Here is a 144,179-nt window from a genome sequence, read left to right as displayed (position 1 = left end):
TCTCCTGGGGAAGTTGTCCCTGGATCCCGGGAACCTGGCAGTGGCGGGCTGCACAGGCTCCCCAGAAGGGGGTGTGGATAGTGACCTGTTCTGCCACACAGGCTTCTTGGTGGCAGCAGCAGCAGCCTTAGCATCTCAGGCCCGTCTCTGGGGTCCGCGCTTTTAGCCGTGGCTCGCGCCCGTCTCTGGAGCTCCTTTAAGCAGCGCTCTTAATCCCCTCTCCTCGCGCACCAGGAAACAAAGAGGGAAGAAAAACTTTCTTGCCTCTTTGGCAGCTCCAGACTTTTTCCCGGACTCCCTTGCGGCTGGCCGTGGCGCACTAACCCCCTGCAGGCTGTGTTCACGCCGCCAACCCCAGTCCTCTCCCTGCGCTCCGACCGAAACCCAAGCCTCAGCTCCCAACCCCACCCGCCCCAGCGGGTGAGCAGACAAGCCTCTCGGGCTGGTGAGTACTGATCGGCACCGATCCTCTGTGCGGGAATCTCCCCACTTTGCCCTCCGCACCCCTGCTGCTGTTCTATCCTCCGCGGCTCCGAAGCTTCTCCCTCTGCCACCCGCAGTCTCCGCCCGCGAAGGGGCTTCCTAGTGTGTGGAAACTTTTCCTCCTTCACAGCTCCCTCCCACTGGTGCAGGTCCCGTCCCTATTCTTTTGTCTCTGTTTATTCTTTTTTCTTTTGCCCTACCCAGGTACATGGGGAGTTTCTTGCCTTTTGGGAGGTCTGAGGTCTTCTGCCAGCGTTCAGTAGGTGTTCTGTAGGAGTTGTTCCACGTGTAGATGTATTTCTGGTGTATCTGTGGGGAGGAAGGTGATCTCCGCATCTTACTCTTCCACCATCGTCCCGATTCCCCTCACTAATTTCTGTACTAAATATTCTGTCATGTATTTCTGTTTTCAGCCTATAGATCTCTTGTGGATAGAATGTTCTGATAGTTTATTACTTTCTATAAGGAACAGTATTTCCATATAATGGCTGTAAATTTGCTTCATCAAGTGTCAATGGAGTTACTCTGTTTTTTAACACATGATGATTTGTTGCACAATTTTGTTCACATGAGCCAAACTGTAATTTCCTCAGCTGAGTCCAGACACAAGAAAAACAGTCTATCTTCAGTGAAAGAAGATCAGAAAATCTCAACCCACCAGTCCAAAATTGTAGCATAAATCAGTCACCCACCTCCAGCCATGTTGGAAACAGAGCCTGAGAGAAATTAGCTCTTATTCTATCCATGGGTGAAGATCCAATATGCACCACTACACATACAGAAAATCCAGTCACGGAAACCAAGGTGAACACTGATACAAAAATGGAGTTCTGGCAAAAAGGAAAATGAAACTTCCCTATGGAAAAGCCTCCACTACTAAAAACATATGCAAGCCCCCACACACACACAAAACCACATATATACATACATAGAAGATAACTTCCTTTAAAGAAAAACTCGTAGAAATGATAAAACACAGAAGATATTCATGTAACTATAAAATTCATGTACCAAAAAGTACATGAGAGACTTCACGTTCTTGATAGGAAGGAGTAGATTGTGGAAGAGCAATTCTTCCTCCAAAAACAACTAGAAAAAATTGCATACAATACGAAAAAATATCTATTTGAAGGCTCAGAGAGCTGCAAGGCAATTAGGACTGAAGAAGCCAAGAAAGGTTAAGCCAAGTAAAGCCATTTTTATCTTCAAAGCATTTGCAAATTCTTGGCGTCGTGTAAAAATCTGGGAAGAGGACTACAAACGTGGAGCTCCTGACAAAGTTAGAAAGATTAGAACTTGGGCCGCCTCCTAAGGCAGCTAAGTGCTCAGGTTCATAAAGAGAAAAGAAATGGAGAGAAGTGTGACACGTCGTGGTATTCCACCCAAGGCTTGTGTTAGATGCATACTCTGAATGGAGCAAAAATCTAAGAGGTTAAACAAAAAGATGCTGAAAGGAAGGAAGAATTTTGAACAGTCTCAAGTGCCAAGGAGGCAAAAATAGGAATTCAAGACCAGAAAGTATAAGCCTCTAGTAAATATTTCAGCTGGGACTTCAAAATGGCTACATGCCAGGGACAGGGATAAACCAAATATCATACGATATCAGTTATATGTGGAATCTAAAAAAATGATACAAATGAACTTATTTCCAAAACAGAAATAGACTCACAGACATAGAGAACAGACTATGGTTACCAAAGGGGAAAGTGGGGAGAGGGATAAATTAGGAGCTTGAGACTAACAGATACACACTACTATATATAAAATAAACAACAAGGTCCTACCTTATAGCACAGGTAACCATAGTGGAAAAGAATATTTTTTATATATATATATATATATATATATATATATATATATATATATATATGAACTGAATCACTTTGCTGTACATCAGAAACTAACTCAACATTGCAAACCAGCTGTACTTAAATTTTTTAAAAAAGACATGGATGAAAGAAACTGAAGACAACACAGATGGAAAGATACACTGTGTTCTTGGACTGGAAAAATTAATGTTAAAATGACCATACTGCCCAAGACAATCTACAGATTCAGTGCAATCCTTATCAAAATACTAATGACATTTTTCACAGAACTAGAACCAAAAAATTTTAAATTTGTATGGAAACACAAAAAAACCCAAATAGCAAAAACAATCTTGAGAAAGAACAACAGAGCTGGAGGAATAACACTCTCTGACTTCAGACTATAATACAAAGCTACAGTAATCAAAACAGTATGATACTGGCACAAAAACAGACACATAAATCAATGTAACAGGATGGAGAGCCCAGAAATATACCTACACATTTATGGCCAATTAACCTACAACAAAAGAGATGAGAATATATAATGGAGAAAAGACAGTCTCTTCAATAATTGGTGCTGGGAAAACTGGACAGCTACATGTAAAAGAATGAACATGGAATATTTTCTCAGACCATATACAAAAATAAACTCAAAATGGATTAAAGAACCTAATGTAAGACTGGAAACCATAAAACACCTAGAGGAAAACATAGGCAGAAAAAGTTAACATAAATCTAGCAAGTTTTTTTTTTTGATCTGTCTCCTAAGGCAAAGGAAACAAAAGCAAAAATAAGCAAATGAGACCTAATTAAACTTAAAAGCTTTTGCACAGCAAAGGAAACCACTGACAGTACAAAAAGACAACCTACTGAATGGAAGAACATATTTGCAAATGATGTGACTGATAAGGTGCTATATCCAAATCTATAAACAGCTCGTACAACTCAATATCCAAAAAAAAAAAAAAAACCTGACTAAAAAATGGGCAGAAGACCTGCACAGACTTTTTTCCAAAGAGGAAATGCAGATGGCCAGCAGGGACATGAAAAGATGCTCAACATTGCTAATCATCAGGGAACTGCAAATCAAGTCCACAGTGAGATATCATCTCACACCTGTCAGAATAACTATCAATAAAAAGACCACAAATAGGGGCTTCCCTGGTGGCGCAGTGGTTGAGAGTCCGCCTGCCGATGCGGGGGACGCGGGTTCGTGCCCCAGTCCGGGAGGATCCCACATGCCGCGGAGCAGCTGGGCCCGTGAGCCATGGCCGCTGAGCCTGCGCGTCTGGAGCCTGTGCTCCGCAATGGGAGAGACCGCAGTAGTGAGAAGCCCGCGTACCGCAAAAAAAAAAAAAAAAAAAAAAAAAAGACCACAAATAACAAATATTGGTGAGGATGTGGCAAAAAGGAATCCTCATACACTGTTGGTGGAAACTGGTGCAGCCACTGTGGGAAATAATATGGAAGTTCCTCAAAAAACTAAAAATAGAACTACCATGTGATCCAGCAATTCCACTCCTGGGTATATATCTGAAGAAAATGAAAACACTAATTTGAAAAGATACATGCACCTCAATGTTCCTAGCATCATTATTTACAATTGCCAAGATATGGAAGCAACCTAAGTGTCCATCAACAGATGAAAGGATAAAGATGATGTGGTATATATATACTATGTAATACTACTCAGCCACAAAAAAAGAGCAAAATTTTGCCATTTGCAGCAACATAGATGGACCAAAGGGTATTAGGCTTAGTGAAATAAGTCAAAGAAAGACAAATACTGTATGATATCACTTATATGTGGAATCTAAAAAATGAAACAAGCAAATGAATATACAGAAGAGAAGCAGACTCACAGATATAGAGAACAAGCTAGTGGTTACCAGTAAGGAGAGTGATGGGGCAGGGGCACGAAAGGAGTAGGTGATAAAGAGGTACAAAATACTATGTATAAAATACATAAGCTATAAGGATATATTGTACAGCACAGGAAATATAGCCATATTTTATAATAATTGGAATAGAGTATAATCTATAAAAGTACTGGAGCACTATATACTTTAAACTAATATAATATTATAAATCAACTATATTTCAATTTATAAAAAGAGAGAAAAGAGAGCAGTGCATTCAGGGAGGTATTGGAAGGGCAGGAATAGAAACACAGATGTAGAGAACAGACTTGTGGACACAGAGGGGGAAAGGGAGGGTGGGATGAATTGAGAGAGTAACATTGACATATATACACTACCATGTGTAAAATAGATAGCTAGTGGGAAGCTGCTGTATAGCGCAGGGAGATCAGCTCAGTGCTTTGTGATGACCTAGAGGGGTGGGATGGGGAGGGAGGGAGGGAGGCTTATGCGGGAGAGGATATAGGTATATATATAGCTGATTCACTTTGTTTTACAGCAGAAACTAACACAACAATGTAAAGCAATTATAACCCAATAAAGATATTAAAATAAATAAATAAAAATTAAAAAGAGAGAGAGAAAGGTGAAGTGGAGGTGAACCGAAGCAACCCAGCTGACAGGCAGCACCAAGGCTCCCAGTGTTATGAGTGAAGCCACCTTGGACATTAGAGCCTTCCCAGCCCCGGTCGAGCACAGCTGCATGAGTGAGCTCAGCCAGCAGTGTGCAGAGCAGAGATAAGCTGTCTCTGCTGAGTCCTGCCAGGATTTCTTGACCCACAGAATTTTACACAATAAATGGTGTTGTTTTAAGGCACTAGGTTTTGGGGCAGCTTGTGATGCAGCCATCTAATAAGCCATCTCTTTCTCCTACCTCCTCATCTCTATTACTCAACTGCATTCCAGATCTCATCTGTCTGGGTGTTTTTAGGAAGCCAGGAAACGATGCCCAGGTAGAAAATCCTCCCTGGAGCCAAAATGGGCCAGCAGGCTTGCTTCCTGCCCACATTTCCCAAGCCAGTCTTGTCCCATTTCCACTTTGCTTTGCCTCAGATAAACTTTTAGGAACTTTCCCCATTTCTGATTTATTCTGCAACACCTCTGTCCCATAATAGCAAGGCCACTACCATATTCAGCTTGGATCTTCCCTCAGAGACCCTAAAATCACAATTTGCATATGGTTATTTTTGAGCATGAGAAGTATCTGGAAATGTGCATATGTATATCTGTATGCACTTACTTATTTTTATTTGTATGCCCTAGGTCTCAACCAAGTCAAAATTACATTTAATTCTATATATATTTGAATAATACAACCTAGATGTCTACCTCTTTATATGTCTCCCAGTGCCAACTAATAATGTACCAATTTCTGACAAAAAGCCCCTTTTAATTCTCTATAAAAGATTCTTTAACCCAATTTGATTTATTCAGTAGTCACAATATGAATATGAATTGACCTGGAGAGATTATTCAGTGTTTTTAAGAGATCTAAACTGTTTCCAATAGCAACCAGAGAATCAGCTTGACATTTCAGACTATGAAAACCTTAGAGTTCATCCATATGATGAGCCCAGCAGAGAACTGGGTGGTTTATGCATTTTAATCATCGATAATTTGGGTGGTTGCTGATGAGAAGACTTTAATGTGAGGAACTTGGAGAGTGTCTCACGGAGAGTTGCCAAGGTAATTAAAACAGCCTTGTAAATCAGTTTTAAGAATATGCCAGGCTGCCCATGTGACCACCAGCCTGTCTGACCCTCCCCTCCCCTCCCCTGGCCACCCCCATCTATTCGTCAGACGTTCTCAGCCTTAATTGAAATTGACAACACAGTGATGACCAAAATGTGCCATGGTTTATACAGCACATACTACTTCATAATCTCATAGGGAATGTGATACGAAATGATGAGATAGGTTGTTTACACCCTGCCGACTTTCTGAAAGTGTGTTACATAGCCTACATTAAAAAAATGCAATGAGAATTAACACAAGGTAATAGCCAGGCTTGGGCATTTTTAAATGTATATAGGAGAAGGTAAAGAAGTAGAAATTAAATCCCCAAAAATGCTAAATGAAGAAACCTAGGATATGTGGATATAAATGTAGCCTTGACAATATAGCATAGAAGAGAGATGGTGGGAGGGGATGGAGAAAGCACACTCAGAGTGGGATGAAGGAGTTGGAGGAAGAGATAGTGGAAGCAGAGTGCTGACATATACTGGGTTCCAGTCTCCATATAGTGAGCTGCTCTAGAGCTTTCACGTGTCTCATGTAATCTTCATGGGATTTGATGAGAACATTGAGACTCAGAGCTGGAGTCTCACCCAAAGTCTCACAACCAGAAAATGATGGAATATTATGCCTAACTAACCTAAAGCTGTATGACTCCAAAGCCAATTCTCCTTCTGCCCCCAAATTCTCAGTCAACAAGGAATTTATTTAAGGGCACTAAACAATAGAATAAATAGTCTTATGCAAAGCAGTTAATTCATGCATGCAAGGGTGGGTCTATTTTCAGAAGTCAAGTATGTTGTAGTGGTGAGGCATTTGTACACAGTGGTTAAGGGCACAAGATCCAGAATAGGCAAAAAAAAATTTTTTTGAATCTTAGTTGCATCACTTCCTAGCTGTGTGATCTTTGGCAATTTACTACACCTCTTGGACCTTCACTTTCCCCATCAGAAAAGTGAGAACAGTTATGCTTAGTTGATTGGATGTTGAAAGGATGACACAACACAATACAGAATGCTTAATAAAGAGCTCTGAACACAGAACTTAATACATGTAAACTATAATAATCTATTTTATTCTCATTCCTATATAGATGATTATTAAAATGATTTTTAATAATTTTAATGATTTTTTCTTTTGTTAAAGCAGCTTTATTGAGGGGTAATTTACATACCACAAAATTCCCTCATTTTATACCTACAACTCAATACTTTTTATTAAATTACAGAATTATACAGCCATCACCACAGTCTAATATGAAACATTTCCACCATTCCAAAAAGAAATCTCATGCCATTTTTGTTCATCTCCATTCCCACCACCAACCCCAGGGAACCACAAATCTTTTTCTCCCTACCCTTATTCTAGCTTGGAACAAAGGTCAACACTATTGGGCTTACCTGGTGGTGCAGTGGTTGAGAGTCTGCCTGCTGATGAGGGGACACAGGTTCATGCCCCAGTCCGGGAAGATCCCACATGCCACGGAGCGGCTGGGCCCGTGAACCATGGCCACTGAGCCTGTGCGTCCGGAGCCTGTGCTCCACAACGGGAGAGGCCACAGCAGTGAGAGGCCCACGTACTGCAAAAAAAAAAAAAAAAAAAAAAGGTCAACACTATTAAGAAAAATATTAATTAAATATTAATATTTTAAAATACAAGACTTAAAAAAATTTACAAAGAAAATCAGTTATATATTACTCTAAATGATCACTCAAAGTAGAAGGTGTAATATTGATGTTAAACCAAACCGACAATAGTGATTAAACCTTGCCAACGAAAGCTCATTATTCAGACAACATTTAGTAATAGGTCATAATGCAAATTCTCCTTTGAAAAAGATAAATATATATGTATACATGTGTTATTCTTCTAAATTTGTGTAACTCTTTATATTTTATAAGTAAAAAATGTTTTTGTTTAAAAAAAAGAAAATCAGTTATAAAACACAATTGTCAAATCATTTTAATAATATGATATGGTGAAATATGTGCTTTATTACTAATGAATTAAATAACAAGATCTAGTGTTGGCTCCAATAACAACTATAATTTTAGAGTAATGATGAGTATTAGTGATAATTTGAGTATCTGCAACAAGTATGATATGAAAGAAAGATGATTTCTTTTTTTTTACTAGTCTAAATGGAATAGTTTTTATTGAGTGAAAAATTCTTTAAATTCTATGATGCTTTACAATTTTCAGAAGTTTCACACACATAATTTAGTATAATCCCATAATAACCCTTTTTATTTCCACTACCCTTATCTTGCCCCTTCCCTCCTCCTTCTCCCCACTGATAGCCACTAGTTCATTCTCTATAAGATGGCCATGATTTTACTGAAGTATTTACAGGTAAAATAACATACTCTCTGGTATTTGCTTCAAAATACTTTAGCTTAAAAAGGGGACTGGAGAGAGTGGTGGGCTGGGATGGCCCCGCCGGGGCGAGTGCAGTGCTCTGGTACGAGATGTTCAAAGAACACTGTAGGAAGAACACACTCCACGAAAGATACCCTCCTCTACACAGCACTCTATATATGCTGATGAGGAAGAATTCTCCAAACACTGCGGATCATCTATCCCCTCAACTCCTCAAGGAAAAGAAGCACAAAGAAGTTTGGACACTTCTGAAATTGAAGCAAGTGAAAACGAGTCTGTAAAAATTAGTGCAAAAAAGCCAGGAAGAAAACTCAAGTCCATTAGTGATGAATCTGAAAGCACTGAAGAAAGTGATATAAGAAGAAAAGTTAAACCAGCAGACAACATAATACACGAAAACATGAAGCTGTTTCAGCTACGGCATCTTCAGAACTTTCAGAGAAACCAGCTGAATCAGTCACGCCTAAAAAGATAGGACCCCTTAGTGCTGAGCTCTCTGTTGAAAAAGAGACCCTGGCAACAGAAAGTCAACTGAAAACTCAGAAAAAGATGTTTTGTGGCAAAAGGAAGAAACCAAGAAGTGAAGTCACAGATTTGGATACTTCCGACTGTGTACCTATTTGGTGTTTAAAAGAAAACCAGTGACATCATGGAGTTAGATGTTGTTTTGTCTGCATTTGAGAGCATCCCCTTAGAGTATAAACAAAAAATAGACTCAGAATTTGTAAGGAAGCCATCAACAAATTTCATTCTAATTTGAAAGAAGAACTCATCGAACTGCTTAAAGAAATCCAGATGTTGAAAACTCTGAAAAGGAAGAACGCTAACATGATCTCAGATATCGAAAAGAAAAGGCAACTTTTGTTTTGTCTTTTTGTGTTTGTTTTTTTCTAATTTCTAACTTGCCTTTTATTTTTCTTTCTTTCTTTCTATTTGGCTGCATTGGGTCTTCGTTGCTATGCACAGGCTTCAGTAGTTGTGGCTCGTGGGCTCTAGAGCGCAGGCTCAGTAGTTGTGGTGCACAGGCTTAGTTGCTCTACAGCATGTGGGATCTTCCCAGACCAGGGCTCGAACCCATGTCACCTACACTGGCAGGCAGATTCTTAACCACTGCACCACCAGGGAAGCCTGGGAACCCATTTTTAAAAGGTAGAATTTAAGACATCCAGTTCCCTTTAGCATTCTCTCACAAGCATGAGTAGTGATACGACCAACATTTCTAGGATCTATGTAATGAGCTGCAGCCAATAGAATAGTCTCGTTTCTGTTTCATCCAAATTCTGCAGTTTACTCAGTTATTGCCTGTGGCTCCTTGCATAAATAGATCTGGGGATATTTGTCTCCAGTTAAATTATTTTATGAAACTTGAAATTACCTTCAGTATTAGTGTTATCTTTCTTTGAGAAATCAACTGCCAAATAACAAAGAAAATTTTAGCTAAACCTCATCTTACTTACAGATTTCAGCCAGAAAAGGGTTTTCCACATTTAGTACCAACCCTACCCACCTGTTCTCTATCCCTTTTGTAGATAGAACCCATAAAAGGTAAAATCCAAGTACTCTATGAAGAAATAATGTATTCTAAAGAGAAATAGACTCACAGACATAGAAAACAAACTTATGGTTACCAAAGGGGAAAAGGGTAGGGAGAGGGATAAATTAATAGGAGTTTGGGATTAACAGATACAAACTACTATATGAAAAATAGATAAATAACAAGAACTTACTTAAAGCACAGGGAACTATATTCTATATCTTGTAATAACCTATAATGGAAAAGAGTCTGAAATTTATATATATATGTATAACTGAATCATTTTGCTGTATACTTGAAACTACTACTACTTAAATAATGAAATTTTCCATGAAAATTCTACATACATAAATTCTTTGGTCCTTCCCTTTTTTTCCCTCACAGATATAGCGGAAGCCCAGAGATGTTTAGATCTTTTCCCTTCGTCTGCGGTTACCTTCATGGTTGCTTGTGAAAGCTTTCCAAAACCCACTTTGGCCTCTGAGCAGCACTCCAGCAACTGCACGTTAACCTGAGTAACTAGAGACTACAGCTAACAGACCTCACACCTGTGTTTTCCCCACTGCCATCCTTTCACACCCACACCTTGTTACTAAAGCAATTTAAAGAACTGTATTCTGAAAAGAAAATTTTTTACATGTTATTTTTCCTTTCTAGATGTCTCACTTCAATTAGATAGGACATTGTTCTCCCCTTACCAGGCTGATTAACCCCTGGTGCTGCCCCATCTGTGTGCTCCATTTTTCCATTTATCAGGCTTTGGTTGCACTTATCCACTGACCTGTCTATTGCTCCTTCTAGACAAAGAGTTTCTTCAAGGCAAGGGTCATCTCTCACATGCTTCTAAATCACTAAGCATCTGACACAATGCCTGGTGCACAGGAAATATTCAAAAATTGGTGATGAACACATGGCCCATACTACATTCTGTCCAGTGGGTAAAACCACGTCTGACACCTAAGTATTTCCACGTCAGCTTTGCTATTCTTAACTTCAATAACTGCTATGTGCCTAAATATGGATATAAAGTACATATTTATATTGCTCAGTTGGCCCTTTCCATCTGTCTTCTGTTCTAGGAAATTTCCTTTATTTCTCTGAGTATATCCTTCATTCCAAGAGACTACCTTTTCTCCTAAAACTCCCATTAATTGAATGTTACACCTTCTAAATCTGTCCTCTCTCTTTCTTTCTCTCTTTCTCTCTCTCTCTCCTGACATCATATTCATACTTTCCATTTTTTATCTCTTTGTGCTGTTTTCTAAGAGAGTTTCTTCAGCTTGGGTTCTCAGTGGTATCCACTGGTTCATCTATTAAATTTTTTCCGATACTATATTTCTAACTTACATGCAGTGAAATGTGCAGATTTTAAGTATAGAGTTTGATGAATTTTAACAAATGTATATATCCACCTTTATATCCAGGAACTCAATTTATTACCCACAGATCCATGCTGAAAGAATGATGAGAAAACAAACTTCAGAAAAAAGAAAATAAATCTCAGAGGAATAGATAAATGCATGAACTATTAGAAAAATTTATTCTTAAGTCTAAATAATTGTTTGTTAAAATATTCAAAATAATCTGAAACTAGAATTCCAGTTGAAATCAAGATGGGAGATGGAGAGGGACTTCCCTGGTGGTCCAGTGGTTAAGACTCCACGCTTCCACTGCAGGGGGCATGGGTTCAATCCCTGGTTGGAGAAATAAGATCCCACATTTCATGGGGCATGACCAAAATAAAATGTGCAAATAAAAATGTGTTTAAAAAAAAGATGGGGGGCTTCCCTGGTGGCACAGTGGTTGAGAGTCTGCCTGCCGATGCAGGGGACATGGGTTCATGCCCCAGTCCGGGAGGATTCCACATGCCACGGAGAGGCTGGGCCCGTGAGCCATGGCCGCTGAGCCTGCGTGTCCGGAGCCTGTGCTCCACAACGGGAGAGGCCACAACAGTGAGAGGCCGCGTACTGGAAAAAAGAAAAAAAAAAAAAGATGGGAGGTGGAGAAAGGAGAGGAAGCAGAAGACATAAAAGCATGCTACATTTTTTGTATTGTTTAATGGAAGGCTGCAGAGATACTACTTAACTGCAGACATTAGAACAATGCATTTAATATGGAGACACAAAAGACCCCAAATAGCCAAAGCAGTCTTGAGGGAAAAAAACGGAGCTGGAGGAATCAGACTCACTGCCTTCAGACTATACTACAAAGCTACAGTAATCAAGACAATATGGTACTGGCACAAAAACGGAAATATAGATCAAGGGAACAGGATAGAAATCCCAGAGATAAACCCACACACCTATGGTCAACTAATCTATGACAAAGGAGGCAAGGATATACAATGGAGAAAAGACAGTCTCTTCAATAAGTGGTGCTCGGAAAACTGGACAGCTACATGTAAAAGAATGAAATTAGAACACTCCCTAACACCATATACAAAAATAAACTCAAAATGGATTAGAGACCTAAACTTAAGACTGGACACTATAAAACTGTTAGAGGAAAACATAGGAAGAACACTCTTTGTCATAAATCACAGCAAGATCTTTTTTGATCCACCTCCTAGAGTAATGGAAATAAAACTAAAAATGAACAAATGGGACCTACTGAAACTTAAAAGCTTTTGCAAAGCAAAAGAAACTACAAGCAAGGTGAAAAAACATCCCTCAGAATGGGAGAAAATATTTGCAAATGAATCAACAGACAAAGGAGTAATCTGCAAAATGTATAAACAGCTCATACAGCTCAATATTAGAAAAACAAAAAACCCAATCAAAAAAATGGGCAGAAGACCTAAATAGATATTTCTCCAAAGAAGACATACAGATGGCCAAGAAGCACATGAAAAGCTGCTCAACATCACTACTTATTAGAGAAATGCAAATCAAAACTACAATGAGGTATTACCTCACACCAGTTAGAATGGGCATCATCAGAAAATCTACAAACAAATGCTGGAGAGGATGTGGAGGAAAGGGAACCCTGTTACACTATTGGTGGGAATGTAAATTGATACAGCCACTATGGAGAACAGTATGGACATTCCTTAAAAAACTAAAAATAGAATTACCATATGACCCAGCAATCCCACTACTGAGCATATACCCAGAGAAAACCATAATTGAAAAAGACACATGCACCCCAATGTTCATTGCAGCACTATTTACAATAGCCAGGTCATGGAAGCAACCTAAATGCCCATCAACAGACAAATGGATAAAGAAGATGTGATACATATATACAATGGAATATTACTCAGCCATAAAAAGGAATGAAATTGGGTCATTTGTAGAGACGTGGATGAGTCTAGAGACTGTCATACAGAGTGAAGTAAGTCAGAAAGAGAAAAACAAATATCGTGTATTAACACATATATGTGGAACCTAGAAAAATGGTACAGATAAACCGGTTTGCAGGGCAGAAATTGAGACACGGACGTAGAGAACAAGTGTATGGACACCAAGGGGGTAAAGTGGTGGTGGGGGGTGGTGTGATGAATTGGGAGATTGGGATTCACATGTATACACTAATATGTATAAAATGGATAAGTAATAAGAACCTGCTGTGTAAAAAAATAAAATAAAATTCAAAAAAAAGAACAATACATTTAAGTGTGCATGTTAAAATCTAAAAGTAATCATAGTAGAGTAATGAAAAAGTGGACACCACATCAGAGCAGTTTGGTAAGGCCATTGTGAGAAGGTACTCCTTGAGCTAAGACCCAAAGGGTGAGAAGGGTCCTGTGATGCAAAGAGCTAGGGAAAGCATATTTTAGGCAGAGGAGATAGCATGTGCAAATGTCTGGAGGCAGCAAAAGGATTGGTGTGTTTGAGAACCAGAGAGGAGCCCAGTATAGCTGGAGCGCCAAACAAGAGTGAGAAAGAAGCACTTAGATCTGAAAGGTAAGAAAGAGTCAGACCATGCGAGGCCTTTACACAATGTTAAAGGGTTTGGATTTTATTCTAATTTTTGAGGGGTGACCCTGAAGTGAGTTTTGTTTGTTTGTTTGTTTTATTGACATATAGTTGATTCACAATATTATATACATTTCAGGTGTACAACATAGTGATTCACAATTTTTAAAGGTTATAGTCCATTTAAAGTTATTGTAAAATATTGGCTGTATTCCCTGTGTTGTACAATATATCCTTGTAACTTATTTACTTTATACATGGTATTGTGTACCTGTTAATTCCCTCCCCTTATCTTGTCCCCTCCCTCTTCCCTCTCCCCACTGGTAACCACTAGTTTGTTCTCTATATCTGTGAGTCTGTTTCTTTCTTGCTGTATTCACTAGTTTGTTTCATTTTTTTTAGATTCCACATATAAGTGATATCATAGAGTATTTGTCTTTCTCTTGCATTTTTCTGATGATTAGCATCTTTTCACATGCCTGTTAGCCATCTGCATGTCTTCTTTGGAAAAATGTCTATTCAATTCTTCTGCCCATTTTTTAATTGGGTTGTTTGTTTTTTTGATATCGAGTTATGTGAGCTGTTTATAGATTTTGGATATTAGCCCCTTATCAGTCATATCATTTGCAAATATTTTCTCCCATTCAGTAGGTTGTCTTTTCATATTGTTGATGTTTTCCTTTGCTGTGAAAAAGCTTTTAAGTTTAATTAGGTCCCATTTGTTTATTCTTGTTTTTGTTTCTTTTGCCTTTGAAAACAAAAAAATATTGCTACAGTATATGTCAAAGAGTGTTCTCCTTTGTTTCTTCTAGAAGTTGTATGGTTTCAGGTCTTACATTTAGGTCTTTAATCCATTTTGAGTTTATTTTTGTTTATACTATTAGAGAATGTTCTAAATTCATTCTTTTACATGTAGCTGTCCAGTTTTCCCAGCACCATTTGTTGAGGAGACTGTCTTTTCTCCATTGTACATTCTTGCCTCCTTTGTCATAGATTAATTGACCATAAGTGAATGTGTTATAAAATCATTATGGAGAACAAGTTTCAAAGAAAGAAAAGTGGAATCCAAGAGGCTAAGTCAGAGGTGATGGAGATTGGATTGGGAAATGGCAATGGAGATAGAAATGAATGGATCGGGGGAAAATTTTAGAGGGAACACTGACAGCCCCTGGTGGTGATGGGCTGGACGTGAGGGTGAGGGAAAGGAGAAAGTTAAAGATGATTCCCAGGCTTCTGGGTTTTACAATCAGGTGAATTGTTTTTATAGTTGGGTAAATGGTTTCTATAATTGAGTGAGTGGATTTTATAATTGTGTGGCCCTTACTGAATTGGGAAAGTAATTTGTCTGAGAAGAGAACAAGGAGTGAAGACCACAGGCCTCCTTTACATGCATCCAGATGCCCTTTTAGATGCCCACGTGCAGGTGTCTGTCCACAAACCTGGGGTTCTTTTTTTTTTTATTGAAGTATAGTTGATTTACGATGTTATGTTAGTTTCAGGTGTACAGCAAAGTGATTCAGTTATATATATGTATATATATATTTTTTATATATAAATATATATACATATATATTCGTTTTCAGATTCTTTTCCATTATAGTTTTTTATAAGATATTGAATATAGTTCCCTGTGTTATACAGTTGGACCTGTTGTTTATCTATTTCATACATATTAGTGTGTATCTGCTAATCCCAAACTCCTCCTTTATCCCTCCCCTACCCACATTCCCCTTTGGTAACCATAAGTTTGTTTTCTGTGTCTGTGAGTTTATTTCTGTTTTGTAAATAAGTTCATTTCTATCATTTTTTAGCTTCGACGTATAAGCAATTCCCATGTGTTCCTCTACCAACATGGAAACATCAACTTTTATTTCCCTGAATACCAAACTACATTCTTATGAGCTCTGAACACACAGAGTACAAGATACTCTGTTCATTTGGTAGAAATGGCATTCCTCCCTCAAAAGGCACTAATATCTTTACCGGGGGTTGATGCACAAACTTGAATAGAAAAAATGATTTCCACAACATCCACCTGAAGTTTAGCACTTCCTTCAATTCTGAATATAGGCAAAAAACTGCAGTATTATTTGCTATACCTGTGACTGTGTTACAAATACAATTACAAATATTTTCCTATCACGTCAGAGGTGTTCCAAGTATCTCAAAATGTTATTTATGCTCATCATTACTTTGAAATATGCCAGTTATTTGACCTGACACTAGATCTTTTTATTTAATGTGCTATTAAATAATATGATATTTAATATCACAATATTTTAAAGATTTGATAATTTTTTTCAGTATAATTGGTTTTCTTTGTAATCCCATGCATTTTATTTTATGCATTTAAAAAACATTATTCTGAGAAGAAACCCACAAGGTTCATCAGACTCTAAAGTTTGTCAAGTGCTTAAAACATGCCCAGTTCCTATTAGCACTACGTAAGTTTTAATTAAACAAATAAATTTCATGGGTTACTGGTGGGAGGGGGTTACAGAGTCATGGACTGGGAAGGCTAGGAATGGAGAAAAGCAAGTGAAAAAGGAAACAGGAAAAATATAATTTCACTAAATAAAATCCCAATATGTGTGATATGATCCCACTAATGCCTGTTTATATAATTTTATGCTTATTTATAAAGCAAAATTGTAAAACAATGAGCAAATTTTAAATCTCATAAGTGTTGGAAGTCATTTTCCTAACACTGTCTTCAGAGTTCAAAGATAAAATAATAAAAAGCCAGAGTTAAGGCATCTGCAGAAAGACCAAACATAGCAAATTCATCCACTGAGACTATACACCCTGCCTTTCTCTGATTGTAGAACCAGTCCCAAGTTACTGAATTTCAGGAAATTTTCATTAAAAAGTAAGACAGGTGAGAATTTAAAGAAAACATTATCATCTGTTCTGTGAAAATCTCTTTCAAAACACTTACGGTTTCTTGGCAGTTCACTTGAGAACAACAACAAAAAAGAGGCAAATAATGTGTTGTAAGATATATTATGAGAAAGCCAGGCCACACCTTCAGAGTCCACCAGGGTCCTTCCCCAGGATCCCCATCACCCGCAGACCTCCTGGCATGGGTGACGCTCTCTGATCTCGCCATGTCTGAGGACTATTCCCTTTCAGTCGGTTAAGTCCAAAGTGAGCCTCAGTCTTTCCGGGTTATCCTTCTTGCAAAGAGGAGAGTCATAGGTTACCAGGGGTCCCCAACCCCTGGGATCTAATACCTGATGATCTGAGGTGGAGCTGATGTAATAATAATAGAAATAAAGTGCACAATAAATGTAATGCGCTTGAATCACCCCAAAACCATCCCCAACCCACAGTCCTTGGAAAAATTGTCTTCCACGAAAACGGTCCCTGGTGCCAAAAAGGTTGGGGACTGCTGGAGCATTATACTGTAGGCACCATCCACTAAGCTTCCATCTACCCTCAATCCATTTTTCTTACTGAAGCCAAAATCATTGTTTTTAAACACAAATGTGATTCTCTCAAACTCTCCCTCCAAAAACCTTTTAGTCTCCCCCATTTCTCTTTGGATCTGGACAAAACTCCTTCATGTGGCTCCAACGCCCTGTGCGGTCTCACCTGAGCCCACCTCTCCAGCCTGACTCACCACCATGTTCCCTGCATCCGTGCTCTGCACACTCGACCCTCCTGTCCCCTGACCTCCCTGAGCCTCCCTCTCCTTGGGGCCCTTTGCATGTGCTCATGCCTGTGACTGGAATGTCCTCCCACCTCCTCACCAAGGTAGAGCCTGTGAATCTTTGAGACCCAACCTCCGTCCCAGTTTCTTCATACTTTAGCCTCTCTGAGATTAGAGTGTGTCCTACAAGTAAGTGGAGTCTTGTGAGTACTGTTGGCCCGGATGCAAGTCAATTCTTCCAACAGTTTGCCTCTGCCAGTCATCTCAGGGAATTACCAGTCTGAAGTCACTTTAAATTCTCTCCTTGAGTTTTGGGACACATTGATGTGAATTCAGATGGAGAACACTTAAGCACTGACTTGACGTTGAAATTCTCAGGAGAGTTTTCTTTTCCTCCATCAGCTCAGTGCCGACATTGAGACAAGTAAATTTCCTTGCTGTCCCTTTCCGTGAGATCATTTATTTCTCACTTGCCCTTTTATTGCGGGGGGCATCCCAGCTTCATGTGGAGGTTCCCTTTTAGGAATTCCATTGTGGATGAGTTTTTTCTCAGTGGTACATAGAATAACCATGCATCATATAAAAACTGCCTCTTAAGTTTTGATGAAATACAGAGGTTCAAATTCCCCAGTTAGAGGCTTTCCTGGTATTCTGTATGGCTCCAGTCTTCCCACCCGTCACAGCGTAACTTCAGCTTTGTTTCTATGTGTGGTTAAATCTACCTCCCTTTCTAAACTATAAGCTCTATGAGGACTGAGACATGAGACTATATTTTTTTCATCATGGCAATTCTAGAGTCTTCTAAATATTTTTCCAGCTCATACACCCTTTGAGCTACTTCATGCAGTTCTGGGAACAGAACTGTGGCAGATTCAAAGCCCAAACTGGGACCATGATTTCCATGTTCTTGGTACATGGAGGCTTTCTACTTTCTGCAGATTAGAACCTCCCAAAGTTTCCCAGCTTGGCTAGAACTTACTGTTCACTCCTCAAACCCGAATCCCCTGAAAGCTAAGTTCTCTCCTTCGTCAGTTAACACAGCTTTATGCATTCTTCCAAAAAGGAAAAAATGAGCCCAGTTCTCCCTCCTTGCTTCCCCATTCCATTATAAAACTAATCATATTCAGATAATTGCACCAGCTCCTCCTTCAGACATCATATAATAAGGTAATGCTTATGGGTATAAAAATCATTTAATACATTAATGCATTTTTTCAAGTTTAACATTATTTACTAAAATCTTTATTACCCAAAGCATGGAGTGAAAAGGAAGGATGGAGTCAGTTAATACTAATAAGGATTTATTTACTAGTTTTTCCTGTTAGGAAGTAAAGATGACTACCATTTCCTTTCAAATAAAGAAAAGCGAATGGGTTTCCTAGGACAGAGTTGATGATCCAGGAATCATCTTGCATAATAATAATAGTTATTGGGCTTCCCTGGTGGCGCAGTGGTTGAGAGTCTGCCTGCCGATGCAGGGGTCACGGGTTCATGCCCCGGTCCAGGAAGATCCCACATACCGCAGAGCGGCTAGGCCCGTGAGCCATGGCCACTGAGCCTGAGCGTCCGGAGCCTGTGCTCCACAACGGGAGAGGCCACAACAGTGAGAGGCCCGCGTACCACAAAAAATAATAATAATAATAATAGTTATGTGCTTGGGGCTTACCACAAACGGTAGATCTACTATTGTGTCTTTTAACAAATGGGGAACTCATAGCTAGGAATGGTTAATACTTGCCCACAAGGTCATAAATCTACAAAGTGATAGACATAAGATTTGAACTCTGGTAGTCAAATGCCTCTTAGTGAAGGAATGAATTTCAAAGCAGAAAATGATGGCTGGTTTCTCATTGCAATGAAAACGTATTCCCTTTAAACCTTAAAATAACTTGTCTGTTCATAAATGTAGGTAATTGTGATACACTTTGGGAGGATGTGGCCTTAAAACACAGCTTCTACCTCCATATATATGCTGGAAAATTTAGTTTTAAGTATTGATTAGTCAGAAGCCATTTCCTTCACAGTCAAGACCATTTTAAACCTTCTTTTTTTTTTTTTTTTTTTTTGCGGTACGTGGGCCTCTCACTGTCGTGGCCTCTCCCGTTGCGGAGCACAGGCTCCGGACGCGCAGGCCCAGCGGCCATGGCCCACAGGCCCAGCCGCTCCACGGCATGTGGGATCTTCCCGGACCGGGGCACGAACCCGTGTCCCCTGCAACGGCAGGCAGACTCTCAACCACTGAGCCACCAGGGAAGCCCTAAATCTTCTGAAAGAAATAAACATTGAATTCTAAAGTCCCTTATTTACATAGTGATTATGCATATTTACTTGCCATTTATGACTTTTTTTTTTTTGGCCAGTATATAGTAGACATTTATTAAATGCTGCATTGATTGGATGAATGGATGAATGGATGGATGGATAGATGGATGGATGGATGGATGGATAGATGGATGGATGGATGGATGGATGGATAGATGATGGATGGATGAATGGGTAGATGGATGCATTGATGGATGGATGGATATCTGGATGAATAGATGGATGGATAGATGACGAATGGATATATGGGTGGATGGATATCATGGACTCTGTCTTGGGCACCTGGGTAAGATCTACTCTGACTGGGTGTTTTGATCCTTGGCTCTTTCAGTTCTCTTTTGGTGCCTAATAAGCTGCTCCAAAACTTGGTTAAAAAATTAACAATTTATTATTTCTCATGATTCTGTGCGTTAACTAAGCTCAGCTGGGTGGTTTTTCTGCTCCACGTGTTGTTGGCTGGATCACTCATGTGGCTGCATTCAGCTAGGAGCTGGGCTGGGCTGCCTTGGTGTTCCTCCCCGTGGTTTATCTCTCAGTGATGTATCTCATCCTCTAGGCATTCTCCAAATGGCCTTGCATGTGCAGCAGAATATCCTGGACATCCATTCAGCATGGCAGCTGGGTTCTACGAGAGAGAATTCCAAGAGGACCAGCCCCCAAATGCAAACACTTACCAATAGTCATATGGTCACACCCAGACTCACTTTGGGAGGGGTCACAGAGAACATGAATCCAGGAGCTGTGATTCATTTAAGCCACTGTGTAAGAGTCTACCTCATTGGCTAACTTGCTGCCCCTTCCTATCTCTTTGGATATGAACTGGTCTAGAAAAGTGGAGTTGTAATAGTCAGAATGCTTTTAGTTAAATGTAATGAAACTCAAACAAAGTAAAGCAAAAACAAAATAAATTGGCTCATGTAACTGTAATCAAGCATAGCTGGAACTAGGTGCTCAAATATTGTATTCAGGACTCTCTCTCCCTCTAACTCTTGGCTCTACTTCATTCCATGTTAGCTTTATTTCCTAAAAGCCAGTTACCATATAATGAAAAAATCTCCAATGATCCGTATTTAATTTGTCTTCATACCTTACAACCTCAGAAGGTGAGAGATCTCTTATGACTTTAATTTCCCAAAAGAGACTATTTGCCCAGAGTCCCCAGACAGGGAGGAGAGTTCTTGCCACATCAGTGGGTCTGTGGAAAGGATCCCTTTAGTCCCCTTTTCACTAAAAGAACAGCTGTTCAAGTCGTTAATGCTGCATAACAAATTACTAAATTTTAAGTGACTTAAAATAACATAAATGATCATTTTCTTATCTCATGTGGGTGAGAAATTTGACACCGGCTCTGTGGGCAGTTCTGGCTCAATATCTCTGAGGCATTTGCAGTGCTAGGTGACTGGAGCTGGAAGTGGGGTGGGGAGGTGGGGTGGAGGCCAGCAGGAGCAGATGGGCGCTGGCCAGGCATCGCTCTAAGAGTAGTTCCAGGGCTTCTCCAAGTGGTCTCTCCACATGCGATAATTTGGGCTTCTTCATGGCACGGTGGCCTCGGGGCAGTTGGACAGCTTCCATGGCAGCACAGGCCCCCAGCAAGAGTGTTCCAACCAGCAACTGGAAGATGCACCACCTTTTCTGACCGAGACCGGGAAATCATGGAACATCACTTCCACTGACCAATTCTATTGGTTAAAAGTGAGACATAAGAGATTCAAGGGAAGGGGAATTAGATTCCACCTTTAATGAAGGAGGGGCAAATTTCTACAAAACCATGTGGACTGAGAAATATTCTTATGACCATCTCTGGAGAATGCAGTCTGCCACAGCAGCCCTTACAGAGCCCTGGCTGGGTGTAAAGAGCTTCAGTTCTGACGTGTATACCACACAGGCCTAGGTTATCAGGATATCATGCTGCAAACATGTTTCTCTAACTTCAAATTACCTTTGCTTTAAATGAAGTGCCCACAGATTTCCATCTCTTTTTTTAAAGGTATGATTTAGTTCTGCTGTTGTTCTTGTATTTTACCCATCAGGTCCATGTGTTAGTAATGGGAGGAAAACAGTGTTACTGCAGTCCCCATGCCCAAAACTAGATTTCAGCTCTGTTCCTAATCTCTGAAACTTCAGTCTCATTCAGCAAAAATCTCCACCAAATTTAAATCAGGTTATTCTTTATTTTTTAACTTGAGAGAATAAAGCATATGAAACTCTTGGCTTTTCTTTTTCGTTCTCTTGTCAAAAGTGAATCCAGATATAAGGAGTAGACGAGTTTTGAGCAAAATAGAGTCACGCAAAAAATACGAGAAAGTCTTGAAAGCAAGCAGAGAGAAAAGACATATGGCCTACAAATAAACAATAATTAGTCAGAAAGCAGTTATTTCTAAAATGACAATGTAAACTAAAATACAGTGAATATTGCCAACATGCTGAGTGACAGTAATTATCAACTTGTCAGGCAAACTTCCACATCCAACTAAAACGTGATTGAAAATAAAAATGCGATTGAGGGTGTGACCAAGATGGCAGAGTAGGAAGACCCTGAACTCACCTCCTCTGCAGGCACACCGAAATTACAACTTACAGAGCAACTATCTATGAGAACAACCAGAAAAGATTTTCCAAAACTGAAGATATAAAGAAGGAACCACAATGAGATGGGTAGTGGCGGCAGAGACACAGTTTAGTCAGGACCCACACCCCTGAGTGGGTGACCCCAAAACAGGAGAAATATCACAATTGCAGACGTTCTCCCCAAGAAGTGAGCAGCCCCAGCCTCATACTGGGCTCCCTGGCCAGGGGTCCTGCACCAGGAAGACAAACCGCCAAAACGTCTGGCTTTGAAAACTAGTAGCACTTATGTTTGGGTGCCAGAGTACTATAAGATGCACATGCAAAACCTCACATGGGGGCTTCCCTGGTGGCGCAGTGGTTGGGAGTCCGCCTGCCGATGCAGGGGACACGGGTTCGTGCCCCGGTCTGGGAAGATCCCACATGCCGCGGAGCGGCTGGGCCCGTGAGCCGTAGCCGCTGAGCCTGCGCGTCCGGAGCCTGTGCTCCGCAACGGGAGAGGCCACAACAGTGAGAGGCCCGCGTACCGCAAAAAAAAAAAAAAACAAAAACAAAAACCTCACATGTTCTGAGTCCCAATGCAGAGGCAGTAATTGGAAAGAAGCCTGGGTCAGACCCACTTGCTGACCTTGGAGATCCTGCCAGAGGGGCAGGAGGCAACTGGGACTGCCCCTGGGGATGAAGACACTGGTGGCAGCCATGTCGGGGAGTTCACTCTACTGCAATGATGCCAGCACGGGCGCATGCCATTTTGGAATCTACCATCTAGCCTATTAGCGCCAGAGGCATACTCGCCCACCAGCAAACCAGCACTAGCCTCGCACCGCTCTGGGGCATGCAGGCAGCCTCATAGCAACATGGCCCCACCCGCCAGCAGGCCCTCAGTGGATGGCAGGAGGTTGGAGCCTGGATTTTCATCGTTGGAGTGGGTGGTTATAGATAAGCAAGGAACGAGGTCTAGAATGAGCCATGCGGTAATGGAGTCGGAGACATCCACGTGCCACAGTGTTCATTGCAGCTCTATTTACAACAGCCAGGACATGAAAGCAACCTAAGTGTCCATCAACAGATGAATGGATAAAGAAGATGTGGCACGTATATACAATGGAATATTACTCAGCCATAAAAAGAAACGAAATTGAGTTATTTGTAGTGAGGTGGATGGACCTAGAGACTGTCATACAGAGTGAAGTAAGCCAGAAAGAGAAAAACAAATACCGTATGCTGACACATATATATGGAATCTAAAAAAAATTAAAAATGGTCATGAAGAATCTAGGGGCAAGATGGGAATAAAGACACAGACCTACTAGAGAATGGACTTGAGGATACGGGGAGGGGGAAGGGTAAGCTGGGACAAAGTGAGAGAGTGGCATGGACATATATACACTACCAAATGTAAAATAGATACCTAGTGGGAAGCAGCTGCATAGCACAGGGAGATCAGCTCGGTGCTTTGTGACTACGTAGAGAGGTCGGATAGGGAGGGTGGGAGGGAGGGAGATGCAAGAGGGAGGAGATATGGAGACATATGTATACGTGTAGCTGATTCACTTTGTTATACAGCAGAAATTAACACACCATTGTAAAGCAATTATACTCCAATAAAGATGTTAAAAAAAAATGGAGTCAGAGACATCAATATAAACTCTTGTTTAGCTTAATGTAGATACAAATATTTATACATAGAAATATTTGCAGATATGTGTATATACATGGATTAATATTCACACATATATTTGCTTGCTCTATCAGCCAAGAGGGCACAGAAGCAAAGATACCCCTGTAGCAACTAACACACTTAGTGCCCAGAACTTGGTTTCCCGTAGCATTCTCTACTAAAAGGCCTGGTTAGGGCTCCTTAGAGAAATGGCTAATTCTATGACTGGGGCAGAAAATATACAAGATGAGCCTGGAGCATCTTATAGTGCCAGAAAATTCAAAAGTGCTAAAAACAAACAAACAAAAAACCACACTGGAATGTTTTGAGCAACAAAATTAAATAGCATGGGGTTATAACCCAAAGTATAGAATACATATCTATGATATAAATAAATGATGAAATAGACTATAAATGGGGGGTGATAGACAAATCTCCCATGCAGAAGAATCGCAAATAATTTATGTAGACACTCCACTCTCAGAGAGGTAGAACGTAACCTCCCACTTAAGTGTGGGCTGCACATGGTGACTGCCTGCCATAGAAAACAGTATGGAAAAGGGGAAAAAAGAGTAACTTGACAGTAGAGAAACTTGAAAACACTACCTTAGCCAAGTGATCAAGGCCAACATCAACAGTGATAAATAATGTTGAGGGTATGTTCCTTAGATGTGATGTGATGAGGATAACCCTTTACCTCTGTGGTCTTCCCCCCAGAACACATAACTGCAGTCTAACCATGAGGGAAAAAAATCAGACAATTCTCAATTGAGGGATATTCTACAAAATACCTGACTAGCACTACTCAAAACTGTCCAGGTCATCAGAAACAAGTAATGTCTGAGAAACCATTATCATAGCCAAGAGGAGCCTAAGGAGACATGACAACTAAGTGGAATGTGGTGTCCTGGGTGGGATCCTGGGGCAGAAAAAGGACATGAGGTAAAAACAAAGAGATCTGAATAAAGTGTGGATTTTAGTTAATGACACTGTATCAGTATTGGTTCATTCATTGTAATGGACCTTAATTAATTATTAAGAAGTTAATAATAAGGGAATCAGTGCGGGGAACTATCTTCACAATTTTTCTGTAAACCTAATACTGTTCTAAAATTAAAATTTTATTTTTAAAAATAAAGTGAATGCTACCCAAAGAGAAGGAATGCATGCACGCCTGAGCAGAGAGCAGGTGTGTAAATAGTAAAAGAGCTATACCAACAGGGAGGGTGAATGGTGGACAGCTAGTACACATAAAGCAAAGGCACAGAATTGCCAGAAAGCTTAACGCTTTGTCACTCCAAGTGTGACCTCTAACCAACAACACTTTATCACGTGGAAACATTAGAAATGCAGAGTCTCAGGCCCTACCCCAACTTACTGAATAAGAATTTGCATTTTAACAGGCTCTATAGGTGATTTATATGCACTTTAAAATTTAAAAGGCACCAGCTTAATGACTATCAAATACAGATTGTCTGTTCATCCTCTGTCCTCCCCAAACCCCACCTCTCCCCAGCAAAATTCTTTCACCTATAAAGCTCAATAATTCGGTTTTTCTTTTTATCTTTTAAAATTTGTTATACGATTTTTAAAGGTTACTTCTCATTTACAGTTAGTACAAATATTGGCTATTTCCCCCGTGTTGTACAATACATCCTTGAGCTTATCTTACACCCAACAGTTTGTACCCCAATTTTCAACCCCGATATTGCCCCTCCCCCTCCCCTCTCCCCATCGATAACCACTGGTTTGGTCTCTATCTGTGAGTCTGCTTCTTTTTTGTTATATTCACTAGTTTGTTGTCTTTTCTAGATTCCACATATAAGTGACCTCGTACAGTTCAATAATTCAGTTTTTCTGATAGACATCCTTTACTACAAAAGTCGATGAACTTACCAAGGATTCTAATTGTGAAAATATTTCTAACAGAACAAATTACAGGCTGGATCTTTGGACAAAGACAACACTTTTAGTCTTAATTTAAATTCTGTAGTAGTTAACTCTCCTCAAACAACTTAGAGAGTTGGTATGGGGAGTTCTTTTGTTAAAAGATAATTGTTTATTGATTGGTTTGAAGTATTGATATATGTAAGCTTACTCCAGGAGAGCAAGAAAAAGGCTTTCCCTCTGCCCAGATGAAGGTGTATTCACCTCTATCTACAGAGTGGAAAATCAGCCAAAGTACTTACAGGTGGAATAAGGACTGTACGCTCCAGATTACTCTCAGGAAACATTTCTGAGTCTAAATGTACTTTTTAATTATCTCTTCCAATAGCACCATGCTAATTGGCTAATTTGGAAATGATATGAGATCCCGTGTGCTTTAAAGAAAATCTGTTTGTTTATATATTTATTTGCACCTGAGACTGTCTTATTTCTGGCAGGACAAATGTTATTAAAACAGAATCACCTGCTTATTTTAACCAGATTTTTTTTTAACGAACATACATGAATTGGATTATCCCTAGGGTTTCAGGAGGAAGTATTGGCATTTTGAGTCATGGGAAATTGCCACTTAGCCAGGAAATAAATGAGCTTTAAAAAGATCCCATTATTTTTTACAAGGTTATTATTGTAAATGTTTCATAATAGAAGAAATGCCCTTCAAGTTTACCCTCATTGTTGGTTTATGATTGGGGTGTTAACCTCTAAGGAGTCCAGCTCTTCACATCAAGCCACAGTGAGTTTTCATAAGTGGTTATTACAGAAAATAAAATTACCCTTTATTGGTCCCCATAATATTTCCAACAAGTTCCTCCATTTGTTAGCTATTTTGTGAGGAAGATTTATTGAGTTTATTTGTCTGGGCTAGGAAACAGTGGCTTTTTAAAGTTTTTATGAGTTGAACATATTTTACTATTAACAAGACCATCCTGAACTCTGTAGAAACATGATTTAGGTGAAAACATGGTGATATATTTGGGTATTTATTTATATTTCACATGAATATTTCACAATGCTGTACCTGTTTCACTAAGAGATGGAACTTCATGATCCAAACAGACTTTCCCTCTAGCTTACTATTGAAAATGTTCCTTTCCAGTCTAACTACTGCCACTAAATAATGAAAGAAGAAACTGCTAGGATCACCCTGGATTTCAGAAAGTGCAGTGGTAAACAGTCTCTTCCCTCCAGCTTGATATTCTCCTTTTTTTCTGAAAGTATTATTGAACGAGCTGCTGCTCTTCTGCACTGTGGGCTGAACCTCATCGCGAAGTTTAGAAATGTTAGGGTGCCCCCTACCGTTGCAAATGGGGAAGCACGGTTCTTCGCTGTTGCATTCGGGGAACAGGATTCTTCCAAAAGGAGTACTTAACCAAAGTTCACATAAGCGATGGTTAGTCACATGGAAGGCAGGTAAAGAGGGAGGAAGGGAAATGGGAGGGAAGGAAGGGAGGGAGAGAGAAATAATAACTCTACCTAAGGATAAATTTAAAATTTTGGAGCAGAGCTGCTTTAATGTTCAGCCTGGTCTAGAGATCCATCCATGAAGAGGGCAGGGGATTTGAATATTACACCACCAAAAATATATGTGTATGTGCACTTTTCTGAAATGATAGTGTGTAGCTTTCATCATATTTCAAAGGGATATGTAACCAGGGTCACTCTCTCTCTGCCACCTTCCCTGTCACCCTTTTTGGTAACGTCAACATCCCTGTAGGTGGTCTCCTACTTAACACCAGACTTCCCATTGTTTGAACTCCTCTCCTTCAGTGATCTTGTTTTCCAACCGATTTCAGTCACTCATGCCCATTGTCGCACCCCAAACATTGTTACCAACAACCCTACCATCTCCAGGATCTCACGTGCAAGCGTTCCACTCTCTGATCACCGTCTCCTATTTTTCTAGCTTCTTTTTTGTGATACTTCTCCACAATTCTTGACCCACTGGAATGGCCCAATCCATTGACCCTGCCATTTTTCACTACCATTTCACTTCTGAACTTCCTCTTTACCCATCTTAGTTTCCGTGGTAATCACTAGAATCATTTCCTAGCAGGCACTCAGCTCCTATATCCCCCACCACCACCATCTTATTCACCAGGAGAAATTCCTACCCTCGCTAAATCCAGAGCTCCACTTACTCCATGTCTGAAGTTCAGTGGTTGCATATGAAGAAAGGTATTAAGGAATCAGTGGAAGAATAACTGAGGCAGAAGAATGGAAAAGTGACCTGTAAGACAGAATGATGGAATTCATGGCTGTGGAACAGAATAAAGAAAAAAGAATGAAAAGAAATGAAGACAGCCTAAGAGACCTCTGGGACAACATTAAATGCAGCAACATTTTCATTATAGGGGTCCCAGAAGGACAAGAGAGAGAGAAAGGACCAGAGAAAATATTTGAAGAGATTATAGTCATAAACTTCCCTAACATGGGAAACGAAATAGCCACCCAAGTCCAGGAAGTGCAGAGAGTCCTATACAGGATAAACCCAAGGAGAAACACGGCAAGACACATAGTAATCAAACTGGCAAAAATTAAAGACAAAGAAAAATTATTGAAAGCAGCAAGGGAAAAATGACAAATAACATACAAGGGAACTCCCATAAGGTTAACAGCTGATTTCTCAGCAGAAACTCTACAAACCAGAAGGGAGTGGCGTGATATACTTAAAGTGGTGAAAAGGAAGAACCTACAACTGAGATTACTCTACCCGGCAAGGATCTCATTCAGACTCAATAGAGAAATCAAAAGCTTTACAGACAAGCAAAAGCTAAGAGAATTCAGCACCACCAAACCAGCTCTACAACAAATGCTAAAGGAACTTCTCTAAGTGGGAAACACAAGAGAAGAAAAGGACCTACAAAAAAAACCCCAAAACAATTAAGAAAATGGTCATAGGAACATACATATCGATAATTACCTTCAACATGAATGCATTAAATGCTCCAACCAAAAGACACGGGCTTGCTGAATGGATACAAAAACAAGACCCATATGTATGCTGTCTACAAGAGACCCACTTCAGACCTAGGGACACATACAGACTGAAAGTGAGGGGATGGAAAAAGATATTCCATGCCAATGGAAATCAAAAGAAAGCTGGAGTAGCAATACTCATATCAGATAAAATAGACTTTAAAATAAAAAATGTTACAAGAGACAAAGAAGGACACTACATAATGATCAAGGGATCAATCCAAGAAGAAGATATAACATATAAATATATATGCACCCAACATAGGAGCACCTCGATACATAAGGCAACTGCTAACAGCTAAAAAAGAGGAAATTGACAGTAACACAGTAATAGTGGGGGACTTTAACACCTCACTTACACCAATGGACAGATCATCCAAAATGAAAATAAATAACGAAACAGAAGCTTTAAATGACACAATAGACCAGATAGATTTAATTGATATTTATAGGACATTGCATCCAAAAACAGCAGATTACACTTTCTTCTCAAGTGTGCACAGAACATTCTCCAGGATAGACCATATCTTGGATCACAAATCAAGCCTCAGTAAATTTAAGAAAATTGAAATCACATCAAGCATCTTTTCTGACCACAACGCTATGAGATAGAAATGAATTACAGGGGAGAAAACGTAAAAAACACAAACACATGGAGGCTAAACAATACATTATTAAATAACCGAGAGATCACTGAAGAAATCAAAGAGGAAATCAAAAAATACCTAGAGACAAATGACAATGAAAACATGATGATTCAAAACCTATGGGATGCAGCAAAAGCAGTTCCAAGAGGAAAGTTTATAGCTATACAAGCCTACCTCAAGAAACAAGAAAGATCTCAAATAAACAATCTAACCTTACACCCAAAGGAACTAGATAAAGAGGAACAAACAAAACCCAAAGTTAGCAGAAGGAAAGAAGTCATAAAGATCAGAACAGACATAAATGAAATAGAAACAAAGAAAACAATAGCAAAGATCAATGAAACTAAAAGCTGGTTCTTTGAGAAGATAAACAAAATTGATAAACCATTAGCCAGACTCATCAAGAAAAAAAGGGAGAGGACAAATCAATACAATTAGAAATGAAAAAGGAGAAGTTACAGCAAACATCGCAGAAATACAAAGCATCCTAAGAGACTACTATAAGCAACTCTATGCCAACAAAATGGACAAGCTGGAAGAAATGGACAAATTCTTAGAAAGGTATAACATTCCAAGACTGAACCAGGAAGAAATAGAAAATATGAACTGACCAATCACAAGTAATGAAATTGAAACTGTGATTAAAAATCTTCCAACAAGGGCTTCCCTGGTGGCGCAGTGGTTGGGAGTCCGCCTGCCGATGTGGGGGACGCGGGTTTGTGCCCCGGTCTGGGAGGATCCCATGTGCCATGGAGCGGCTAAGCCCGTGGGCCATGGCCGCTGGGCCAGCACGTCCAGAGTCTGTGTTCTGCAGCAGGAAAGGCCACAGCAGTGAGAGGCCCGCATACCGCAAAAAAAGAAAATCTTCCCACAAACAAAAGTCCAGGCCCAGATGGCTTCACAGGTGAATTCTATCAAACATTTAGACAAGAGCTAACACCCTTCCTTCTCAAACTCTTCCAAAAAATTGCAGAGGAAGGAACACTCCCAAACTCATTCTATGAGGTCACCATCACCCTTATACCAAGACCAGACAAAGATACTATAAAAAAAGAAAATTACAGACCAATATCACTGATGAATATATATGCAAAAATCCTCAACAAAATACTAGCAAACAGAATCCAGCAACACATTAAAACACCATGATACACCATGATCAAGTGGGATTTATCCCAGGGATGCAAGGATTCTTCAATATATGCAAATCAATCACTGTGATACACCATATTAACAAATTGAAGAATAAAATCTATATGATCATCTCAATAGATGCAGAAAAAGCTTTTGACAAATTTCAACACCCATTTATGATGAAAACTCTCCAGAAACTGGGCATAGAGGGAACCTACCTCAACATAATAAAGGCCATATACAACGCACCCACAGCAAACATCATTCTCAATGGTGAAAAACTGAAAGCATTTCCTCTAAGATCAGGAACAAGACAAGGATATCCACTCTCACCACTATGATTCAACATAGTTTTGGAAGTCCTAGCCATGGCAATCAGAGAAGAAAAAGAAATAAAAGGAATACAAATTGGAAAAGAAGAAGTAAAACTGTCACTGTTTGCAGATTACATGATACCATACATAGAGAATCGTAAAAGTGCCATCAGAAAACTACTAGAGCTAATCAATGAATTTGGTACAGTTGCAGGATACAAAGTTAATGCACAGAAATCTCTTGCATTCCTATACACTAATGGTGAAAAATCTGAAAGAGAAATTAAGGAAACACTCCCATTTACCATTGCAACAAAAAGAATAAAATACCTAGGAATACACCTACCTAGGGAGACAAAAGACCTGTATGCAGAAAACTATAAGACACTGATGAAAGAAATAAAAGATGATACCAACAGATGGAGAGATATACCATGTTCTTGGATTGGAAGAATCAATATTGTGAAAATGACTATACTACCCAAAGCAATCTACAGATTCAATGCAATCCCTATCAAATTACCAATGGCATTTTTTATGGAACTAGAACAAAAAAATCTTAAAATTTGTATGGAGACACAAAAGACACAATAGACAAAGCAGTCTTGAGGGAAAAAAACAGAGCTGGAGGAATCAGACCCCCTGACTTCAGACTATACTACAAAGCTACAGTAATCAAGACAATATGGTACTGGCACAAAAACAGAAATATAGATCAATGGAACAAGATAGAAAGCCCAGAGATAAACCCAAGCACCTATGTTCAACTAATCTATGACAAAGGAGGCAAGGATATACAATGGAGAAAAGACAGTCTCTTCAGTAAGTGGTGCTGGGAAAACTAGACAGCTACATGTAAAAGGATGAAATTAGAACACTCCCTAACACTATACACAAAAATAAACTCAAAATGGATTCAAGACCTAAATGTAAGACAGGACACTATAAAACTCTTAGAGGAAAACATAGGAAGAACACTCTTTGACATAAATCGCAGCAAGATCTTTTTTGATCCACCTCCTAGAATAATGGAAATAAAAACAAAAATAAACAAATGGGACCTAATGAAACTTCAAAGCTTTTGCACAGCAAAAGAAACTACAAGTAAGGTGAAAAGACAACCCTCAGAATGGGAGAAAATATTTGCAAATGAATCAACAGACAAAGGATTAATCTCCAAAATGTATAAACAGCTCATACAGCTCAGTATTAAAGAAACAAACAATCCAATCCCAAAATGGGCAGAAGACCTAAATAGACATTTCTCCAAAGAAGACATACAGATGGCCAAGAAGCACATGAGAAGCTGCTCAACATCACTACTTATTAGAGAAATGCAAATGAAAACTACAATGAGGTATCACCTCACACGAGTTAGAATGGGCATCATCAGAAAATCTACAAACAACAAATGCTGGAGAGGGTGTGGAGAAAAGGGAACCCTCTTGCACTGTTAGTGGGTATGTAAATTGTTACAGTCACTGTGAAGAACAGTATGGAGGTTCCTTAAAAAACTAAAAATAGAATTACCATATGATCTAGCAATCCCACTACTGGGCATATACCCAGAGAAAACCATAATTGAAAAAGACACATGCACCCCAATGTTCATTGCAGCACTATTTACAATAGCCAGGTCATGGAAGCAACCTAAATGCCCATCGACAGACAAATGGATAAAGAAGATGTGATACATATATACAATGGAATATTACTCAGCCATAAAAATGAACGAAATTGAGTCATTTGTTGAGATGTGGATGGATCTAGAGACTGTCATACAGAGTGAAGTAAGTCAGAAAGAGAAAAACAAATATCGTATATTAACACATATATGTGGAACCTAGAATAATGTACAGATGAACCGGTTTGCAGGGCAGAAGTTGAGACACAGATGTAGAGAACAAATGTATGGACACCAAGGGGGGAAAGCCACGGCGGGGTGGGGATGGTGGTGTGCTGAATTGGGTGATTGGGATTGACATATATACACTGATGTGTATAAAATTGATGCCTAATAAGAACCTGCTGTATAAAAAAATAAATAAAATTCAAACGAAAAAATTCAGGAAGTAAATACAAATTAATAATAAACATTTTATAATAGCTATCAAAAAAAAAGCAGGCCAAAGTTAATACATCATATTTCGGGGATGAAGAATTTCATCAGATATGGAGGGTAATCAGATATCGACGATGGGAGGATTCTCTGTAAACTGACTTAGCAAGATTCTTGCCAAAACTGTGCAATGCAGGCCCAGGAAGGACAGACACAGAAGCCCAAGGTCAAAACCTAATTGAGAAAAGGGTTCAAAGGAGCCTGACTAAAGTTCAGTCAAGGAGCCTGCCTTTGTCAATAGGTGGGTGAATAGACAGATGATAGATCAGATAGATAGATAGATAAATAGATAGATAGATAGATAGGGACATAGAGACATAGATAGAGACATAGGTAGGTAGATGGATGGATAGAGACATAGATGGGTATGTAGGTAGGTGGATGGATGGATGGATGGATAGATAGGAAGATAGGTAAATAGATAGATAGATAGATAGATAGATAGATAGATAGATAGATAGGTAGATAGACAGGGAAATAGATAGACAGATAGATGTAGAAGTGCTTGTAAATGTTCTTTGGGAAGGGCGGGGATCCCCGATCTGTAGCATGTGTTGGTTTGCTTAGTGTAAATACTCTCACTGTAGCTGGTTTCAGGCTACCAACATGGGGTCAGGGACACAGTGCTGGGAAGAAATGCCCACAGTTGACCACAGTGGACAGTAAGAACAGGCTCCAGCCCACCCCTGCATAATTCTTTGTGCTACTTGTGCAAATCTTCTGTAAGTCTAAAATCATTTCAAAATAAAAAGTTAAAAATTTTCACATAAATTACCTATAAAATAAATGGATTATAAAAATTTTTCCTAGGGATTGGGTAAAGCAATCTTTTGAACCTTAGTTCTTCTTTTTTTTTAAAGTAACAGTAGACTACAGAATAACCACAATATCTAAATTAAAGAGTAATTTTTTTAGACTAATAGACAAAAACCAAACAACAAAATGTTAAGGTCTATCACAGAGAAATACGGGTAGAATACATAGATCATTCAATTCATCAAGTGATATTGCTGAGAGAGCTTCAGTCATGGATTCAACCCACCCTGGGGCTCTCCTGATGCACAGAAAGAACACGCTGGACTGGGCTCCCACTTTCCCATCACCATCTGGATCTCATCCCGCCCCGGCATCACATTTGTATATCAAAGAACCGAGGCAAGGGCTTCCCTGGTGGCGCAGTGGTTGAGAGTCCGCCTGCCGATGCAGGAGAGGCGGGTTCGTGCCCCGGTCCGGGAAGATCCCACATGCCGCGGAGCGGCTGGGCCCGTGAGCCATGGCCGCTGAGCCTGTGCGTCCGGAGCCTGTGCTCCGCAACGGGAGAGGCCACAACAGTGAGAGGCCCGCGTACCGCAACAAAACAAAAGGAAGAGACGAGGCAGGAGGGAGGGAATGATTCAGCACAATCTGCAACAATAACTCTCTAAAGCTACATCTAACAGTGTGGTCAGCTTTGTCCTCTACAGATACTCCAAGGACAATATGCTTTTCTGGCCATAAAAAGATGTGAAAAGCCACCAGACATCGTGTAGTTGTTGGAACTCAAGTTTTTATTCCCAAAATTCTGCTCCTTGTAATTAAGTCTGTTTTCCCCAGATGCTGACAGAGACTTAAAAGCCCATTAAGCTTCAGTTGTGTCACAGTGACACCTAAAGAGAAAAATAACAAAATGTTGAAGTCAAAATTTTGTGACCCTGGTATCACAAACCAGACTTTGAATATCAGGCCACCCACTCAAATGCATAGCATTCTTAAGCATACTAAACATGACAAACTTCCAGCATCATTCTGGGCTATGCCTTTGGTGAGCTTAAAGGTTAACTCCAAGTGCTCGGCAAATTCTTTGGTGCTTTATAGGAAACAAGAAAATAAAGTTTAAAGTCCAAGATCTAATTTATTAGCAATGCATCCAGGCATATAAGCCCTACCACAGTGATTGCTGAATTATAATATCTAAAACCAGAATGGACTGAACATTTTAGATGAACACGGATTTAACAATTCTTTGGTGTAAATGAATGAACGCCACAAAGATCACATGGCTGTTTTGCACTTGGTCCAGTCTGCGTACTGTAACTCATTCAGAACAGTTCTGATAGTCTCAACACAAACTTGTCCTCCGAGATGTTTTTTTGATGCAAGATTCCATACATTTTCAAATTCATCCTCAGAAAGCTTGACACCAATGTTACATAATATCTCTGCAATCTAGGGGAAAAAAAAAAACTTTCAAAGTCAGGCTAATATTTATGTGTTTTTCAGTTTGTATTTTTAAAAATATCTTTATAATATCTAAGACTATGGACATTTATCCCCAAAAAAGATGGGAGGATGTGTGTGTGGTGGGGGAGGAGGACTTATTACGTATAATAAGCCAATATTAAAATTCCAGGACTTTCAGCTCAGGAATCATTTTGCTAATATGAGTGAATACGAGCGTGTTCAACTCTACTAGCCAATATATAAAATTACTTTCAACTCAAAGTGTTTCTGTTTATTTTAAAGGGAGGTGGCCAGATTCAAGCAGAAAGGGTAAAAGAGTTAAAAATAGAAGACTTGCTGGATTTGATTTCCGTCCCAGTCACCTCTTATGTATGTTATCTAGACCCCTTGCATATTAGTTTCTCTTCTTTAAAATAAGAATATTTATGGGACTTCCCTGGCGGTCCAGTGCACTTCCACTGCAGGGGGCACACGTTCGATCCCTGGTCAGGCAACTAAGATCCCACAAGCCACATGGCCAAAAGATAAAGAACATTTATGGAGTGTCTCTAACTGGCCTGTTGTAAACTTTAATTATAGCTGGGGGTGTGCAAATGTCGGAGAGAGAGTGCACGTGCGAGCGAGTGAGCAGACTAAAATCTGAGCATATTGAAAACCAGCAAACTTTGGTTATTAATCATCTCTCTGCAGTGATAATTAGTAAAAGAGATAAAGGGAGGGGGGAAACATGCTTTACATGTCCCAGGGAAAATATAAGAAAGGAAAGATAAGAACCAGTAGTGGGAAGAAATATTAGAATGAGTAGAGGGAAGAAAAGATTTGAAAAAAAGAAAATGAAACTAAATTTAAAAGAGGGAAGACATTTACTATGAAGCATACAAGAGGGAAGCAAAGAGGGAAATGGAAAGAAAGGTTAGACCGTGAATAGGAAAGCCAAAGAAATAGAAGACCTGCAGAATACCTCTATTAAACTAAATCTTAACAATTAAAAGGTCCCCTAGGTATGATGTGCCTTGTGGGAAATTAACAATATAATCAAATACACTTGAAATTCAGGAGAGCAGTGCTGTCAGCGGCAACACTTACACAGCGGAAGCGCCTCAAGGCACCCGCGCATAGTTGCTATTTTCCTCCACCCGGTGACAGGAAAAGAAAGTCCCTGCGGGGACCTCCCTGGCGCTCCAGTGGTTAAGACTCCACGCTTCCACTGTAGGGGGTTAGGGTTCGATCCCTGGTCAGGGAACTAAGATCCCGCATGCCACGTGGTGCAGCCCAAAAAAAATATGTCCCTGCAGAGTGAAGCCCTGAGGTGTGTTCTTGGGCATCCCAGCCCTTCTCCCCTGCTTCCTTCCCAACTCTTTGGGAGACATTCCTACCCTCCTTCAGCTTTCCATCCTCGTGTATTGATTAGCTAACACTTTTACGGAAGGAAACCCATCTATTCTCAGGGTGACGTTATTACTCCAATCAGGTCTCTGGGTTCTTTTTTTTTTTTTTTTAATAGACTTTATTTTTTAGAGCAGTTTTAGGTTTCTAGAAAAATCGAGCAGAAATTATCTAGAGTTCCCGTATGCTCTATCACTTGCCCCCTCTTTTCCCCTGTTAGTAACATCTTGCATTAGTGCAGTATATTTGTTACAGTTGATGAGCCAATATTGATACATTCTTGTTAACCAAAGTCCATAGCTCACATGAGGGTTCACTCTCTGCGTTGCATAATCTATGGGTTTTGACAAATGTATAATAACACGTATCCACCATTATGGTATCATACAAAATAGTTTCACGGCCCTAAAGATCCTCTGTGCTACACCTATTCATCCGTCCCTTTTTCTCTCCAACCCTCTGGCAACCATCAGTCTTTCTACTTTGTCCATTGTTTTGCCTTTTCTAGAATGTCATTTAGTTGGAATAGTATATGTGCAGGCCTCTGGGTTCTTACTTCCTACCTAGAATTGTGAGATAAAGGATGACTTCCTAGTTAAAAGAATTTTAGGCATCAGGAAACAAGCAGGAGATTTTTCTTTCTTTTGGTGGCCCTGAAGCCCTATTTCATAGGCCCTTTAGAGTGACTGAGGGAAGAGAAAACACAGTCTGCGAATGTCTCTTCTCTAACCTTCTGTGGTGGATCCTGGGTTCCTTCTTTGGGACCAGCCAGGAGGCATCTTCCTCTGAGTTTCTCCCCTCCTCTCCCCCCACCTCAGTGGGAATGAATCATTGGAATGAATCTGTTACTAAGTTTGCAAGTTTGCAAGCCATCAACCCTGCATGTGAAGTCCCAGAAAGCATCACACGTCTGTTCACATCATTTCTAGCTCTGGATTTGAAAGCTCAAAGAAGCAATTGCTCCCTTGATCACAGCCTGCTTTCCACAATGACAGATCTAGACAGGCTGGCTGCTCTGACCAAGACTTGCCGTTACTCCTCGGCCCTCAGAAACCCAATGGCTATTCTGGCCTAGCCGGTTGCACCTGCTTTATAACAAACCTAGGAAGAAAATCACCTGGGCCATGAAGACCACGTTTACCAAGCGAAAAAACAAGATACAATGGGCTGACACGTGGCAACAGGACAGAACATTTTAAATCAGTGCTTGTTGTAGATAGTCTGAGATAGCAGCTCATAAGGATGGCAGAGTGGCCCTCCTCACACTTACTCTTTGGTTTTGGAGACCCACAACCACAAGGGTACTTACACAAGGAAGGGATTGAGCCTCTTTGCTTTTACTCAATGAAGAATAGTGTTGAATATCTTAGGAAAACAGTTTTCTTTTTATACATAGGTCACAGTGAATATATGACGTGAGTGTAATGCTTCTTAATAGAGTAAATTCTACTTCAAGAATTGTACCAAATATCACAACCAAATTGAACATTATCCTCAAGAATCCTAATGGGGGGGGAACGGGGTGCTCCTGATGACTTTTGTAATATAAACGCTCAAGCAAATAAACATTTCCACCGTTGTGTGTCGTTGGCCTTTCTTTCAACCCTTTTGAAATCACATGTTGTACCTCTTTTTTGGATCTGGTCTTGAAGAAGTCTCTTTCAAACAATCCTTTCTGGCCAAAGATGGTAGGATACAGCAATGAATAGGCATTTCCCTCTTCACCATAATTGGTTCTGTCACTGATACGGCGAATTCGGGGGGCGGGAATATCGGACCGAATGGTTGGAACACCGTAGGTGGGATAACCTAGGACATGGATGGGGGAGGAAAACAGACATTCTAAATACAGCCGCCACCAACCATGCGCCTACTGAGCACTGGAAATGTGGCTGGTCCAAACTGAGCTGTGCTCTGAGTGTAAAATACACAATTTCAAAGATGTAGTACCCAAAACAAGAATGTGAGACATTTAATTAATCATTTTATATTGATTCCTTGTTGAGATGATAGTACTTTGGAGATACATATTGTATATAAAATATATATATATACTATTAAAAAATTTTTTTTTTTATTTTGTCTGTGCCATGCAGCATTCAGGAACTTAGTTCCCTGACCAGGGATTGAACCTGGGCCTCGGCAGTGAAAGCACCAAGCCCTAACCACTGGACTGCCAGGGAATTCCCAATGTACTTTTAAAGTTAATTTCACCTGTTTCTTCTTCTTAATGTGGCTACTAAAATTTTTTAAATACAGATGACACCAGGACTTCCCTGGTGGCGCAGTGGTTAAGAATCCACCTGCCAATGCAGAGGACACAGGTTCGAGCCCTGGTCTGGGAAGATCCCGCATGCCGCGGAGCAACTAAGCCCATGCGCCACAACTACTGAGCCTGCGCTCTAGAGCCCGCGAGGCACAACTTCTGAAGCCCACACGCCTAGAGCCCGTGCTCTGCAACAAGAGAAGCCGCCGCAATGAGAAGCCCACACACCCCAATGAAGAGTAGCCCCCGCTCGCCGCAACTAGAGAAGGGCTGCACGCAGCAAGGAAGCCCCAATGCAGCCAAAAATAAATAATAAATTAAAACAAAACAAAATACATACAACACCAATTGTATTTCTATTGGGCAACACTATTCCAAAGCAAGCAGCAAGGTCTCATCACAACAGAATGTAAAGCATGTCTATGAAATCCAGTTGAGAAAAACATGTAAATCCTTAATCATGGCCTTAGTCCAAAAAAGGGATCTTGACCAATATAAAAGAGTCTTCTAAATTCATCATGCTTGATATTGAGATCTGGGCAGTTATGGGTTGAACTGTACCCTCCCCAGACTTTTATGTTAAAGTCCTAACTCTTAGTACCTCAGGAGGCGACCTTATTTGGAAAGAGGGTCATTGCAGGAATAATTAATTAAGATGAGGTTATACGGGAGAAGGGTGGACCGTTAGTCCAACATGACTGGCGTCCTTAAAAAAGGGGACATTGGGACACAGATGCTCACACGGGAGAACATCAGATAAAGACGCAGGCAGAGATCAGGCTGGTGCAGCAGAAGCTGAGTAGCACCAAAGACTGCCGGCAAACCCCCAGAATCCAGGATAGGGCCTGGAGCAGATTTTCCCTCACGGCACTCAGAAGGAAGCCACCCTGCCAACACCTTGACCTCGGACTTGCAGCCATCATGAGATGATCAATTTCTGCTGTTTAGCCATTCCGTTTGTGGTATTTGTTATGATAGCCCTAGCAGACTAACAGACGGGGAATAAAGATGTAAGGAACCGTTCTGTAAGAGCTCATCAAATATTTGAAGGCAAATCTGTTTGTAGCTAAGAATCACGTGGTTCAAAAGTCTCCTAGCACTTGGTGAAGTCTGAATTACGACGAGGTCTAACCTTCCGGGTTCTGAGCTATGATGGTTTCAGTTTCATTGATACAGAGAGAGTCATTTTACTTGGGTCACCATGAACACTAGTTCAATTCAGCCTACATTTATCGAGCCTTCCTCGTTGCTTAGAATACAGAACTGAATGAAAGGTCCTGGGCTTTGAGAAAGTTAGAGTCTAATAGAGGCTGGGGGACAATGCAAGGACAGACAAAGGACACTCCCCTTCTGTGTTTGTTGATCCTTTTAACACTCAGCAAATAATGTGACATACTCACAGGTAGAAGGAACAGCGCCTACAACTGCACTGATCTCCGAAGAAGTGGTCTTGTAGTGATTAGAAACTTCATCGCTTGGCCTCAGAAGTGTCCGCAGAGTCTTTTCTGAGCTCCCTGGCTCTTTCAAGACAATATCTTCAGGCTTTATCAGGAGAGCTGGTTCAGATTCTTCTACATTAGCCTCAGCAGGGTTTGCACAATCTGGTTTTCCACCTTCAAGCAAAGACGGAAAGGGGGGAAAAAAAGTACAGGACAAAGTTACTACCTGGTGCTCACCCTGTAACAAGATGAGTTTTCCCATTTAGTCTCTTCTTGCTGGTGGAAACAGAGGCTGAGCTGGTGTAGACCCTCCACTGACACCAGTAGCCACTGTGGGAGCACAAGTTCAGTCCAAGGTCATACACCAGGAAATCTGAACAAGGTCTAATGTTTCTGCTCACCACTGCACTCATTTTATGCTAAATACAGCTTTTAAATCTGAAACACCAAATGAAAACGGAGAACTTTTTTTTCTTTCCTTTTTTTTAAAATTAGAGCCTATTTTCATATTTGACTTGAACTACAGGATTACCAGAGTTGTTCCTAAGACTGTGCCCTGGGGAGGGACAGGAGAAGAAATATTTGGAGCTGTAAATTCCACACATACCTGATCGCGGTAGGGAGGGAGCCCCCATGCACTGTGACATTTGGAGAGGCGACGAGAGCTCGCTGTGAGCGCAGGAACCGATTCTATAAATAACTCCCTTCCAATCAGTGTATAAGAGAAAACCCTGTAAGATTCTGTTCTCTTTTGCAGATTTGCTTTGCTGAGTCAGTTCTGAAGTTGAGGAGGAAATTCCTGACACAGCTTCTTCATGGAGCTGCTAAGTACACAGCTAGCACTAGGCGACGCTGTGGTCTCTCGAGCGCTGGAGGAACTCAAAGTGCTAGGGAAGGCCCAGCACCGGTTACACCGGCGAAGAGTGCCCCAGTGCCCGATCGGGGTGGCAAACCAGAAAAGACAGACCCATCTAAAGTCTGCACCCCCCGACTCAGCCCCTGCCAATCGCTGCAGTGAAAGCGTCGGGCCCAGTGTTCCAGACCCTCTGGACCCAGTCCCTGCACCCCCGAGTGGGTGGGCGCAAAAGGCAGAAATCTGGACCAAGTACGAAAAATAGTTTCTCAGAAAACTGCTCGAAAACCCCTGCCTTAAATGAAGCACCCCCTTTTCTCCAGCCGTCAACAGTAAGATGGAACTTGATATAAGAAAATTCCTGGCAATACATTCCCGAGTCCCTTCTGACTGACCCACCAGCCACTGTCTTAGAAGAAGAGGAAAACCTCAAGAACTCCGTTGAAAATGGCGCTCAAGTCAGGACCCCCCCCAACCAGGAACAATTAGAAGAAACACCTGGTTTGAAAGCAGGCTTTTGTTTCCCCCACTGCTTCATGAGTTGTTCCAAGAAGGAAAATACTCTGTCACCCTCTATTTATTTCTGAGAGAACTAGGGTAGAGTTGTTTTCTATAAAAAGCTTCATTAGGTAGAGAAGATCCTCCTGCTTTCCTAGTGGACAGCAGAGAAAAGCCATCCCAGAAACTGGTAAGGGCTCCCGTGGTCAAAAAAGCCCCAAATGTGGTACTGGCTTTGCAGGAATAAAAGTGAAAACAGGAGTATCTTCACGTTTTAGAGGAGAGATATTCCAAGAGGAGATAAGCATGTAGACAATCTTTCAAAAGTTAATCGTCTGTAAGAATCAAGACTTGAAAATTAAAGCAAATGAGGTATCATTATATAACAACTAAATCACAAGAATGTTTGAAATAACACTCAATGGTAGCAAGATTGGAGTAAAACCTTCTCACCAACGTGACTGATAAAATTGCAAATTGGTACAATCATTTAAAAAAGCAAAATGAAAGAGAGAGTTACTTCTGGGACAAAAATAACATTCATAAGAAATGAGATCGAAACAGAAAGCTTTCTGAGAGATGATAATCATTATAGCATCACCCATATTACTTTAAAAATATCTGGAAATAACCTAAGTTTTAAAAAGTGAGGAAATGGCTTAGTAATTCATAATACCTCAGCTTAAGGGAACTGAAAATGAAGTTTACAGAAACCATAAAAGTATCTCTTCATTCCACAGAAATTTGAGAGCTAAGTTTTTTTTTTTTAGCCAAATAAAAATGGTACACTCACCGTGATTTTAGCTATTTTAAAATATTTCCATACATGGACTTCCCTGGTGGCACAGTGGTTAAGAATACGCCTGCCAATGCAGGGGACACAGGTTCGAGCCCTGGTCTGGGAAGATCCCACATGCCGCAGAGCAACTAAGCCCGTGCGCCACAACTACTGAGCCTGCGCTCTAGAGCCCGTGAGCCACAACTACTGAGCCTGCGTGCCACAACTACTGAAGCCTGTGCGCCTAGAGTCTGTGCTCCACAACAAGAGAAGCCACCGCAATAAGAAGCCTGTGCACTGCTACGAAGAGTAGCCCTTGCTCACTGCAACTAGAGAAAGCCCACATGCAGCAACAAAGACCCAACACAGCCAAAAATAAAATTAATTAATTAATTTTAAAAACAAAGAACAAGCTTATAAAAAAATTTCCATATGCACACACACATATGTATATATGTATATCTATATATGGTTAGTGATGCAGGAAGATAATGTGTAAACAAAGATATTTGAATAAAAGTAAAGATTATGTTTTTCCTTTTCTTAAAAAATTTAACAGATCAAATTCTATTTTACAATTGACTTTTCCTGGGGGAGGGGAGCTAATTTCTCTGAGAAAATGGTTTTCAAACAGCTTTCTGAGGAACTCTCTTTCATATTTTGGGCTTCTGTGTAAATTGTTTTGCTCGTAACTGTTTTCTTTTGAATGAGTAATACACGGTTCCAAACTTAAAAGATACAAAAACATAGATTGAAAAGTGAGTCTCGCTGCTGCTTTGACCCTCAGCAACCAGTGTCCCCTCCCCGGAAATAATAAATGTTATCAAATTCTTTCCTAACCTTCCACAGATATTCTATGCATAAAAATAAAAACAAATATATGTATATGTGCATATCTTTAAATATATAATATTAAAGTTGACAAGAGTCAAAATCCTAAGAAAAAGAAAATACTAAAGTCCATTTAAGAATTTAGCAAGCCTTCAGAAATTAAATACCTTTAATAATGACCCTCTCTTCATACTCCTTAAGGGGGGTTTTATCTTTCCAGTTAAGAAAATTTGCAAATTCAAGGTAGTTAATCAGCCCGTCGTTATCCACATCACAGTATTCAAACAGCTGGTCCAGGAGCTTCTCATCTATGTGCACACTGGCCTGGTCACACGCTTCCCGAAGCTCAGCTTTATCTATGGCCCCATCTCCCTTCTGTTAGACACGAAGCAAAAAAAGATGACGTGAGCATTGTCTTCACGAGCAGAGTGGGCAACATCTGTTATTTCCTTTAAGAAAAAAAGGAAGAGCTCTATCACATAAATTCAAAGAATCAGTCCTATTTTTCACATAAGGAGAGTCAGATACTAAGCGAGATTGGTCCCCATTGTGTCTATCTGATATGTGCCCGGTAATTTTAACCCTGTTTGGAGTGGAGTGTGGCTCACAGCCTTTGTTCATTTTAATATCTTTCTCATTATTTTATTTTCATTTTATTTTTTATTTTTTTTTTGCGGTATGCGGGCCTCTCGCTGTTTTGGCCTCTCCCATTGCGGAGCACAGGCTCCGGACGCACAGGCTCAGCGGCCATGGCTCACAGGCCCAGCCGCTCCGCGGCATGTGGGATCCTCCCGGACCGGCGCACAAAGCTGTGTCCCCTGCATCGGCAGGCGGACTCTCAACCACTACGCCACCAGGGAAGCCCAATATCTTTCTCATTAAATCATGTTGTTTACACTCGGGTTGAGAAGGCCTAAGCATGATTCATGCTTGACATTTCATTTGACCAACGTTGTGTACTTTTGACAGCTTTCTGCAATTTTCAGTGCTTTCAAAGTTGGTGTTCCAACTAGGCGGTCAGGGACTTCCCTGGTGGTCCAGTGGTTAGGACTCCACACTTTCACTCACGAGGGCCTGGGTTCAATCCCTGGTCAGGGAACTAAGATCCCACATGCCGCGCGGTGTGGGAAAAAATTAAAAAGTCAACTGGGCAGTGATTGTCCTACACTCCATTGCCTGGTGAAAAGAAGAAATTAGGGAAGTGGCTGCAGGCCAGACACAGGGAGTGGATTCAAAGGCAGCTGCCCCTGGATATTAACGCTCCCCGTGGACAACAGGATTCACTCAGATTCATCCTGGAAGCGGGAGGAGGGGAAGTTTCCACCCCTTTCAGACAACAGTTAAAGACAGAAGCACCTACGCTGAGCGTGAAAGGAGGGAAATTTAGAAAGACTCTGGGCAGAACCCGGCTGATTCACTCGCAGGGTGACGGGCCGGAGCACATAATGCTTGTTAAGGAAGAATTGCCAGAGCTGGGCGTCTTACCCCTCAGCCCTACTGCGGCCCGTCAAGCCGAACTTCGATCCATCCGAGATGACAGGGAAAGGTCCCAGTGTTGTCAAAGTGGGTGCCAGCTGCTAGAAGGGGGCTTTGGCCCTCCCCGAGATTTCCCCGAGATCATCAAGCCCCCAAGGGAAAACATAAATGACTCAACAACAACCAGCTCCTAGGCCCAGGGTTGGATTCACAACGCGGGTGAAGGCAATCCCCTTGAGAACAAGAAACTGACCCAGTGAATTCTAGATAAATTCCTGCAGCCAGACCCATAGGCCTGGAGAATGTTCCTAACCCTCATGTTGAAAAAGAATGAGAAGTTAAAATATATTATATGGGGCTTCCCTGGTGGCGCAGTGGTTGAGAGTCCGCCTGCCGATGCAGGGGACGCGGGTTCGTGCCCCGGTGCGGGAAGATCCCACATGCCGCGGAGCGGCGGGGCCCGTGAGCCGTGGCCCCTGAGCCTGCGCGTCCGGAGCCTGTGCTCCGCAACGGGAGAGGCCACAACAGTGAGAGGCCCGCGTACCGCAAAAAAAAAAAGTAGACTGCTTTATGAAAGTCTCTGCTGCCAGCCCAAGTCAACCTAAACTACGAGCCCCACACCCCTAACTGAAAAGCAAAGGTGGGGTGGTGGACTGTTGAATCGAGGGTCCCCAAATCTGAAAAAGATGGTGGCGATAATGAAAGAAAATGCTTCTTATTCACTGGGTACAGAGCCACTCCTGCCTCTACAGCCTTGACGTTTCCCTCCCCCCATACCCCAACCTCAACTGTTCTAAGGAGGACTAGGTATGGGACAAGATCTCCTTGTCCCCAAGGGGGATCACAGGCCACAAGTATCTGTCCCAGTATGTTGTGGAACTTCAGCGGGGTGGAGACTGAAACCGCTACGGCTTCATTGGCTATGGGTGCCAAAGTCGTCACCCTACTGAGTGTGCAGCAAGAAGAGACGTCAGGAATCAGCTGGTGGCGTTTGGGCAGGGTTTGTTCAAAGTGGAGAAGGAAAGTTAACAATATATTATTTCTGTGGCTTCCACTGCTGGATGTGTCAATTGATATTGATGCTTTCCATCCCTGTCTTATGAATGTTCAGGCACTTATGATCAAGAGAAGCCACGTGGAGAGAATGCTAGTACCTTTGGGGCCCCTCAATGCTCATGACCCCTCTGAGCTGCAAGTCTCTATGAATAATGATTTCACCACGTAGAGCCACTGGGCCTGGTTCACTAACCTGAAACCCAGTGGTCTTCACTGGTCTGCTGTGGCTTTCAACCTCAGTAAGAGCTAAGGACCGACAAAGGGCATAGTCACTCTACTCAGTGGGCAGAACTCAAGGTTATTCTCACAGCTCCGGCCAATACTGCCATTGATGAATCTGTTATATTTTTACTGACTCTTGGACTGTTGCCAATGGCCTGCGTGCTTGGTTGCCACTTGGAAAACTACAGACTGGGGACTTCCCTGGTAGTCCAGTGGTTAGGACTCCATACTGCCAATGCAGGGGGCATGGGTTCGATCCCTGGTTGGGGAACTAAGACCCCACATGCCGCCCGGCATGGCCAAAAATATAGAAAATTAAAAATTTTTAAATTTAAAAAATTTTTAGAAAGACCACTACAGATTGGAAGATTAAAGACACCTCTTTTTGAGACAGAAAACTATGGATCAACAGAGGAATGGATAAAGAAGATGTGGTACATATATACAATGGAATAAAAACGAACAAAATAATGCCATTTGCAGCAACATGGATGGACCTAGAGATTGTCATACTGAGTGACATAAATCAGACACAGAAAGACAAATATCATGATATCGCTTATATGTGGATCTAAAAAAGAAGGGGGTACAAATGAACTTATTTACAAAACGGAAATAGCATCACGAATGTAGAAAACAAACTTATGGTTACTAGGGAATGGGGGGGAAGGATAAATTGGGAGATTGGGATTGACATATACACAGTACTATATATAAAATAGATAACTAATAAGAACCTGCTGTATAGCACAGGGAACTCTACGCAATACTCTGTAATGACCTACATGGGGAAAGAATCTAAAACAAAAAGTGTGGATATATGTATATGTATAACTGACTCACTTTGCTGTACACCTGAAACTAACATATTATAAATCAACTGTACTCCAATAAAAAAAAGAAAAAAGAAAACTATGGAAACAAATCACGGCTGCTGAGTGAACCATCCAGGTAATTCACATAGATGCCCAGGATAAGGGTCCATCCTCCGATGTGGATGACAGGAATCAAGCTTTGGATTGAGCCTGCACCACCCAGGTTGCACCATCGCTGCCTGGATCCATCCTTGTAGCAGATACGACAATACACGCACCATTAGACAAAGTGCCAAAAAGGCAGTCGACGTTTCTGAGGCAGAGGCTACCACCACATGCCTAACTTGTGACTCCTGCCACAAGCTGACCCATTTGTCTCATGGTGAGGGAGGACACATCACACACAAGGCATTGCCCCATGCTCCTGGCATACTGACTACACGAACCTTTGTCCCCACTCAGAGCTATTGATTGTGCATCTCTCTGTTGACACGTTTTCAAGTTATAGAATCGCTATTTCAGGCCAATGAGCCAGCTCCAGACACAAAAGTGTGGCCCGTGCAAGTCATCTGAGTCACGTGCTTTGCTTTCTGGACCACTTTCGGTCTGACAGTGGCGTGACTTATAGCACAAAGGCTACTCAACAATGAGCTATTAGTCAAGGTATTCACTGAACCTTTTCTGCCCCCAACCATCCACAGCAGTCTGGTATTACTGAGCTTTGGAACAGCCTTGCTCACACGTCTTAGTAAATCAGTTTTGTCAATGAATGCAACTGTCCCCCAAAAGGAATCACCCCATCTCAGCTACTTCCTGGATAATAGGCAGAATAAAAGGAGTTGGAATTATATATACCTATTTTGAAAATGTGAGACTCTGCTGTGACCATTCTTGGACATGATGAGTCTTTATTTCCCCCACCCTTTAAATTTTAAGTTCCCTGAGTTAAAAGCCTGCACGTTATCTGGGATAATGTTTGATGTGCTGTGAGTGTTCAACAAATAACAGAATTAATCCTCTAAGCCAAGAAGAGTCATTTAGGAAATCACAGTTTATTTGTTCTGCTTTGTTTTGCTTTTCAATTAAATTAAATCTGGGCATTCAACAGTATAAGATTCTAATCATCAAAAACAATCCTACAGCTGTACTAGGAAGACCCACATCTTATTACCCGCTCAGGAAAAAAAAGCTCCTCAAGGGCACTGAGCACTACATTGTACATATTAAAAGTTAACTATTTACGGGCTTCCCTGGTGGTGCAGTGGTTGAGAGTCCGCCTGCCGATGCAGGGGACGTGGGTTCGTGCCCCGGTCCGGGCAGATCCCACGTGCCGTAGAGCGGCTGGGCCCGTGAGCCATGGCCGCTGAGCCTGCGCGTCCGGAGCCTGTGCTCCGCAACGGGAGAGGCCACAATAGTGACAGGCCCGTATACCGCAAAACAAATAAATAAATAAATAAATAATATATATATAACTTGTTTTTGCTTAAGTAATTTAATTCTGAAGAATAATTTTTAAATTACCTGTAAATAGCAATCGGTCTCTACTAAAAACCAGAGAAACAGTTGAATACTTACATTTTCTTTAAACACAACTTTGTGAGAAATGTCGTTGATGACTGATTGGCGTTTGTCCCGACATAATTAGTACAAACTTAACTGAGGTATTTAACCCACTTTTTATTCACCAGTACATCACAAGTACACAGGCCCCTAATCTAAAATCAGATAAAGCTCATGGGCTTAAAATGAATTAGCCAATGAGTGATCAAGATTTTTTCATAAGATAAAAATTGTGAGGTGTCACTTTTCTAAAACTGTACTCAACATTGGAATGGAGATAAGAATATTATCTTTTTTTCCTTTTGAGATAAACTAAAATTATTCTGCTCTTTCTTTTCTTCTCCTATCAAGATTATGATGCACTACGTCATCACGGGTTTATTTATGACCTTTTATTTGTTTATGTTAGACTCATTCTAAAACGGTTTGAGGCTGTCTAGAAAAAGAAGTACAATGAGAGCCAAAAAAAGTGAGGAAATCAGGGCAAAGAGAAAATAAAGTTGGACTAAAATAAGATGAAACCTGAAATAAAAAGAGTGCACAAAATGTATGCTATAAGATCACCTTCACAAACTAGATGTGTTTCTCTGTATTGGCTCTGAGCTTCCTGGCAGCCAAGTCAAAAAGGTATGCACTATTGGTCCAAAGTCATGCTGTACATGAAGCAAAAACAAACCAGATACCTAGACAAAGCACAGTTATGTGTTTTAGAAAGACTGAGTTTCCTTATAAAGAGGATGCGTGTGACAAAAATAAATAACAGCCACGTGGGCGTACTAATAAAAAATGTGCCACGTTTCACAAACTGTTTGTGTAGTAGCGTTCCTTAGTGCAAGCCTAAGGCGCTGTGCAGCTTGGTAAATCCTGTAATGGCCTAAAATGATGTCCGGTAATTATGCAGCCCTGGGTTGATCTGACTTGATCGAAGAATAAAATTTAGAGGAGCTTGAAAATTGAGTGATCTTACTCTCAAAACTGAAACCACACCTGGTGTCCAGGGGAGAGCGTTCTAAGCTTGACTTGGACCAGACTGACAGTACCGTGTGTACACATTCAGAGTGAGGCAGAGACTGTCCATCCCCCAGGCTCCCAACACACGCTAGTTTAATGATCTGCAACAGTGGTTCTCAAACCTGCATCAGAATCACTGAAAAGCTTGTTAAAACACAATTGCTAGACCCCAACCCCGAGTTCCTAATTCAGGAGGTCTGGGGTGGGCCTTAGGACATGCATCTCTAGCATGTTCCCAAGTGATACTGACGATGGTGAAAGAACCACATTTTGACAACGCAGGTCTACTCCAGCAAACATTTTCTGTCAAGGGCTAAAAAGTAGATATCATAGGTTTTGCAAGCCATTCAGTCTCTCTGCATGTGTAGTTGCAAAAGCAGCCGTGGACAATACTTAAAACAAATGGGCATGCATATGATCCAGCAGTCCCACTCCTGAGCATATATCCAAAGAAAACTCGAATTCAAAGAGATACATGCACCCCAATTTTTTTAAATATAGGCATGTAAAACTATTTACAAAAACATGTGGTGGACCGGACTTGATCCTGATCTACACCAGCCTGCTGGGACCTGTAAGCCCATGCGTAGACCAAAAAAGCTTCACTTTACTACTGGCCTTGTCATAGTGTCTGAAGGCTGACAACAAAGTGTCAAAGTTTTGGTAGTTAACTTTCTTTAAGTGATGTCGCACTGCTGCAACCAGGGCTCTCTGTCTGTCCTTGCCTCGGAGATATTCTCCCGGAAGTCTTCTGTGGATGAGGTCACCAGCTCCTATTGAAGAGAGGGGGAAAAAAAGTCTTTTATCTGAATTTAAAGTCTGTCACAATTATTCCCACACTAACTAAAACAGAGAGAGATCTAGCAACTTCTGTGAATGAAAAAACCTAACTCTAATACTATTATGCATCATGACAGAAAATTCTTTTGTATAAAAAAAAGTACAAAGTAATTGATAAAAATGAATACTTCTGCTTTATGCAACTTCTTTGCTCAATGAAAAAAATCTGAAAAAATGAATTTTATGGGGGAATCATGAGGCCACTCAGCTGTCAAATCCTTTCCTAAGACAACAAAGTCCTTGCCTGACACCCTCTTAGCAGACATTTGTCTACAAGGCTGAGGATCTGAAAGCTGGGGCTGATTCCACGTGGGGGTCACTCTGTGTGCCTCAGGGTTGACCAAACATCTGGGAAACCTCGTAAAAACTGGACACAAGTTCCCTACTCCTTCCTAATGTGAGTTTCCAGTCTGCCTTCAGTCTGCACACCAAGTCCCCATTTCTGTCCTGCTTCCCCTACACTATTACCAGCACAGGAGACCTCCATTCACAGTCCATTAAGCGAGTCCTGACCCACAACCCCGAGGAATAACCCGTCCAATCCACCTGCTGCCACTGCCACCCCCAGCCCTTGCTTCCACTTTTCTTTCATGACTTAAAGGAACTTTCCTGAATTATGACACAAAGAAAGTACAAATACACTACCTCTAAACCCCATTGCTTGGATGTTAATGGTGACACAGATCAGACCAGAGTTGACCATGTTGCTTCAGATGTGACGGCTTGGTGGATGTCACCAGAAGAAACCTTCTGCCTCTGTTCTTTTTCCCCTGGCCTATACCCCTCCCTTCCTGCTTTCTTGCGACAGGGTCATGCTGGCAGTTGGCTGTGATATCCTGGGTAGGTTAATTTAAATTTCAACATTGATGGATGCAACTACAGAGGATCATACTAAGTGAAGTATGTCAGAAGGAGAAAGACAAATCCCATATGATATCACTTATATGTGGAATTTAAAATATGACACAAATGAACCTATCTATGAAACAGAAACAGAATCACAAACATAGAGAACAGACTGGTGGTTGACAAGGGGGTAAGGGGTTGGGGGAGGGAAGGATCGGGAGTTTGGGGTTAGCAGATGCAAACTATTATATATAGAATGGATAAACAACAAAGTCCTACTATATAGCACAGGGCAGTATATTCAACAGCCTATGATAAACCATAAAGGAGAACAATTTTTTTAATGTATATGTATATATATGTAAAACTTTGCTGTACCGCAGAAATTAACACAACATTGTAAATCAACCATACTTCAATTTTTAAAAATTGAAAAAAAATAAATTGCAACATTGGTTGCAGTTCAAGGCAGCTAATATTCACACCTACTTTGTACAAGGCCCTATATTATTAGGCTCTGTCAAGGGTCTTTTTTAATAGGTACTCGTAGCACCTCTAAGTTTATTATAAAATCAGGAGTTAATCCTGCATATTCTGACAAAAGCCTTCTTTCTAAGGGTAGACCCTAAGTATGGGTGAAAAGCCCACAACCAGTGCTGGTTCCAGGAACTGGCCAAGTGCCTCAGAACAAGATCATCTGAAACGGGGTCAGCTATTATCAGACCATCCTAACGTAGGCAAAACCCAAGTAAGGCTCTGCGAGAGGAAATCAAAGTGATTAGGGGTGATTTTTGACACATAAGTGTGGCTTCCTTTCCTCTTCCACATTTCTTCCCCTGATGTCAACCCTCTGGGGGGCTTCTCTGTATAAGGACCTCCCCCCACCCCGGCTCTTCCACAAGATGGCTCTTGGTTGAGTTTTTTTTTTATCTTCAGAGGCCTTCACTCTCCATTAACATCCAAAAATAACCATTTGAATGGTTGTATCTCCAACTCTACCTGGTTTTCCCACCACAACTCTACCAGGTATGACTGCCTAGTGGATGAGAGGTACGCTGATACCCTCTTCTGGCCTGGCCCTGAGAGAATATTTATGAAGCTCATGTCAAATCACTGACAACTACTCAAGAGCCACCTCTGAAGAGCTGAAATCAGGAGTACAAGCTGTGGCCCTAAGAGAGAGACCCATGACCTTGCTACCACGCCAGGGACATCAGAAAAGCCACGCCTGCTCCTCAGTTGCACCCTGCCTGCTACCAATTCTCATGATGCACTACTGCCTATGATTTCCCTCCACATTGCATCTGCCCTGGTGCATTCTGGGAGCCGGATTCTCCTCCACATCGCCTCTGCCCTGGTGCATTCTGGGAGCCGGATTCTCCTCCACATCGCCTCTGTCCTGGTGCATTCTGGGAGCTGGACACAGCCCTTGCACTCTTCCTGGAAGCATCGTAACATAACCAACAACCCCAGGCCTGAGGGATGAGGCATTCTTTGTGCAGTTGCCTTTCTTTCCCTAGGTAAGGGTAAGGGAGCAATCCAGGCCCAGTAAAGAAACCAATATGTTCTCGGAAGCAGGCAGACCCTGAAGCTTTCCACGGAATAGATGCTGCTAGTTAACCCCAACAGTAGTCACAAAAGGCCACTGGGGTTAATATGTGTCCATCCATGAGCTCCAGGAAAAGTCTAGAGAGGGCTGACAGTCCCCTCACACAGTTACGCTGTACGGTGCCAAGGCCAATACTGACACATTTTTTAAACTATTAATGTCAGTGTCCTTCCTTTTCACTTTATAGCTCTATCTTATCATTCACCTTTTAAGGGTAATGTAGCTCAACTATTAGGAAATTTGTCAATGTTGCCTAATGTCAACATGATAAACTATGTGTTAGATACATTGATTCATGCTATAGATACCGGGGAAAACAATGTACTGTGCGCTAGACCCCAAGAACCAACAGACAGCAAGATGGGGCGCCAACCAGCATGAACCTGCCCTCACGTAGGCAGCTGAGCATGATTATCTAGTTGTATTTCAGGCTAACTCATGGATTTCCTAAATCATCCCTTACCCACTTCTAGAGGTATGAAGAGCCTCTAAGATGGGCAGGCATCCATTAAACATGTAACAGTGGATCTAGAAACAGAACCAAAATATAATCTCCTAATGTGGTGATTCATGGTGCTCTGAAACACCATGTTGCAGAAGCTCAGTAAATATTTATTTTATTTGTCAGTGAGTGGGCTTTAACACATTTTTAGTAGCAGTTCTTAAAGTTTAGTGTACATGAGAATATATGAGCATGGGTCCCCAGGAACGTGCATATTTAATAAATTCTCTGGGTGATTTTAATGCAGGTACACTGCAGACTGTATTTTGAAAACCAGTAAAATACAGCCCAATCCTGATAAGTTTTGGCAGAGTTTTCCCTTTGGAAGTCTGCTGTTTAGATCCCTTAGCACTAAAGACAAAAATCCTGGGAATTTTCTTCTGCCACTTTATAGGTTGATTAATTGATTGGCTGGTGGGAAGAGTGGTTCTTAAGTATGTGGTTGTAGAGTACAGTGCTTTCTGGAACTTGAATGTCCCTACAGTTCATCTGGGAATGTTGCAGTTTCTGATTCAGTAGGTCTGGGGTGGAGCCTGAGATTCTGCATTTCTAAGAACCTTGCAGGGGCCACCAACACTGCCCATCTGCAACCACATTTTGAGTAACAAGGGCCTAGTACAATATTGGAATTCATTAAAAAGCTGCCTCACTTCACTTTGGCTTGTTTAATACAGGCCTTATTTATTTTCTAAATAAAATTCTGAGCCTTAAATACACTTAAGGAATTCATTACAAGGGCTTTAAACTGTTCCTATTTCAAATATAATATGAAAATTTTGTTTCTTTCTTGTGCTACAAATTGTTCTCTTTAATGTTAATGTAATATTTTAAGCCATTAAAATTAGAAGCTTTGAGAGAAGGAGATGGTGAACTTAACTGCATGATTTGGGGGGTGGGGGGGATTTTGTTGTTTGTTTTTTAAGAAGAAAGTTTGTATATTTACCATAATCATCAGGACGGAGACAAGCCCCAAATGTGTGGTCTGGGGGAACATTCATTGTTTCTGCAATGCTATCAAAGAAAACAAATCTTTTAGTGAAAATTCCCACCACATGGCATCCCTGGAATTTAAAATATGTTTGCCTTTTTTTTTTATCGCCTATATTTTCTCCTATAACCAAACTATGAGAATCAAACAGAAGTTCTCCAACAGATCTTTTTCCTAATCTCCCACTCGCATTAGCAATGGCTGAATGCTTTCACTGGCTTCCAGTGAAAAAGTCCAGACTGAAGAAGAAAAAACAGAACATACTCAAAGCAGAATTATGGAAGTACATACATATACATGGGGGGGCGGGGACAAGGAAGAGAGAGGAAAATATAATGCAATAAGTTAAATTTCTGAGATCTCAGAAATAAAGCTTTACACAAAATTCTTCCACCCTGTTCTCCAAAGGCCCTGTCCATTTTGGAGACTCAGTACTTTCCTGGAACCCCAAGCGCTATAGAGGCTAATAAGAGTTCCCTGATTAACACAAAAGGATGATTCTTATTTAATTGATAGAACCTAATAGAACACAAACCAAAATTTACCACAAGAGTAGTTTGTAAATTTGATCCAAAAACATTTTCAATTCTAAGTTAATCATGAACTTACGGATCTAAAGTTCTTCCAAGTTTATGTTGAAATTTTTCTTTGAAATCATCAACTCTCTTGGATACAACCTTAGCTCCTCTTTTCCTACAAAATTAAAAAATTGTCAGGTATCTGTATTACCTAAAGTATTCTTGGCTACCAAATATACATATGGTGAGGAATACCATAGTATCATTTGGGCCATCACAAAATAAATCCAGTTTCAAAAGAAATTATATGCTAAAAAGAAAGCTTTATGTGTTCATTCTTCTATCATGTATATTCTATTATAAAGATAAGTTTATAATAGAATATAAAATTTTGATTAAAGAATAAGACAAGCAAACAAAATTTTTTTCAGTAAACAAAAAGAGTTAATATCATTCTTATGAGTGTAACTCCTAAAACTGCTAACGGAACAGTAAGCATAAAAGAAATAAATAACCAAAGGATATAAACAAATAACTCAAATCTAGTAAGCAAATATATGGAAAAATTATAATACTCTCCAGTAATAAAAGAAATATAAGATAAAAGAACAACAAAGTACCACTTTTAAATAGTACGTAAGTAAATATATATATATATAGAGAGAGAGAGACAAGAGACAGAGAAAGAGAATATCTAACATTGGCAAAAAGTATGGTAAAACACTTGTAGATTGCAAGTGCAAATTGCTATAATCCTTTTGGAAATAATTTGGTAACATGATTCAAAAAGCATAAAAATGTTCATCCTCTTTTATCCACATCTGAAAACCAATCATAAGGAGATAATCCACATAATTAAGTGTGAAAAGAAGTTACATTTATAAAAATGCTTGTAGCCTCACTGTCTACGATGGGGAAAAAAAAAAAAGAATCTAAATGTTCAATCCTGGAGGGTGATTATGTCGTATTAACAAGAACACACTTTGTGTGCATTCAAAATGTTGGTTATTTAGAATACACAGCAATATAAAATTATTTTATGTTAAGTTAAGAAAAACCAGGATATAAAATGTTATTGCACTCTGATTAAAGCTATGCAAAAGTCAACACAGGAAGCCACACTAGAAAGAAATAGATTAAAAAGATAATAAAGTTTGAATTAAGGTGACAGGATTATGGGTGATTTTATTTTGCCAATTTTCTGTAACATGATTTCATTACTTCTATCACTGTGATTAAATGACTAAGAATTTCTTTTGAGAACTGCAAAATTACAACACCGCTATTTAATAACATTAAAATTAATAAATTCTCTATTGTTTTGCTAAGACTAAAAACAATGAACATTAAACTCTTAGATTCCATTTGCTTTTAAAACTGTTTCCTGTACTGGAGAAATATGGAGTTGAATAAATTTCTGGAGAAGAGTGACACTCTGTGGAGAAACAAAAGATGAAATATAAAGTAATTCATCTTTTATTTCTTCATTTACTTCCCATTAGTTCAAAAAGGGAGAAAAAGAACAATATGGGTAAAGTCAGAATAAATCAGAGGCAGTTTAAGGGCTGTAATTTGAACAAATAAAGTTGACAATCTAAAACCAGCTCCAAGGACTTCCCTGGTGGCACAGTGGTTAAGAATCCACCTGCCAATACAGGGGACACAGGTTCGAGCCCTGGTCCAGGAAGATCCCACACGCCACAGAGCAACTAAGCCCACGCACCACAACTACTGAGCCTGCGCTCTAGAGCTCGACAGCCACAACTACGGAGCCCGGAAGCCCACGCTCCTAGGGCCCAAGCTCCACAACAAAGAGAAGCCACTTCAATGAGAAGCCCGCGCACTGCAACAAAGAGTAGCCCCTGCTGGCCGCAGCTAGAGAAAGCCCACATGCAGCAACGAAGACCCAACGCGGCCAAAAATTAAAAATAAATAAATAAATAAAACCAGCTCCAAGGGGCATGATTAGGAGCAAGCCTGGATGGTAAAGGTAAGGATTCTAAGTCATGGAGCCTACGCTTCTCAGCCTAAAAGTGCCTGGGTTATGTTTCTGGGAGAATCGGGAAGTATTTCTGAGCAACCAAGTATGTCAGAGTATCAATAGCTGTAACATCATTACACACCTCAAAGTATTCACTAACCAGCTCAGAGTAAAGTCTCTGCGTGCCAATCAATTTTTTCATTGAGACACATACACCCACCCACACACACACCCCATTTCAACATTCTAACTGATTCTTCAGACCAAAGGTCATAAACAGAATATAGATAGAGGTAGTTTTATGGAGGAAATATATTCCTTAAAAGTATATATCTCTAATAACTCTCAAAAGTTAAGAGTGAAACAAATTTATGTTAAAATAGTGCATATCAAAATGAGATGTAAACAAAACAGAAAAAGACTCACAGACATAGAAGACAAACAATGGTTACCAAAGAAGAAGGTGGAGGAGGGATAAATTAGGAGTTTGGGGTTAACAGATACACACTACTATATATAAAATAGATAACCAATATATATAACAGGGAATATAGTTCCCTGCGCTATACAGTAGGCCCTGTGCTATACAGTAGTTCTTGTATAGCACAGGGAACTATACTGCATATCTTATAATAATTTAGAATGGAAAAGAATCCGAAAAAGATTAAATTTATATATATATGAATAAATACATCACTTTGTTGTACACCTGAAACTAACACAACATTGTAAATCAACTATTCTTCAATTTAAAAATAAAGACAAAAAAAGAAGAAAATAGGAACAAAAAAAAAGAGATGTAAACGAATATACTTCACTCTAAGTTTATAATAGAAATCACACTGAAGAATGAAGTAGTGAGTCCTTTTTGAAATACAACAAATCAAGGGAATAAAGAATCTATCATTTCAGCAATAATTTTCCAACTAAGTTCGAAATACAGAAAGTGATCAAATAAAACAGTGTTCCATAAATGATGTTTCCTTGTGGGTAGAGACAAGTTGGTGGGAAATGCATCCTGCATATGGCCTGCTTTTATAAATTCAGTGTGGTTTTTTATGACTATCCCTAATCATTGATAAATATGTGCTTGTTAATGACCCAGAAGCTCTACTCTTAGGACCTCCTTAAGGACCACCTTGTGAATATGTTTATTTCATATCTTTAAGAAATGGATAGTAGGTTTAATATTTCTAAGCTTTCAGAAGTGGATAAACCATATTTGTCACCTTCTTTTAAGTGTCAATTTCTATGTTATATTTAATTATAAATAGTGAAATACTTAAATCATTTCTTCATGTTTTCCTTTATGTATATTTTAACAACTTTAATAGCAATAAATTCATGAATATTTGTTTTATAAGCTCTTCTTCTATACCCTAAAGAAAAACTATCTCATATGGGTTTAGTATAATATTGGAAGAATTTCTTCTGTGTTTATGTTTTAACATTATTGTTTTCAATAATTCAAGTATCAGAAACTCATATAATAAGGGAGTGGGAGAAAAATGGAAATCAAAATTTCAGGCCTGTGATCACAGAATCCACTGTCTATACCCCTGGTGTAGTGGTTAAAGACAGCCCCTGGCGACACACTGCCAGGGTTTCAACCCTACCCCTAGTATTTCTCAGTTGCATGATCTTGGGCAAATGATTTCACTTCTCTGTAGTTCAGTTTCTTTTTTTTTTTTTAATTTTATTATTTTTTTTTTATTATTTTTTGATGTATGCGGGCCTCTCACTGATGTGGCCCCTCCCACTGCGGAGCACAGGCTCCGAATGCGCAGGCCCAGCGGCCATGGCTCACGGGCCCATCCTCTCCGCGGCATGTGGGATCCTCCCGGACCGGGGCACGAACCCGCGTCCCCTGCATTGGCAGGCAGACTCCCAACCACTGCGCCACCAGGGAAGCCCTGTAGTTCAGTTTCTTCATCGGTAAAATGGAAAGGCTAAAAATTATAGTACACCTGAAGTATAGTTGAATTACAGTGTTGTTAGTCTGCTGTATAGCAAAGTGACTCAGTTATGCATATATATACATTCTTTCTCATATTCTTTTCCGTGATGGTTTATCACAGGATGTTGAATATAGCTCCCTGTGCTGTACAGTAGGACCTTGTTGTTTATCCATTCTGTATATACCAGTTTGCATCTGCTAATCCTAAACTCCCAATCCTACCCTCTCCCACCCTCTCGCCCCCTTGGCAACCACCAGGCTATTCTCTGTGTCCCTGATTTTGTTTCTGTTTCATAGATAGGTTCAGTGAATAAACTTTTCCATACCCCCCTGAAAAAAAATTATAGTACACCTACCTCACAGAGGTGTTGGTAGGATTAAATTAATCATATATAAAGTACTAAGCATTTGGCCTCTATAATTGGGAGCTGTTATTTCAGCGACCAGACAGGCAAATGAGCGAGGCAGGTGGGTGCCTGTGGGAATGTGCAAACTCTGTGTGCACCCTGGGGGCCTATGGAAACTTGGAGGGCCAGTGTATCCTTTAAAGAGGACAGAGGGTGTAAGAAATGGTACAAATGAACTTATATACAAAACAGAAATGACGTCACAGATGCAGAAAACAAACTTATGGTTACCAAGGGGGAATGGGGGGGAGGGATAAATTGGAAGATTGGGATTGACTTATACACACTACTGTATATAAAATAGATAAGCAACAAGGACCTACTTGTAGAGCACAAGGAACTCTACTCAATACACTGTAATGACCTATATGGGAAAGGAATCTAAAAAAGAGTGGATAGATGTACATGTATGACTTTTGCTATACAGCAGAAAGTAATGCAACATTGTATTTGTTTTGTTTTGTTTTTTGTTTTTTTTGTTTTTGTTTTTGGCCGCACTGTGCGTCATGTGGGATCTCAGTTCCCTGACCAGGGATCGAACTCGCAACCCCTGCAGTGGAAGCTCGGAGTGGATGGCCAGGGAAGTCCCAACACATTGTAAATCAACTATACTCCAATAAAAATTAATTTTTAAAAAGTTATAAACTAAAAAAATAAAGAGGGCAGAGAGCAAAGCAAATCCATTCCCACCATTGATGTATAGAAATGCAAGCCCAGTATATTCGTTTCCTGTGGGTGCTAGACAAATTACCATGAACTTGTGGCTTAAAACAGTAGAAATGTATTCTCTCACAGTTCTAGAGACCAGGAGTCTGAGATCAAGGTGACAGCAAGGCTGCATTCCCTCCAAAGGCTCTAGGGGATAATCTGTTCATTGCTTCTTCCAACATCTGGAGGCTGTTGGCACTTTTTTTTTTTTTTTGGCCTTCCTTAGCTTGCTGTCACATCATTCCAGCCTCCTCCATCTTCACATCACCTTCTTCTCCTCTGAATGTCTTCTGCTTTTCTGTCTCAATCCTCCCTCTGCCTTTCCCTTATGAGGACACTTGTCATTGGATTTAGGGTCCACCCAGATCATCCAGAATGATCTCTTCATCTCAAGATCTTTAACTTAATTGCACTTACAAAGACCTTTTTCCCATATAATATAAACTTCATAGGTTTTGGGAATTAGAACATGGACATCTTTGGGGGCCACCATTCAACCCAGTACCTCAGTATTTTCAATCTTCTGATTTTTTAAACATAGTAGGAAATATAGGTTTTTATTTTGTTTGTTGGCTTAGATATAAAATATAAGACAGGGAATGAAAAACTAAGGAAACTTATTTTCTTAGGAAAGTAGTCAAAATGTAGAATGCAGGTATAAAAAGGTCACAGTTTGTGAGAGTTAAGTCAGATGCTCAGGTGCCCAAATAACTATTAAAGAAAGCTGAATGATAAATGACAGGTCAATTATATGTGACATGATTGTCTTTGTTGAGACTTGAAACCCCACGATCTTTAAGAAACATAGTAGGGTTGATCCCATAGATTAAAAACATTCATGTATGTCTTCCAATCTGCTGAAAAGACATGAAATTACTTTAGAATCACAAACACACACACAGGGAATTCCATGGCAGTCCAGTGGTTAGGAGTCTGCACTTCCATTGCAGGGGGCCTAGGCTCTATACCTGCTGGAAGAACTAAGATCCTGCAAGCCACGCGGTCAAAAACAAACAAACAAAAAATCAAACAGAAAAAAACCCAACAACAAAAAGACAGTATCATGGTTATCTCTGGGGGAACTGGACAGTTTAGAAGACATATCACTGTGTATCTTTTTCTATTATTTTTATGTTTGAACCATGTCACTGCATTACCTCTTCAAAAAATAAACGTAATAAACTTTCAAGTCCATGTGCCATATATCTAACACTTGTTCCAAGACACAACATACTTAAACTTACATTTGTAGTTCGTGAAGCCAATGTAAAGTTTTTGCCATGTTTCGTCCATCATTAAAATGTGGTGTTGGGATCCCATACAAGTTAAATCTATGAAAACTTGATGGATTATACTTTCGGTGCTTTGCTTCTCCTAAGAAAAAAAAAGGGAAGACTTCTGACTTAAGCAACACAACTTTGTGCAAGAAGCGCATGATGTTCTCACTGACCATGAAAATGAGAGTGGGAAAAAGAATGGAACTGTCACAGCACAGGAAACTGCACACATTTGGCTACAGATGACAGATGCATTCTCCCATGTGAGCTGGGAGACTGGTGGAACAAGGGTTCCTTGTGTTAATATTTGGAAAGTAAGTAGAAAAATGATGTAGGAGAAAGACATATAACTGATGAAAAATTCAGGGCCCATCAATGTGAAAGAAATCCTTAAGATCAGGGGAGGTACTGCAAGGCTTTGTGACCCCAGCGGTGCTTTAAGCTATGCTAAGATTTGAGAGATTGGTGTTTTATATTTGCTCTCACTGAGATTTGCGTTACAGCCTTCACATTTCGTTATAATCACTTATCTCATATTAGAGACATTCAAAGGGTGATAGAGGGCTGAGAACCCAACAGGGAGGTCTTTATTTTTAAGATCTAGTACTGTACCATGATGTGGTATTAGTTTTCTATTTGTAGATAAGAAAGTAAGACTGAAACTAGAGATCAGCTAAAAGGTTATAAAATGATGGAGAAAAGATATTCAGCCTCACCAGTAACCCAAATAATGTAAGCAAAAACAATAGCGCACAGTCATAATTCAACTCTCAGGCAAAAATAAAGAAGATTGGCAAAGTTCGCCATTGGGGAAGATGCAGGGAAATGGAAATTCTCATACACTGTGCCTGTGAGGGCAAACTGGGGCAGCTATCCAGGTGGAGAGTTTGGCTCTAAGAGTGAAATTTTCAGATGCTCAGAAATGTAGGAATGTATCCTATGGAAACAAATCACATTCACAAAGATATATAAACAATACATTTTTGTAATCCTGAAAAATACAATATTGATAACTGACCTGAAAAGACAACCAAGAAATTTCATATGTGGGGGGGGGGGCGGGGAAGAAAAAGGGGAAAAAAAAAGTGTGCACAGTAGGATGCAAAACACACACATACACTCATATATGAATGAGCAAAGAAAAACATATATGAAAGTATCACCTATGGCAGACTGGGAATTGTGGGAGATTTTCTTTGCATTTCATATACTTCTATACAACCTGCATTTTATAAAAGAAAATGTGTATTACTTTAGTAATAATTTAAATTAAGTGTATTTAAAAGAGGTTGTTATTGTTATTGAATGATGTCCTTGACATACTATTTCAAGTAAATGCATATAGCAGGTTCTCCAAAAGCATGGAGATTATTGTCACATTTAACTGAAGATAGCTCCGTGGATGGGGGTTAGAAAGATGTTCGATGTATCAAATGTAGTTATCTCTGGCTAATGGGATTTCAAGGTTACATTTACTTTTTCTTCATTTTTCCATGATATTTACATTCTCTACAATTATATTTTTATAATAAAAAATAGTGCTTTCATTAAAGGGAAAATGTAAAAAATAAATACTTAAAGGATTGGATTCTATTCCTTTTCAAGAGGCTAGTGAGACTTTTGTAAAAATCAGCAAATGAAAGTAATTTCAGTCATGTGATAGTCCATTAGAGTCTTCTAAATATTAAAAAAAAAAATTGGACTGGGAGTTTGGGACTAGCAGATGCAAACTACCATATATAGAATGGATAAACAACAAGGTCCTAGTGTAGAGCACAGGGAACTATATTCAATATCCTGTAATAAACCATAATGGGAAAGAATGCACATATGTATAACTGAATCACTTTGCTGTACACCAGAAACTAACACAACATTGCAAATCAACTATACTCCAGTATAAATAAATAATTTTAAAACTACACTCATTTTCCTCCAAATTGTCCTCCAAATGCTAAATGCATGTAAAGGGTGTCTATATACATATTCATGGAAATAGTTCTTTCTTAAAACAATTAAATGGCATTGGATTAGACTGTGCTATCGATGCTAAACTTTTCCAAAAATGAATAAAATATTTTCACAAGAGAGGAATGGAGGGAAGGAGGAATAAAGAAAAGAAAGACTAGAAGGAGGAAAAGAAGAAAGGGAGGGGACTTCCCTGGTGGCGCAGTGGTTAAGAATCCGCCTGCCAGTGCAGGAGACACGGGTTCCGGCCCTGGTCCAGGAAGATGCCACAGAGCAGCTAAGCCCGTGTGCCACAACTACCGAGCCTGCGCTCTAGAGCCCGTGAGCCACAACCGCTGAGCCTGCGTGCCACAACTACTGAAGCCCACGCGCCTAGAGCCCGTGCTCCACAACAAGAGAAGCCCCCGCAATGAGAAGCCCACGCACTGCAACGAAGAGTAGCCCCCGCTCACCACCACTAAAGGAAGCCCACGCGCAGCAACGAAGACCCAACTCATTCAAAAATAAATAAAATAAAATAAATTTATATTAAAGAAAAAGAAAGGGAGGGACAGAGCCAGGGACGCGGAGGAGACACGGAGAGAAGCCTTGTCAAGGCTGTGAAAAAGCGCGGTGGAAGCAGCCGTGGGAGGATGGAGATGATCTCAGGACTGGGGTGTACCGGCAGCGTAAGGAACCAGCAGAGACTGGTCATGGGAGAAGGGAATGGCTGACTCCAGCCGGGGAGCAATGGGCATAGCAGACAAGCCCCAGAAGGAGTATGATGTGAGGGGGCGGTGGAGGAGAAAAGTAAAGAAATAAAGACGGAGAGAGGGGTCTTGTGCTGCAGTGAAGGGCTAGTCTTACTTCTAACTAATGCAGATTAGTTCGTGAATCTTGCACAGGCCATCGGCTTTCTCAGGACAGGTATCAGAGTCTAACTGTCAATCCTCTGTTAGATCAAGATTCTACTTAGCACCCACACGTCAACAATTAAATTGTAGTTTACAGCAAACATCCAATGCCTTTTAGTTATGCTATAGAATAATTCTAGTAATAAGGCTTTTAGTCAAGATCACTTAATAATAATAATAATAATAATAATAATAATAATAATAATAATGATAATAGTTACTGAGCCCTCACTATGTTCCAGGCACCATGCTTGGCATTTTGCAGGCCCTCACTTCATCCTCGCAACATTATTATCCCTATTTAATAAATTTTAAATAGATGGTGATAAGTAAAATATTCAAGGTCTAAAAGATAATAAATGGACAAGCTAGGCCTTGAACTTGATCTGACTCGAAAATTTCTGCACTTGACCATTATCTAATATTCCTCATGTAAAGCAAAGCACTTAGAATAATCCTATTTGAATAAAAAACAAGATTAGACTACCCAACATTTAATCTTACTTAGCTATTTTTTTCATTTTAATGAAACGTATCTTTCGACATTTTACACCCAAAATGCATAAGTGTATGTGTTCCCAGCTATCGGGGTTTATAACCTTATAAGTAATAAGTTATTATTTATTGATCACCTATTATATGCCAGGCATTTTAACTTTAAGCACATCATCTCCCTTATTCCTCTTCACAAATCTGAGTCTCATATTCTCAGGCCCATTTTACAGTGGAGGAGACTTACCTGCATAATAATCATTGTGAGATACAATATACAGATCGTGTCCTGCCTGTCCTTCTTCAAATACTTCTTGATAGGATTTTGGTGGATTCACCACCTCTCTAGCAGGTAATTCTGAAGGAAGAATTAATGAAATCAGTTTTAAGGCATTTTTCAACTCTTTATAACATATTTAAGTTGACTAGAGCAAATGACAAACTGGTATGCTAACTACATAAGCTACATGGGCAAAAAGCCAACATACATAGAGATTTCTCACCAAAGACAGGAATAGCCCAGGCGTCACTGTCTTAAGGATCCCACTTGAACAGATTCAATCCCTAGAATTCTGAAGAACTCCATACTGGTTAACCATTTGGTTGTCCTGAGCTATAGGCCAAGCCCAGTTAAATTCCCAATTTTGAGGATCTCAGGATTCTTTTTATTTTAGTTTGCTCCAGACTTCCCAAGATGATCTAGGCAAATTTGAATCACAAATCAGTTTCAGAAACCCTGATGCCCTGTGGGGAAGACTTGATGCAAATGTTGGCAGCTGTAGACAACAGCACACACCCTGAATCTGTTTAGATGTGAATATCCATCTTCAAAATAGCCCAAAGTGCCGGGGAAATCACTGGCATCAGAAAGAAATTCTTCTTCTTACTGCTCCCAAACCTAGAGCTAGAAGATCTTTGTTGAACAGCTGCTTTTCCAGGACTGGTGGTCCCTGGTTTTATATATAGCAAATTATTTTCTTTTTATTGTTTCATGTAATGATTTTTAAATATAATTCCATTTACAATTTCACTCTTCTCTTTCAACCTAACAACATACATTAAGATGTTTTCTTTTGGACTTTCTGCCAAGAAGTGGGGTCTATAAACAGTTAAGAATACCAGAAGGTAGCCCTACTCAGAATAATCCTGTAAAGCAGTGCTTCTTTTTGATGTGGGAACCATTACACCTATTAATACACATATATACATTTTAGAACATTCTTTCTATTACATATTTAAATGAGGCACACCTAGGCAGTACTTTCCATATTAAATTCTTGATAGCGGTTATGATATAATTACTGTAATTCTGTAATGCCTGGTGTACTTAAATACAATTTTTAATCCTATTTAAAAGGAAAAAAGATATTTTATCTGTTCTAAAATACATTTTTCATGTTTCAAATTTTAACAAGTTTTAACTTTAGATCTGATAAACTAAAGTACAACTGCAGATTTTGCATTCCAAGAGAAAGGCATAATTTATCTCCAGAACGGATGTTACTATGTCAAGGAAAATAATCTAATGGACATTTTGGTGAAAAAAAGATAAGTTCCTGGTGCAGAGCCGCAGTGGGTGCAGAAAGATAAAGAAAGAAGCGAATTCCTCTGCAGGATGATAAAAAGATGGAATTTGAGTTTTCCTGTAATAAGATCCCTGGAAGGAGAGGGTAAGAGACCAGAAAAGGCTAAATGTGAGAAGGTGTAAAGGGAAAGCACCCAACAACATGGCAGGACGCTGGGGCTGCAGAAGAAAATATGGCCTGTGACCAATTCTATTCTAAGTCATTTGCTGAAAGATTGCTTCACTCCCTCTCAAGATGAGAGGGGAATCTGCTCTGATACTGCCTGTTAGGTTAATAAGCAAGTGTACACATCATGGATCTTCATGAATGAGTGTTGTACACAGCATTTACTTAACTTAATCTGTTTTGTGGTCTTTGTATGAAACAGAATTTCATAAAGAGTTAAGCACAGACGTAGAGAACAAACTGGTGGTTGCCAAGGGAGAGGGTGGGTGGAGGAGGGATGGATGGGGAGTTTGGGGCTAGCAGTTGCAAACTGGTATATATAGAATGGATGAACAATACGGTCCTACTGTATAGCACAGGGAACTATATTTAATATCCTGGGATAAACCATCATGGAGAAGAATACAAAAAATTATGTATATATGTGTATTACTGAGTCACTTTGCTGTACAGCAGAAATTTACACAACATTGTACATCAACTATACTTCAATACAAAAAATTTTTTTAAAAAGAATTAAGAGTTATGAACACATTAGAGGCTTTGGTGGAAATAAAACACACAAATAGATGTCCAGGGGAAAGAGATAGCAACCCTCACAGCTGGTCCCAAGATCAACTTCCCGGAGTCTTTTTCCTGTCTTTACACCGTCTCTACTCTGCTCCCTGAATCTCCTCTCCAAACCCTGAACTCTTACTGCCTTGACATACATCAACTCTAAGGCTTCTGGGTCTGAGAGTAACTTTCTTGCTATGATTCCCATCTTTCATTCTGGGATCAGCATTTACACCAGCACTAAATAAATCCCAACAGGATATTTAATCCCATTTTCTAAGAAGACATTTTATCACTCCTTCCCCACCCTTTATTTTCACTACCTCTGATGACTGCCGTCCCAAATGTCGTGTTGAGTATATCCAGGCCTTTAGGTAATCCTGGCGTCTGATCATGAGATTTTCCTAACGGTGCCCGTTGATTGCTAAAATATACTGATTCCTTCTTATCTTTCATTTTCTGTTGAAAGGTTGTAATAGGCTGTGGGTTGATCAGTACCTTTGCCTAAAGAAATCGTACAAAGCAAAGATGTAACAACCAAAACAAGGAAAAAAGTCTGAACACTGAAACTCAATAGCTGGGGAGAAGACAATATGATTGTGGGAAAACATTTCATGATCGTTGTCTTGGCTCCCCTTCAAATGAACCATCAGAATTGGGGTTATGCAGCTTAGACATGTCTAAACATGACTTTTCATTGGGGCTAAAGCATTTATGAGGGCAACTCCCTGGTTACTCGACTCCAAGCTTCCAGAAAAGTAGGAATGACAAGTGCAAGAGCCACGTGATTCCCACCAGCTCCCTCCAGGTATAAGATCAGGTCTTCTGACCCTTGGCTGTCCATTCAATCTGTAGCAGGGAACACCGGGACCCTGCGTGCACGCAATGCATGTACAAGCGCTCTTAGCATCTCCAGCAATATCACCCAGCCTTTGTCCCCACCATGCTTTAACAAACCTTGACAGCACTTCTCTTTACTGTGAGAAAATTAAGTGCAGCTTGGCTTTTATTATCTGAGGGGAGAATATTAGTCTGTGGCTTAAACCGTTGACTTTTCTACACTCACCCTCCTGGCTGCGGCTGCTTGGATTTTTTTCACTGCCCAAGATTAAGAGTGGGAAGGAGATACTTCACTAATACCTCATTTGTTCATTTTCACCTTGGTAAGTGAATAACGTACAGGGAAAAATAGAACAAAGTTACCGGTGTTGAAATTTTAGATCTGATTCCATGTGTCAAAGAAGGTGCAATTTGGGGATCATTTGCTCTGCCGTAAAATACTCTTTCGGCTCCAGCAGGTGGATATCTGAAGTTGAAAAATTTTTTTGCTTCCGGTGGGGTCACTAGCTACCAACAGGGAGAGAAGAAAATAGAATTATTAAGTACAGTCGATTAGATATTAGCAAGACTGATCTATACCAATCAAGGAACACCCTTCATTACATGAGTTTAATCAGTACCTGGGGATCTACAGCTCCAAAAAATGAAACGTCCTGAAAATTTTTTAATAGAAATAAACAACATATTTTAAAAGTTATATTTAGAAAACAGCCAAGAAGTATCCAGGTTAGAAAGCATACCATAAATGACTATTTCCCATCGAAATAAATGGAATCTCCTGTAGTTTTTGTAGAGCTGGAAATTGTAAGCCTGGAATTTTCACTTCCTCGGACAAACTCAATAGAAGACCCCAAAATACAGTAAAAATAATCCAAATTGACCACATTAAATTTATGCAACTCTCAGAAGGAATGTTGAGCGTTGTTTATCTTATGTTCACACAAATGCTTTTTTTTTTTTTTTTTTTTTTGCAGTACGCGGGCCTCTCACTGTTGTGGCCTCTCCCGTTGCAAAGCACAGGCTCCGGACGCCCAGGCTCAGAGGCCATGGCTTACGGGCCCCGCCGCCCTGCGGCATGTGGGATCTTCCCGGACCGGGGCACGAACCCGTATCTCCTGCATCGGCAGGTGGACTCTCAACCACTGCACCACCAGGGAAGCCCCACACACAAATGCATTTTGAAAACACTCACCCTGGGAAGTTTTTCAGTCAAGCAGTTTGCAGCTCTGTATCCAATCGGAAGAACTTTCCCTGCCTAAAGAGAAAAAAAGCAATAATTGGTCATTGTCAGGTCCAGGGGTAGTGTTTTGAAGAATGGAATGTATTTCAAATTTGGCCTATGTATCTAATGCTAAAAAGTTACTTTCAACTACTTAACACAATTAAGAAAAGTAGTAAGAACAATTAGCAAATCGAAGACAATCCTGATGTATAATATAAACGTTAGATGCTACATATATTCAAGCATACCTTTTTTTTTCACAGTGCAGCATTATTAGTGATCCATCAATTATAGGACCTCTGCAACATGCTGAGGGATTCAACTTTCAGAAATAATCCCGTCATAGTTCACAGGTTAATTATCGGCTGTCCTATTGTCATCAGTACAATGAGAGTGTGGCTGAATTCAAGCTAAACTCAAAGTATTAAGTATTTCTGAGTGGGTGTGGGTGTGTTTGCACTGTGGGTGTATTTCACCAACACCCTAACTTTTTTTTTTTTGCGGTACGTGGGCCTCTCACTGTTGTGGCCTCTCCCGTTGCGGAGCACAGGCTCCGGACGCGCAGGCTCAGCGGCCATGGCTCACGGGCCCAGCCGCTCCGCGGCATGTGGGATCTTCCCGGACCGGGGCACGAACCCATGTCCCCTGCATCGGCAGGCGGACTCTCAACCACTGTGCCACCAGGGAAGCCCACCCTAACTTTTGATATATGCGAACATGTCACCCCTGGCCAAGCTCCTTCAGTGAATGGCCCAAACCTCACTTGGCTTTATTCACTTAATTCTAATTTGGGTCTTATCTGTCCTTCCCTTGCCCAAGCAAAGATTATAACAGTTCATTCCCAGCAATGCACCTCTTATCTATTTCCCGTTTATCATTTCAAGGCAGCTGATAGTTATTTCTGCAAAGCATAAGTTTCTCTTTAAAAAACCGAGAGAAAGAAACTTCCCATACAGAATGTTCTAGGTCTCTGGAGGAGGATGGAGGAAATCAGTGAAAAGCAGAGAGGCTGAGAGCTGGGTGAATGGATGAATGTGTAGGTGTTGGCAGGGGGATGGATTAATTAGACAAATGAGGGATGACTGGATGACAATAAAGACAGATGGATATAGGTGGGTAGGTGAAAGTTTTTTATTATGTTAAATGTTAACTGAGGAATTCCTCTTAGAGGGAGAACCATCAAGGATTAAGAGAGTAAAGACTTCTCTGGTGACTCAGTGGCTAAGAATCCACCTGCCAATGCAGGGGACACGGGTTAGAGCCCTGGTCCAGGAAGATCCCACATGCCACAGAGCAACAAATCCTGTGCACCACAACTATTGAGCCCACGTGCCACAACTACTGAGCCCACGTGCCACAACTACTGAAGCCTGTGCACCTAAAATCCGTGCTCCGCAACAAGAGAAGCTACAGCAATGAGAAGCCTGTGCACTGCTACAAAGAGTAGCCCCCGCTCTCCGCAATCAGAGAAAGCCCGTGCACAGCAACAAAAACCCAACACAGCCAAAAATTAATTAATTGATTGATTGAAAAAAAGAGATTAAGAGAGTATCTTGATGACGCCTCTGTGTATAAAAGAGGAAGCCCATAGACATGGACAGACAGAGAAGTTCATTGCTTTGCTAAAAAATGGGAGAAAATATGAAGTCTTGATGGGATAGACTAAAGAAGGATTAAGAGAGATGAGAGAAAGACTGAGAAAGAGGTGGGAGGAGGGAATGATCTAGCAACAAGGTCAGAGGCCAGGGGGCCCAAGATGCGAAACTGGCCAGTCACAAGCAGTCCAACCTTAATGCCAAATCTTGGGTAAATTCTACTTACACAACTACACAATGGAAGAAGAACCTTAGGTTAAAAAGGAAAGGGGCTGTGCTCTAACTTGAGCTGAACCAGGGTGGGGAAAAGAGAGGAGGGATGCAAGTGATTTTTTTAAATTTCTTTTTGTTTGTTTTTTATTTTATTTGTTTGTTTGTTTTTTGAGATACAAGTGATTTTTAATTCATCTGGAGATGGTAAGAAATCTCAGAGATATCAGGGAACATAAAGTCTCTCTTGCTATACATGTTATAGAAGCTCCAGCCATTCTTTTAAATATTTAATGTAAAGATTAACTCATAAGGAATGGAGATGTGGTACATATATACAATGGAATATTACTCAGCCATTAAAAGGAATGAAATCATGCCATTTGCAGCGACATGGGTGGACCTAGAGATTGTCATATTGGGTGAAGTAAGTCAGACAGAGAAAGAGAAAGAGAAAGGAATCTAAAAAGAAATGATACAAATGAACTTATTTACAAAATGGAAACAGACTTGCAGAGTTAAAGAACAAACTTATGGTTACCAGGGGGAAGGGTTGGGGGAAGGGATAGTTAGGGAGTTTGGGATTAACATGTACACACTGCTCTATTTAAAATGTATAACCAACAAGGACCTACTGTATAGCACAGGGAACTCTTGTTCAATATTATGTAACAACCTAAATGGGAAAAGAATTTGAAAAAGAATAGATACATGCATATACATAACTGAATCAGTTTGCTCTACACCTGAAACGATATATCACAACCTTGTTAATCAACTATACTCCAATATAAAATAAAAAGTTAAAAAGAAAAAAGACTAATTCCTAAGGCTGGGGGTACCCAGGGCAGCTACTCGCCAGGTGCTACATGATGAGAGAGATGGAAGGAAGATGACTTTACTTGTCCGTCATCTGCTGACTTTCCAAGTGTTTGACATTGGATATTCCAGGTTTCTATCACTGTAAACATTCTGTTGGACAGAAATGCCTTTGGTAGTCCTCATCGAGTTGCCTACTTGAAAAGCAATTTGATTCCAAATCAGTAGCTGTAATCAGGTTTGGATGTTCTCAGGCCATTTGATTGGGGACACAAAGATGGAAGCCATTATGTCTGATTTCTATCTACAGTGTCATGTTATGTGTGACAAGTCTCACTCCAGTCATGGATCTCTTTTTATCTCTTTTTATTTCAGTTGTTTTCAAGGATGCCTGTTCATCAATTTGAGATGTGAAGGATAGCAGAATTTGCCACCCCCAAATATGCCTCTTTGGCATAAGGATTGTTTTGAACCAATTATTTTAAGAAACAGCAGAAGCTCTGAAAACAGAGTAGAAGTTACCCTTTTGTAAGGGACATGTACATTTTACAAAGGAAATCGCTTGTAAAGGTGTTTCCCTCTCTGTACTAGGAAGAGAAGGTTGACTCTAAATGTCCAGGAACTCTTATCAATGGAGAAGGCACTGATGTAATCTGCATAATAATCCTTACCCTTGTTTACCATGCTTTCCGTGGTAACCTCCCATAGCTGGCCTTCTTTTTGCCCCAACATCTTTTTTTTTTTTTTTTCATAGTTAGATGAGTTTTCTTCTTTTGTTGAAGTATAGTTGATTTACAATGTTGTGTTAATTTCTGCTGTACAGCAAAGTGATTCAGTTATTTTTTTAATATTCTTTTCAATTGTGGTTAATATAGTTCTCTGTCAACATCCTATTCTTTTTATAAGATTTTTTTTTTTGATGTGGGCCATTTTTAAAGTGTTTATTGAAATTGTTACAAGACTGCATCTGTTTTATGTTTTTGGGTTTTTGGCCTCGAGGCATATGGTATCTTAGCTCCTAGATCTGGGATCGAAACTGCACCCCCTGCATTGGAAGATGAAGTCTTAACCACTGGACCGCCAGGGAAGTCCCCCAACATCCTTTTTTGTCTGTAGCTAAAGATGGTATTTAAGGTGGTGACTTGGGCCATCTTGGGACTTACTTACTCAGTTTTCCTGGGTATCTTCCATGTATACATGAGGTATACGTGTTAATAAATGTGTTTGCTTTTCTCTTGTTAATCTGTCTTTTGTCACAGGAAGTCTCAGCCAAGAACTCAGAAAGTCAGAGGGAAAATTATTTTCCCTCCCCTATTATTTCTCCGTCAAGCTCCACAACATGGATATACTCTATTCTTCATGGCCTACACTTTGAATCTGGCTATCCCAAACATGCTTCCCAAGTTTGGTGAAAATCTGTTGTGTAATTTTTCATGTGGTCCAGTAAGAGACAAACGGGGGCTTCCCTGGTGGCGCAGTGGTTGAGAGTCCGCCTGCCGATGCAGGGGACACGGGTTCGTGCCCCGGTCCGGGAGGATCCCACATGCCACGGAGCGGCTGGGCCCGTGAGCCATGGCCGCTGAGCCTGTGCGTCCGGAGCCTGTGCTCCGCAACGGGAGAGGCCACGACAGTGACAGGCCCGCGTACCGCAAAAAAAAAAAAAAAAAGAGAGACAAACGGAATGAACTTTTGTTTTATTTATATAGATATAAACACACTAAATACGCAACAACAGGCAAATGGTTAAATAAAATATGGTACCTTCAAAAGATATGCTATCGTGGAATCATTTAAAATGATGTATATACATCATTTTAATGGTATAGGAAAATGTTCATGAATTTAAAATAAAGACGTAAATTTGCATCGTACCAATTGAAAGAATCACGTCTCTATCTGCAATATGCACAGAACACCATAGACAAAAAGTTGTTAGTTGTGATCGCCATTTCTGAGTGGTGAGATTCCATGTGCTTTTATTTTCTTCTTTGTACTGTTTTCTCAATATTTTACTGCGTACTGCTTTATTACGCAAAAGGAAGCAATGGAGGCTTTCAAAAAATCTATAAACAGTATCAAATAGAAGAGAAACAGCTGCAAGAGCCCTGGAAATAAGAATGAGAATCAAGTATATGCAGAGCCAGGACGGAACTTAAGAGCAGCTTTAATGGTCACCTTAAGTTCTACTTCCTGAGCTCTAAAGGGGGGACCTCTGCTGATCCTAGGGACCCCTTAACCCGAGAAAGGGAGCAATGATCTTTTCTGAGTCTTTTTCCTTTTGCCTCAAGGGCATTTGTTTTAATGTCTCGGAAATGTCTTTGATTTCATCCTTCAATCCTCTACTGAATGTTTATTTAGACTCTCTAAATAAGTTATATTTAAGTTCTAAAATGTCGTTTCTTCTTCTCTGGCTGTTCTTTTCTTTTTATTATTTTTATTTCTTATTAATTTTTATTGGAGTATAGTTGCTTTACAATGTTGTGTTAGTTTCTGGCTGTTCTTTTAAAAGTTCCAATCTTGTCTTACGAATGCAACATCTTTTATCTCTCAAATAACTTTCCTGTGTGCTTACATTTCCCCTGCTCTCTCTGGGTTTTCTGTTAGCTTGTTTCGGCCCCTCTCTTCAAGCTGGCATCTGATCATCACAAAGTTTAAGACTCCACAGAGATGATTATGGAGCTCCGTGTGTTACAGGGCTTGTTGACTCTCAGGCTTTCCTATAAGATGATCAGTTAATGAGGCAGCCTTTATTTTGGTAGAGTCTCCCTATAAATTTTTTTTTTCCTCTAGGCTATTCAGAATTTCCAGAGGCTAATAATAATGGTAATAATAACTGACAATAATAAAGCACATCACATAGGCTGGATACCATTCTAAGGGCTTCCTATGTATTATTTCATTTAATACTCATAATGGTTTACACAAGGGAGGTACTATTATCATCTCCCTCATAAGCAAACTGAGGCACAGAGAGGTTGAGTAACAGGGTTACACTGCTCATATATTGGCAGATATCTGAGCCCAAGCAGGCTGGCTTCTGAGTCTCTACTCTTATCCGTCATGCCCTCCTGTCTCTCTAGTCACTGCCTACTGGTGAGAGGGTGGGCTTTACCCCCAGCTGCTGGCCCTTGAAGGGCCCACTGGGAGAGGAAGCTAGGGAAACTGCACTACAGAAACTACACTTTTACTTACTAACGTCCCATTTTCAGCCTGGAGCTGCCCTCCTGCCTTATCTTTGGCTTGGAGTCTTTTGACTCCAAAAGGCACTTTGGGAAAATAAATCCACAGTTTTGGTAGAACGGAGTGGGAGCTGGTGGAGAGAGGTGGGAATCATGGGAGCATAAAATGGAGGAGGGGAACTGGAAACCCAGCTACACTGAATTTGGACCTTCAACCAATCCTTCAGTTTTCAGATCCAAGTTTTACTACATCTTCTTCCACAGGCTGAGCTTCTCAGGGATTATTCCAGGCAAATGGGATCATTTCTGGTGGAAATTACCACCTGATTTCCCTCATATTTCATTTCCCCCTGCAAAATCAGTGGCCATGTCTCCATCTTCTTATTTTCTAAAATTTATTGAAATTTTTAAACTGTTGTGTCCTCTTTTATTTTCTTTTTCCTCATGGTTTATTATCTTAAGAAAAAAACAACAACAATTACAGGCCACAAAAGTCAGGAAATTAGCATGGATATAATTCTAGTATCTAATATAAGGACCACATTCAAATATCACCAGTTGCCCCAGTACAGTCCTTTCTAGAAAAAGGAGTATATCCAAGGTCACAGCGTGAGTACTTGGTTCCTCTGAAAACCAGACACCCCCATTAGCCATACAAGAGATTTATGAAGGGAAACACCTGTGAAAGATGAAGGGGGAGGCGGAGGGTAGGCAGGGAGAGCTTTCAGACCATGTCACCTGTGAAGGGAGAGCAGGAAGGAAGTATTAAGAAGGGCTTCAGGCCACAGCACAGTTCTGAGAACACTTTGGCCAGGCCAGTGTGTGGTCTCTGAGACTACGTTTCCCATTAAAGGAATCTGTGTTGGCCAAACAAGTTCAGTTCTAGAGTCCCTGCCTTGCTCTGTCCTGGGGAGTGTGGCCTGGTGAAGGAATGCTGCAGGGGATTCATGGGGCAGCAGGTGGAGGCTGTCAACCGGCTACACTCTTCCCGCCACCCCTGACCCCGGCCCAGACCCCCACCCAGCAGGTCCTCTTGAGGGTAGTCAGAATCCAAGTGCCTCGGTAACCAGCACACATGCATAGCATTTACTTGTCATGTCTGTTCTGTCTTCTTTGGTCAGGAACAGTTCCTAATGTTCTCTTGTCTTTTATGACCTTGACAATTTTTGAGTATAGGTCATTTATTTTGTTAAATGATCCTCAGTTTGGGTTTGACTAGTGTTCTCTTATGATGAAAGTTATACATTTTTGTCAGGGCTATCAGAGAAACAATGCTGTGTTTTTCTACCAGGAAGCCCACACTGTCAATTTGTCCTATTAGTGTTAACTTTGATCACTAAAGGAAGGTAAAGCCAGCTAGGTTTCTCCACTGTAAAGTTTGTAATCAATAATTATTCTATGTAATGGATAAACAACAAGGTCCTACTGTAAAGCACAGGGAACTATATTCAATATCCTGTGATAAACGTACTGGAAAAGAATATAAAAAAGATTTATATGTGTAACTGAATCACATTGCTGTACAGCAGAGATTAACACAACATTGTAAATCAACTATGCATCAATTTAAAAAATTATTCTGTGTAAATATCCAGTTCCTCACTAAACTTTTACCTACTGTTTTAATATCCACTGATGACTCTGACCTAAATCATTACTACTATGACGGTTGCCAAATGGTGACTTTCTAATTCCATCATTCCATCTGTGCTATACTTCAAGGAATTATTTTTTTCTTGCTATTTTTTCAATCACTCATGTATTTATATCAGTATGGGCTCATGGATTTCTGTTTTATTCAATGGTAATTTCTTAATTGAAGTACAGTTCATTTACAATATTGTGTTAGTTTCCAGTTTACAGCAAAGTGATTTGGTTATTTTTTTCAATTTTTTTCCATAGTTTATTACAAGATATTGAATATAGCTCCCTGTGCTATACAGTAGGTCCTTGTTGTTCATCTATTTTATATATGGCAGTGTGTATCTGTTAATCCCAAACTCCTAATTTATCTCTCCCTCCCTCCTCCTTTTATTCAATATTAATTTTATTCAGTGCTCAAAGTATAACAGTTTGGGCCACTGGGAGCTTCTTCAAGCTTGTTTCTGTACCCCTTTAACATATCTGCATTATTCTTTGAGCACTTTCTTACTTTATAGTTCTCAAAGGTGTTCCAAGTTCATATCGTACTACACCAGCCCTAGAGTCAGCCATTCCCCCAAAGAGTCCTGATTCCTTTTAGTAGAGAATGATATTTAGAAATCAAGATCCCGGTTCTGGCGTGCTCATTGCTACTAAGTAAACATTGTTTCTAGATCCTCTTAGAGGATGGAGCTAGGAAATGTGTGGTGTATACACACCCCACACATTTGCATCTATATCAATTCTATGATACTCTGTTTAGTTAAATGTTTAGCTTAGATATTGACATGGATATAGACATAGATGATATAGATATAGATATAGATGATATAGACATAGAGATAGACATAATACCATGAGTTTCCACCAATACCTCCAATCACAATCCAACACAACAGGATTCCTTCTATCCTTCTCCTTTTCGTATTAGTAAGTTTTTTCTCTACCAGTAAGAAACCTGGCTTCTACTGTTCTCGGTCTTTACTTATCTGCTCAGGCCCTCTGTCTGTAATCAAACTCCCAACTGCACTGACCACCTCCTCCCTCAGGCACCTCCTTCCTTAGTTCCCAGCCACAGCAGTGCCACCTCCCTTGGCCAGCTCGTCAGTTGGTCCCCAGTATTACAGGTTTCAGTGACCAAGTATGATTCAAGTCAACTCAGGAAGGTTGATATGAGACCATTGTCAGCTGCTAAAGACCCACTGACCCATAATCATCCAAACTCCGTGTGGGCTGGCATAATGGTCCGATCTCTCCCTTGGTCAAGATCACTCTGTTTTGCTCATAGATATCCCTAACTCGGAAAATCTCAGCAAAAATTTAGGAATGATGGCATCAATCTTTCTGCCCAGAAGGCCCTGAACCCGTTAGGCAAATAAAACCACCTACTTCGCAGAATTCTGCAGAGATTGGCTCTTTGCAAGTTCAGACAAAATGAATCTTTGTGACTTTTTTTTTTTTGAGTATCAGGGCTTGCATGACTATCAGGTTCTCACAAGATTTACAAATAGGTGACCCCTTTGCCTCTACCCATCCCCCAAATAGCTATCAGGGTCTCTTTGTGTAGAAGAGGAAAAAAATAAGGCATCCCTTTGCATGACATTTACCACATTGTAAAATCATTGGTCTATTGGTCTCAAGTCTCTAGATTGTAAGGTTTTTGGAAAGCCAGTACTGTATCATTTTTCATCTTTGTAGCCCTAGCACCTAACATACTGTCTAGTCATTGTAGACAATACTATCTTTTTAAAACCTTTCTTTGAAACTTTCCTTCCTTCCTCCTCTTTGTACTTCAGGCTTCAATACCATTTATCAATGCACTTTGTAAGGTTCAGTTGTTTAGTCTTAATAACCCCAAGGTTTCTGCCATAGTCAGTGCATTAATGTCAATCAAGGGACAGTATCAGGATGTCTTGGAGAAATGACCATTAGAGAGATTTTGATCTCTACCAGAGTGCTGTCCAAGAGCCCTTCCAAGGGTCTACACAGAGAGGACCTCGTTTTACCAGACTCTTTAGTTCTTGAAGAGCACTCCAAAAATCTCCTCTTGGGCCACCATTTCTTGGCTTTTCCTGAATACAGGTCCTTGCTGCTATACCAATAACTGTACCAGCAGTCATTGCTGCTATACCAATGCTGCTATACCAATGACTGTACCAGCAGTCATTGCTGCTATACCAATGACTATACCAGCAGGATTAGAAGGCCTAATGGGGTCTCATAAATCCATCAGAGCAGACCTTCACTTGCAGCCAACTCTGGGCAGCAACTTCAAACCACAGGATGAGTGTCCTTACAATGAGATGCATCTGTTCCCCTCCCCCCAACACTGGAACGGCCTCTCGTGGAGATGACAGTTTCCTGAGTGCACCCTGATGAAAAGCTAGTGTCCTCGCAGGCTGATTTTAGCAGGTTCTTCACAGAGGTATTTCCATCTGAGCTCTGCTCACTGTCATACTTGAAAATGGGTTTTGACCTCTCCCAAATGAACTTCTTCCCTTCTCTGAAACTGGATGAACTCAGGGGCACCAAATACTTCACCAGCCCATCCCTTGATCAGGATGCTGGGGATCTCCTATTCTTTTCCTTTCAGTTGTACGCGTTCCACTAAGCCTACGAGAAGTAGATAATGCACACGATATCTAAACTCTTACAAGCATAAAGAAAATGAAAATATGGAAGTCTTCTCAATTCTTTTCATGTGCTAGCATCCCCCTAATACCAAACTCCAAGAAAGATAACCCAAAAAGGAAAACTGTGTCCAATATTACATGGGATCGTAGATGCAAAAACCCCACTAAAAAACTGGCAAATCAAACCCTAGAATATATTATAATAATATATTACATATATATATGTAATATATATATATGTATATAAACATATATATGTATATGTTTATATATATGTATATAAACCCTACTACAACCAAGTAGGGTTTAGCCCCAAAATATGAAGATGGTTTGTTATTAGAAAATTAATCATATTGATTCAGAAAAAGATATATTTCAACAAATGTGGGGAAAGCTCTTCATAGTTCAAGCTCTATTCCTGACTTTTAAACATACTTAGCAAACTGGGAATGGATATGGCAAAAATAATACTTAATGGTGAACCGTTAGAATCATTCCCATTAAAGTCTGAAAAGCGACTTTTCAATATTGTATTATTGATCGTAGGCAATGCAGTGAGATAGGAAATTGAAATGAGAGTTATATATATTAAAGTAGGAAAGACAAAAGTGTCAATATGATTGTCTACCTAGCAAATCCAAAAGAAATAATAAGCAATTAAGACCAATCAGAGTTCAGCAAGATGACCAGATATAAGAATAAAAAAAACCAAAACAATGAAAACAAACATATGAAACAATTTTCAAACTCATTATAAATCAAAGAAATGTGAATTAAAACAATGCCTTACAAATCATTATTAATTTTTAAAACTTAGTGGTACAATCTTTTAGGAAGGGATTTGGCAACAAGAACTAGAGAAAGATTCATCGTTTAGCTTCTGTTGAAACTCTATCCTAAGGAAATATTCTAAGACATATACATAAAGAAGTTCATAGACTATTTTTACAGAAAAATCTGGAAAAAAATCTATTGTCCAAAAAGAGAGGGAATGAGTTATCTAAAGAATCATATATGGTATACACTACCAAGCGTAAGATAGATAGCTAGTGGGAGGCAGCCGCATAGCACAGGGAGATCAGCTCGGTGCTTTGTGACCACCTGGAGGGGTGGGATAGGGAGGGCGGGAGGGAGGGAGATGCAGGAGGGAGGAGATATGGGAACATATGTATATGTACAACTGATTCACTTTGTTATAAAGCAGAAACTAACACACCATTGTAAAGCAATTATACTCCAATAAAGATGTAAAAAAAAAGGAAGCATATATGGGCTTAAAGGAATATTGCTTTTATCACTAAAACATCTTTTAAGTTCTCTGTAATAACACTGAAAAATTTATTAAATAATAGTAAGTGAAAAGTCAAGACAATTTTTATGCTTGCTGTAACAACTACATAAAAATGATTAGGAGAAAAGTGTCATGGGAAGTATAGTACAGTCTAGAACTCAGACTCTTAAATTGGAAGTGGTGACTTCAAATCCTGGGGCTACTACTTCTTAGCTGTAAGACTTTGGCCAAATTATTTAATTTTCCTCAGTTTCCTCACCGGTAAAGAGTTAATACCTGCAAAGCTCCATGGGTAGCGATGTTGATATAGTAAAGCCACTGATAACAATTAATGTGAGGGCAGCAAAGTGCCAGTAGGCATAGTGTTAGGGTGATAAGATTATTGTGTTTTCATTCCTGTTTTCTAAAATTTCCATGTTATTATCTTTGTTTTATAGTGAAAGTAGATATTTTAATATTTAAAAAATTATTTTAAAAGGAACCTTGTTTCTAATCTAGGCTAATCTCTCCTCTGGCCTGTGATCCCGTTTCCACTCCCTCCTGCTTATCTGGGGTCTGGTTCCACCCATTATCTCGTTTGTGTTATCTCAAACTCCCCTACTGATTCACTAAATAAATAAAATTATTCCTAAATGGAATCTTTACTCTGTTCTCTTCACTGTCACACTTCTTAGGAGAAAAAAAAAAGTTACAATAGTTTTCTCCAATTCTAATTTCACTCTTCAGTATATTGGAATCTGCATTCTCACTATGTTGCTAATTCCCTTAATGCCCAAAGCTAATTCATCTTTATTCTATTTACCCTATCGGAGGGAGACGTTTTAACACTGCTGGTCACTTTCTCCTTGAAGCTCTCTTCCCTGTCCTCTCACATTTTTTTTTTTTTTCCTCTCACATTTAGAAAGGAGGACGTGAGAGGTAGCAGGAAGCAGAGGTTTTAGAACTGCCTGTATTGGAAACTGGAAGCTGGTTTCTCCTTGTATGTGAGATCAGGTCTGAAGCCATAGACCCATAGACTGCAGAACCGATCCAGAAAGGAGAAGCAGGCATGGTCAAGTGAGAAGAGAGTGGCTGGGGAAATCCAATAACGGAACCAGAAAGCAAAGTGGGTCAAAGACAAAAGAACACCCTGACTCCCAAGGGGAACAAAAGTCTGCAGATGCCAAAAAAAAACTTCTGCAGAATCCCTGTGACCACTTCAGCAGAATTGTGTTCTCTAATGTCTCCTTTACTCCCAGAATACTTCAAGGATGCTCCCTTTATGTTGCTCAATACCACCCTCTCAGACTCACCTCTTTCTTCTCTGTTTTTTCTCCCACTTAATCATCCAGGCTTCCTTCCATTTATCAAACATATATTTACTGAATGACCAGTATAAGCTGGACATCATGATACGCCATGAAGCAACATGATAAATAAGAGAAAATCCTTGTCCTCAAGAACTCACCTAGTTGACATTTCTTCCTCTGATCATCTCATGTGTTTCCCAAGGTAAGATCTTGCCTAGACCTTCTTTGTCCCATTTCCACACATGGCTCCAACTGTCTGCCTGGCTTTTTCATCTGATACCCTGTAAATAACTGAAACTCAGGATGGCCAACACCAGATATTCATGTGTCACCAAACCAGAACATGTCTCATTATCAAACTAGAAACTCCTAAGTCATCCATTAACTTCCCTCTCTTTCACCACATAGATCCACAACTGGACGGCAATTCTTAACAATACCGTCTCCTAAAAGGTTCTCAGAATTGCTCTCTCCTCTCCAATTCTTTCCAACTCTACGTTAATTTCAGGCCATCATTACCCTGAAATAACCTTCTAACTTTTTCCTGTCATCCAATATCTTCCCCTTCCAGTCCACCATTATTATTGATATCAGAATTATCTTTTCAAAAGGCAAATTTTATTCATTTCTTCCCTCATGAAGATCCACCATTGCTTCTGTACCCATACGTTTTACCCCTGCATTCGGGACCTTTAGATTTCTTCTTCATCTCTTACCACCATGCTGGCTAAACAGAATTGCTTATACCTCCCAACACAAGAAGCTTTGGTCACACTCCATGCCATTCTTTGCCCAAGATGCTCCAACCGTTTCCATCTGACAAATACTGACACCTTTCTAAATTAGCTGAAATATTACTTGCTCTGTAAAGCCTTTCCTATCTCCTCCAAAACAATTGTCCAAACTCTCCATTGCGCTTCATATTTAGAGTGTACTTCTATTAAGGAAGAATGTTTTCTGTGCATTTAGACATCTATATAATATTTGTTTAGTTATTGCCTCCAACATTGGAATGAGAGCCTAAACCCATGGGATTAGAATCATGTGCTTCTCATTTGACAGTGCCCTGGACCCAGCATAAGGACCACCACAAGTCTTTGCTGAAAGAATAAATAACTCACAGAATAATGAATAGAAAAAGCAAACTGTTTTTGAAAAAAGTACATGAATATTAGGATATAACATGTATTACAGTTGGAGGGTTGAGAAAATGCAGATTGAGGAATGAAATGTAGGTCAAAGGAGAAAGGAGGGAGAAATCAAGAGGACCCATTCGTGTGCACAGAAAACAAAGCGGACATTAGAAAAGAAGGCAGAGAGTCAAAGGAGATCGGACAGAATAACAGCTGGAAAGAGTCTCTTGGGACAAGGAATATCAGAATCTCAACAAAATCTCTGCAATTTGACTCTGCAAATCCAAACAAGTCTCACTCGTTTATCATCTTGATAGAGACATGGCTATACATAGTTCCTACGGAAAGTACTAGGAAAAAACTTACACTTGGCCAGCAAGGCAACCGATCAAAAAATTTCCCAGAGTATATGGGTCTGATGCGATCTGGAGGTTCTACTCCTGGTTCAATGTTCTCAGTCTCCCTTTGCTCTTCAGGTTGTTGAGCCAACTGGCACTCAGAAGGTTCTATCACCAAGCCCATTTGGGGTTCTGTAGGCTTAGTTTCATCTGGATCCTCTGGTTGGGGGAACCCCATGTCCACCTCCACAGGAGGCTGCATCTCCATGCTGGGCTTCATCACCACACAGGTGGACTCTTTTTCCAGTCCCTGTCTAGGTTCCATACCCAAAGTAGGTTGCTTCCCCACTGAAGCCCCTAACTGTTCAGGGTCACCAGACACAGGACATCTCCTGCTGCCTAGAGCCTGTGGACTTTCACACACCAGGCCCAGTGGAGACTGTGCTACCCTTCCAGGACGACACCCTGCCAGAAAACGCTCATTTTCTAAACCTGCTCTTCCTGGCAACATTCTCAGAGGACATTTTGTTTCCTGTGAGGCTGAGACCCTGCTGACTCCTAAATTACTCCCGTCCATGAAAGTCCTAGAAATATTCTGTCTTTTTAATCTTATATCAAGCCCATTGCTCGATGGACATTTTGTTTCCCGTGAAGCCATCCTCTCCTCATATTTATTACTGCATGGAGAATCTTCTTTTCCTAATCCCACTCTGAGCCCCAACTCCGTGGGAGATGTTGTTCCCATGAAGACCCTTCTCTCTCCTAAGTCATCTTTTCCTTCCTGGGTGAGTGCCACGTCCATGCTCAGGGGAGATTTCCTCTCAGATACCCTCATTCCTCCAAGGGCACTCATCTCTAAGGGGTAAGCTGCACCTGGCTCAAGGGAAGATCCCAATCCCTTGGAGCGCCCCAACCCTTTGGGGGACCCCACTCTTACGAAAGAGCACATCTCCACTCGGACTTCCTGCCCACTGCTTCCTGCCCGCCACTTCACACCTAGCAGAATTCACTGGGGAAAAGAAGATGGAGGTCTGTTTACCCAGTTACCTGGGAAACGGGGGCGGGGCTTGGAGCGCAGCTCTTTCCAGGGCAGGACCCCACCCATCTCTCTCCCTCTTTCTCCTCTCCCCCACTCTCTCCTTTTTCTCTCTCCCTCATTCCCCCTATTCTCCCTTATTCCTTCTCTCTTTTCCCCCCCTTCTTTAGTTGATTTGGAGGGCAGGAAAACTTGAAGGATGTGGTCTTGGGCTCCAGATCAAATGACCCCAAACTTCTCTTTGGTTTCCCAAGCAACGCGGTCCCGTTAGGATGGGTTCAGCCAGGGGCCTACTCCTGGCCACGGGCCTATTAATTTTACTGGCGATCAGAGAATAAATAACCCTCTTTCTGGTGGTGACCACCAATTTTAGATCCTTCCTTGTGAAAGTACATGCACACTGCATGTAGTTCTTTCAGCACTTAAGACATCCTTTAAAAATTCTGTAAAGTTACTATATTTGGCAGCTGTGGTAAGGAACATCTTAAAGTCTTTGAAAACACACTCCAATAAATAGGCTTTAAATAGCATTTCAAGTAAATATATTAAAATTTGAAATGCGTTACACAGTAATGCATATTGACTTTTTAAAATAATGTGGCGAACTCAAAATTAAGTATGGGATTTTTTTTAAACTCAAGGTTTAATGAATGTATATTTGGTGAATATTTGTCATGTTCTACACATACAGGGGATACAGAACACCTCGCTTAGAATTTGAATGAAATTTATGAGATTCCACTTTTTTAAGAAAGCCTCATGAAAAACTTGCAAAGTCCAAATTTTTTTTTTTTTTTTTTTTTCTGTACGCGGGCCTCTCACTGTTGTGGCCTCTCCCGTTGCGGAGCACAGGCTCCGGACGCGCAGGCTCTGCAGCCATGGCTCACGGGCCCGCCGCTCCGCGGCATGTGGGATCCTCCCGGACCGGGACACGAACCCGTGTTTCCTGCATCGGCAGGCGGACTCTCAACCACTGCGCTACCAGGGAAGCCCCCAAATTTTTTTAAAAAGTGGTTAAGGGATACTATTTTACATTTGTAAAAACAGTGTACTGTAATTTTCTAGATAGCTAGTATACATATTCTTCTCCCCCTAAGCAATTTAAATGACTTGATTGTGTGTAAATCAAGGTATATCTGTATAAGTGTTCATTCGATTCTTTTGTTTACGACTATCTACAGTACTGAGTCCTCATTTTGTGTCAGTTCTGGGAATACAATGGACTAAGCTAATCCCTACCTCATAGAATTTATATTCTAGTAGGGATAGATAACCATCAAGTAAAGCAATAAATAAGATCATTTCACATGATGAGTGATGAGTACCATGAAGAAAACAGAACACTTTGATATGGAGGGAAGCTACTTTAGAATTGATGGGCTTAGAAATCCCTTAGGTATGTGACCTTGAGCTGAGGCTTTCATGATGTCCTACAAAGACACTAGCTTTTAAACCTGAATAGCTCAAGTTTCCATAGCCTTTTTCTCACTGCCTTGCCACCATGCCTACAATTCCTTATGCCAGAATTACCTTTCGGTTTGTCTCCAGACAGTCCCATTTAAAAGTGAATGTTACCATTCATTACCATCTATGCAAAGAGTCATTCTTCAACTACACAATGGAAAGATTTCCTGGAGGAGAAGGTAGAAGACATGGAGTGTTGTGGATGATTGAGAGATGCAAGGTGCTGGGAATTCCTGAGTCGGTGTTTAGAGATTTGAGGGCAAAGGCAGCACTAAGGGCAGTGTTCAGTTCTGCATGACTTTATTTAGGCTCCATCCATTTTGTAGCTTCCTTAAGAAATTTTACCACCTAGTAGTTAAACAGGAGAGAAGGGGGCAGGGCACAACCTTTAAAAGAATAACATAGCCCGAGGACACGACATAAACAGATTAGAACAAAATAGGTCCAAGATGGTGGACAAGTCGACTTCCACTAGACCTAGAGCCTCAGTATATGATCATTGTAACACATCAGCAAGCTGATGACACACCCACAGGCGCCGTGACAGTTCCAAGACCAACCATAAAGGTCAAAAAGTGGGCGGTGGCCCCATTCCTAGAAATCCCCATCTCTTCCCCAAAATAGCTGGAATACTCCTCCCACTCTTTAGCCTATGAAATTACCCACCCCTATAAAAACTGACAACCCCCCTACCCTGGTGCTCTTCTCACCTTCTGAGATGGCCCACACTCTGTCTATGGAGTGTGTTTCTCTCTAAATAAATCCACTTCTTACCTATCACTTTGTCTCTCACTGAATTCTTTCTGCGATGAGACATCAAGAACATGAGCTTCATTAAGTCCTGAGACTAGGTGTGATCTCCATTAAAAGACCATGGGTTCAAGTCCCAATCTGGGTTTTGGCTGGGTTTGGGTCCCGGCCTGTGGGTTCAAGTCCCACTCCAAGTTACACGGTTTCAGTAGGATCTCCCATTTGCTACTAGAATGTATCCAATTATCAGTTCTCCTCAGTTATCCAGAGTTAGGGGGAAAAAAAACACAGGCCTATTGTGAGTGGCAGTACAAGAGCAAAGCTTTACTGTGGCATTTCCATCTCTCCAAAATTACTACTGGATCTTAGAGGTACCAGCCACTGGAGCAGAACTCCCCAGGCAAACATTATGACTAAACTATAAAATACTGTGGAATATATTCATGAATACAGAGAATTGGGGTTTTTTGGCCTTGCCTCACAGCTTGCAGGATCTTAGTTCCCTGACCATTGAACCCAGGCCCCAGCAATGAAAGCACTGCTAACCTCTGGAAAGCCAGGAATTCCCTCACGAAGGAAGTGAATTAAAAGACAAAACTGGTAGAAAGTCGGACTCCCCTGCTGGTCCAGTGGGTAAGACTCTGCTCTGTGCTCCCAACGCAGAGAGCCCGGTTTCGACCTCTGGTCGGGGAACCAGATCCTGCATGCCTGCCACAACTAAGAAATCTGCATGCCTCAACAAAGATCCTGTGTGCCTCACCTAAGACGCGGCACAGCCAAAATAAATAAATATTTTAAAAATTGGTAGAAAGAAATGAATGAGGAAGCAATACCCTAGAACAATGATGGGGAGTTCCTAACAATGTATAAATTTCAGCATCCAGGTGTTATTTGTGAGGACTTAAGTCAAATGTTCACCATTCTAAATGTAATTAAGCTTGGGAATTCCCTGGTGGTTCAGTAGTTAGTGACTCAGTGCTTTTACTGTGGAAGGCGGGGTTTTATCCCTGGTCAGGGAACTAAGATTGCACAAGCTGCATGGTGTGGCCAAAAAAAAAAAATGCAATTAAGCTCACAAATTTTGGGGAGTCCCTATGATATCAATCAAAGTTCCTCTGAAAGGAAGTTAAATCATGAATAAATTATGGTCCTGGTCCTTAAGAACTTTAAAATCCTAATGGGAATGAAAGCCTGAGGAGGAAAGTCTAGGCAGGTACTCTCTAACTGTAAAATAAGGCAGATACATATTAGAACTATTACAGACAGTAAAGTATCATGAAACTACAGGAAAAAGATCACTAAATCCAGTAGAAGTAGCCTCAGATGCCATCCAGAGGAGTTGGCATCCTGGCCAAGGTGAGACCTGCAGTGATGAGAGGTAGTGGTATTCCAAGGTGCAGAGAACAAAGTGATCAAAGATGCCAAGATGGAAACACACAGGCGACACTCTGGGAACACAGAGTAGACTGGTATGATTAGGTCACAAGGCAAGAGTTTGGGGAGAGGGAGGCTTTAGAAACAGAATGAAAGAAACATGGGTTGGGACCAGAGTTGAAGAACTTTGTACTCTATTCAGCAATTGCATATTTTTGAGTAGGAGAGTGACTGGCCAAAGTGTAAAGAATGGGTTGAAAAGGCAGGAGTGTGCATTAATTTCAGCTTGTACAAATACTACCATGGCCCAGGCTTTGGGATTAGAGCTTAGATTTGGGATTAGAGAATTTTGGGTGACAGAATGGGACAACGAAGAGCTGAAGATGATTCTGCTCTTTCAAGTCTAGGTGACTGGGAGGCTGTTAATACCAGTCACCAAGCAGAAGCACATTTGGGATGGAATAGGTTTGGTTTGGGGCATACTGTTGACATGCCAAAACTGATGTGACATATCCTATTTCCTGATTATTCCTGGGATTGTCCAAGAGGTATCACCATGACTAACATACCATATTGGAACCACCCCTTGGGATAAAGTGCCACAGACACCGTTTGCACATGACACATAATGTTCTTGGGGTAACTGGGAGGTTGATCTGAAAGGCTGGCTGTTCAAGGGTTCAAATCACCTTCATTGCAAAATGTTGACTGAGCACCGACAGGATACCTTAGGCCAAGTACACATCTAGACGATCAAAACTGATGGCCACACGGCAGGGCTATAAATAGTAAACAGCAAACTGAAAAAGCAACCCTCATCCTGAGGAAAAATCGATTTAACATTCTCCCAAATTCCGAAAGGAATTTTTTGTTTTGTTTCAGATGCCCAGCCAGGGACTGTTGTGTGAGATGGAGCCAAAACAGCTTGCCTTAAGTAGGTCTGCAATGGAGGCTAATGAATGTATTGGGTTCTTTTACTGGAACTGTGCTTAAGAACTCAGATTCTGGAGCCAGCCCGCAGGTTAGAACACAATTTCATCACCTACTCCGCGGTGATTTTGGACAAGTTACACAATCTCTGTGCCTCAAATTCTTTACCTGTAAAACAGGCACGGCACATTCGTGAATTCCACAGCCACGACTGAAGACTCCTGGCTGCCAGCTGCTGTGCTAGACAGCGGCGAGGACCACTTTGGGTAGGTAATATTCCAATGTAGAGGGAGGCGGACGATAGAGCTAGTTTCAGAGTGAGAGCCCCATAGCGTAGGAAGAAAATGGGATAATTCCTGTAAAGCGTTTAGTGCAGTAACCCGCGACGGGAAATTCTTTATAAAAGCTACCTATTATTTTATAACTTGCCCCTTCGCACCCAAAACAGGTAGGCTCTCAAGAAAAGCAAGTTATTGAAAATGTCCCCGCCTAAAGACAACTTTCGGGGGTCGGGGGAGGATCGCATCCTCCTCCCTGGAGTCAATGCCCCTTACCTATCCACCAATCCCTAGGGACGTGTTGGAAGGCTCTCTTGTGCTAGAAAAGCCCCCACAAAAAAGCCCCTAAGCCGAGGGGGCATTGTTGGGCTGTTGCAGAGGTAGGGGAAGGGGAACTGACAGCTAATATTCACAGAGAAAACTTCGCCGCCCCACACCGCCTGGGAGTAACAAACCCAAGCTCTTCTGGGCTCCCCCTAGAGCAGGCCGGCCAAGGAGTGTCCCCGCCTCGTCCCCGCCCTCGGCCACGGGGAGCCACCGACCCCCGCCCAGATAACAATGGCGCCGACGGGGGCGGGGCCGCGCGCGCCCCGGGGAAGCGGGCAAGGGGAGGCGGCCCGCGGCCGTAGCCGACCCCGCAGCTCGCTGGGGTCACGTGACGCGGCCGCCCCGCCCCGCGGCCCAGCCCGGACTCTTAAGGCTCTGAGAGGGGGCGGGGGAGCGGATAGAACGGGCGGACGGGGAACGACCGGAAGTGACGAAGGGGCGTAGTCTGCGACGTGCGGCGACGTGGCGGCGAGGCCGGCGCCGGGCGGCGGAAGTGGCTACCGCGCTGGGACTGGAGTGTTTGTGTTTTGGTTAGCGAAGGAGCCGGCGGCCGGCCTGAGGGGAGGAGGGAGGAGGAGGAAGATTTAGTGGGAACTCGAGCGCCGGCGGCGGCGGAGGAGGAGAAAGCAAAGAGGAAGGCGGAGCGGCGAGAGGCGGAGACGGAGACCGACGGGGGCGGCACCGCGGCACGAGCCCCGCACCGTCCAGTCTGAGGGGAGCGGCGAGACGAGGAGACGCGCCACCACCACCGCCTCAGCCTCAGCCTCCTCTCAGGCTCCGCCTGGGACCTGCAGCCGGAAGCTTCGGCGCCGCGGCCCCGCGAGCTGCGGACTCAGGTAACCGAGCCGGCCCTCCGCCTGCGCGGAGCGGGTCGGGACCCCGGGTGGTCCGCGGGCCCTGCCGGCGCGGAGTCCTCCGCCCTTCCCTCTCGCGCGTCGGGGCCCGAGACTGGAGATGGGCCGAACCCGGCGTCTCGACCCACCGGCCCTGGTGACTCATCCTTCGAGGGACTTCGGAGGCCAGGATTTGGGGACCGGCCGAGGGAGCGACGGGTGTCACCCTGTTCCCTTCTCAAGATGGCGCCGCGAGAGAGGGCCGGAGGCCGCGGTTCCGCCTGCTCCGTCCTGGCAGCCCGGGGTTGGGGGGGGGTGGTCTTCGGCCAGAAGCAGGCCGGATTCCGGGGAGGAGGATGGGAGAGACGGCCCAGGGGCCTGGCGGAGCCTGCCTGCTCGGGCGATCGGAGCTGGTGTCAGTTGCTCAGGTGCTCTCGGAGGAGGAACTGGGGCTTCCAGCAGGTGTGAATTTGGGGAGCTCCGCCTACCCCCCGACTCCCTGAGCCGGGTAATGGAGGGAGGAGGCGGCTCGGGAAGCCGGGCTGTCTAGGGACTCTTGTCTCATCGTTGGAAGGTGGTGAACCGCAGCCTTAAACAACTCGGCACAACTAGGTCGCTGAACACACTCACTGGATAGAGCCCTTTAAACGTGCTCTGTTGTTCGCCTCCCTGGAAGCTGGTTATCCTCCTGAGACTCAGACTTTTTCAAGCTCTGAACGTCATAATTCACATATTTGGTTTTTGTTTTTTGCTGAAGTGGTGCCTAAGTGTCCAGTCAATTGCTTTTCACATAACTAGTAGGGAAAAAACCCACATGGACACCACTGCGGTAATTCAGGACAGCTCAGAAACTTTATTCTTAGTGTAAAATGGGGATACTAAAAAGAGCTCGTAGGGTTGCTGTGAGCCTAATTCATAGGATGGTGCTTGGCACAAAATAAGTACCCAGAAACGTAAGCTGCTGTTAGTTTTCATCAAGGAGCACCCAGGAGGACTTTAACTCTAGAATGCCAGGTGTTTTCAAAAGATTTAAAATGCACTTTGTGCAAAATCTTGTGCTTTTGTGAAACAAAAGTTTAAGTAGTGAATGCAACTATTACAAAATGTAACTTTTAACCTTAATGTTATGCTAACTGTATATTTATAATTAGATTTAGATATGTTTTGTTTGAGATCCTTGGAGGGAACTATAATGCAAGGCTTTAAACCTTAAAAGACAAAGCTAAATCATAATCTTTTTTAATGGGCATCTGATGTTTTCCGTGCAATTTTGGGAGGACTGGAAATTCGGAGCATGTTGTCCTTGATGAGTAATTCAGTTTGCTGTTTTGTAGGTAATCAGACAGCTGAAGTGTTTTAGTTGCTATCGTATGTACTATCTGAAGGTGTGGGTGCATTTTCAGTCTACCTGACTTTCTTTTGATACTTGGTCATTATTTCATCAAAGGGGCACTTTAATTGCCAATTTTAAATCCCTGCTGTGTGTTGACCACTGTATTAGAAACTTTTTACATATATAGTTTCTTGTTTACTTCCCACAGCAGTTATGAAAGTTAGGTATACTGGAAATAGAGGCTTTGAAATGAAAGCACTTGCTCCAGCAGAAATTGGTATAGCTAGCCAGGATTAGATCCCCAAATCTGATATGTTTTTGGGGTGGTAGGAGGATAGATGTGGGGTTGGAGCATTTTTTTATTACAGAAAATTTTTTAAATGTACAGAAGTAGGAAGAATAGTATAATGAACCCATCACCTTAGCTTCAGTTATTTTATGGCCAATCTTGTTTTATTTACGCCCCCATTGTTTGGAAGCAACTCAGACCTATTATTTCATTTGTCAGTATTTCAATACGTATTACTAAAAGGTAAGGACTCTTCAAAGCTGCTGTTTAGGTAAGGCAGAGGTGATTTTATTGCCATGAATGTAAGGTCTCATGGATATGTTTATTAATGAGTTCGTGGTCAAGAGGGATTCTTGTATAAACTAATTTCATGGGTAAGGCAAATATCTTATTAGGTACCTAAATGAAATAGAACAGTGATTTGAGAAGGGGAATCACCAGATTTAATGTTATTAGCACATGATCAGCTTTTGATTAAAGATGGAAGAAAACTATGATGATTGATTTGTGAATAGATTGGAAAAGAGTTCTTTGAAAGTTCCCTAATTCTTTGAGATTGAAAATTAGCGTTCTTAGATAATAGTAGAAGACATAGAAGTTGCCCTTCAGGCTAGCTTTTTCTAGATGTGTTAAATAGAAAGTAACGACACATTTGTTAGCTCCAGAACTACAGAAAAGTATAACTAAGACACTAATTCACTCACCACATAGAGAACCACAGTTAACAGTTCCACGTCTGATATACTTGAGCACATCAGAAAACAGTTTTAAGTCTTTTAGGCACCAGACACACCACCTACTTAATACATTTGTTGCTCCAAAACTACCGTTAAATAAACAAAAAACATGTACTGTTTAACAGAAGCCTTCAAATAATAATGGCCAACATTTATTGAGCTGTTACTGTGTTCTAAGGTCTATTCTAAGAGCTTTCCACTTATTAACTTAATTTTACTCAAAACTTTTAACCTAAGTACTTGAGTCACCTTTCAGGTTGCCAGGGTTTGAAACTCAGCTCTGTTGAAGCTCTGTCACAGTAACTGTGTGACCTCAAGTTACTTAACCTCTCTGTGCTTGTTTTCCTCATTTTTAAGGATTGTAATAGTCAACTTTATAGGATTGTTGAGTGGCTGTGTTAAGTACTTAAAATCACCTGGCACAAAATTGAGTCTTTGATAAAGGTTAGCTTTAAAATGTTTTAAAAGCCTTGATTACAGCATGATTTTAGGCTCAAATCTCATGCCTTTACAGTACTGACAAAGGTAGTGAATTAAACTAAATGACACTCAGTGTCTATTAGAAGTTATAATTGTCATGCAATAATGTGTTACAGGCAGAATTTACCAAAGTGATTAATAGTAGATTTGCTTTGTTTTGCTGATTTGTATACTTAATTACTTCATATTTGTTTTTTTACAGGTTTCTCTACCTCCAGAAAGAAAAAAATTGACACCTTGCATCCTGGAAGTTCATTTAAGAGACTGAAATTAGGGACTTCTTTCAAATTTGGACATGGCTAATCGAGGAGCAACAAGACCCAATGGGCCAAATACTGGAAATAAAATATGCCAGTTCAAATTAGTACTTCTGGGAGAGTCTGCTGTTGGCAAATCGAGCCTGGTGCTTCGTTTTGTGAAGGGCCAATTTCATGAATTTCAAGAGAGTACCATTGGGGGTAAGATTTTCTTTTATCCCTTCTTCATTTAATTGAATCATACGTTGACAAATAAGATTTTGCTGTTCTGATTGTATGATGATAGGTATTAAGTAGGTCTCAGAGTGAAGAGCTGAGCAGCAGGCTCAAGCTTTATAACTTGGTTTTTGTTAAGGTAATGTTGTTTAATATTTCGATTTACTGGTTATCCCCAAGATGGTTATATGGAAGCTAAAACACAGATGTAAACATGAGTGGAATCAATGTCCCCAAGTATAAGATTTGATTGATATCTTTCTTGATAATGATTAGAAGCTTCTTCAAGTTAATACATGTTTGTGCTGAATTATATTGGCTTTAGAATGAATAGTGAAAATAGTAAAAGTAAATAGTAAAAGAGTTAACATTAAAATTCTAATTCTAAATAACTGAGGGAAGAGAAAAAGTGAGTGATTAATGAAGAGGGACATGAAAGGGAAATGGGACCTGGAGAGAAAGATGGAAGGAGAGGGGAAAGAGGTAGAGTAAGCACTGCTTACAGTGTTTTTGGTAAGACTGAGGCAAGGGGACGGTAAGATACAGGACAAAGAGGAGACAACTAACAGAGCATTGCTGTGAATAGAAGACAAGAAATTAGATAATTGAACCTCATCAGAGAAATCCACAACTGTATATAGCAGCGGGGCAAAACAGCCTTTTTTGGGCGTCAGTTTCATCTGCCAAATGAAGCTTTTGAATTAGGTACTGTGTGGACAGCTTTAAGATCCGCGGTATTTTGCAAGGAGTGTGTAACTAAGCAGTACCATATTTTTTCCAGGTATTTTATACGTTTTAAAGTCTTACTTTTGAAATATGTAAGGCAGATACCCATTGGCATGTAGCAACTTCTTGGAGTCCGTCTTTCAGGAGCATAACTTTATGCTATGCATTGAGTATATGTTCTCAAGTAAGTACACTTGAGAATTTTATTTGTAGTTTCAGATCCTCCCAATAAGATAAATTACAGAACTCTAGTATCTCCTGGCTTTTCCCTACATACAAGAAATGTAGTAGATAAGTGGTATTTCCACTTTAATAGACTCAGCAGTATAACAGTGATTGTCAGCCCCCTCCATTTGTATGTCATGTTACAATGTGATCCCATTTTAGTATTTTATGGTTTTTATAATGGATGAGCATCAAAAGTATAGTCCATACCATGCAGCTTTTATTTTGATTCAGAAATCTTGGTATTTTAAAAAGCTTTAATGAAGTGTATCACACGTTCTTTGTGGTTTCTTTGTGAATACATTTGTGTGTGTGTATACCGTTTAATAATGAAATATAAAAATATGTATACGTATGATTTAATAATGAAGTATGACCTCTCAAGCTTTAGCCTCCTCCAGAAAGCAAATTGGGCCAAAGTTAACTAGCCCACATGGTAGGAAGAGTTTTAAAGAGTTTGAGGTTATGTCTACCCACCTTAAACTGGTGCAAAAAGTTAGTCATTATAACTGCTTTTTGGCAAGTGATTGTCAGTTGCAGCATTTTCCAAAGTACATATGCATCGTAGGCAAAATACCTGGGCCGATATGTTTGGGACTTGCTATGTGCTAACCCTGCCCCCCTTCACAGTGCATATTAAAATAACAAAAACACTGAAGTACTGTAGTAAAGAACTTAACTCCTGGGAAATGTAGCCTAAGACTAGAACTTTGTTTTTGTTTTGGTTACTCCCGATTATCTTCGAAATGTATTTTTTCCTAATGACATCTAAGGAAGGACATTTAAAAGAGAAATTTAACCCCTTATCAGTTCATCAACATAAATATACATATTCTCTGATATGTGTGTATGTGAGTGTATATATATATATATATATATATATACACATATATATATAAAATCTCCATTTCCATTTAATACCAATTACCAATACCAATACCAATTGTCTACATTTCATTAATGAAATTGTCAAAAGGTTTTCATTCTAACACATAAAACTTCCTTAATATTTTCTACGAGTACAGATTGAGCTGGCTTTTTAAACCAACTTTAGGACTTTACATCCCAATTTCTATGTTAATGGTTACTGGCTGGATACCTTTCCACTATGTTGACCACATATTAATATCCTTAGGAGGTATGACAGTGCCATTATGATTACAGCTGTGAGCCCTGGATTTTTTGTTTGTTTTTGAGAGATAACTGACATAATATTGTGTAAGTTTAAGGTGTAAGACGTATTGGTTTAACTTGCCTACAGTTGAGCACTGTTTTTTTTATGCTCTTTGCTAGCAGCTCTTCACTCTTAAGGACTAGATTAGAATCTAAGCATTTAAGGATCTCAAGGTTTGAGCTATTTAAGGTCTGTAACTTGTAGGTAATATGTCTTTTTGTTTTGGCTGATGTGTGGTAGGAGCTGTCTAAAAATGAACCTGGCCAGATGTTTTACATTTCATCTGTTCTTTATTTTTTACTTAACTGTTGATGTTTAATAACATTAGTTGCGGTCTGAAGAGCTCACTTAAAATTTTCATCTCTGGTTGTGTTGTAAGGTGGAAATCATATACTGCACTCTTGAATTTGTGTATTCTAGAACCTTATATTCATCAAGAACATCAAGGTTTCTTTAGTTTTTGTGGTTCTTCCTAAACACGATAGCTTGATTTAAGAATCCATGTTGTCTCACAATACCCCACACCCCTGCCCCTTGGCTCTATAGCACTCATAATGAGATAGATAGTTAGGTGGTGGGTTTAGCGCTTTGGGGAGTTCTAGCTTATTTGTAGGGGTTTTAAGTCTGCATGACATTTACGTTCCCATTGTTTGTCTGAGACTAGCCCATAAGGTTAGCAGGGAGCATTAGGCTCAGAGGGTTGTCATCCTTCTTGCTATTTCATCTGGAGGCACATAGCTCTTCAGTAAATACTTGTTGGATGTTTGGACTGGCCATCTTTCATTTAACACCTTGAACACCTAAAGATTTATCTTAAGTTTTAACAAGTCTTCCACGTGATTCTAGTACATGCCAAAGTTTGAGAACCCCTGCTTTCTGTGTTCTGAGGAGCCAGTATTACATTTACACTACATATTAAAGTTCTCCCACAAATGGAATAATTGCTTTTCTTTTTTTTAAACTGTAGGATTTTTTTAAAACTTGCTGTTCATCTAACTCCTGCAGTTTGAGAATTTCAAGTATTATGTACTTGGTTACATTACATATTAACCTGTTATTTCTTTGTATGGGAACCCCTTCCTGTTAACCTGCTAGGCCTCTTTAAGAGAGCATGGCTCCTTCTCTGTTCCATCAAGGATACCCTGCCTTGTCTTTACTTACGGGAGTTAGAATATCCATAGTTTTCAGTTATCTGTACTGATGCTGTTCCCTTTTATTGCCACAAATAATCAAGGACTGGTTATACACGAAATTAAAGAAATAAGTGCCGCCTTTTTTAAGCTATTTTCAGCAGTTATTAACCCTAAGTAGAGTGTCTGAAATAATTATTTCAGGGTTGTTTTTACTGGAAGAACAAAGTTTATTCTATATTTAACATCCGTCCAGTTTTCTCTAAGGGGCTACCAGGACTTGTTCTTCTATTCAGATTCAAAAACATCTGGGGGAAAAATTATTAAAATTAAGAAAAACAAGGTTGGTTTCAAAGTTATTATTAACAGTCTTTTACCTTACCTTATCAATTTACAACCAGGACCTTCTTAAGAGTCGAGCGTGTGGTTAAGAAAGGGGTGGCGAGCGGCTCTATATCCACATTGTTTGATTTAAAATTCTAGCTCCAGCACATACCACGTATCATCTGAGGCAAGTCATACCCAGCTTTATTTGTGTCTTATATGAAATGGAAATAATAGTACCTTACTTGAGGTTTTTGGTAAGGATTAAATGAAAGTGCATATACATTTCTTGGCACAATGCCTAGCATTGAGTAAAATGCTTATTAAATATTAGCTATTACCATCACCACCATTACTTTTTGCTGAGTCATTTTTATCACTGTTGATATTTTTGTTGTATTGTCATGACATGACATTATTTTAGAACCGTGACTTTTCCACCTAGTGCAGAGCATTCAATTTAGGATTTGACAGTGTTAAAGAATTTTATGTCCAGATTTTCTCCTCTTGGGAGATAAAGTTTCTTATTAAAATTTATAGGAACAAATGAGATGTAAAAACCTTTATGAGCAGGTACTTCCTAAATTTGAGCCTTTCCAAAAATGGAGTTTTTGCAGATTCCTTCAAGTAAATAGCATGAACATATACAACTAAGTTTCTTTAAGTTCTGTATGGTAGATTCTTGCTTAACCCTCCCACCATTTGTTGATTTTCAAAAAAGCGGTTATTTATGTATGTTACATTAAATGCCTGCTCCCCACATCAACTAAGATATTTTGGAAGTTTTCTCAGAGAGAGAAGTTACACAGTTAGATAGAATACGACATGTATGTACATACTAAATTTGCTTCCTAAACTGAAAAATAAAAGCAGCTAGAAAATTTAAATCTGAATAACTCATATTTTTCCTGTAGTAGTAAGCTTCCTACTATTGCCCTTCACTTGTTAGCTGTAAGAAAGACTTGTTTGTGTAATTGTAATCTGTGCATTTGTTTACTTCCTTTATCTTTTTGCATCTGCATATTGTTTTCAATTAAAAGTACTTTTGAGAAAGGATAGAAGACCTAGGGACAAACCACCAGCATATAGTTTGCAATTCATGAGAAAAATGCTTTTTGAAATATTCATTATTCTTTCTGTTACAGTGAGAGTTAAAATTTGTGGGAGTTTATCTTTTGGTTCTAACTGAAAGAATATTACCTTTCTGCATAATAAAATTTCCTTCTAGAAAGTACATATTCAGTATTTGAGATAGGTTGTATTACTAGGAGAAATTGGTAAAGATTTGGTATTTTATATGTTTGTACCAGTTCTGACCTAAAAAATTTTAATAGTCTTAACATCAGTTATTCCCCAGTGTTCCAGTTTAAAATGTTATCATATGTGGCTACTGAAGCATTGCTGTGAATTAGGAGCCAGTAAGCTTAGCTTCAATCCTGGCTTCCTTTTACAAACAGCACTGTTTACACATTTATAAAATGAGAAGAGTAAGCTAAATAAGGATTCTTTTAGGGCAGACTTTTTTTAAAGTGTGTACTCTCCTCCACATTAAACAATGCAATCAGTATAGTTAAACCTTTTCTTCCTCTTAAAATTTATTTCACAATTTGGGATCATGAACGTCTGTTTTTGCCCTGTCTTACTTAATTCATCGATGCCCTCTGGTGTTGCTGAAGTGTTCAAAGCTGTTTGGTAGAATGATTTTGCCAGTTAGCTCTAAGTATGGTGAACTACTTCTGTTGATTCACTAATTTGCTGGGAAATAAGATTATCAAGCTTTTCAGAAATTCATTTACTCAACAAATTTACCAACCTCCTAGCACTGTGCTAAATATTAGAAACCAAAGTTAACCTTTCCACCTTTTGGGTCTTACACCATAGTAATCTGAGGTTACTTATATGCAGTCTTCCTTACGATGCATGCTGAATTAATTCATCATTTGGAGTTATCATTGAGAGCCTTTTGTTGCCAGGCCTCTTGGTGGCAAATAGGGATGTATTAGAGTGAGAAAGGCAGCAGGAGTAATTCCAGAGGCGTTTGATTTTTGATCATTGGCTATTTTGATGTAAACATGAACTGCAACTACCAAATTACTAAATTCCTCAAGATGAGAGTGAAGTCACATATTGGATTTTGAAAATAAGAAATAATCCTTAGAATTTTACAAGTGTTGCAAAACAGTATTTGAGGGAAGTGCTGGTGAACAACATTCACCCTCTTTTCCAGGTAATATAGATGAGGAAGGGTAACAGCAGGATGAGGAACCAGTCATTTGTGGTTTTAGCCTGTTTGCAAAGCTGAAGATAGCAGTCACTCTTTGGATTCAAAAAGAAGAGATACCTTGATGATATGGGACTGTAGTCACTCTAATGATCAGGCACCTTCAGTGTTTCTCAGTTAAAAAAATAGTTACTTAGGGATTTCAGTGGTTCAGTGGTTAGGACTCCTGCTTCCACAGCCAGAGGGTGCGGGTTCGATCCCTAGTTGGGGAATTAAGATCCCACGTGCCATGTAGCACGGCCAATAAAAAAAAAAAGTTATTTATCCTCACATAGAACGAGAGCCAAGAGGGGTTCCACTTAGTTGATACCAATTCTATTTGAGGTGTAATGTGAATGTATCTTGGACACATAGGGTCCTTTAATATTAGAGGGCTTGAACTTGAACTTAGACAATCCTAACTTTCTCATCTATTGTATTCATAAGTAATTTGTAAATTTTAGAAAAATGTGACCTCAAGGAAGTACAGGGTAATTTTAGGATAGCTTGTAAGGTAATTTTTAAGTTAGCTCCATGTCATATGATGCAGTCATAGAGCTTATACAGCATTCTCACAGTGTCATCTGGACCTTACCATAGCTATATGAGGAAATACTAATCTTATAGATGAGGAAACTGAGGCAACAAAAGTGATTTGCCTGAGGTTTTGCAACTAAGTGACAGCTGGGATTAAAGACAGATCTTTCTTCATTGCCACCTGTATTCTGGAATTGATAAAGTTTAGGGTCAGGATATGCATGACATAAGCATTCTGTTATAAAATGTGTGGTACTTGGCAGGTACAGAGCCCCTTATATATCGATTTATTGATATAAGGAAAATAATGTGAAAGTATTTTTAAATAAAAATTCAAATCACTCATGTTCCAAAGTGAGCACCACTGTGTTCATTTTTATGCCCTCCACATGTATCACATTTTTATTATTTCATTGATTTGTTCTTATAAGTCAAATCTCAAATGGTTGACATCGAAAAGTCTCCCTCCTGTCTTCTACCCACTTAGTTCTTTTTCCCAGAGGTAGTGTTACTTTGTCCTTGCAAAGTTACTATTATATTTATATCTGTGTATTTTCTCCTTTTTATGCAATTTGAAACATACCAGACCTACTGTAGTATACTTTTTATTTTTCACTTTAATACTGTCCCAGTTATCTACTGCTCAGAAACAAATGAACCCAAAGCTTAGTCATTTAAAACAATTATTATCTCTTTTGTTTCTGGGGGTTGAGTGGGCTTAGGTGATTTTCTGATGTCATGGGTGGCAGTCAGTGCTGGGGCTAGAATCATCTCAACACATCTGGCAGCTCATTCTGGCTATTGGTTGGGACCTCAGCTGGGGCTGTCAGCCAGAACACCTGCATGTGGCCTTGCCACCTGGTTTGGGTTTCCTCACAGCATGATGGCTGGGTTCAAACATGAATATCCCCAAAATACCAGGCAGAGGCTGGGTAGCTTTTTATGACCTACCTCCCAGAAGTTCACATAGATAGTGTCAATTATGTTCATATCACAGGCTTGTACAGATTTGAGGAAAGTGTCAGTGTCATGTTGTCACAAGAATGTATGTGAAATCTTCTGGCCATCTTGGAAAATACAGTCTGATTTGTCATATCATTTTATGAAGAGCATCCTCATTTTTTTCTTGACTGTATCAACATTCCTTTGAATGGATCATAATCAATATGCTTTATCAGTTCTAGTTTCAGATTTGCACATTGTTTTATATTTTGGGACGTTAACAGTGCTGCATTGAATAATTTAATTCATAGTCATTTCTCACATATTCCAAGTATTTCTGTAACATAAATTCCTCGAAGTTGATTGCTGTGTCTTAGGTTATATACTTTTGTAATTCTGATACATTTTTCCACACCGCCCTCCAACCAGCAACACACAGAATGCCTGTTATCCTATTTTACTAACTCAAGGTAGCATCATACTTACAGATCTTTGCCATGCTTATGTACATTGATCTCTGCATTTTTGGTTTTTTTTTTTTTTTTTTTTTTCCCCCAGTATGCGGGCTTCTCACTGCTGTGGCCTCCCGCCGCGGAGCACAGGCTCTGGACGCTCAGGCTCAGCGGCCATGGCTCACGGGCCCAGCCGCTCCACGGCATGTGGGATCCTCCCAGACAGGGGCATGAACTCGCGTCCCCTGCATTGGCAGGCGGACTCAACCACTGCGCCACCAGGGAAGCCCCAGAACTTTTATTTTAAGCTCACTTAGTGGATAGGCTTATTGCTAAGCATTAAAAGAGTCACTTTCAAGGCCAGTAATTTTTTTAAAGTCTGGTAGATTTCCTTGAGACTTGGGAAGTATTAAGTGCTAGGTTCTTAAACCAAATGGAGAAGGGATATCACTAAGGAGAAGGGGGAAAGAGGCCTCCTTTGCAAAATAGCCAGGGCACAATCCTTGCACATTATCTTTGATTTTCTTTAGTTTGAAAATTATATGCCTGGGAGTAGAATTTTCAGCATTTCTCTTTCTTGGTGTTCTCTGAGCTTTTTGGATCTGTAATTCGGTGTCTGACATTATTTTGGGGAAATTCTCAGTCTTCATTGCTTCACATATTCTATTCCTTTCTTCTCCTCTGGTATTCCCGTTATGAATATAGTACACCTTTTGTAGTTGTCTCACAGTCCTTGGATATTCTGTTCAGTGTTTTTCAGTCTTTATTCTCTTTATATTTCAGTTTTGGAGGTTACTATTGATAGACCTCAAGGTCTGAGGTTCTTTCCTCAGTCATGTGCAGTCATCTAATAAGCCCATCAAAGGCATTCTTTATTTCTCTTATGGTATTTTTGACCTCTGGCAATTTTGGGGTGTTCTTAAGATTTCCATTTCTCTGCTGACATTGTCCATCTATTCTTGTATTCTGTCTTTACCATTAGGGTCCTTAGCACATTAATCCTAGTTGTTTTAAATTCCCAGTCTGGTAATTCCAGCATCTCTGCTGTTCCTGGTTCTGATGCTTGCTCTGTCTCTTCAAACTGTGTTTTGCCTTTTAGTATGCCTTGTGATTTTTCTTGCTAGCTGGATATGATATACTGGGTAAAAGCAAGTGCCATAAATAGGCCTTTAGTAGTGCAGTAAAGAGGTGTGTGGGGGGGACCATTCTACAGTCCTGTGATTAGGTCTGTCTTTTAGTGAGCCTGTTTGTCTAAACAGTGAACTTCACAAGTGGTTATCAGTTTTTTCCTACCCCCCTTGGATTGAGACAGGATGGCTAGAATGGACTGGAATTAGAGATTTCCCTTCTCCCACATGGAAGGATAGAACTGGCTTGAGTTGGATATTTCTTCCCCCAAGTCAGTTAAGAGTCTGATAATACTCCAACAGGTTAACTAGTTAACTAGTTTCTCATGGGGACAGGCTTTGTTAAGAACATGCTAGTCTGGTTTATTTCAAAATGGTTCCTTTTCCTCCTACCTTGCCAGAAGCAGGCAGGGATTTTTCTCTGATATGTACTGTGAGAACCTGATCAAGTTCCTGGATGTAAAACTCACAAAAGTCTGGTGCCCCCCTCCTCCCCTATGTCTGGTGGGTTCCCCTGGAGTTTTTAACTCAGATTTGTCCATACCTAACCTCCAGCAATTTGTCAATTACAGTTTCCTACACCAGCACTGGTTTCCTCAGGTTTCTGCCCTTACATGTTGTGGTTTTCTGTATCCACCTGGCTTGTCTCTCCAATTTGGGGGACAACAGATTGCCCTGTGACCTCACTTCTTTTTCAGATCTAAGAACAACTGTTGATTTTTCAGTTTACTTAGGTTTTCATTTGTCAGGATGGAGTGGCGACTTCTAAGTTCCTTATATGCAGAACCAGAAGTCATCTTTGCTTGCACATTATAGGAATTTTTTAAAATACTGTTTAAACTATTTAACAAAGTGTCTGTTAAATGTCTTTCATGGACATATATCCCTTAAAGCTGAGTTAATTTCATTAACTTTTTCTCTTGATGTTTGTTGGGGAGCATTTGTCTGTTACTAGCTAATAGCTTTTAACAGCCTCTCCCCTTTCTCCCATTTCTTCACCTTTCCTCTTTGTGATGTGTGCCTTCATTCTGCTTCCCAGTTTAGTATTTGGAACATGATTGTTATATAAAACCCATCAGGTGAGTAAAGACTTTAAGGATTGTGCCCTTGGTGTGGTAACCACAGACTCTCAGCCTTGAAGGTTCAAATATTGGTTTTATCAGTTCATTCTAGGGTGATTGGGTTTGGGATACTAACTTAATACTAACCAAGTTCAAACTCCTACGACTAATTTTAAAACAGTGTACATTAATGTACTATCAGAAATATTAGTATGATAATGTTCAACTAGTGACATGTGACTAGCTTATGTCCTGGCTAGTGATTCCCTTAGAAGAGTTGGGTGTCCTTTAAGAGTAACTGTCAAGCTATAATAGTAAAAGGAAAACACATTGACCTCTGTTACTCCCATATTATTTCTGAAAAAAATTGCATGAATTCGTCTTTTAAAAAGTATATCTTCCTCCTAGATAATGTTGGAGAAAAACTGATCCTCATTTTGCATGACTTCATGCAGACTTCCCTATGTATCATTAATATTTTCCAAGATTGCGTTCATTTGGCAACAGTTATCTTTAGATGTTGCTTGAATGATTTTTGTTGTGGTAAAATACACGTAATAAAAATTTTACAGTTTTAACCATTTTAAGTGTGCAGTTTTATGGCATTAGGTATATTCACATTGTTGTGCAAACATCATGTCCATCTTCAGAACTTTTTTATCTTGCCCAACTGAAACCCTATCCATTAAACAATAACTCCCTATTTCCCCACTCCGCCCCCCACCTGTGGCAAATACCATCCTACTTTCTGTCTGAATTTGACTACTCTAGGAACCTCACTCATATAAGAGAAATTATATGATAGTGTCCTTTTATGACTGGCTTTTTTCACTTAGCGTGTCATCAAGGTTCATCCATCTTGTAAACGTGTCAAATTTTTCTTCCTTTTTAAGTCAGAATAATATTCCATTTTATGTATATACAACATTTTGCTTATTTTATCCTTTGATGGACTCCTGGGTCTCTTCCACCTTTTGGCTATTGTGAATAACGCTGCTGTGAACATTGGTGTACAAATATCTTTCACATCTTTTGGACATATATCTGGAAGTGGAATTGTTGGATCATATGGAAATTCTGTGTTTAGTATTTTTGAAGAATTTCTATACCGTTTTCCACAGTGGCTGTACCATTTTATGTTCCCGCCATCAGTGCACAGGGGTTTCAATTTCTCCATATCCTGGGAACTCTTGTTTTCCCTTTTGATAATAGATATTCTGATGGGTGTGAAGTGGTATCTCATTGTGGTATTGATTTGCATTTTCCTGTTAGTGATGTTGAGCATCGTTTCATGTGCTTCTTGGCCGTGTGGTTGTGTGTGTGTGTGCGTATGTTTTTTGGTTTTTTGGCCATGCTGCATGGCTTGTGGGATCTTAGTTCCCTGACCCAGGGATCGAACCTGGGCCTCAGCAGATAAAGTGCCAAGCCTTAACCACTGGACCACCAGGGAATTCCCAGCCATTTATCTTTGGAGAAATGTTTATTAAAGTCCTTTGTCCATTTTTTTAATTGGGTAGTTTGGATTTTTGTGTTGCTAAGTTGTAGGAGTTTTGTGTATATTCTGGATATCAGTCCTTATCAGATGCTTATTGGTCTTTAAGAATGAGTTCAATATGATGAGTATTTATATAGATCATCTCATAAGTTGGATTTACTTTGGGAATATGGCCATCTTTTTATTTTTTGTTTGATTAATTTATGCCATCTTTATTTATTTTTGAATTTTTGAATTTTATTAAATTTTTTATAGAGCAGGTTCTTATTAGTTATCCATTTAATACATACTATACATACTATGTCAGTCCCAATCTCCCAATTCATTTCACCACCATGACCCCCTGCACCACTTTCCCCCCTAGTTGTCCATACGTTTGTTCTCTACATCTGTGTCTCTGTTTCTGCCCTGCAAGCCGGTTCATCTCTACCATTTTTCTAGGTTCCACATATATGTGTTATGCGTTAATATATGATATTTGTTTTTCTCTTTCTGACTTCACTCTGTATGACAGTCTAGATCTATCCACGTCTCTACAAATGACCCAATTTCGTCCCTTTTTATGGCTGAGTAATATTCCATTGTATATATGTGCTACATCTTTTTTATCCATTCATCTGTTGATGGACATTTAGGTTGCTTCCATGTCCTGGCTATTGTAAATAGAGCTGCAGTGAACATTGTGGTACATGACTCTTTTTGAATTATGGTTTTCTCAGGGTATATGCCCAGTAATGGGATTGCTGGGTCATATGGTAATTCTATTTTTAGTTTTTTAAGGAACCTCCATACTGTTCTCCATAGTGACTGTATCAATTTACATTCCCACCAACAGTACAAGAAGGTTCCCTTTTCTCCACACCCTCTCCAGCATTTGTTGTTTGTAGATTTTCTGGTGCCCATTCTAACTGGTATGAGGTGATACCTCATTGTAGTTTTGTATTTCTCTAATAATTAGTGATGGTAAGCAGCTTTTCATGTGCTTCTTGGCCATCTTTTTTCTTTTTTTTTTTTCTTTTTTGTGGTACGCAGGCCTCTCACTGTTGCAGCCTCTCCCGTTGTGGAGCACAGGCTCCGGACGCGCAGGCCTAGCGGCCATAGCTCACGGGCCCAGCTGCTCCGTGGCATGTGGGATCTTCCCGGACCGGGGCACAAACCCGCGTCCCCTGCATCAGCAGGCGGACTCTCAACCATTGCGCCACCAGGGAAGCCCATGTATGGCCATCTTTTATATATGATCTCTATGTTTTGTATATAGAGATCATATAGAGATCAAAGTATATATTTATACTTTGTTGCCAGGCTTTTGGAGTGTTTTCTGTTTGGGCTTAATCACTGTGTACGCTTTCCTTTCTGCCCCAATCTATTTTTATCCCCTTTCTTACCTTCCTCCTTGCGTTAGTTGAACTGTAACTCTTCCAAGAATACGTGGTCTTCATCTTCTTTGCTGCCATGGTCTACTGGGTACTCTCTTCTATACACATATACAGTTGAAAATAAAAAATGGCCGCAGCTTTTATTTTGGCCGTTGTTGGCTTTTAGACCATCCATATATTCTTTTTTTAAAGATTTATCATTTATTATTTATTTATTTTATTTATTCTTGGCTGCTTTGGGTCTTAGTTGCGGCATGCAGGATCTTTCGTTGCGGCTTGCAGGCTCTTCATTGTGGCGCGTGAGCTTCTCTCTAGCTGCGGCACACAGGTTCCAGAGCGCGTGAGTCCTGTAGTTTGCAGCACACGTGCTCTCTTGTTGAGGTGTGTAAGCTCAGTAGTTGTGGCCTGCGGGCTTAGTTGCCCTGCGGCATGTGGGATCTTAGTTCTCTTACCAAGGATCGAACCCACCTACCCTGCATCGTAAGGTGGATTCTTGCCACTGCACCACCAGGCAAGTCCCATAGACCAGGGGTCCCCAACCCCCCGGGTCGCAAACTGGTAACGGTCCGTGACCTGTTAGGAACCGAGCCACACAGCAGGAGGTGAGCGGCAGGCAAGCAAGTGAAGCTTCATCTGCTGCTCCCTATCTTTCCCCATGGCTCGCATTACCTCCTGAACCCCTCTCCCCCAATCTGTGGAAAAATTGTCTCCCATGAAACTGGTCCCCAGAGCCAAAATGGTTGGGGACCACTGCCATAGACCATCCATATCTTTGTCTGTGTACGATTTTATCATCTGAAGTCAGTGCTCATCTGTCTGATAAAATTCATTATATTATCTGATAAAACTCATTATATTGTATTATAATACTACTGCCACTGATAGTCATTTTCCCAACAAACCAATTTCTTCCTTCACAGATAACTTTGATACCTTGTTCTTGATGCCAGTTGGTCAGTTTCTGCCATCTTTCTCCCTGAAGTTTGATCCAGATCCATCGAACCCAACCATTGAATTACTTGGCTCTAAAAACCTTTGCTTCCCCTACACCTCACCTCCAAACAACCTCTAACTTGGATTTTATGTTCACAAGCCCCTGATCAGCATCTGAGATGTTGAACAAGGCTCTTCCCCTCTCTAACAACTATATCCTTTCAGTTTTAATAGGGCATCAAATCCACCACTTCCATGAAAGTTTTATGTAAGGGAGGACGTAGTCATGGAAAAAAAAATATTTTTATATATATATGTATGTATGTATATATATATATATTTGTGTGTGTGTGTATGTATGTGGGGTTTTTTGTTTTTCTTTTTTTTACTTTTTGGCAATTAAGAGGTCATTTTATTAGTATTTTAAATTTAGTTGCATCTTAATACTTAACCAAACCATCAGTGCCTTTTCACTTATACATTAGGTTATTTCTTATTATTAAATACAAAAATACTTTGAACTTAAAGGTGTGTTCTCCCTACGCTCCTGCTCCCATATCATCTTTTAGAGATTCCATGAGATACTAGGTTAACAAATAGAGTTTTCATGGCTTTGCCACGTGTTGGCAAAATTATTTCAAAACAGTTAATACAGTATCTCCAGCAGAGCATCAGTTTTTGCTACACTCTTTTATTTTCTTTTTTTAATTTTGCTAAGTTAAGGGATAATACTTAACTATTTTTGCTGTGAGGATGATTTCATTGATTACTAGTGGTGTTGATTTTTTTCTGTGTTACATACCTTTTGTGGATTTTCTTGCACATTTATCTTTGATGCTTTTGGAGTTAAGATTTATATGAACTTTCTACATATTAAAAATTAATCTCATAATATCCACTATAGAAATTTTTCTAAATGAGTTTGTCCTTGTGTTTTGAGTGTATGATACATGTTTTACAAACCTGAAGTCTTTAATTTTTATATAATCAAACCTGATAGTCTTATAGGATTTTTGGTCAGTTCTAATAAAGTAATTCTTTTCTATCAAATTTGATAAAATAATAAGTTGAGGTTTGGGGTGATATTGGTTCCTTGGTTTTTCCTTTTTTGCCCTTCTGTTTAGTTCATGTAGAATCATTTTAGGTGTTAGTTTAAACTTTTTTTTATGAGTTGTTAACCTTTGGTTAATGCTATTGATTTTGGATGTTCTTTCCCTTGCCCAGTGTATTGCAGTGTCTCCTCCTTGCTTACTATTTATCGAGGTCTTACATATTATAGGCCTTTGGTATTTGCAGGTTTAACATTTACAGTTTCACCAACTCTCAGCTGACCCCAAGGTCTGTCATTCAGTAATTTGTAGTTTTGCTGAGACTGAAGTGTTACTTGCTTACTGCCAAGCTTGCAAATAGGAACTGATCGTGGAAGCCCAAAGAGGAAGCCTATTAGACAGGCCAGCACCTGCATCTCAACGCAGCTTTGTTTTTCTTTACTTGTCGTCGCGTACACAGTAACTCTCGAAGTGATAAAAGCTGTTTCTTTGTGAAATGTGGGCCCGAAAAGAAAACCAACTGCTAGTGCTGGTGATGGAAGTGAAGAGAAAATGAAGAGGTCTAAGAAAGTGATGGTTCTTAGCCAGAAAATAGACGTTTTGGATAAATTAAAGTGGTTTTGCAGATTCAGGTAAGTTGGTGGTTGGTTAATGTTGCTACAGTATTTATGTAGTAGTTTATATTTTGAGTGCTAGAGTTTATTTTTACAACTTTGTAAAGGACTAGTAATGTACTTTTAGAAGCACTGAGGATTTGAAGATGTCAGCTGTACTTCACTGACTTTTATGGGGGAAGTTAAATACTTTGGTAGTATTTGAAACCTTGAGAACTTTGGAAAATCTTGATGGTCTTTGTGTTATATAATGTTTATAATACTGGGTTATCCTATTCCTATATTTCTGCCCTTGTGGCACTACAGCACTTCTAAGTAGTTCTAATGTGTTTTTGACTGTACCCTAAAACTCATTCCACTGGCCTCTAATATTGGTCTTTTTTCTCCTCCCCCCGTAATTATGCTCTTTTTATCATATCACATTAACAGTATGGTGTTACCCAGGTAAAAAGATCTTGTTGGTACTTTGAGATTGTGTTTGTTACATAATAACTTGAGTAGAGAGAGGCCTTTTGAAATACCTGTTTTTTCCCATTTGGGAACTGTATCTAGTCAAAATAGCCCCCAAATAGTTGTACATATCTTTCATGGACTTCAGCAAACTTTTTGGACATTTATATGAACTGAGATTTATTTTAGATATTGAATATGGACAAGAATAGCTAGTTTCTCAAGGAACTTCCTAGTCTAGGAGAAGATAATGTAAACCAGTGATTATAAAGTGTGAAACGTGTTCTTGCATAGGGAACTCTGGGAGCACAAAGGTAGGACCTGCTTAAAAGGGTGTGATGAAGGATGGCTTCTGAGAGGAGTTGAGTGAATTGATTGTTCTTATTCTTTGTTAATTTGATAGGGATCCAGTCTCCTCCCAGCATAACACTGAAATCTGGTCACTGCCTGTGTTTGTAAGGCTGTTTCTTTGATCTGTTCCAGCCAATTTAAGGAATTTACTATGTGCTTTATTTTAGCTGACGCCTTTGGATTTTCATTTCAGGCTTCTTGCCTCTTCCAAATAATGTCTCTTTCCAATAATTTATTACATTAATTATTATAAGAATATCTGAAGTGATATTACATAATCGTGATGGTGGACATTCTCTTCTGGTTTCTAGGTTTAGAGAGATTGCCCTAAGAGCTTTGTGCAAAGTGCAGGTTTCAGGCTTAAGGATGGAATGGACGCTTGATACATTTTTTAAAAATTTATTTTATTTATTACTTTTGGCTGTGTTGGGTCTTCGTTGCTGCATGCAGGCTTTCTCTAGTTGCGGTGAGTGGGGGCTACTCTTCGTTGCGGTGCGCAGGCTTCTCGTTGCGGTGGCTTCTCTTGCTGTGGAGCACGGGCTCTAGGCGGGCGGGCTTCAGTAGTTGTGGCACGTGGGCTTCAGTTGTTGTGGCTCGCGGGCTCCAGAGCGCAGGCTCAGTAGTTGTGGCGCATGGGCTTAGTTGTTCTGCAGCATGTGGGATCTTCCCGGACCAGGGCTAGAACCCATGTCCCCAGCACTGGCAGGCGGATTCTTAACTGCCTGGTGGCGCAGTGGTTGAGAGTCCGCCTGCCGATGCAGGGGACACGGGTTCGTGCCCCGGTCCAGGAGATCCCACATGCCACGGAGCGCCTGGGCCCGTGAACCGTGGCCGCTGAGCCTGCACGTCCGGAGCCTGTGCTCTGCAACGGGAGAGGCTGCAGCAGTGAGAGGCCCGCGTACCGCAAAAAAAAAAAAAAAGTAAATAAATAAAAATACTGATTCTGCATGAGAACTTTTCGTGACTGGGAAAAAGTGACATAGTACTTTCTTGGTATCCTTTATCATAAATACAGGATTTTTAAAAATGGATATTTTTGCTAATTTTGGATGGTAAAAGAAGTTTGAATTGGAGTATATTTTAAATATGACTAGCCAATTGTGAGAATTCACAGAACCCTAATAGAATTAACTCAAAATAAAGAAATTTCCAATCATGATGGTTGCAAAATTGAGAAGATTATAGTTTGTTGATACCAAAGCCAGTACAGCAGTCAGTTGACCTAATAAAAATAGCACAGAAAATAAATGTTATGTCTAATATAGAAGAGATGTAAATCAAATTAGACTTGGTTTATTCAGCACATTGGTATTAACTAGTAATCTCTTAAGATTAACATCACTCGTAAACTGCTACAATTTACAGGATTGGATCATAATTCTCTTGCATGGGAGGACAGAGTTTTTGAAAACTTTATAACTTAATTCTATGCCAGTTTCAGAGGAGTTGAATACATCTTGAGCTGAAAGAAAAAGGAAAGAGCTTACCAACTAAAATTGAGTGATAGAGCAGCAGGGTTTAACTACCAAAGTTAATGAAAGAAAGGAACTGTAAGGTGTTCTTACTGTTGGCCAGCATGCTGGGGAAAATGGCTGTGTGTAGGTCTTTGGTGCAGCTAACAACATCTAAAAACTTACTCTAAGAGTTATATTTTAAAGTTCAATTCACTTGATTATCATGTACCTCTTATAAGTCAACTTATTTTCAGAAGCATCCATGTGGTGTTTTTCCTGATGTTTATTCTTAGAGCCAAGAGAATCATACTTATAATAGACATTTTACTTCATATTGTTCTCAGGAAGCAATTGAGAAAATAAATGATACAGTAATTCTTTGCAGGATGTGACAGCAATCTCTTAATTTTAAAAGGAGGAATATCATTATAAGATGCTACTTTATTATTAAGATTAAAATCTCAGAAAAGAACAGGTGGAAAAAGTACAAATCACAAAATCCATAAGGCAAGGAATGAAAGCTAGGAGTTAATATTGAATCTCTATTAAACAAATTAAGTCTAGGTTGAGGTAATAACGATTATAAAAATTAGTGTCGATGTTTTGATGGAATAATATAAAAAATATATTGATTTAGTGGTAATGGACTGGGACTAAATTCCCAGATTATGCCAATTAAACCCAGGAGAATGGAGCAAGAGGTATGCTGTTGTCAGTATAGATGGTAGTTATAGGTATGCTGATCCACCTTGCCCCCAGTTTTTCAAGAATATCAATGGGCTTCCCTGGTGGCGCAGTGGTTGAGAATCCACCTGTCGGTGCAGGGGACGCGGGTTCTGTGCCCCGGTCCGGGAGGATCCCACGTGCCGCGGAGCGTCTGGGCCCGTGAGCCATGGCCGGAGCCTGTGCTCCGCAACGGGAGAGGCCCGTGTACCACAAAAAAAAAAAAAAGAAAGAAAGAAGGAAAGAAAGAAAGAAAATATATATATTTCTTAAGTCATGTTACAATTTAAAGTTTTTAGATACACAATTTGTAAAACAATTTAAGAACTTTAAAAAACTTATTTAATATTACAACACACTTTTTAAGAATGTAGGAAACACTTTCAAGCTGTGATTTTACTATGAAGGTTTTTATGTGTAAGCATATATTTATCTAGCTTTGAAGCATAGATCTTACAGGTATTTAAAGCCACTATTAACTGTGGGTATGCAGTATATCAGGTTTCTAGGTGTTTTCTGTAGTATTAAAATATTAGTAGGAAAATGATAAACTTATTGCAGACATTTTCTTCTTTCAGCTGCTTTTCTAACTCAAACGGTGTGTCTTGATGACACAACAGTAAAGTTTGAAATATGGGATACAGCTGGTCAAGAACGATACCATAGCCTAGCACCAATGTACTACAGAGGAGCACAAGCAGCCATAGTTGTATATGATATCACAAACGAGGTAAGTAGAAATGCATTCTACAAAGAAACTTGTTTGAGTATCCATTTTTGGTATTCAGAATTTCAATTATAGAAAAGATTTTTTCTTAATCTTTTTTTGTTAGCCAAGCATGACATTTCTGCCAAAGCTTTTATGAAATAGAGAAGCTGATTTTAAAAAATAAGATGCAATTGTCTCAGCTACTACAGTAGTGCTAAGAATTGCTTTCCAGGAGTCACACTGGACAGTCTTTAAAGCCTCGCCCCACAGACACACTCCCTAGCCATTCTTTGAGCCTGTGCCGAATAGCTGTTTCTTTGTTTCCCAGGAGTCCTTTGCCAGAGCCAAAAACTGGGTTAAAGAGCTTCAGAGGCAGGCCAGCCCTAACATTGTTATAGCTTTGTCAGGAAACAAGGCTGACCTCGCAAATAAAAGAGCTGTCGATTTCCAGGTATGTTGAATTTAACTTTCACTTGGAGGCGCATATTTTTCTTCTGTACCCACACTTGAATTACAGTTACAATTTTAAAACGATGCAAATGATAAAAAGTTTTTAGCCAGATGTGTACTATGTAATAAAATCTCATGATAAACCTGAATTTTTTAATATCTTTATTTAATTGTAATATATAAGTTGATTCAAAGATTTTGTCGACCTAAACAATTACAAAAGAAGTAATTGTTCACAAACAGTGTGGAAATATATAAAGCAAAAGGTGATTGCCTCCTACCCTAATCCCTCCAACCCCACGTATAACTTTAGTATCCTTCCTAACTTTTTTTAACTACCTATATATATCACCACACATATACATACCCACATACACACATACATATATGTGGTGGTTCTTAAAAGGGCCTTCAAAAATAAAAGCTTAAATCCAGTGTGTATGTTATCTAATATAGCTAATTAAGAGTGTTCCCAGCTGCAAAATAAAGTACTGTCATTTAAAATAAAGCAATGTCTCTAGTTACACATTTTAAAACTTCCCCTCCTCTTGCTCTTCAGCTTCTCTACCAGAGAAGTTTGGTTGTGGCCATTATATGTATAATATCAGTGATGGGTTAATGTTCTTTTTTGATGATGGAGTACACGTACTGGGAGAAAGGGCACTAATATTTCTTGCACTGTTAGGTAGTAAACTGAGAATCTGCACATGTGGTTTCATTTAATTCTGGTGACAGCCATGTGAGGTATAGTATCTATTACTCTTTCTAAGATAGTTACCTCCTCAGCATAGAGAGGCAGATAGCGCACTTACATTATAGTCACAAGTGGCCCTGTCGCATAACATTTCAAAGGAAACTCATTTTTTTTCTTTATCAAATTGGAATGATAATTGGTTGTTCTTCACAACAGCTGTGAGGATCAAAGGCAATAATACACGTAAACTGTAAAGCATGACAACGTAAAGTAGTAATAGAATTTTCAGAGGAATGATTCATGACATATTCAGAATTAAAATGCTGCTTGTAGAATTTTCAAAGGAATGATTCATGACATTCAAAATTAAAATATTGCTTGTAGAAGTCATTCAGAATTAAATACAAGGGTACCATTTAGTGGCTGAAGCCGGTGTTAAACATTTGGTTTCCCTTTACCTTCCTTGTAAATAACGAGCATAGGTAAAATTGCCATAAAGATCAAAGAGAGTTTTATATTTAGGATTGTTGTCCCTCTCTCCGAAACTCATCATCTGAAAGTAGATTTAATGTGAGACCAGATAAAGTAGGATGGGATTGTGCAAGAAGTTAAGGCAAAAGGGAAATTATAAACTACGCAGTGGTTACCTTTGTTTTACTTTTAACTATAAATAATTGCTTATTATACAGTTGTTGGTTGTAGGTGATCAAGTTGGAGTAGTAATAAGGAAGCCTCTTTTTTTCTATAACAAAAATAAGGCAGGTATAGTAATAGTATGTGCAAAGGATATATCTCAATTTTTGTTCTATAAACAGGAAGCACAGTCCTATGCAGATGACAACAGTTTATTATTTATGGAGACATCAGCTAAAACATCAATGAATGTAAATGAAATATTCATGGCAATAGGTAAGATTAACTTTTTTGCAAACAGTAAAAATAAAGGTAGAACAAGTTACACTGGGGGCATATTTGGTTTGACTGTCTTTTTTTTAATTCTTGGAATTTTGTTTTGTTTTGTTTTTAATGATTATACTACTATCCTAGATTTCTTCCAGAAGCATTACTTTGTTAGGCATATTGTTAAATTTGAAAAATTATTACCCATTAGGTTGCAGTGCTTTCAGTTTAGTTAAGTTTCTTCTAGGTGAGTTGAAAGCCTGAACTTGGAGCTGATAGTTCAAGCAGATAGATTTTCTAAAGATTTCACTGAAAAATTCGGATAAATACATGTTTTTCTATTAGATTATAGTTTTTATATAAAAGGAAGATAAACTCAGTAATGTTTTTCAGTGCAACATATAGACATGATGAGATTTGTTTCTTACTGATCAATAACTATTTTCATCTCTCCATTGCTCTGAACACTATTTTTGTTTATTTTTCAGGTTCTTTTTAAATCATTGATTACTGACAACTATAACACAGACAAGTACATTGTACATACAGATTTACAAATTGTTTTAACGCAAATATTGTAATGGAGAAAGTTTCAAAGCACTGAGGCACAGAGAGAACAAGGGAAAGCAAAACAATATCCAGGCTTTCTATTGCCTCGATGGTCATTTGATCCTACACTGTGCTCTTACCTTTCCTCTAAGTACTTTTAACTAATAATGATTGCTGTTGCACAGTCGTTGATTATAGGTGATGAAGTTGAAGCCTTCTTTCTTCTATAACAACAATTAAAATATTTTTATTGACCCTAGCTGCCTCCTAGTAGTTTTCAGGTGCAGATCCCATGGGAGGGGTCTACTGTGGTGGCTCTCACAGTCTGCTGTGTCCACAATGTCCGTGTGCCAAGCGCTCATCTCATCCCACAACATCTTTTATTATACAGCAGTGATTATTAACTGGGGTGTCCACATCCTTGGTCCCAAATAAGTATTCTTTTATACTGAAGTCATACAAATTAACCAGTGAACAGCTGATTCAGAGGCTAAAGAAAACCCAATAAGAGCTGCAGGTACTGTCATATTATTTTTCACTAGGTGAGAGAGTTTAGTGGCAGCTTCATTTAGGGAAAAACTTGCCTGTGTAAAATATTTTCCTGAGAAACTCAGGCTTGCATTTTATTAGGGAAATACTAGCATAGTTGTGAAGGATTATGAGACAAATATATAGTTGTTTTGTTTTTTTTTAATAAATGGGACAGATCACACCCACAACCACATCTGAAAAGTTGGGAAACAAGGAGATAATAGGGCCTTCAAATCAGGCTGAACTTTTAAACCTTTCTGATGCTATTAAGACTCCACCAGATGGGCTTTGTTTAATTTGTACCTTTTATTTAGACTTGCTAATAAGGTTATTTCTTTCAGTCAGAAAGTAGCCTACGTATTAGAGCTCTTATTTACTTTTCTAAAATTAGAATGTTTCTTTCCTTGAAAGAAACTCCAAGTGTAAATTGAGTTGTAACCTCTCCATTAGTAACTTAAATAAATCACACAGTGAACTCATATTTGTACTTTTTTTTTTTTTTTTTTTTTGCGGTATGCGGGCCTCTCACTGTTGTGGCCTCTCCCGTTGCGGAGCACAGGCTCCGGACACGCAGGCTCAGCGGCCATAGCTCACGGACCCAGCCGCTCCGTGGCATGTGGGATCCTCCAGGACCGGGGCACGAACCCGTGTCCCCTGCATTGGCAGGCGGACTCTCAACCACTGCGCCACCAGGAAAGCCCCATATTTATACTTTTGATGGGTTCCCAAGTAGAGTACACTTGTTTAGTAGGAGTCTACAATAAATTTATCATCTGCTTTTAATTTGATAAGGTCTTCAGTGGCTTTTTTCTTTTTTTTTTTTTAAATCACAACCACTTTTTTTTTTTTAATTTATTTTATTTATTTTTGGCTGTGTTGGGTCTTCGTTGCTGTGAGCGGGCTTTCTCTACTTGTGGCTCGCGGGCTCTAGAGCACAGGCTCAGCAGCTGTGTCTCACGGGCTCAACTGCTCCGCGGCATGTGGGATCCTCCCGGACCAGGGCTCGAACCCGTGCCCCCTGCATTGGCAGGCGGATTCCCAACCACTGCGCCACCAGGGAAGTCCTTCAGTGGCTTTTTTCATTGCACATCTTCCTTAACTTGATTCAGGAATTTTAGCTTCTCACAGTCCTAATCAATTCAGGGTCAGGTTGGTAAGCTGCAGTTATCTATATACAAAGCAGATAGTACCAGCTTCGCTTTGGGTAGCACTCACTAAGATAGGAGACAGGAGACTACTTCTTTTGAGACCCCCTGAAGGTATGTTGTAGTTCATCTTCACACAATAAAAATTAACCAATACAAGTTAAAGGTTCCTCATTCCAGTTTAATTCTTTCAGCCTCCTAATTTCACTCAGATCTAATTACAAAAAGCCCTTGCCAGAAGTATGCCAAAGGGAGAAATGATCACTTAGTCCAAAACCTAATTTGGTATTAATTATAATAAAGTTTGTAATGTTAGCCTACTCTTTGTCCTGGCGGGGCTTTGTTTGTAAATACATTTGACTGGAAATTTACCATTTTATTACCATTTACAGTACCATTCCTAGAGCCATTCCTAGAGAAGTGGCCCAAGGGAACACTTTTCTTCCCAAACCTCAGTGCTCCTGGCTCCCAGATCCATTGCCCAGCCCAGCATCTAGGATTCTAAAGATGATTAATGCTATCGTGGAATATTACAACAAAGAAACTGTAAAAGATCCAGAACACAACTAGGCATTTAGATTTTGAGGTAGATCTTGTTCAGCTTTTGTATAACCTCACAGCTAAGGTAAAGCTAGAGTCTTACCTCAATGATGTATCCCCAAGGCTGATAGAAACCAGTGTGTCTAGCCACCCTTACAGTCGGTGCTCTTAGAGATATTTAATGTTTAATGAATCCCAACACATCAAGGATCTTTGGGATCCAAGCAGACTACATCTAGCTGGTACATTTTCTCATCAGTGGGAGCCATACTCCAGAGAACAGCTGTTAAGCTCCATAGAACTTAGCAAAGCTAAAGCCATAACTACCAGTTGTGGGGCTTTGTCCAAATGTGTGGCAAGCCATGCTTATCTGGCTCAAGATTGGAAAATGTTTTTTTGAGATAGTGCCTTCAGGATCAAGTCCCTGTTAATGAGAGGGACTTGATCCTGAAGGCACTATCTCAAAAGAGCTGCTAATGGATCAGATTAGGATTCTTACTCAGCCACAAGAGAGGAAAATGATAGATGTTTGAAGGGTAAAGTGTATAAGTGAAGAAAATAGGAGGTACAGTCTGTTGTGATGTGGGGTAATAATTTGCACAGTAGAGGACAAGTTCTCCTGGGGTGATGGTATTCGTTTATATCCTGACTTGTTCCAGAAAGTTTGTGGCAGTCCAGAGAACATTGATGGGTTGGAGCTGAGCTTCTTTATTATAAACATAATGGCTGGCCATTATCTTTAGGAACTTACTTAGATTTTCTTTAAAGTACAACTTTTCTGGTATTGTTAAGTGAATCTATATAAAGAATTAAATACAGCTATTCTAATTGTGTTTATTCTGATAATTTATCTCTCAGCTAAAAAGTTGCCGAAGAATGAACCACAGAATCCAGGAGCAAATTCTGCCAGAGGAAGAGGAGTAGACCTTACTGAACCCACGCAGCCAACCAGGAGTCAGTGCTGTAGTAACTAAACCTCCAGTTTAAACTAACTGGAATGTTCTTCTGCTTCCTAATTGTTAATAACAGTGGAATTGGAGCATTTAACCAGCCCAGTATGACTTCCAAAAAGAAGAGACTTACGATAGTCAAGTTTCTAATACAGAATTATTTTAAGTGTTTTGAACTTAATTTTTAATAACATGCATGTGACCCTCTGACTAATGTTTCAGCAGTGAAAGGGGAAGATGAGAGCTGTGTGTACACTTATTTCCTTGGAATGTTAGCGGGACTCATTTCTCTTCACCAGGGATATAAACAGATGACTCTGAACCCACAGTTAACCAGCCAGTTCTGTGAAAAAGATTTGGAACTCACTCATTTGGGCTTTCCAAAAAAAATTCTTTCTTTGGAAGGAGGTTCTAAAGATATTTATGCTTAACTACGATATTCAAGCCACCTGTAATTTCACTTAGTATCCTTATTTAAAGTACACATTCCACATTTTAACAAATTAGCCACAAGGAAACATTCCCACATCTTCAGGAGGAAAAAATGAACATCAGTGGCATCTAAATTATAGCTAGTCCTGTTATTTTTTAAATGGAGTAAAAAAAAAAAATCATATGTAACTGTCTTATTTTAGGAATATGAAAACTGATAAAATGCATCTTAAAGAATAGTGTTCCCTTCAAACATGTAAGTTCTTCAACAAAAATGAAACAAACCAGGTGTCTGTGATTTCTGTTTAATCACTGCTGGCCATTACATAGCTTTTGTTTTTTGGGAGTAGGGAGGGGCTTTTGTGCCCTTTGGACATAGAAATAGTCAATGCACTAACAATTATGTACATTCAAACTTGATTATTTCAAATTCGATCTTCAGCTGTACTGTAAATAGGGTACTGCGTTGTAGTCTCCATATATGTTTATTACTTTTCTGTAATATTTAAGAGTTGCTTAAAAGTATACAAAATGTACAGTTACTAAAACAGCTAATTTTTTCCTTCTCTCCCCCTTTGAAAGGAAGGGGCTTGAATTGTTCCTACCTGGCTAGAACCATAATAAACAATGTACCAGTAATTTGTAACATAAGTATTGGATGTGTTAGTAACAATCTTGCAGCCTTGTTTTCCAAAGTTCATTTTATTTTGATCAGTTCAGTATATTGCACTAATTGTTTTAGGTATTTTCATTATATGAAATCTACCATGTGTCAGAGATGATTTAATCTATTTAAATGTTGAACTGCTAGCAGAACTTGTACATTTACAGTAATTCAAAATTAGTAAGGAAAACAGTTCACCAGTGTTTAGTTTTATATTGAGGTGCTCAGGTTGGAATAAAGTGGTACAAAAAGCAGGTACTGGTTTTTCTCTTTTTTGGCATGAAACAGTGAACATATATAAATGGTACTGTATAACCCACAGTCTGCTTTTATATTTCCTTTACTACATTCTTAAAAATGATTTGTGTGGTGTTGATGTTATCCTAGCATCTGGTTCACTGAAGAATTGTCTTCATGGTTTTGCTCTCTGGAGATACTCGCTTCCATTGAAAAGTGTGACCATGACTGTAATGTTGTCTCTGGAGCCAGCCGCCAAAGCAGCACTTACAAGTTCACGGCTGATATACTCAGCAGCACCTCCATAGAAACTCTTAGCGCATGATCCTTTCTCTTTTTCACTTGAGTCTTTTGGCACACCATCTACACTGGTTGGTCCATCAGTTTCTTTCTCACTGCAAGGATCATGCTTAGTCATTTTTGGTGGAAATGTTCCTGTATTTTTAAGGTTATGAATAGAATATTTTGAATCTGACAAATTTTCTCTTGAATTTATAGTTGACACATTTTCTTCAGATTTGCTCTGAAACACTATGTGGATGTTAGTTTCTGGTTTAGATGTGTTTTGTTCATCGATTGGGAAAAGCAGAGACCCTTTGGATGGTGACAGTTTGTTTCCTGTGATAGAACACTGTGCTTCTTTATATACTTGAAAAGCTGTCATTGTCAGTGCAGTGACTTCCTTTGTATCCAGAACTTCCCAGAGTCCATTAGTAGCTAAGATAAGGAATTGACATAAGTCATCTATAGGCACAGAAATAGTTTGAGGTGCTGGAATAACGAATTTTTTCAGTTTGAGATTTCCATGAAATCCAAGTCCTCGTGTGGTTTTTATTTGCCCTTGTAGGAGCCCGTATGGTTCATGTGAACTAATTATTGCTCCATTCTGAAGTACTCTTCTTCTTTCATCTTTGTTTCGTGTAGTGTGTTCTTTGGTTAGGCAGAAGCCTTTCCCATTTCTGCATAAGACTGCTTGCACATTACCTAAAAGATTATTTTTAAAAATTGATCCTCGAGATTTATAACCATTTATATCAAAGCATGCTGTTAACTTCATAAATAGAAACCAGGCCACTTAAAAATATTTTTTAAATATATGTAGTATTGATATCATTATTAGAAGATTTACAGTAATTCAGATTTCAAATGGGGGGGCTAATTTATTCCTCATTTTTAAGCAATTTAGTGTTTAAAATACTGAATTTAGTATTAAAATAACAAACTACAGATAATGAAAAATAAGTAATATTTTTATGAAGCAGCTTCTGAGTGTTACATATTTGTAGAATCAAGAATTGAACTTTTTTATAACCAACATACATTCCATAGAGCAGACATTTTTAAAATGTTTTAATGCCTTTTCAATTAAAAATACAAACTTTGATTTTTTTCTAAGAGTGCAGTTAGGTAAATTTTTAACTGGTCAAAGTTAAAACCTGAATATATTATAGGTATGGGTGATTAAAAAATTAGAAAGCCACTGTTAATGTCCATCTTATTAGGTTTGTTATGTGTGTTAAAAAGAAATTGTCAGCCCCGTGAAGAAAAACGTGTTATTAATGTATTAAATGGATAATAGCTAACCAACATTAAACCCTTTGATTGAAAACTGAGGTATTAAAAATCTGATTGTAGTTTGTTCATGATTCAGATGAACCTATGATGTGTGCTTTATTAAAATCTTAAGAAAATCTTAACATAATGCTCTGAACAGATTGAAGGATGGTTGTATTACCAAAGTTTTCTTTGGTATACAAAAAAGGACTCAGAATCCTTTAGTTTGTTAGGAAAAAATTGACTTTCCCAAGTTTTTAGGAACATAATTATATATTTATAATACCTATGAGAGTTAATATTGCTGGAATCATAGGCAAAATTTACGTTAGAATATTCTGATTTCAAACATGGCACCGTACCTGGAGTCAGAATTTTGTTGTTGCAGGCCTTCATTTCTAATCCCCTAACGTTTTAGGTAAAGGGATTTAGGTTTCAGAAGGTAAGGTTCACACACCTAATATGTTGGACAGAGCCTGAGCTGGTGAAGCATTAGTGTCAGGCATAGAGTGAGCCTGTTGGCTCATTTACATAATGGCAATTGTTAATATCTGAGTTATTGGATGGGACCAAAAGATGACTGTGTGGAAAATACTTTGGAAACCTGATAGCTGTATAAATGATAGTCCTCAAAACTGAATGACCTCTTTTATTTGTGGTTTGGTTATTAATATTTTCTGTTAACTTTTTTGCTGGTCATTCTGTTTACACTCTGCAGAAGAGAAGTCAGTAAAATAATTCTTGACTTCTGCTGAGTTTTAAATTATTATTGTACCAGCAAAGCAGCATGGGTTGGTATTGAACATGCCAACTGGGTAGACTGAATTGTTCTCTTAGGAGAACATATGGTTCAGTTCCTCTTTTAAATTAGAAAATTTCTTTGTGTACTTACACATATAAATAGTGCGACCATAGCTCTGGAAACACAGGCTCAGAATAGTCAATCCACTGACTTCTAAATGTTTTATTTGCATGTAGCAAGCCAAAGCTCACTCAGCAAAAAGAAAAAGCATTGTTTCTGTGTGATTTGAAAAGCATTTAATATGATTATGTAGTTACAGTGGAAGGGTAATACGTTGGTATTTTGATTTTAGTTGCCTCTGCAGAGAGCTTGGTAAACATCTTAGGTACTACTGTTTGCCTTTTTTTTTTAATTGCTGTGCTACAGAGTAGGAAATGCCATTTTCGTTGATTTTATTATTGTGAACATCCCTTAAGCTCAGCACAATAAAATTTTCTAGAAAATGAGGACAGTAAGTAATGGCTGCAGGTTTTGCCCTGCCATTGACTTGCTATCTGATTTGAGTTATTTAATTACTTGGACAGTTGATTCATCCTGATAAATAAATGGTGCCTTCTGACTAACTCACATCCTTAACCTGTGTGAATTTGCATGAAGGAAGAAGAAAATGAAGGGGAAGTACCCGGTGTTTCTCAACTATTCGTGCATAGCTCAGGAAATAGAGGATAATAAGAGGCCCTGGAAGAGTATCAATGGAATAGACATGGCGAAAAAGTGGATATGCAGAGTTAATAGTTCTATTTCCTAGACCTCGGGTTGCATGTGCTGCCAGCTGCAATCGGGGTTGTTGAAAGTGGTTGTCTACATTAAGCTGAAAGCTAGAATAGAATAATGAACAAAGAGCTTCAAGGAAGATGGGAAATTGGAGGGAGATTTAAAAATAACACTGTATATCCATGTGTCTTGGAGAACTGAAGGAAGAGAGAGGAGCAAGACATGACAGTTTGAGAGATTGGCTTTAAAGAAGGGTTCCTGTAATATCTGTTTGGAGGAAAGGAGAATAACTAAGTAGTGAACTGTGATGAAGAAGACCTTTACACAAAAACATAATGAATCGGAGCATAAATAAGTATTCAAATTCCTAGACATAAAGTTACCAGCTTTCAGTAGTTGGAGAGATGGTGCTGTTCAGAAAAACGTTATCAAACAAAAGTGGAACCTAAAACTAACAACATTGTAAATCAGCTGTACTCCAATTAAAAAAAAAAAAAAAGGAACAGTGTTACTGGAAGGGCAACATGTTTAAGGACATTAATGGGAACTAAAATGAACTGCTTTGAGATGATATTTAAGCCTTTTTACGATGACACATATGGGGGCTTCCCTGGTGGCGCAGTGGTTAAGAATCCGCCTGCCAATGTAGGGGACATGGGTTCGAGCCCTGCGCCAGGAAGATCCCACATGCTGAGGAGCAACTAAGCCTGTGGGCCACAACTACTGAGCCTGCTCTAGAGCCCATGAGCCACAACTACTGAAGCCCGCGTGCCTGGAGCCAGTGCTCCACAACAAGAGAAGCCACCGCAATAAGAAGCCTGCACACTGCCACGAGTAGCCCCCACTCGCCGCAACTAGAGAAAGCCTGTGCGCAGCAACAAAGACCCAACTCAGCAATAAAATAATAAATAAAATAGATGACACGTATAGTCAGGCAAAGTGTTCCTTATGCAGAAGGCAATGACATAACTGCCTTCTGCAATTGCTGGGTTGTCTCTAGTTTGTGAAAAGGAGGAGTGTCCCCGTCAACTTCAGAATGACCTCTAGAATCAATCCCAAACGGAATTCTAGATCTGAATGGGCAAGATCTTTTTTTTTTTTTTTCCCCCAGATGGGGCCATGAAGGTCATTTAAACGGAAGTTTTAGGAAAGGACTGGAGGAAACAGTAAGAGAAATGTTAGATGGTGGTGAGAAAAGGAAACATCCCTAAGGTGCACGAGTGCCCTGGATAAAAAGATGGCTTGCCTTAGAAGCAGCAGCATGGGGAAGAGGAAAGTCTTGAGAGCTTGCTACTTGGTACTTCAATCCCAGTTTTGTCTGTGTGACTTTCATTAAGTCACTTTATTTCTGTGAGCAACAATTTACCACCTGCAATATTTTTTGTCGAGTTTAAGAAGGTAATTTAATAAGTAGACACTTGACAAAGGTTATTTTCCTTTTTGTTCCATGAAGGGGAAAAGCAACTGAAGAGAGTCTATCCAAAAGAGATTGAGATGAAGCTATGAATGTTTCATTTCAGACCCATTTAAAAAAAAAACTAAGAAAATCCTTAAAAAGAGTTATAGGCTTAAGGGAGCAGGGAGCAGGAACTTGGAACTTGAGAAATGAGGAAATAGTTATTGGAGAAAGAAAAGGGAGCAGTTGAAAAGCAGCATAAACAAACTAAGGAAATTTAAACCCTAGTGAAGTATCCCTAAAATGGAAGCATAGTAGAAACACCTGTAGATGAGGTTAGGAAAACAACTTATATCCAGTTTTTTTCAGGATTCTAATTTTGGCAAAAGAGGCTGAAATTGTATGCATGGGTGCCATGTGTTGACTCTTCCTACTGGTGATTAGCATGAGAGCCTTATTGATGTGGAGCTAGTTTTCACTGTATGTTCAAAAGATTCCTTTGATTGTTTTGTAAGATGTGTGAGCATGAAACTCAAGTTCACCATTTTCCAACTGGAGCCTAACAGTACTTCACACATTAGTCTCAACTATCTGTCAAATATTTGTTGATTATATTTTCAGAATCCAGTTTGTATATATGTGAGTCCACATATATACAAACCAACATACCCCAAAAAAGGGAGATGGGGAAGGAAAACTCTATAAAAGGTCAGTGTTGTTTAAGAATATGTATATGTGTGTGTGTGTGTGTGTGTGTGTGTGTATATATATATATATATATATATTTTTTTTTTCCCCTGCTTAAGGTGATTCTGGAGTTGAATTAGGTTTTAGGGGAAAAAGATGGGGCTGGAAGTAATTTTAAAAGCAACTTATTTAACCACTAAGGACAATCACATCTAGATAGGAAAATCACAACAAATTAAAAGATCTGCAAACACAGCATCAGTTGTGAATGAGGAAGGTGAAGACACATAAGAATGAAGGGACACCTTAGAAGCAGGAAGCTGCTGGTGTTCATTTGAAGTAATGAGACTTTAAAGGACATGGGTTCTGGCTCACTAATGATATAACCATATATAATAAGGCTTTGGTGAGCCTCAAGCTTCTATTAAAATGAGATTATTCTTACCTCACAGGTTGTGAGGATTAGATAAAGGAGTTATTGTTAACCTTAAGAAGAGAGAAGAAAGGGGGCTTGAGGAACAAATAAAGGATTGTGAGTAATAGGGAAGTAGTGGGTAAAGTCCTGCTTGGCCTCTGGATCTAGAGTGAGCTCACAGGACAGAGAACAAGGACACTAGGAAAAAAGGTAGTTTCTGGGGCCTCATTAAAAGAAGGTATTAACAAATATGTATAATCTAGACATAAAGATACTGGAATAGCAGATACGCTAAAACACTCAAATATTACAAAGGAGCAGTACTGTGCCAGTGTGGGTCTTGGATTGACTCCCACTGAGAACAGGAAAATATCCTGGATAATGTAGATACTTTTAAGTCATGTACATTGTTGAGCTAGTAAGAAAGTAAAGAATTCTCCTGTCAAAATAATGGCTGAATCCCAGAGTATGCCAAGAGCAAAAGCCAGTTTTTATCTGAGAGCATTTATTGAGCTGAATAAATGAGCTTAGACTTTTCACGGGGTTATGGAACAGGAAACAAAACCTAGGGCTTGTTCAAGGTGGGGAAAACTAGTGGTTTTCCCCAATAAAGCTAGGAGCCCAAAGAACCACGCCCTCACTGCAACACTGAACTGAAAATAAATAGATGCCTCTCACCCACCACGCAGACTGCCAGAATAATGGACTATTTCAAACTGATGCTGCACAGTGGAGGAAAGAAATATGGCCTTGCAAACACCTTGATTTTGGTCAACTAGCCTCCAGAACTGTGAGAATGGATTTTCGTTGTTTTAAGCTGCCAAGTTTCAGCTAATTTGTTATGGCAGCCCTAAGAAACTAAAACAGCAAGCATGCAAATAAGTAGGGAAATACTGCCCATAATAAAATGAAAAATCAATTGAAACCAGCCCAGAACTGAGGCAGATGTTGGAATTAGTAGGCAACAACTCTCAATGTTATAAAGTTAAATACAGACATGGAAGATAATTTTAAAAATCAAACTTCTGAAGATGAAAAATACAAAATTTAAAATGAACACTACACTGGATGTGATTAACAGCAGGTTCAATATTGCAGAAGAAAAGATTAGATATTGCAGAGTAAGGATCTCTGAAAATCTACTCCTCAGGAAAAGGAATGAGAACACTGACAAGAACTGTTAAAGTCAACTTTTCTGAAATGCTGGAAATTAATCAAAGGCTTGCAAAAATCTGAGAAACATTGAAGAGAAACAAAGTAGGTAAAACCAAGTGGTCATGGCCTTGTAACTTGGCCTACTTCCAACCACTTCTCTTCAGCTCTGCAGTAGCCTTGAAAACCAAACATTTTATAGTGATGCTAGCTCTGCAATCAACAGTCTAGCAGCCTCTGCAGGAGAAAGGATGGCTTTAGACCTCCCTAAAATTATCTATCCCCAGAGAATTGTCATTATGTGAACTGTCTTGCAAGTCCCTGAAGAAAGCTCCATTCTCAAATCTTGTCATCATTTGACTTGACTCAGAGCTTACGCTATGCAAATAACTCATCCTCAGTGTGTTTGCCAAAAACCAGCAGCAATTGTTTAAAATCACACTTGCCTGAGGCACTGAAAGCATCTGGGGATGACAAGAGGCTGACCCCCCAAAAAGTATAAGAAAGAGCTGAGGACTGAGACCCTACAGAGGGTTTTGAAAAGCTCAAACATACTCCTGGGGAAACAGAAGAGCATGCACATGTGCAGGCTGTATACATGCCCAGGACCTGAACAAGCCTTAATTTCTCACCTATGACTAATCTTGATGATTAACCCAAGTAGGAAGTAAAAGCATAGGCAGAGTTTTAAACTGCCTGCCATTTTTTACAAGACAAGCCTCAAAAAAGACAGAGCCGGGCTTCCCTGGTGGCACAGTGGTTGAGGGTCCGCCTGCCGATGCAGGGGACATGGGTTCGTGCCCGGGTCCGGGAAGATCCCACATGCTGCAGAGCGGCTGGGCCTGTGAGCCATGGCCGCTGAGCCTGCGCGTCCGGAGCCTGTGCTCTGCAGCGGGAGAGGCCACAACAGTGAGAGGCCCGCATACAGAAAAAAAAAAAAAAAAAAAAAGAGCCTCAGCAAAGACTGGAAGACATGCATATTAGTAGTAGGTATTTAAAGAAATCTCCATCTAGTCATTAGCTGAACACTAAGATAACCAACCAAGCAGAGGCTTTTTGTCTGCACATGACAGAATATAGAGTCTACAGAATTAGTTCATATAAGTCACAAAAACAGTAGCAACAACAAACCCTGGAGAGGGAGGGCATCTATATTATTTTAAATGTCCAGTTTTCAACAAAAAAAGTAATGAGAGAGTAATGAAACATAGTAATGAAAGCATAGCCCATATACAGGAAAGAAAGTAAGTCAATAGAAGCTGTCCATGAGGAAGTGTAGGCATTAGAACTAACTGGACGAAAATGTTTTAAAATTTATCAATAGGGCTTTCCTGGTGGCGCAGTGGTTGGGAGTCTGCCTGCAGATGCAGAGGACGCAGGTTCGTGCCCCGGTCCGGGAGGATCCCGCGTGCCGTGCAGAAGCTGCGCCCGTGAGCCGTGGCTGCTGGGCCTGCGCATCCAGAGCCTGTGCTCCGCGGCAGGAGAGGCCACAATACTGAGACGCCCATGTACCGCAAAAAAAAAAAAAAATTATCAATACGTTTAAAGGAAAATGGGGCTAAAAATGAAAGGAAAGCATGAGAACAATGATCCACCAACCTAGAGACTATCAATAAAGAGATGGAAATTATAACAAAGAAGCATGAAATTCTGGGGTTGAAAAGTACAATGTCTTAAACGAAAAATTCACTAGAATGAGCTCAGCATCAGGTTTGATCTGGCAGAAGAATCAGCAAACTTGATTGATAAATTGAGAATATCCAATCTGAAGAATAGGAAAAATAAAAAGAATGAAGTAAAGTGAACAGCATCGCAGAGACTTGTGGGACACCACCAAGTATACCAACATATGCATAATGGAAGGAGAAGACAGAAGTGGGGAAAAAAGAATATTTGAAGAACTAATAGCCAAAAACTTCCCAAATTGGAATAAAAACATACAAGAAGCTCAACAGACTCCAAAGAGTTTAAATTAGAGGTCAGTACTTAAACACATCATAGTCAAACTGTCAAAAGAGAAAGAAAGAATAATGAAAGTAGAATGAGAAAAGTGGCTCATTACATACAGCCAAGGGATACTCAATAAGATCAAAAATTATGTCTCATCAGAAACCATGGAGGCTAGATGGCAATGTGATGACATATTCAAAATGCAAAACTAGGGCTTCCCTGGTGGCGCAGTGGTTGAGAGTCCACCTGCCGATGAAGGAGACACGGGTTCGTGCCCCGGTCGGGGAAGATCCCACATGCCTTGGAGCGGCTGGGCCTGTGAGCCATGGCTGCTGAGCCTGCACGTCTGAAGCCTGTGCTCCGCAACGGAAGATGCCACAACAGTGAGAGGCCTGCGTACTGCAAAAAAAAAAAGCAAAACTATCTTTTTAAAAATGAAGAAATTAACACATTCCCAGTTAAAAAAGACTGAGAGAATTCATCATTAGTAGACTTTCCATACAAGAAATACTAAAGGGAGTCTTTCAGGCAAAAATGAAAACGCTAGATTGTAACTCAAACCCACACAAAAAAAGAAAGGTAACTACAATTATCTTTCAGTATCTGGGGAGCACTGTTCAGGACACACAACAGATCTGTGGATATTCAAGTCCAATAGACAGCCCTCCATATCTGCAGTTCCACATTCACAGATTCAATCAACCATGGATTGTGTAATAGTGTGTTTACTATTGAAAATATTCTGCATATAAGTGGACCCACACAGTTCAAACTCATGTTATTCAGGAGTCAACTGTATATAGGTAAATATAAAACAGTAAAAAATGTATTTTACTGTTAACACTTTTATTTTCCTGTCTTATTTAGAAGAAAGCTGCATAAAACAATAATATAAAACTTTATAGGCTTGTAATGTGTAAAGATGTAATTCCATAAAATATAAAGAAGGCTGCAGGAAATGGAGCTATATTGGAGCAAAGATGCCATATATATCTTTTGAAGTTAAGTTGGCATTAATGCAAGCCGAATTGTTTTTAAGTTAAGATTTTATTATAATCCTCAGAATAGCCACTAAAAATATATTTTTTAAAAATATATAGTAACAGGGGGCTTCCCGGGTGGCACAGTGGTTGAGAGTCTGCCTGCCAATGCAGGGGACATGGGTTCGTGCCCTGGTCCGGGAAGATCCCACATGCCACAGAGCGGCTGGGCCCGTGAGCCATGGCCGCTGAGCCTGTGCGTCCGGAGCCTGTGCTCTGCAACCAGAGAGGCCACAACAGTGAGAGGCCCGCATACCGAAAAAAAAAAAAAATATATATATATATATATATATATATAGTAAAAGAAATACAGGAATTAAAATGATGTACTAGAAACTATCTAATACAAAATACTCTAATACTCATCAAGAAAAATTGGGAGAGGACTCAAATCAGTAAAATTAGAAACGAAAAAGGAGAATTTACAACAGACACCGCAGAAATACAAAGCATCCTAAGAGACTACTACAAGCAACTCTATGCCAATAAAATGGACAACCTGGAAGAAATGGACAAATTCTTAGAAAGGTATAACTTCCCAAGACTGAAAGGAAGGAATAGAAAACATGAACAGACCAATCACAAATAATGAAATTGAAACTGTGATTAAAAACCTTCCAACAAACAAAAGTCCAGGACCAGATGGCTTCACAGGTGAATTCTATCAAACATTTAGAGAAGCGCTAACAGCCATCCTTCTCAAACTCTTCCAAAAACTTGAAGAGGAAGGAACAGTCCCAAACTCATTCTAAGAGGCCACCATCACCCTGATACCAAGACCAGACAAAGATACTACAAAAAAAGAAAATTACAGACCAATATCACTGATGAATACAGATGCAAAAATCCTCAACAAACTATTAGCAAACAGAATCCAACAACACATTGAAAGGATCATACACCATGATCAAGTGAGATTTATCCCAGGGATGCAAGGATTCTTCAATATACGCAAATCAATCAATGTGATACACCGTATTAACAAATTGAAGAAGAAAAACCATATGATCATCGCAATTGATGCAGAAAAAGCTTTTGACAAAATTCAACACCAATTTATGATAAAAACTCTCAAGAAAGTGGGCATAGAGGGAACCTACCTCAACATAATAAAGGCCATATATGACAAACCCACAGCAAACATCATTCTCAATGGTGAAAAACTGAAAGCATTTCCTCTAAGATCAGGAACAAGACAAGGATGTCCACTCTCACCATTATTATTCAACATAGTTTTGGAAGTCCAAGCCATGGCAATCAGAGAAAAAAAAGAAGAGGAATACAAATTTGAAAAGAAGAAGTAAAACTGTCACTGTTTGCAGATTACATGATACTATACATAGAGAATCCTAAAAATGCCACCAGAAAACTACTAGAGCTCATCAATGAATTTGGTAAAGTTGCAGGATACAAAATTAATGCACAGAAATATTTTGCATTCCTATACTCTAATGATGAAAAATCTGAAAGAGAAATTAAGGAAACACTCCCATTTACCATTGCAACAAAAAGAATAAACCTACCTAGGGAGACAAAAGACCTGTATGCAGAAAACTACAAGACACTGATGAAAGCAATTAAAGACGATACCAACAGATGGAGAGATATACCATGTTCTTGAATTGGAAGAATCAATATTGTGAAAATGATTATACTATCCAAAGCAATCTACAGATTCAATGCGATCCCTATCAAACTGCCAATGGCAATTTTTACGGAACTAGAACAAAAAATCTTAAAATCTGTATGGAGACACAAAAGACCCCGAATAGCCAAAGCAGTCTTGAGGGAAAAAAACGGAGCTGGAGGAATTAGACTCACTGACTTCAGACTATACTACAAAACTACAGTAATCAAGACAATATGGTACTGGCACAAAAACAGAAACATAGATCAATGGAACAAGATAGAAAGCCCAGAGATAAACCCACGCACCTATGGTCAATTAATCTATGACAAAGGAGGCAAGGATATACAATGGAGAAAAGACAGTCTTTTCAATAAGTGGTGCTGGGAAAACTGGACAGCTACATGTAAGAGAATGAAATTAGAACACTCCCTAGCACCATACACAAAAATAAACTCAAAATGGATTAGAGACCTAAATGTAAGACCAGACACTATAAAAATCTAAGAGGAAAACATAGGAAGAACACTCTTTGTCATAAATCACAGTAAGATCGTTTTTGATCCACCTCCTAGAGTAATGGAAATAAAAACAAAAATAAACAAATAGGACCTAATGAAACCTCAAAGCCTTTGCACAGGAAAGGAAACCATAAAGAAGACAAAAAGACAACCCTCAGAATGGGAGAAAATATTTGCCAATAAATCATTGGACAAAGGATTAATCTCCAAAATATATAAACAGCTCATGCAGCTCAATATTAAAGAAACAAACAACCCAATCCAAAAATGGGCAGAAGACCTAAATAGACATTTCTCCAAAGAAGACATACAGCTGGCCAAGAAGCACATGAAAAGCTGCTCAACATCACTAATTATTAGAGAAATGCAAATCAGAACTACAATGAGGTATCACCTCACACGAGTTAGAATGGGCATCATCAGAAAATCTACAAACAACAAATGCTGGAGAGGGTGTGGAGAAAAGGGAACCCTCTTGCACTGTTGGTGGGAATGTAAATTGATATAGCCACTATGAAGAACAGTATGGAGGTTCCTTAAAAAACTAAAAATAGAATTACCATATGATCCAGCAATCTCACTACTGGGCATATACCCAGAGAAAACCATAATTCAAAAAGAGAAACCCTAATTCAAAAAGAGAAACGATAATTGAAAAAGACACATGCACCCTAGTGTTCATTGCAGCACTATTTACAATAGCCAGGTCATGGAACTAACCTAAATGCCCATCGACAGATGAATGGATAAAGAAGATGTGATACATATATACAATGGAATATTACTCAGCTGTAAAAAGGAACGAAATTGAGTCATTTGTTGAGACGTGGATGGATCTAGAGACTGTCATACAGAGTGAAGTAAGTCAGAAAGAGAAAAACAAATATCGTATATTAACGCGTTATGTGGAACCTAGAAAAATGGTACAGATGAACTGGTTTGCAGGACACAAATTGAGACACAGATGTAGAGAACAAACATATGGACACCAAGGGGGGAAAGTGGTGGGGGGTGGGGGAGTTGGTGTGATGAATTGGGAGCTTGGGATTGACATGTATACACTGATGTGTATAAAATGGATGACTAATAAGAACCTGCTGTATAAAAAAATAAATTAAATTAAATTTTAAAAAAAGGATGACTAATCTTAGTTGAGGGAAAAAAAAGAAAGCAGTATCGGAGGAATAGAAAAACAAAAGATGTATATATATATATATATATATAGAGAGAGAGAGAGAGAGAGAGAGAGAGAGAGAGAAAACAAACAGAAACATGTCAGACATATATCCTACCCTATAATTAATTACCTTAAATGTAAATGAATTAAATACTTGAATCAAAAGGCAAAGTTTGGCAGAATGGAAAAACGAACAAACAAACATGGTGGCTGGCTGAATAAAATCCCCAAAGATATCAGAACCTAATCTCTGGAGCCTGTAAATGTTACCTTATATGGCAAAGACTTTGAAGATGTGATTAATGATCCTGAGATGCTTAACACTGGATTGTCTGGGTGGGTTCTAAATTCAACCACAAGAGGGAGATTTGGCTACAGACACAGAAGAAGGAAATGTGCACATGGAAGCACATTTGAGATCAGAGTGATGTGGCCACAACCCAAGGAATACTGGCAGCCAAGCAGAAGGTGGAAGGAGCAAGGAACAAATTCTTTCCCACATCCTCTGGAGGGAGCACTGCCATGAAGACATTGGGCCAGTTATGCTGGTTTAGAACTTCTTGAACTGTAAGAGAATAAATTTCTGTTGTGTGAGCCACGAAATCTATGGTAAATTTGTAACAACAACCACAGTAAATGAATACAAACAAGATCCACCTATATGTTCTCTAACAAGACACTTGATTCAAAGATAAAAAGATGGGGAGAAAAGGCTGTATCAGTGAATATAGTAAAAATCACTGAGCCGTAGACTTTACTTGGATGAACTGTGTTCTTTGTGAGTTGTATCTCAATAAAGCTATTAAATATAAACTCACTGGGGAAAAGGATTTAGGGGATCAAATAAGAATCCCATATGTTTATAAGGAACTAGTGTGGTTAATTAGAAATGTAAAAATTTGTGGTTTATTTGATGTTGTGAAAAAAGTGTAATTATGTATGCTGTATCAATATGTTTGAGTTTTAATCCTGTGAGGATTAACTGAAGAAAAATAAGAGAGCACCAGGAGAAGTGATAAAATGCAATATAAATGAGAAGTGCTAAGAAAAAAAGTCAGGAATGTCTGTTTGGAAGGATCTTTTTCCACATGCACAAATTCAACACTTATTCAATGACTATATCACCACACTCATGTTTCCTTATAAAGTGAGGTGGAGTTTTTTTCTTGGTTTTAATTCCAGAGTTGTGATGATACTGGTATTTGACAAATTTCAAACAAGAAAAATGAATCCCCTTGCTATCTTTATAGGTCTTGTTTTATAAAATACAAAACATGCCCTTGATAAATTTGTGTGAACATTTATTTTTTGTAACTCATTTAAATTACTTTCTTTTAGGAGCACTTTTGTATCATAAATCATGACCTCCCTTTCACAAGTTGGATTTTTTCCCCCTACTTATTTGTTTCTATTAGAATGAAGGATGCCCAAATGAAAACATTTTAACACAGTTATGTATGTAAGCCTGTACATTAGATCCAAAAAAATGTTTGACCTGGAAATTAGAACCTGCCAAACAACAGTGGGCTTGGAAGTAATGAATCATAGTAAACTGAACATTTGATGATAGTATCTACTTATTGAGTATCTCGTATATTTTCCTTTCATTTCCCAGGAACCATGATATCAAATGATATTTTCTAATAGAGGTCCAAAGTCCAAGGATATGGGTCAGTTCCCAGATTAGTTTGAAATCTGAAAACTCTCCATCCATGAAGTAGGCCTGCTCTGAAGCACTTTGGAACCTCAGGGTAGGGCCTGAGAAATGGCAAATGCTCCAAGGAAATTGGCATTGCACTTGGCTCCGTGGTATTGCTTAATCTGGTGTTCTCATTTTGGGCTCACAACCAGAGTTAGATCAGAAACAGGCCGGCTTCCAGGGACCTTGACATTGTAATGGTCTTGGTGAATATATCTGGCCCCGGTGTCGGCCAAAGTCCCACTCCCTGAGGCCCAGACTCCTCAGACTCTGGAAGCAATCTCCTTCAGAGGCAGTTTGATTTCCAGCTCCAATTTCTATCACCTCTGACACCTTGAACAAATAATTTCACCTCTCCGAGCTTCTATTTTCTCATCTGGACAATTGGGTCAACACCACTTAGAAATGGCGGCAGGGGTTGGGAAGGAGAACAGATGCGGTTTAAGGGTCCAAACTTGCAATGAGCAGTAAATACGTCTTAGAGGTCTAATGCACAATATTGGGAACAGAGAGAATGTATATATTTTAATCATCAAACTTGCTAAGAGACTAGAACTTAATTTTTTCAACCACTATAAAGAAATGATGATTATGTAATGTGATAGAAGTGGTAATTATCGCTACAATGGCAATCATGTTACATTATAAAAATGTATCAAATTAACATGTTTTCCTTCTTAAACTTACACAATGTTACATGTCGAATATATTTTTTTAAAAACAATTCTTAGATATCTTTAGATATCAGAGTTCTTGGAAGACTACATGAGAAATTACTCTGTGCGCAATATTCAGTAAGTGGACACTGTCATTAATAATAATTCTACCGAGGAAAGGGGTGGTGGAACCCTAGTTAAGCATCTCATGGAAATGAGCATGGAACTCGGGTTAACTTGGCTAAAACTGTTTTACCTCTGGGCTTTCGAGTTTGGCAAGCTCCTTAGCTAGAACTTTAGCACAGCAAGTCAAAAGAATTGCTTCTTGAAATAAAATTAAAAGAATCCAGCCAAAATTTTTGGAGAAGGAAATACACGCCTATAAAACTGAATCATGAACGATTGTTTTTCCTAAGATGAAATTGATGCAACTTGGCCAGTGAGCACAAGAGTGACCTGTTGCAAATATGTTAGTTACCAGAAAAACTGACCAGTTTAGCAGCTATACTAACAACACTCAAAGAACTTTCCATTCTCCCGAAAAAGGGAAGTGTGGGGAATGTTTTGGTTTCATTCCGATCTGAGCAAATGTAATAGATTTGCTTTGCCTTTATCAATAGCTGTGTTGCTACCCCATTTAGAAAACGTCATGTTTTGGTCACATTATTTCATGTACGTGCCTCCTTGAGACATAATTACAATTCATTTTGTGCCTGCAAATCTACATTTAAACTGTGGTTATTGGTCGTTTCTTAAATTGGTCAGTGAAATATCTAGGCACTAGTAAGTCATTAAATAATAGGTCACTAGATAATTCTGGAAGCAAGAGAGGTTTTGCTGCCAGGAATAAAACATGTTAAGGTGTAACCTGGTACCATTCAATATACATACCAGTGTTTGCAATATGTAGCACTCCAGAAATTATTTTCGGCGTCTCCTGGAAAGGGACCAAAGAAGCATCAAGGTCATTGAATCTTCTCGAAGACTTCTTAGCTTTGGGACTTTCAATGTTGCCTTCCAATATGCAAGTAACTGCAGAACAGCCGCTCCATCGAGCTCTGGACACTTCTTTCCTTCCAAGACGTAAAAGCCTGTCCATTCTCCAAAATGCTTTTGCAAAGGCTTTGTGTATGTTCTCATACTCACTTTTCAATGCTTTTGTCTTTTTCTTTATGGAGGAGAAGGTGTCTTCTATAGCTCTGTAGTCTTCTCTAAACACTGTGTGAAAAGAATTGATTACTTTTTGCTCTTCAGGGGTCATTTGGTAGGAAGGATCAAGTCTGGAAAGTTGGTGGAGAAGTAAAACTGGGAGTTCCACTGATGTCAAGTCTGCTGCCGAGGCACCGTGATGTCCATCAAACAAACCAAAAAAACACACATTGGGTTTGTTGCCAAAATTATTCACGACAGTGAATTTATCATTCATGTCAACTCTCCACGTAGAATTCCTGTCTTCGCAAATGGCTGCTCCTTTAATTAATAGGTGACAGATTTTTTGAGGATATATTGAACTCTTGGGAATGTTATCAATAATCTTATAGTGTGCTGGTATTTGTTTCTTGCAAAGGAGCTCAAAAGCATTATTAATGCCCTGTAAGATTTTTTCAGTAAATGCAAACGATGACAATAGTTTAGCAATGACGGACTGCCTCTGATCAGCAATCGCTGAGAGCCCTGGTTTCTCCCCACCCATCCACTGAAAGCCCAATGTAGCCAGAGCTACATGCTGCTTTTTATGGAGGAATATTCCAGGTAGGTCAATTTCATGCTTGCATATGGAACAGGGAAACGTGATCATCTCATTGTAGACCTGCACTTCGTGATGGTCTCTTCTTTTTCCTTTTAAAATGCTTTCTTCTCCAGGTAAGTGGGACTCCCTCATCTGAATCATATGTCAGTTTTCTTGTGTACAATTGCCTTGATTTCCAAAACACTCTGCAAACAGGATAAAAGATATTTACATGCCTGGATTGATGCACTGAATATCTTTTCAAGCAGGCCCCTATCTTTGCAATTTCTTTTGGATCCTTGAGATTTCATATTGGCCTAGAATATTCTTATTCCTCTTTCTGTGATTCCCCCCCAAAACACATAGTAAGTACTTAAGGAATTGGTGATTGGCCTGTGTAGGCCCAAATGAAATTCAGCAAAATCTCCAGAAAGTCAGCTAGACCTCTAAGAACAAATACTCAGATAAATCAGCACAATATTTTATCTAGGCAAGTGAAGGTATATGCTTGAGATCTAGGAATGTGATTTCAAATATAAAGCATAATTATTTTTGTATTCGATTTTGTCCTAATAATAAAATAATTTTATTTATATAATATTAATTTATATAATAATATTATATAAAGAAATAGAATAATTTTTTAAAAACGCTTTTGTCCTAATTAAAGAGTTCTCAAGAAAATGAATGGGAGATGCCCAAACCAAGCAGAATGATGAAAAGAATGGATAGTAAGGACAGAAATTTTTAGGACTGCAAAGGGAAAGAGGTATGGCCTGAGGAAAGAAAAGGAGCTGGATGATAAATTTCCAGAACGCAGACACCCTTTCTTACACTCCTTCCTATCTGAAGCATCTACAACAATACTCAGCATATGAAGCCATTTGTATCCATTTTTATGGGCAATTCCTAGGGCAGGAGATCTTTGAAAGGGCCTGTGGAGGCATGAGAGACCTGAAAAAAAAATGCTTTGGTTACAAAATATTTTAAAACCTGAAAAATCAAAGTTAGTGACTTTAAATGTTTATGAAATGTGATATCTTAAAACCAGCTAACTTCCAGATGCAAACTAGTATTATATATATAGGATGGATAAACAACAGGGTCCTACTGTACAGCACAGGGAACTATATTCAGTATCCTGTGATAAACATAATGGAAAAGAATATGAAAAAGAATATATGTATGTATAGCTGAATCACTTTGCTGTACAGTAGAAATTAACACAACATTGTAAATCAACTATACTTCAATAAAATAAATTTAAAAAATGAAAACAAACTTATGGTTACCAAAGGGAAAAGGAGGTGGGGGAGGGATAAATGAGGAGTTTTGGATTAACAGATACAAACTACTATATATAAAACAGAGAAACAACAAGGCCCTACTGTATAGCACAGGGAACTATATTCAATATCCTGTGATAAACCACAATGGAAAAGAATATTAAAAAAGTATATATATGTATAACTGAATTACTTTGCTGTACAGCAGAAACTTAACACAACATTGTAAATCAACTATACTTCAATTTAATTTTAAAAAATCAGCTAACTTCAACTCAACTCATATATGAATTGTATTTGATATGGGTATATTTAGTCTGCTCCTTTCCTTATGTGTATTTAATTCCCTGATGCGCACAACTCTATTGGATACAGCTACTCATCCCTACAGTAAAATTTTATTTACAAATTTCCACTCCATAAATGCTCATTGAACTATTAGCCTAGTAGCAAGCTTTCCTGGCTTTGCCTCACCAACCAATTTTGGTTTCTTTTTTTGTTTTGTTTTTCTATTTTTAACTTTTTCTTTACCCAGTTATCTTAATTAAAACAATATATTTTATTGATGTTGTCTATGAAATGTACAGATATTTGGATTTAGCAGCAGAAAACCACCATAAGAATCTAAAAGAAACTTGTTTCTTTTTTTAATGGAAAATTTTAAAATCACACAAAAATGGAAACATATAATGAGGCCCCATGTACCCATCACCAGCTTCAACCATTACCAACATTTTTTCACTCTCGTTTCCACTGTGTCCTCAGCCACGTTATTTCATTTTACTCATTTTTACTGGAGTATTTTAAAGCAAATCCCCCAGGTCTATCAATCTCACTCATCGATATTTCAGTATTTAGTCAGCATCCATTCACTTCTTCAATACCTACAACAGGCCAGCTACTGTGCAGCTACAGTGCAGCTTACGAATAAGGCTGGTGTCTTGCCCTTGAAGCTATGAGGGGAGGAGTCTGTAGTCCCACCCATGTGCTCATACAAAGAACCAGACAGGTCAGATGAAGCCAGGACAGAGCCCCATGACAGGACTCAACCAGGAGCCCAACCTTCATCTGGCTAGGAATGGCACCATGACACTTGAGAAGCTGACCTAGAAAAACGCTCAGAGAAAGCAGCAAGGGCTCCAAGGTCAAACCAAAGGGATGACCAGCTAGCAGGCAGAAGGATGAAGACGACCCAGCCGAGGAGGTGGACAGGCACACAGAGAAGTAGTGGAAATAATGGGTACCGGCAAAGCTTTTCAGCTCTCTGACCAAAAAGTATATCAAATATTTTAAAATTGCTATTATTTGGTAATATTCATATAAAGGATACAGTTTTTCTGAGGCTTGTAGAACTGTTGGGATAATATATAAGGCATACCAATTCTATAGTTAGACCTAGAGTCATCAGATAAAAATAAAGTTATATCAGAATTTTATTTTCCTATATAGAGCCATAATACAACTCTCTCTCACGTGGAGCCATTCTTAGAATGTAATGCATCTTCATATATTCGTTCGTTCATTCATTCATTCAACAAACACTTGGATGTCTGCAATTTGCCAGGTACTGGTTTATTTGCTTGGGATAGAGATGCGAACAAAGGCATTTTCTGTAATGAAACTTATATTCTGATATGAAAGACAGACAGTAAATAAAGGAAACATGGGGCTTCCCTGGTGGCGCAGCGGTTGAGAGTCCACCTGCCAATGCAGGGGACACGGGTTCATGTCCCGGTCTGGGAGGGTCCCACGTGCCACGGAGCGGCTGGGCCCGTGAGCCATGGCCGCTGAGCCTGCGCATCCGGAGCCTGTGCTCCGCAACAGGAGAGGCCACAACAGTGAGAGGCCCGCGTACCACAAAAAATAATAATAATAAAAATAAAAAAATTAAGGAAACATGGAAACACATAATATCAGAGATAAGTACTATCATGAAAAATATAGCAGAATAAAAGTAGAGAGAGAGAGAGAGACAGAAGCCCTTGTTGTATAAGGTAGTCGGAGGAATATACCACTCCTCCACGTACATAGTCTAACAGGAAGCCAAAGTTTCATTTGATGACTGAGAAAGTGGAGGAAAAAGAAAACTGCAGATATAATTGTTCATTGACTACATTTGTTATCCAATACAAATGAAGAAACGTTACCTGAAAGCACTATTAACTTCCATGTTCCTTTGGGATTGACACCATCCTTTGCCCTCTCTTTACCACCTTTCCCAGCCTCTGTTCCTCCAACCTGGCTAGTGTTGGCAGTGGTAGGAGTGGAGGGGTGGGTGATAGTGGTGATGGTGGTGATGCTGGTGGGAGGGTCCCCTGACTTGCTGGTGGACCTCTCTGCTTGGAATGTTTACTACATCACCTGGAACCTCAGTCAGAACTCACTCTATGATTCTGAAGAACTGTGAAGCAATAAGGTCACAAATTGTGTTAAGTAACAAACTTGTCTTTGAAATTTCTGAAATAAGGATCATTCATTGAATAGACTGCCTTATGCCTGCATAATAAGACTTAAAAAATGAAAAGAGTGGGCTTCCCTGGTGGCGCAGTGGTTGAGAGTCCGCCTGCCGATGCAGGGGACACGGGTTCATGCCCCGGTCTGGGAAGATCCCACATGCCGTGGAGCAGCTGGGCCCGTGAGCCATGGCCACTGAGCCTGCGCGTCTGGAGCCTGTGCTCCACGACGGGAGAGGCCACAACAGTGAGAGGCCCGTGTACCGCAAAAAGAAAAAGAAAAGAAAAGAAAAGAGTGACTCTCAATTAATGTACAGTTGTCTTCCCACTCAGGGGTAAGGTATCTCAAGCCATCTCTCCAGCACCCCTTCCTACCTGCCCTGGAGAGTCTTGCCATCCCCACTCCCATCCTGCCGCCCCAAGTCACTGCTTGAAAGGTACAGGCTTTTTGGCTTTTGCACTGTATTTCTTGAGGCTAACTTTATTCCTGGTCAATATCTTTAGTTCCTAGGTTCTTAATCCACAGCGGCCTTCCACTTTCTCACCCCAGGCTGTATTAGAACTAGAGTCTTAGAACAGCTTGTTTGCATATTGAAGAAGATTGGACAAGCCCGACTACTTACTGGACATCACCACGAGCACAATTCCAGTCAACCCCAAATTAACATGTCCAAAATGGGACTCACCACCTTTCCTCCAGAATCATCTCCCACCATTAACTTGGTTAGGCTAGAAACTATGTTTTCCAGAATCCTTTTCCCTGTGTGGTTCCAGGTTAGACTTGCAAGAAAGGAATTTGGGGGCAGTACATCTGAACGCTGCCATGGTTCAATGAGATGACCCCAGATGCAGAGGTGCCTAGCAGGTCCAGCTTGTCCTCGCTCCCTCTACGTTGCCCACAGCAGCCCCAGATCCACCAGCAAGTGGACCCCCAAGGCAAATACTCCCTCCAGATTCCTCCATCAGCATGCCTTCTGTGGTCCTACTTCAGTGGCTGGATAGCCTTGGCTTCTCAGACTGGCTACGGACTCCTCTGGTCCTTCCAGCTTCCTTTCCCAGATGTTCAGTTGCCCGGCTCCTTCCATAAATTGTGTGAGGTCAGATTTCAACAATGAATTCTTTTTTTTTTTTTGCCGTGGTGAACGGCATGTGGCATCTTAGTTCCCCAACCAGGGATCAAACCCACGCCTCCTGTATTGGAAGGGCACAGTCTTAACCACTGGGCCTCCAGGGAAGTCCCCCAGAATGAATTCCTTATTCCATAATTCCTTCACACCACTCATGCATGTGTACTGCCTGATCACTCCCAGCAGCTGCATCACACCCATGCCACGTCAGTGTGGGAAGGTTACTGAGGCAGTTCTTTCAAGCAAGTCCTGAGTCTCCTGTCAGCTCCAGCTCCCGGGCGGGGTCAGGTATCTCTCTTAGGGTGGCTGAGTGTTCATATCTCCACATGCAGCCCTCAGGCCCGCTGGTGATTAGGGTTGTAGGAAAACCTCCTTGCAAAAGTGACTTAGGGTCAACTTCTTTCCAGAGAGGCAAAAATAGAGAAAACATATTCCTGAAATACTTTGCAAGGGAGCAGTTGGGTCTATCTCTACACGGATTCTCAGTAGCTTCTTTTCTTCCAAAGTGTATTTCCTGTCTGTTAATTTTGTCTATGAATTGATTAATTATTTTATGTTATTTCTTTTATTGACAAAAACACGTACTTCTATGTATTTATTAGACACCCAATGACACCTTTTTAAAATATTCAAACAATACAGAAGTATGTAGAGGAAAAGAAGAGATCTTCCTTTCCCCAAAGTTACCACTGCCAAAAATTGGGTGTAACTTGTTCCAGACCGGTTTCTATGTATTTTCATATGTATGTGCATGAAAACATAGACACAGTCTAATTTGAAATTCAGATCTAATTTGCTTACAGTCAGTTGCAGAAATTCTAAATGTACAGCTGGATGAATTTTTATACAGGAATACACTTGTAGACTCCATTAAGTCTTGCTTTCTGTATCTTAAAAAATAACATGGCAGCATAATCATAATATTATTCTGTAAACGTTTCCCGTCACTTACTAGTGGGGGTCTAGTACGGGGTGATGATTTTTTAGGTTGATAGTCAATACCTATCAACCTACTCCATTTTTTTTTTTTTCCATGCTGCATGGCTTGTGGGATCTTAGTTCCCCGACCAGGGATCAAAGCTTGGTCCTTGTCAGTGAGAGTGCTGAGCCCTAACCGCTGGACCGCCAAGGAAGTCCCCCTACCCCATTCTTTTTAACCACCGTATTATATTCTACAGTAAGTGTAAACATGTAACGTAGATTATTGAACCATTTACCTGTAATGAAGTGGTTGTTTCTGTTCTGTTTTGTTTGCTCTAATAACATCACAATGAACACGAACACAGAGGTCCAGGCCTCTTCATGTGGATGCTGCTACTTGCGGGATACCCGACCCACGGAAAGTCAACACGGCGGAATGGAAGTAGCAAAGGCTTGGGAGCACGCCGGCTGGACTCGAACCCCAGCTTGCTGCTGATCTGTTGGTGCTCTTAGGTTATCTAGCCCTTTGGGACCCCAAGTTTGTCAGCGGTGAAATAGAGATAATACTAGGAACCTTGCTGGTTGATGTGAAATGAGCGATGTCTGTCAAACACCGAGCACAGTGTACAGCGTAGATGCTCAATACGTAATTGTTATTATCATTAATATTAACTTAGTAACATTATTTAGTCTCCCCACGTTCCACAACCACCTTTGCATAAACATTTCCATTAAATTCTCTCCCTATGATCCACTTTCACCTATTTGTTTCTTTCTGCTCACTTTCGGCCCTGCTTATGTCTATATCCATCCTCACCACCCTAGCTCCATGTCACCTTACACACACACACACACACACACACACACGTATGTAATATATACATATACATGTTTCAAAAGCAAGTTAAAAGAGTGGGCAGGAAACGATGCAAAGCTATTTCAGGGTCTTAAGACTTTGTCCTTTTTTTTAAATTTATTTTTGGCTGCGTCAGGTCTTAGTTGCGGCATGCAGTCTCTTTGTTGCCGCGCGCAGGCCTCAACTCCAGTTGTGTGGGCTTAGTTGCCCCGCGGCATGTGGGATCTTTCCAGACCAGGGACTGAACCCGCATCCCCTGCATTGGAAGGTGGGCTCTTAACCACTGGACCACCAGGGATGTCCCAAGCCTTTAATATTCTTGAGAATATCATGTGTCCACTAAAATGACAACTTGTACTACGTTTGCCCAAACATAAAGAAAAAATAAAGAAACCTTCTAAGGTGGAGGATTACATAATTAATGTACAAAAAATAATTTGAAATACAAGAGAAAAAAGAACCCACTAGATATTACAACAAGAAAATTATTTAATTAGAAATAAACCCGGGACTTCCCTGGTTGTGTAGTGGTTAAGAATCAGCCTGCCAATACAGGAGACACGGTTTCGATCCCACGGTTTCGATCCGGGAAGATCCCACATGCCGCAGAGTAACTAAGCCCATGAGCCACAACTACTGAGCCTGTGAGCCACAGCTACTGAGGCCTGCGCGCCTAGAGCCCATGCTCCGCAACAAGAGAAGCCACCGCAATGAGAAGCACGCTCACCGCAGTGAAGAGTAGCCCCCGCTCGCCACAACTAGAGAAAGCTCACACGCAGAAATGAAGACCCAATGCAGAGTTTAAAAAAGAACGTTTAAAAAAAAAGAAACTCAAAAAAAGTATGAGGGAAAAATTCACATAAAAAAACTGTAAAACACTACCAAGAACATAAAAGAAAATAT

At 39.8% G+C, this 144,179-nt stretch overlaps 3 protein-coding genes and 1 pseudogene across 4 annotated transcripts; 2 read left to right on the top strand and 2 right to left on the bottom strand.

Annotated features, from left to right (window-relative positions):
* The first annotated feature begins 8,377 nt into the window (after positions 1-8,377).
* On the top strand, positions 8,378-27,292 carry LOC132520793 (centromere protein U-like; annotated as a pseudogene).
* A 7,852-nt stretch (positions 27,293-35,144) lies between these two features.
* On the bottom strand, positions 35,145-83,808 carry EFHB (EF-hand domain family member B). Its single transcript, XM_060149112.1, has 13 exons — positions 83,035-83,808; positions 68,849-68,911; positions 68,020-68,163; positions 67,140-67,320; positions 64,758-64,868; positions 61,125-61,254; positions 54,919-55,002; positions 54,265-54,332; positions 50,143-50,297; positions 43,552-43,759; positions 40,386-40,598; positions 38,347-38,528; positions 35,145-35,318 (listed from the first exon to the last, which is right to left on the bottom strand). Exons 1-13 carry the CDS (start codon positions 83,806-83,808, stop codon positions 35,145-35,147), a joined length of 2,487 nt encoding a protein of 828 aa, XP_060005095.1.
* A 5,793-nt stretch (positions 83,809-89,601) lies between these two features.
* On the top strand, positions 89,602-119,531 carry RAB5A (RAB5A, member RAS oncogene family). 2 transcript variants are annotated; one of them, XM_060149543.1, is made up of 6 exons: positions 89,610-90,001; positions 93,040-93,295; positions 112,292-112,443; positions 112,751-112,873; positions 114,382-114,475; positions 118,090-119,531. In XM_060149543.1, the coding sequence occupies exons 2-6, from the start codon at positions 93,133-93,135 to the stop codon at positions 118,203-118,205; spliced, it is 648 nt and encodes a 215-aa protein (XP_060005526.1). In that variant the 5' UTR covers positions 89,610-90,001; positions 93,040-93,132; the 3' UTR covers positions 118,206-119,531. The 2 variants fall into 2 exon arrangements, with proteins under 2 accessions (XP_060005527.1, XP_060005526.1); XM_060149544.1 differs by lacking the exon at positions 112,751-112,873 and having other exon boundaries at positions 89,602-90,001.
* A 158-nt stretch (positions 119,532-119,689) lies between these two features.
* PP2D1 (protein phosphatase 2C like domain containing 1) lies at positions 119,690-140,089 on the bottom strand. Its single transcript, XM_060149492.1, is given in 4 exon segments — positions 119,690-120,498; positions 135,796-136,730; positions 136,732-136,839; positions 140,067-140,089. Coding segments are annotated over 4 exon segments (1,875 nt in total).
* Between the last annotated feature and the right edge of the window lie 4,090 nt (positions 140,090-144,179).

Source organism: Lagenorhynchus albirostris, chromosome 5 (assembly GCF_949774975.1).
Source record: "Lagenorhynchus albirostris chromosome 5, mLagAlb1.1, whole genome shotgun sequence".
NCBI lineage: Eukaryota > Metazoa > Chordata > Mammalia > Artiodactyla > Delphinidae > Lagenorhynchus > Lagenorhynchus albirostris.
The sequence above is the reverse complement of the archived record's forward strand: the minus strand, read 5'-3'. Positions and strand labels throughout refer to the sequence as shown.

Coding starts and splice junctions, on each gene's coding strand:
- RAB5A (XM_060149543.1), top strand. CDS start 93,133: ATGGCTAATCGAGGAGCAACAAGACCCAATGGGCCAAATACTGGAAAT. Junction 112,874..114,381: donor AAAGAGCTGTCGATTTCCAG/GTATGTTGAATT, acceptor TTCTATAAACAG/GAAGCACAGTCCTATGCAGA. Junction 114,476..118,089: donor TGAAATATTCATGGCAATAG/GTAAGATTAACT, acceptor TTTATCTCTCAG/CTAAAAAGTTGCCGAAGAAT.
- EFHB (XM_060149112.1), bottom strand. CDS start 83,808: ATGGACGTGGCACTCACCCAGGAAGGAAAAGATGACTTAGGAGAGAGA. Junction 64,869..67,139: donor TGGGACGGCAGTCATCAGAG/GTAGTGAAAATA, acceptor TTCTTCCTTCAG/AATTACCTGCTAGAGAGGTG. Junction 50,298..54,264: donor TCTCCGTCCTGATGATTATG/GTAAATATACAA, acceptor TCTCTTCAATAG/GAGCTGGTGACCTCATCCAC.